This window comes from Hermetia illucens, chromosome 4, assembly GCF_905115235.1.
Source record: "Hermetia illucens chromosome 4, iHerIll2.2.curated.20191125, whole genome shotgun sequence".
Classification (NCBI taxonomy): Eukaryota; Metazoa; Arthropoda; class Insecta; order Diptera; family Stratiomyidae; genus Hermetia; species Hermetia illucens.
In genome coordinates, this window is record NC_051852.1 from 54434296 (window position 1) to 54578474 (window position 144179).

Genomic DNA, 144179 nt, shown 5'->3' on the forward strand with positions numbered 1-144179 from the left:
GGATAAGCATCGAGGTGTATAAAGCTTCATCCTGCTGACTTATTGGTAAAACTCGCGTGCCTGATGCGGTTGCTCTTTGTACTTTTCGAGTTCACTGATCTATTGGTCCTCCCAGGCTTCTTTTTTCCGTCTATGAAGTCGCTTCTCCACTCGCCGGAGTAGGTGGTAAGTCTCTGCTCGTGCCCGCGTCCTTTGAGAATGCAACATTACTCTTGCAACTTCCGTTCCGTTGCTAGCTTACATTCATCATCGAACCAGCCGTTCCGACCCTTTTGCGGCTGGGGCCAATCATATTTGTGGTCGTATTTATGATAACGTTCTTCAGGTGATTTTGAAGATCATTTCTTGATGCTTCATTTCCAGAATTTCTGTTGGCTACGATTATTGCGCCATCCATTTCCTCCTTATAGGTGTTGCGGAGAGCTGTGTTGTGGATGGCTTCTGTCTTAACTCTCACCTGATTGTCGGAAGGGATTCTAGGTAGTGTTGTTATCTGAGCTCGGAGCACTATGCCAACGAGATAGTGATCCAAGTCTATATTAGCCCCCTATATGTTCTGACATTCATCAGGGCTGTCAACATTTAGCCCAGTTTTACCAAAGTTAGTCAGTAAAGTAATGCAGAATCTCACATATTGCACAAACATTTTCCTCGTCATCATCTGTCTGTCAGCTCTACATCCCCGCAGTGATTGCTGCTCATCGATGAAGATCTTTGTCTTTTTTGAGTTTTCTTTATCTTTTTTATTCTAAGTACGTTACCATTATTTTGTGCTTGTCCTTTTTTTATTGCTTTAGATTTTCTTGCATTCACTTGTGCCTTTCTGATTTTTTTCTAAAATAACATCTTCACTGCTTGTAAAAGAAGATCTGTTTTCCTTCTGAGTTGTAATAAACTTTCTTTCCTTCTTCGTTTTTAATATTTGGTGCTTTTTCTTTATTTATTAATGTAATATTAATAGAACTTCCGGGTATCATCTTTAATTTCCCTGTGGTCTTTACTCATTTAGCTGCAACTAATTCTTCCAAATCTTTTTTATAAGGGCTTGATGTAATTTCAACTGCTTTCTGAATATTATTTTTTTTGTGTTGTTTACTTTTGGGTATAGGGCACAAAGAGTTTAACGAGTTCCTAATATTTTTAGTGTTCTATCCTGAAGTCGATGGTTGTTGGTTTATTGATGATGATGCTGGCGAATTTTCCTTTCCTTTCGTAATGTTTTCTTCTGTTCTTTTAACACTTTTTTCTGTCTGATTTATGCTGCTTTTTCCTTGATCGTTATTTGCTATCCTGCAAAATCGATGTGCTTTTATTGCTTAGGGTTTTGGAACTATCAGCGTCCATATTGTAGTAGTGTGCCTAGGCAGTAAGCCCATTATAATCCCATTATCTTTGACCAAGGTTAATGCTTCCAGAGTTTTTGAGTGTGTTGTATGACCATCGAGCAGAAGCAAAACTTTGTTTGTAGGAGATGGTTTGACTTCACTAATTAAATGCTTAATCCATTCGACAAACTGAGTAGAGAAAATAGTAACAACACTATCCTCAGGTGCGCCATTGCACAAATCTGGGTTTTGTCTCATTCTTTTGAAAATAATCACAGCAAACAGCAATTGTATTAACTCTTTTTCCTCCACTTGTGATTGCGCCAACCTGTTTTTTGCCTTTTAAGCCAACTTTTTTTTCTGGTGTCTTTTGAACTGTGCAGAATCCACTTCCATCGACAATAAATATTCTCAAAGCTGTTAGGCCATTTTCATCAATTATCTTTTCTAATGATCATAGAAACCATAAACATTGTGTCTATTTTTATTCTTTTTTTTTAAGGTTTTGTGTAAACACAAAACCTTATTAAAATCGGTTTACTGTCTGTCTGTCCATCCCACGAATTTTTCTCGGAGACGGTTATAGCGATTGACACCAAATTTGGTACAACGGTGGGAACTGTGAACGCTCACGCATACAGTTACGTCAAATTTAAGTCCCCATACATGCAAAAGGGAGGTATAAATTTTTTTTTCATCAAATTTTCATGTGTCATTGTCATGTGGGATATCAAATTAAAGGTCTCGGTCAGTACTTTTCAAATCCGGTCTTAGTTTTGACATTTGTTGAAAAGGTGGGGAGTCGAAAATGATCATTTCTTTAACGGATCCATTCTCAGAAACTACTCAACCAAAAAGTCTGAAAAATATCAGCAATGTAGGCTGTGACATAAAGCATGATCTTATCAAGTTTGGTGGAAATCCTTCTATTAATATCAAAGTTATAATAGGTCAAAGTTGTCGTTTCGTTGCTAATTGAATCCTTTGAATGCCAATATCACCCGAAAGTCGATATTCTCACATAATATGGTATATGCATGGGTATATTACGTGCTACGTGCTAATGGGACCAATGCACACTCAAATTTCTTTATAAAGGAAATACAAAAAACCTTTCATACCTGAAGCGTTTAGCTTCCGGTTTTCCGACTTGCTTTTAATTCAAATAAAAAACATGAAATCGAAGTTTATGTTGAAAATTTTATCACGATTGGTCCTATTGCGGTTTATGCGTTAGAGCATAGCAGCAGGTATCCCACAACTAATGTAAATAATGCTGAATTCTAAAGCTTGAGGTTTGAAGTTGTATTATCACTCAAGAACAGAGGCTTCATATAATTTCTAAGAAAATGTAACTGAATGATCTAGGCGGCCAATTTACCAAGTCAAAACTTGAAATCAATCGTCCACCAAAATAATTGCTCAATAAGTTCATCTTTGCTCACACTGTATGGCAAGTAGCACGATCTTGTTGAAACCAAAACTTAAAACCTGTATTCTTAGAACACAGGTTTCAATTTCAGATGGCAGGCAATTCATTATCATTGTTCAATCAATAGCGATCTCCATTGACAGCTACGTTCTATCCGGAATGCTTTTTGAAGAAATGTAGGCCGATGATCCTACTGGCCCATAAGCAATACCAAATCGTTGTCTTCTGTGGATGTAGTGGTACTCTTGAGATTCCTCGAGTTATTCATCAGCCCAAATACAGCAATTTTATTCACTAACATTGTATATGTCAGAAGTCTTGAATTAGCAGTTATATACAGTTGTAGTGAATAAAATGACGTTTTCTCGCTGTTAGCAGTATGGATTAGTACATATTATGACACTTGAAAAAAATATTTAAAAATGCGGATCTAAAACTGTCTCCTAGGACTGAGAATAACCAATTCGAAATCATGAATTTCTTGAAAATGTCGCTAGTATATTGAATTTTTCCGTCGATGAGCAAAAGATTCCTCAAAGTTCAAATTTTTAAAAAAATTATCACTTTTAAAAAATTACGCTTGAAATAGATAGATAAGTATATATATATATTTAACTTTAATTGGATTGGTAGTTTTTTAGTGCCCTACTTTGTGCAACCTTCTATAACGCGGATTCTTTATAACGCTACTTTTCTTTTATAAATTTTTGGCTTTTATTGAGTTGTGGATTTCAAATGCTAGAGCCGGCCATCGGCGATACGGTAGACCTGTCAGGCACGTTAGAACGGTCCTCAGTTCATCCGACCACCTGTTAGAATGAGAACACCATTCACGTACCGGCAAACCGGCGGGCACCATCTGTTCAAATTTGGCCATGAAAGGTGTTGATATGCAAATTTGAGTTATTTTTGTTTTTGAGCAATGTTTGCTAGCATTGAAGATGCCCATGAAATTCTTGGTCACTGTCTAACCAGCCTGTGAGGCGACTGTCGTCAGAGCGCGTCGGCGCACATAGGTTTTCGACATCTCCTTTAAATTTCGCACTGACAGGCCAGCTGGATCCCACCCAACTGCAGACTGTTCGGGCGTAACTGACTTAAGATTTAGTTTAGCTTCCATAATGACTCCTTTCAAGGTAATGAATCATGGGTCAGAAATATAACGCTCATGGAAATAAGACTGATGATGTAAAATAAATATGTACGTATAATCTTTGCTCAAGTGGTCGGTATATTCATTGAATAATAAATATTTGAAATGTATGATACGGTTGATATGGATCACCCTTTATTAAATCGTTTAGAGACGGGAGTCTCTACTCCAAAAGGTCGATCCTCCGTTCTCGAAAAAAAGGAGCGTCTACATTAATTTGGGATATAAACCAGCAATGAATGCCTTTAAGCCAGGCTGTAATTGTGGCCAAGCCTAAGTCTCTGTTTGATGTCGTTAAAAAAAATGAAAAAAGAATCCTGCACCATTGAATTCAAAGCAAGTCAGCAAGTCGATGTTGTTTTGACAGGTTAAAAAATCGTTCAAACCTTCACAGCCTACGCTTCAAGGAGAAACAGCCAATGTTAACCTGAAAGCAGCTGATGAATTTCATTCCACCTTTCAAGATATGGTGCACATTCGAAACTATTCCCAGGCCCAATGTCGAATAAACAGACCTGTTTTAGAAAAAGTAACCTCCACACACTTTTACTCCTAAAAGTGATCGGAAGGTCCCAGGCTTCAAACCGGCTAAGAATCAACTCCTTTTGAAGGGCAATGCAAGCGAAAATTTTGAATCAAAACCACTCGAGCAATGAAAGGTAAAAAAAAAAAATTTGCTTGCTGGTCATATGGGTATCAAATAAAAAGTGGGTGGAAAAGAACTTGTTCAATGATTGGTATCTGAAACATTTCATACTTTTTTTGTTGAGAATGCTGGGAGTCCTAACTCCGCACTCACTTGGTGACGGACCAGACCACTTGGGGAAAAACTTACTTCCTCTTTTGTAGTCCACGGACTCCTCTTTTGGGTTAAACACCCAAGTTTTCAAAAAAGAATGAAAAAGTTCACTGACGGTTTCGGCCAGGGCAGAGGCAACTCGTCAGACGCTGCCTCACCTCTGCCCTGCGAGCGGCGTGACCGAAAGTAACGACAGATGGTAATCGCAAACACGTAACGGGAAAATTTGGTGAGAATATGGTTTCCGACCAACACAATTGTATGTAATTCCTTAAACTAAACACAGAATTGTATCGTTCGCAGCTCGTATAAGGACATCAAATTTCATGTTTACGGGTTCAGCCGTTCTTAGTAATTTGGATATAAACGGCAACAGATCGACGACTGTTGAATCAAAACTACCCTCCAAGGCAGCGGATAGGGTACATTTTAGAAGGAAGAGAAGATTAATTTACTACTAGGAAGCGTAATCCTAGTCGATAGTTCATTTTAGAAATAATAAAACAAAAAGGGGCAATCGCCAAAATTCTTACATCAGTCTTCGAACAAACTTTAATATATTTATGGTAGTGGGTCCACAGATGCATACCTAACTATTTTCATCATCATCATCAACGGCGCAACAACCGGTATCCGGTCTAGGCCTGCCTTAATAAGGAACTCCAGACATCCCGGTTTTGCGCCGAGGTCCACCAATTCGATATCCCTAAAAGCTGTCTGGCGTCCTGGCCCACGCCATCGCTCCATCTTAGGCAGGGTCTGCCTCGTCTTCTTTTCCTACCATAGATATTGCCCTTATAGACTTTCCGGGTGGGATCATCTTCATCCATACGGATTAAGTGACCCGCCCACCGTAACCTATTGAGCCGGATTTTATCCACAACCGTACGGTCATGGTATCGCTCATAGATTTCGTCATTGTGTAGGCTACGGAATCGTCCATCCTCATGTAGGGGGCCAAAAATTCTTCGGAGGATTCTTCTCTCGAACGCGGCCAAGAGTTCGCAATTTTTCTTGCTAAGAACCCAAGTTTCCGAGGAATACATGAGGACTGGCAAGATCATAGTCTTGTACAGTAAGAGCTTTGACCCTATGGTGAGACGTTTCGAGCGGAACAGTCTTTGTAAGCTGAAGTAGGCTCTGTTGGCTGACAACAACCGTGCGCGGATTTCCTCATCGTAGTTGTTATCGGTTGTGATTTTCGACCCTAGATAGGAGAAATTGTCAACGGTCTCAAAGTTGTATTCCCCTATCCTTATTCTTGTTCGTGCTTGTGTTTGACCAGTGCGGTTTGATGTTGTTGGTTGATTCGTCTTCGGTGCTGACGTTGCCACCATGTATTTTGTCTTGCCTTCATTGATGTGCAGCCCAAGATCTCGCGCCGCCTGCTCGATCTGGATGAAGGCAGTTTGAACGTCTCGGGTGGTTCTTCCCATGATGTCGATATCGTCAGCATAGGCCAGTAGTTGGGTGGACTTGAAGAGGATCGTACCTCTTGCATTCACCTCAGCATCACGGATCACCTTCTCGAGGGCCAGGTTAAAGAGGACGCATGATAGCGCATCCCCTTGTCGTAGACCGTTGTTGATGTCGAATGGTCTTGAGAGTGATCCTGCTGCTTTTATCTGGCCTCGCACATTGGTCAGGGTCAGCCTAGTCAGTCTTATTAATTTCGTCGGGATACCGAATTCTCTCATGGCCGTGTACAGTTTTACCCTGGCTATGCTATCATAGGCGGCTTTAAAGTCGATGAACAGATGGTGCAACTGTTGTCCATATTCCAACAGTTTTTCCATCGCCTGCCGCAGAGAGAAAATCTGATCTGTTGCTGATTTGCCTGGAGTGAAGCCTCTTTGGTATGGGCCAATGATGTTCTGGGCGTATGGGGCTATCCGGCCTAGCAAGATAGTGGAGAATATCTTATAGATGGTACTCAGCAACGTGATACCTCTATAATTGCTGCACTGTGTGATATCTCCCTTTTTATGTATGAGACAGACCTAACTATTTTGCTCAATTTATAAATAGAGTTTTTTCTTAAAATCTCTCAACTTTCTCGCAGCCAAATCAATGTGTTACATTAATCAAGATATACATACATATAAAGGAGTAACATCAATCCATCTAAAGAAAATTCATTGCTCCTTTTGGTGAAGACCGCAAGTTCTCAATATGTTTCTTAAAATTTAATGAAACTAAAACGTACTGAAAACTTTTAACCTGACTATTTTACTTTAAATGTCAATTTCAAAGTAATCTTTTAGCAAAATAACCCTATTTATGAAGGAAAGATAATAGGAGTTTTCTCCAAAAGTAATTGTCTGATTATAAAAAAGGAGAAAGTATAAAACACGAATTCTCATTGTGCTTGTGGTCAACACCAAATAATCACTTAAAAGGCAATAATCCAGCAGCCTCAACACCAATACAGCATGAGAGGCTACACCTTTGAATCAATTAGGCTACTCAGGCTCATAAACAGAGACATTCCCTTGCATATATTATCCAAAGGAAGTCAATTCGACTCCATATCATAATCATTTCAAAATTAATCACCTCCGAGCTACCACTGGGAGGAAGTCCTTGCGTAGCGTCCAATTATTGTGTGGTTTCAAACACCAACCGAAAATTTCGATTTTCCTATTTATAAAAAAAACATTAACTTTTGATGGGAATTCTTATATCTATGAATTTTGCATTTCAGTCAATTATCGCAAGACTCCGGCAAGTTTTGAAATAAATCGAGAAAAGACATTGCCGTGCCACCAGGACTATAACATTTTTTAAAGTTTCCTGAAAAAATCCCCCATTTTTAAAGCTGCAATAAACAAGATTCTAGATTGAAAGAAGGACTCGGGGAGTATACAATTAGAGCGAGTCAAAATAACACAACAATCGAGCGGAGAAGAACAGGAAAGCGAACGAGGGACTGAGCGATTGGGATCAGGATCAGGGATTGCACGGGATTCGGGGTGGAGTGGAAGACACAGCAGGAACAAAGGAAAGGAAAAACAACAAACGAGTGCGAGAAGCAAGCAGCCACTCTGTCAGCCAAGTGCGATTTATGTAGGAACGCAATTGCGTGCAATCCCCTGTACAGCCAAAGCCATATAAGAGCATATAGAAGAGTACTCGGCACGACAAACGAGTTGATTGGCTACCATCTTCCATTGCATCCTCGCCACGGCCGCGATATCCCGCCCAATCAATGTGTATCCGAAAACAAAACCATGAGAATCCTCCCTCCTTCTTATGCTGGCTCTTTTGTTTTTTACCAACTCACATGCCACATAGAGGAGTCTCTGGAGAGTCCTGCTGGTGTTCTCAGAAGTTCTGCACTCTTCACTCCAATTGTATTCGAAGAGCATCTACACTAAAAATGCCTTCATTGGCCGCACACAAACAGGTCATAAAAAGGAGGGTGCATTCAGGAGTACACTTACGTTGAAAACTTCCCTGCACAGTGGCCGTCAATCTGTTTCGAAACATGCTCAGAGAAAGCATGAGATGTTTTAGGTTCCACAGAAGCATCGCTGACGCAGCTTGAGAAAGGATGTTTAACGTCCCCTAACTGATATTCTATTAAGAACGCGAGCACTTGGCTTTTAATTTCACTACTAATATCGAGCTTCGGCGGAAGATGACCACTCGCATCACTTTGCATGCAACTGGAATGCTAAGTGTGTATCTTTTCTAGTGATATTATGCTCGTTACTCTTGTGCTCGTGCATCGCATTTTATTTTTTGAACATCCACAGCCACATACAAACATGTACTCAAGTGTTTATTCACTTTGTGTACTCGTGTAGACCACGCGCCTCGGCAGGACGTGGTCGCTACGTATGAGGACACCCCTAATCCACCCAAAAGCCGTGCAAGGAAACAAATCGGAAAAAGAGTGAACGAGAAGGAACGAATGTCGTGATGTCAGGATATGGTCGGGGCGCGCACATGATCTTAATTTCGTTATATTCGCAGGAATATCATTTTAAGTTTGATCGGCCGCGAATACGTACGTGAATTAAAGGAAATCGAGTTTTTGTCCGTAATCACATCTTGAGCATCAGTAACAAAAGGCAAACTTTACATAAGGATTTCGGGTCCTTTTAGTGGTGAAAGTGTCGACGACAGAAGGGTGAAGTGCGTGCCGCGGTGGCTATGTCCTTGACGGGTTCGTGTCCTTGTTCTCGATTTAATTATCGCTTAATCAAGACCATAAAAACCCATTGAATTCCTTTAAACGAATCCTCAAGGAGTTGATTCCACTTTGTGACTTGTTGATAATTGATCATTGGAAGATTATTAATCTGTGCAATTGTGGATAACGAAAGTGATTGGAGGATATAGTGAAGTCGCGCTGTAACGGGGACTAATTATTGCGCAACAACAGCATCAAATTGGATTTCAAACACAGTTGTGCCGGCGGCACTGGCAACGGTGGCGGCGGAAACAACGGGCCCTTGGGCGGTAGTACTACGGCAGGGGCCGGCGGAAACGCTGGACATCCATCGAACCCGATTGGTGCTGGGGCAGGTGTGCAAAGCGGCCTGAGTCCTTCTGGTACCGATTCGCAGCAATTTAATATCTTCCCAGCGATATTTAGCAGGCAGCTGAATTTCACTACAGGGTCTTGCGGTCAAGGAAAACTAATGGATGAACTACGACCAAATCTGGTTGGTGGTCTGCTTGGGCTCCAACAAGGGCTCCTCGAGGACCATGCTCTATCTCATGGGAACCTACAGCATGGCGGCCAGGATACAAAGTTCATGTCATTCCAGGACAATCGATTAATGGGCATAGCATCACACGAGAATCGACTACTCGGATTAACGCAAGACGCTCGCTCATCAGTGGGCGATAAATCCTCGAATAATCAAAGAAAATGTAGCAGCACACCGGAAGACTTCAGTGCATTATATTCAGGACTGCCGACACCTGGAATCGGTGATTCGTCGTCGCATCATCACACCCCAGCCCATACGCCGCCAACAAGGCTCTCGGACCATTCCTTATCCGGTAATTAAATACTCACCCTTTTGCTTGATCTACAAAATTTGTGGCGAAAAGCAGCTGATTACAGATGTTAATCCCTTTTTCATAGAGTGTTGACCAACGGTCAATGAGTAACTGCCTTCATCACCAAAGAAGAGGATTATCTCATTCTTAAATTCAAAGAGTTTATTATGTGCCTTTTTGAATGGCACGCGCCCACTATTTACACGTCCCAAGATAATCCGGTAAACACTGTGGCACGTATTCAACCGTTCAAAACATCACAATTTTGCATTCCGTACTAAGCGAGTGCTTACCATAAATCAACGACCTTTATCTGATTAACCCCATTTACGTCCATTAATTTACATCGTCAATTGAATTTATTAATTTCTACCTTTATCCTGGTAAATATCGCCATAATGATTTTTAAGGGACTCTGGATTATGACGCTCAAAAGATACATCGTGTTATGTCGTATCTTGCGCCACTTCTCGTCAATTCGGTGACCCGAAACTCTTCAACATTCCGACAAATTTGTCGGCTATTTAGTGAGTAATTTGCATAAATTATCCTTGCGTTGCATATTCATTATGTGCCGTTTTGGTCGAAACGTTGTTTAGCTGAGAGTGCGCCCGAATTATACAATATTTGTGTAGAGGTGGAAGGAAAACCTGTGTTAATTGAGATTTTCGGGATGAAAAAGATATGAAGGCGGTGTAAGGTTTTCTTCCTCTATATTTAATGCAGTCTAATGGAAACCTTTCAAGTCCATTGTGGACTTTACATTGTTGATATTGTAGCATATTTATCGTATTTCTTTTGTGGGATCAGCGACTCATGCTATATTACCAACTGTTTTCTCAAATTATTTCCCTGAATTGGATTAGACTCTGTATATTGGAAAAATGTAGCTGATATTTGATTTCATATAAAACTTTATGTAAAGTCTTAAATTATTTTCTCTTGTGGAACTACTGTTCTGAAGTGAAAAACCAAAATTCCCTGGGATTATTCTTTTTCGAAAAAAGTTCGGGATATATTTATGTAAAGGCAGAGAATATATATGTATAAACATTATTTTCTTGTTTTTAATTCTTAGTTTTGCTGAACTATTTGTTTGTCCGGGTTTGATAATGTTTTTATATACTAAAAGATAAACCAATTTTTTTTAATATTCTGCGAGCAAGGCTGTTCGAAATGATAACGGAGAAGCTAAAAATAAATAAACAGATATTTTCGGCAGATCTCAGGACCAAATGCTTGCATGGTAAAAAACCATATTGAATGGCTCTTTTATCTCGTCTTTAAAAATGTTGTTCAGCATGGCGGTACTCGAATTTGAATATGCTCACATTCCCATATCCATACTGAGGAAATAGAAACCAAACGGACCCGAATCAGATCTCCCCTCTCCTCCTTCCTCATTCCTATGCTTCACAACCACTTACGATGAGTTTGGAATAATTTGGGTCTGCTTTATTTTCTTTAATTAAATCCTTGCAATATTGAATTCGTTTTTCATTGTCACATAATCTAAGTCGAAACAAAATTTGTACAAACCTTTCTTAGCTCTAAGTGCCCCATAGAATTGCGGTGAATCGAACCTTTGGATATTCTCGACCGCACTTCCATGTAAAGCAACGAAGAATTCGGCTGACTTTTAATGAATCCATTTACAATTGAACATTTTGTTTGTAGTTTCAAAGCTAAATAAGTTTGAAATGAAGCCATTATTTTTCAATGTAAAATAGGATTGCCGAGTTGAACGTCCTTTATTTCCAATGATCATTTTCTTTTGCTACCTACTTCCATTACACTTCATTATTTTTGTAGATATGCTCGTCTGTATGTAAATTCCTTGGACATCATGCATTGCACACCAATGAGGTACACTTTGGTGAAACGATCTGGAATGACTCTTTTACTATTTTTTCCGAACGAGTGGGAAGCAATCAGTTAGCTCTCTTTTTGAGGTAGACATTCTCGACACTTTATGGACACTTTCCAGTTCCATAATCCTTCTTGAAAAGGTAACTTAAATTTGCAACTGCATGCATTGACAATTTTTTTTCGAAAACTGTTTACAGATATCTTTAAACATTGCTTCTTCTTAACCCTTTGTCTAGTTCAAGTCGGTCTGCATCGAGTTTGTCATTTTTCCTAATCGAACTTAGTCGGGTTGGGGTCAAAGAGACTTGTTTCACATTTTTACAAAAGTGAAGGGAATATCCTCATTTCTGACGATCCATAAAGAACTGTGAGATGTTTGTTGATGCATCGGTCACAAGGGTGGCCAGTTTCATGTAACAATTCCTTTAACAAAAACGAAAAGGTGTAGCGAAAAGGCCCCCCGGTGGATACACACGAAAGTGCCCACCAATTTTCTCTCGACACTAGATGTCGCTAATATATCAAATGGTTTTCTCTTGATGAAGGAAGGCTGCGTAAGAAAGGTAATTTGTCTCCATGCGCAGCTGTGTGGCCTATATTGCGTTAATAACTGCCTCAGTTCTTGGCAAACCCCCCGGATAGTGTTCTATCTTCCTCAATAATGCAATTGAAGTAATTACGGATGGAGAGTATTGGGACCTAAGGCTCTAGCTGTAATGCAGTTGTGGATAAGCAAATTTTTCCGTTGTGAAGGTCTCTTTTTTGATTATGCCAAATTCGACTATAGACCACCCACACAGTCTCATTTTTAAGGTTTTGTGTAAAACAAAACCAATGCCTGTCTGTCACACCTACTTTTCTCAGAAACGGCTGAACCTACTGTCACGAAATTTGCTAGGAATGGATGGTCTGTGAGTCCGTTTACATACGACGAGAGGGAAGATTTTATGTTCAGTTTAAGAGATGGCTCTCCATACATATGAAAGAGGAGTGTAACATAGTTACAATAAGTCAAAGGTTCTAACTTCGTGTGAATTTACAGCTCAGCTTTATATCTTATGTATATGTTCTATATGTAAAGCAATATACATCAATTCCATAATAAAGTGAACGGGCTGAGATTCGGAAAACTCATATACGAGTATGTACACGAAGGCCGTATTGGAACATTTTATTTTGTCTTTTTTAGCCTTTTTTTTTTGTTATTTATATATCAGTCTCAATTTTACGAGACCGAACATGCATATATAGTACACATAGAAAGAAAGAAGAAAGAAATCTTTTCATGGGCTACTGACATTGGCTTGCGAATGAAGTGAATCAGATATATTCAGATGCTTACTATCAATCTGAAAGCATACATATAAATAATAGCAGTGCATCAAGTATAATTGTAATATTTTTATTACTAAGTCTTTTTATCCCCACTGTATGAAATGTATGTGCAGTTATTACACTCAAAATAACTGTAAAATGTAAACTGCTTATCCAACGGTTTCTGAGAAATGTCACTTCAAATGATAACATGGGTTTTCCAGAGCGATCAAAATAATAGCAGCTCTCACATTTTCTCGCGTTTACATTTTCATTTTGTTTACGAAATTAATTTTTATTAAAAAATAAGAATATTTAACGTAATTTGATTGATTTTGAACTAAAAAGTATTGTTATTTTTACAATAGTGAGGCATGGGAAGTCCTGCACACCAAACAAAAGGCAAATAATAAAAAAAAATATTAAAGAAAGAAAAGAAAATATGATTCAAAACAATTCAAAATCTGCGAATGCGAATGCTTTTAAGTTTCAATGCCAGCGGGAAACTTTAAATAGGAAATCAGTACCGTCACCGTTACTACCGTTGCAGCAAGAGGAACCCTTTCGTGGCGGAAAACGAACTCGACGTAATTACTACTGTTCATAATGTTCGCCGAAGATTGAGAGACAATAATTTAAAAGTCCGAAATCCGAGAACAATTACTCTTCTCATTCAAAGATATGTTACGCAAAGTCTTCAGTTTATTAGATTGATCGAAACCGGAGTCGGCTTGGGAGACCGAGAAATGGAGGGCCATTTTATGTTCCCATGAGTGCAAAATTGTTTTGCATGGTGACAGAGGGCCCCGCAGCTATGGAAACCGCCCACCCCATTCCGGTTATGACTCTAAGTACGCTTTAAAAACAATTATGCACGGTGCTTCAAGCATTATGGTGTTGGGTTGCTTATTATTCTATGGTACTCGTACAGGTCCAATATAATGGATGAAAACAACTACGGTTCCAAATATTTATATACTGCAAAACGTCATGCCGCCTTATGCCAGAAAGGAAATGCCAATGGGTCTTTCAAAACATACCGTTAACAAGTCAGGAAACCGGAAGCTAGACGCTTCAGGTATAAAAGGTTTTGTGTTTCCCTATGTGAGCAACAATGACTACATGACAATTCCGTTTGCACATAGTTAAAAATTCGATTGCCCTCTATTTTTTAAAGAGTCATTTACCCAAATATTTGATCAGTCAACTTCATACGCATTAGATGCTTCATAAATATAACTTTAATATTTCACTTGGTTATCAATTATACTGGTTAATTATGACGTCAGAATCTTGTTTCCATGGCTTAAGTTGCAGTAAATTTTCGCAAAATTGACAAGTTTGAATTGCTATAACTTTGATACAAATAGTCGGATTTTCAATAGCATGGCATTCTTATGCGGGATACTGTCCTCTATGCTGCGTAGTACTCCTAAGATGAACTTAAGAGGGGTTTTCAGTCAATTTCAAAAAGTTTGTAATATACTATTATTAAGTTTATTTGGCCAGATATTGCAATGAAATATATTTTAAGGCTTAGATTTCATATAAGCGCATCGCTATGATTTTTTTCAGACTTCTGGGGTTGACTATTTTCCTAAAATAAGCCCTTTCTGAATTTAAGTTTGCACTCTGGCTTTCTAGAGGTCATGTGACGTTATCCAATAGCAGCAATACTTTGGTAAATTATTTGCTTCAGGGATTCCGTCTGCTTCAATGTTCAATTTAAAATGAGATTCCAAATTTATTTTGAGATTATCAACTCGTGGTACAAAACAATGGTGGTGGGCCGTAGTCACCCCGAAATTTAGTAACGATGTGTAATCAAGAGGAATATTAAAATCTTTGTAACATCTTGAGTTTTACGATATTTCTATCACTAAAAGCCTGAAATTATGTTATGTCCCTGTGGCGTTGAAATCCAGTAACATTGCTACCTTAGAATTTTCAAGCCCAGGGTTGCAGCTTCAAACTCTTCTAGAACTGTGTCAACCCTGCAAAATAATCTCCACTTTTTTGCATTATCAATTTAGTTGGTTCTAACCCCAAACTCTATAAGCGAACCATCGCTGGCATACAAATCAACTTCAGGGATTTGGTTTGCCAAAGTTCTGACCCCTTTGTCTTTAAAAGCATTTCCATCGGCAGACGTTTGAGCCATTCAAATATAATTGTTTCTCTTGTATGGATATTCTACTTGATGCAGTGTCTTCTTCATTAATGGTATACTTTCCACATAATTCTTCTTTTTTTAATAATAAGAAACAAGTCGGAATACCGGAAGCCCGCTTGTTCAAGGTATGAATATATCTATCTGAATTAGGCACTACCCTAAAGCTTAATTTACATATATATATACCATATAAATATATACATATATCTGCCTAGAGTAATTGATATTGATATATAAATGATTAAAAAACTAAAACGAAATATTTCCCTGCGACCTCCCATTCACGTGAACTCACTTTGTTTTGGTTTTAACGAATCGATTTGTTATGATGACGTCATACATATTTAGAATGACGAAATTCACACAAAATATAAAAGTTTCACCTTCTCTAACTTTGTTAATAATAGTTGTATTTTTTTCAAACTGTCCAAAGTTATGCCTTGTGCTATCCCTTACACAAGTGCGATTTTATAGTTCTAGCATGAACTTAAGGGGGTTTCCGGTTAAATTTCTAAAATAAGCTAATATACTATTATTAACTTAATTTTGCAGATATCGGAACGGGTTGAATTTTGAGGCCGGTTAGGTACATCACTGTGATTTTTTTCAGATTTTTCGGTTGGATAAGTTCTGAAAACGAAACCTGTTACACTTTTTGGGGTCATATTTTGAGCCATCACTCTCCTATGCTTCACCCGATATCAAATATAGAACCAGTTTCGAAAAGTACTAATTATCATAAGGTTTTGCTTGACACAAAACTTTAAAAAAGATATCCCCACCTCATATTCACGTGATAGGGGGTAAAGCGTAACTTTCCGGTTTCCGGTTTTTTCGGTAGCCCGGATTTCCACATAATTTTCACCGCGGGGAAGAATTACATTTTTACAGCCCTGGTATTATGCCCTCTAGCGTTCCAAACATGACAATCTACCCTATGTAGAACCTGCTCTATCAAATCCTACGTAACCTTTATAAAATCCATCAGAACCTTAATTAACCTTTGACGTATAAAATCTGCAAACTTTTTCAGGATAATTTCTTTCCAATTTATCAAAGCAGGTCGTCTTGTAACTAGAAACACCCAGGTAATTCTTATTTTAAAAGCTTCAGTCAATCTGCCTACGTTAATCTTTCGAAAATTTCGGGCCACCCTGAGACTTTCTCTTCCTGGAAATTGATTCAATACTAAAAGAAAGCACTAAACTCTGCGTGGCACCTTATGAGTTATCGAAAATTTTCGTAACATTTTAACTACAACCATCCTGCGGTCTGTATGCAAAGTATGCTGAGAGACAGCTGCAGTGCACTACATTCATTTAGCATCACGCTAGAATAAAGGGTGGGCATTTCTTGTCTTGCCTAAGTAAGTGTTTTGCATCCGAAGAGAAGGTAATCTTCTGTTTGCTCCATTTCATCGATAACATCGACTTGGTGATGGTGGGCAAGACCAAGGTAAACGGGCCGTGCAAGCTTTTGAATAAATGTCTTTCGTCTATTTGTTTATGTTCACTTTTCCAATACATTCCACACGGGGGCGGTATACCTGATAGTCGCAGTATAGATAGGCATTTGTGATTGCCACTAAGAACTTCGATCCAAAGATTCAGTTCAGAAACAGTTTCCTCGTAATAAGATCATGGAAATGCCGGAACGCAGCGAAAGTTCAGGACATACGTAACTGTTACAAAATTTGGCATTTCAAGTTTATTCTTTGAAATATCCTGTCCAGACAAATATTTCTATACCTTAAACTTTATCTTTTACAGCCTTACAGTTACCTTCAACCCCTAAAACCAGATGAATTCACTTCGCCAAACACTTGTGTGCTCTGGGCAGTGTCAGAGAGAGAAAATTTAAGTCCGGGTTGTAAGTTTATGAGTATCACGACTCCGTTCCCCCAGTGAAACTCCGGGGTCGTCGAGAGTTACCCCCTTTCCCCTAGATAGATAGCTTCTAAACAACCTTATTGACTTTTTGTGCAATTGCTTAATTTTGTTTCGGGAAATCCGACTGAGTGTTTATCTATGTTAGCAAATGTACGACACTACTTGTTGACGACATCTACATAGATGAGCTTGTTTTATCGGCTTCTGCACATTTTTTTTTTTCAGAATACTCAGAATATTCAAAGTACTTCCTTGCAGAAAGGGGGGGGGGGAGATTAATTCCGTTCAATTGCGCTGTTTTCTCGGGAGCCTGCAATCGAAGATTTATTAAAACCCTGATTATAGTAGGTTAGGAAGAAGACAGTAAAAGGTGGCCCAAACTTCGTATTTTTCATGTAATATTGCTTTTCTACAATTCTGTCGTGTGTATTTGAACTCTGTACTGAGGTCCTCTAGCAAAAATGTACCCTTATAATACTTTTTAAGGTTTTGTGTAAACACAAAACCTTATTAAAATCGGTTTACTGTCTGTCTGTCTGTCTGTCCGTCTGTCTGTCTGTCTGTCTGTCCGTCACACGCATTTTTCTCGGAGACCGTTGCAGCGATTGACACCAAATTTGGTGGAAAGCTGGGAACTGTGAACGCTCACGCATACAGTGAACTACATCCTTTTACAACGAATTTAAGGGGGGGTCCCCATACATGCAAAAGGGGGGTGTAAATTTTTTTTTCATCAAATATAGTCATGTGGGGTATCAAATTAAAGGTCTCGATCAGTACTTTTCGAAGCTGGTCTTAGTTTTTACATTTGTTGGAAAGATGGGGAGTGCGGGTGGTTGAAAGTGACCATTCCTTTACGGGGGCCATTCTCAGAAACTACGCAACCGAAAAATCTGAAAAAAATCAGGAGGCTGCCACTATATGGTGCCTGGGCTCCGAAATACCTTCCACACTGATATCTGCATAAATAAAGTTAATAATAGTATATTACTATAATTTTTAGTAATTCGCTGCAGAACCCCCCTTAAATTCATGCTAGGACCACGAATAGAGTATAACATAGAGCATGATCTTACCAAGTTTGGTGGAAATCGCACCATTACTAACAAAGTTATAATACGTCAAAGTTGTCGCTTCTTCGCAAATTCAAGACTATAAATGTCAATATCATCCGAAAGTGGTTATTCCCACATAATATATGCATATATTACGTGCTACGTACTAAGAAATACACAAAACCTTTCGTACCTGAAGCGTCCAGCTTCCGGTTTCCCGACTTGTTATATATTTTTCGTTGACTCTGAGTTCTGTTTTATGGCTGACCTTACCCAATCAGTCTGGCGTCAGACTAAATCACAAAATTATGGCAAAAGATCGTCGATTGTATTTCTGTGGTAATTACTGCTGGACTGATGAATATTTAGATTTTTAAATAGAATCTGTCAGTCTGGTTGGAGATTGCACTTATTATTGCGTTGTTAATTGAAACATGACTTTCGAACGGTTTAGATCTTTAAATCTATGTAACAAAAATAATGGGTTTTTGTCATTTTTCTTTCATCAGTCCATTTTTAAGGTTTTGTGTAAACACAAAACCTTATTAAAATCGGTTTACTGTCTGTCTGTCTGTCTGTCTGTCTTTTTTTTTTTTTTTTTTTTTTTTTTCATCGTTGGAAGGTGGAAAGGTTCAAAACCTACTGCTGGCTCCTGCCAAACAGTTATGTGAGACTTCTACTCACTAAAACCACCTCCTTCCTCTTCCACTCTCCCCACGGGACTGCTATAAGCATTGCATCGTGGGGCTGGATCAGTTCTTAACTGCGGCGCATTATTGTTCGCTCCCTTTCTTGCTTTCTTCGCAGTTCTTCATGCCTTAGCTGTTCATGAATCATTTTCAGCTCAATTACCACTTGATTCCAAGCCTCCGTTGATTCCAACATAAACTCCACTATATTTCCAGGTGTTAAGCGCCTGTCTGCGATCGCCTCCAGCCTAGTTCGCTGTGCTGTCTGTCTGTCTGTCTGTCCGTCACACGCATTTTTCTCGGAGACGGTTATAGCGATTGACACCAAATTTGGTAGAAAGGTGGGAACTGTGAACGCTCACGCATACAGTGAGTTACATCCTTTTACGTTGAATTTAAGGGGGGGGCCCCATATATGCAAAAGGGGGGTGTAAAATTTTTTTTCATCAAATATAGTCATGTGGGGTATCAAATTAAAGGTCTCGATTAGTACTTTTCAAAGCCGATGTTAGTTTTGACATTCGCTGGAAGGGTGGGGAGCGCGGGGGGTTGAAAGTGATCACTTCTTTAAGGGGGCCATTCTCAGAAACTACCAAACCGAAAAATCTGAAAAAAATCTGGAGGCTGCCACTATATGGTGCCTCGGCTCCGAAATACCTTCCATGCCGATATCTGTTTAAATAAAGTTAATAATAGTATATTACTACAATTTTTTGTAATTGGTTAGAAACCCCCCTTAAGTTCATCCTAATACCATGAAATTTTGCAGTGATATTGGCTATAATATAGAGCAAGTTTGGTGGAAATCGCACTATTACTAACAAAGTTATAATACCTCAAATTTGTTGCTTCTTTGAAAATTGAAGACTATGAATGTCAATATCACTCGAAAGCGGATACTCTCACATAATATATGGATATATTACGTGCTACGTACTAAGAAATACACAAAACCTTTCGTACCTGAAGCGTCCAGCTTCCGGTTTCCCGACTTGTTGATTATTTATTTATGGTAGACTTATGAAATACTGATGCGGTAAGGTCTGCCTATAGGCAGTAAATATTATCATCCAAACTCATCAAATACTAATTTTCAATGATTTGTAAGTCTTTCTAATTCGCAATGACCTTTCTGAGTTTGGAATTAATATATCTAATTCTTGTTTCTTCTTGGTTTTCCAAACAAGATTTCCTTTCTCCGAATACAAGCAAGTAAGATGTCAAGCGAAGGGTCTCGATTATTATTTTGGGAAGCAAGTGTTAGTTTAGACGTCAGTTGCAAATAAAGAGAGTGGGATTAGAAAGGGATCATTTAAATTAAGGGGCCATTCTAAAAAATGCTCAACCAATTAATTGTGATTATCCTGAGGCACAGTCTCACTGAAAATAAAGAAGAAAAAAAGTAACAACAACAATGAAGAGACTGTGTGAATGCCTTATACTTCACAAAGGAGTAAACAGGAAATAAAAATACAAGAACTTGATAAAAAAAGTCAAGCGACGACGGCTTTACGGTTTCTTACCAGGGCAGAGGCAAATCGTCAGACGCTGCCTCACCTCTGCCCTGGGAGCAGCGTGACCATAGCGGCTCGCACATGTTGAATGCTCCTTTATATAATTCGTAGAACACGACATGCCTACGAATTATATTGAGCGCAAATCCGCCTTATTGACCAGAGCTTGGCCAGAGCTGAAATATTCGTTTTGAGAATGAAGGGGGTCCTAAGTCGACATCAACTTAATGCAGGACCGGACCAACTGGGGAGCAACTTACTCCCTCTTTTCTGGTCCGCGGACCCCTCGCTTAGGGCTTGCACCCAAACTTTTTAAAAAAAGTCAAGCGACGACGGCTTTACGGTTTCTTACCAGGGCATAAGAAAAGTTTTTTAAAAAGTTTGGGTGCAAGCCCTAAGCGAGGGGTCCGTGGACCAGAAAAGAGGGAGTAAGTTGCTCCCCAGTTGGTCCGGTCCTGCATTAAGTTGATGCGGACTTAGGACCCCCTTCATTCTCAAAACGAATACAAGAACTTGAACTTAAACGACATTGGATTCGTGTAATTTTTTCACCCTGGACCTAGAGGTTTTTATAGATACAATCAGCATAGTTTTAGACAACAATCAAACTTGAATGCATTTTTAAGTTATAGATAGAAACTATCAGACAAACTACCTCTATAGTGAGCCAATGGAAGGTATCTAGCTAATATTATAAATATTGCGTATTTTCGCATATTATATCACCGAATTGAGAACTCTCTTAAAATGTCACACACATAAAAGTACTCAACCAGTTTAAAGAGATTTGCCCCCTCACTGAAAAGGGTTTAGCTTCCTGAGGATCTGATGCACATGGCTAAACCTTTTTTCAGAGTTTGTTATACCCTCCACCTTCAACGATTGTTATCTCTATCAGTGTCCTCATTTTCATTTCTGCTATTCATCCTATAGCATGAATTTCCTATTTCCAAGTTCAGATTATCTCAGTGAAATTCTCTACCTCTTAAAACTATTATTTAGCCTAAAAATGTTCCGTCCGACTTAGGAGGGACGCTGGCGTATTAAAACTGAAAACCGACAAAGGAAGAGATCCAGTAGGTAAATAATGGGAAATTGCAGATTCGTTCATCAAACTCAAATCTCACAGAAAAGAACATACTTTTAAATCATAGCCCATCATTAGTTACAGTCCTCCAAAAATTTAGAATATCTGTTTTCAGGGAATTATATTTTCTCAAAATGAAATACCATGAAACAAATCGAAGAAGTACTTCATTATCAGTAGTACATTTGAAGAACATTTCATTAAAGTATCTTATGGGCACAGGAAACGAAAGCTCCTGAAGTACAAAAATGAATATTTGCCAATACTTAAAAAAATACCTTTTAACGGGCCCTACAGTCTATAAAACTACCTTATTAAATTAACACTGGTGTTAATGGTTTATAGGGATTTAAATTAATACCCTTATTGAAGAGCTAATTAATTTCAACAGATAAAATAGTTGATTTTCGCATCGCTACTGTACTGTGCCACGATTTAGAGTATTCAAAACTAGATAATATAGCCGACCGTAAATTAATCGTAACATTAATTCATTTTTACGTTAAGCTTGTCTTTAAAATGTTCGCTCTTTTCACACGCTACCGTTTTTATTTATTTCCACTGCTTTTTACAACTATTTTTAATTAAACTGTGTTATTCTCAATCACTATCAAATAATTTTAACATTCGCAAATTCTCACTCAAATTTCCAATAGCTGTGGAATCTGTGCTTTAGACAAAAATGAGTGATTTCCCTAATTAACTCATTTTAAGAATTATCTATACACAAAAAAGTGGAATCTTGGAAAAATATTACATATTTGGAGGCAGCCAAAATTGCTTTCTCCATGGCAGAAACAAAACAAAGAATGATGATGAGGTGAATCTTAAATAATTTCTAATTTTTTGGTCAAGACTGTAGATGCATCTGTTTTCACTTATGTAAAAAGGTGATATTTGGCTGACACCTTCCCCAGATCGCAAGAATTTAAATTGTAAAAATAAAAATTTCCGAACAGTGAATATAGAGTATCGAAAGGAAGGCTCGCCTTACTGAGTTGTATGTATTGTAGGTATATTTTTCACCGTTCATGCACTGGCTTTTTCACTTTCTTCGGTGAAAGTGTGTCGTACGGGTCATACCCACTCGAAATACGGACAACACTGTAACTATAATTGAATAAACAAGTTATGAACTCTCCGTTTTCTCATAGATAAATATTGCAATATCTTAGCATATATAGTATAACGTCAGATCTATAACTTCTTGAGTTTCTGACTTTTCAATAAAATTTTGCGCTTCAAATTTCGTGTTATTTTTAGTTTGCCAAAGTTGTTAAATTATAATATGTTAGGTAGATAATTTTCGCACAACTCCGCACTTACCATATTTTTAGTAGTCTTTATCATTGCCGTCTTTTGATACGATTGCGAAATGCTCTGAAATTTTCCTAGTTTCTCTTTGTTATTTTATATGTACTAATGTATCGAAAATAAAGTCAACTGTTAGTACTTGATAGAAGGTTATTTCAGCTTGGCCAATTTTACTACAAAACATTTTGACGGTTTGTAGTGATTTTTATTCGTTCGCAAATGACGTCATTCATCCACTTTTATTCATATTACTTTCTTTTTGGGATGTAAACTGCCAAAAATAAGGGAATTTTCAGGCTTTTTTTTTATAGAAATATTAGGTTTATATATTTTAAATAATGCAGTTTTAATTAGGTATATTTCAATGAAATATTTTATTTTTATTTTACTGTTAAAGAAACAAAATCGCGGTGATATTGCATATTCAAGGACGCCGCAATCGGAATCGGTGTGCAATCTAACGTCCTTAATTTTTATCCAAAAAAATTAAAAATTTCAAAATTTATTATAAGCATATATATGTGTAGTTTCTAGTAAAACCTATAAAATGCTAACAACTTTTCTAAATTTTATTAAAAATTTTAAGCTTTAAACAGAAAAGTGTATTTTCAGTAAAATGTTTACATTTTTTACCTTTAAAAGGTACTAGTGTATAAAAAGCGTGTGCAACATTTTAACAAGATCAAAAGTGCTTACAGGTGTCTCCCCCTTATTTATTTGGTGATTATATCTAGCCGACCCTATTTGGGGATGATGATGGAAAAATTACTTTCATGGAGCAAATTGTAGAGAGCACTTTATTTATAGGGAGTTTTCGGAATAAGTTGAAAATTGTCGGAAGTGTACCAACAAACCAGTTATACTTTGGACTTGGCTTCTCCCAGCATTAGTAGGACTGCAGTATAATTCTCGCTTGCTTGCAATGGTTTGCACAGTGATCTGTGCGACATATCGCATTGATATATATGAAGGATTGCAATTTTGTATTTTACTAATCATTTTTCCAATAACTTGATCATGTTTTGAGGTTTTGTTAGCGTCAATATCGCTGAGTTTTATTTTATCCCTCGAGGATATCATGAATCATGTACTGGCTTGGTGATAATACCAATATTTTCCCTCGAAAAATCAAGAAGCCTATTTCCAGAAAATAGAATAATTTAATAATATTTTCATTCTCTTGTTTATTTACATGCAAACCGTAATATATGTTATTTTATTTATTTGAAGAATATGTGTAGTTCTTACCATATACCAGTAGCTAGAGTAAAATTAATCTTTTCGCTTTTTTTTAATTGTCATTTTTTTTACGGTTTTCCATGGATTTCCTCTTACCTTTTACCAGCCAAGCTTCTCCAAATTTTGACGAGTCACCAAAGCCTCGTATTGTTGTGTTGGATTATAACATCCTAAGGTTTCCTCAATTTGGACACTTCTTAACTGCCTGACCCAGTCTCTATCAATTGTTGACAGTAGAGTTATTCGTTTGGCAAGAGTAAGACAACTTATAATGAAAGATTCACTTCCACTATCCCCAGCAACAGAGCATTACTCTTCTTGTTCGTCACTCAGAACTTTACGACCATTTCTGAAGCTTCACATAGTTCTTTCCGCGTTTGTTTTTTTTTCAAATTATAAAACATAATCCATTTTTCACCCTCGGGACCATTCGTCTCCGCAACACCTTGTTAAGGTTTTGTGAAAACACAAAACCTTATTAAAATCGGTTTACCGTCTGTCTGTCTGTCCGTTACACGCATTTTTCTCGGGGACGGTTATAGCGATTGACACCAAATTTGGTAGAAGGGTGGGAACTGTGAACGCTCACGCATATAGTGAGTTACATCCTTTTACGACGAATTTAAGGGGAGTCCCCATACATGCAAAAGGGGGGTGTAAATTTTTTTTTCATCAAATATAGTCATGTGGGATATCAAATTAAAGGTCTCGGTTAGTAATTTTCGAAGCCAGTCTTAGTTTTGACTTTTGTTGAAAAGGTGGGGAGTGCGGGGGGTTGAAAGTGGTCATTTTTTTAACGAACCCATTCTCAGAAACTACACAACCGAAAAAATTGAAAAAAATCAGGGGGCTGCCACTATATGGTCCCTAGGCTCCGAAATACCCTCCATACCGATAGCTGTTTAAATAAAATTAATAATAGCACATTACTATAATTTTCAGTAATTGACAGGAAAACCCCCCTTAAGTTTACTCTAGAATCACAGAATTTTGCAGCAATATAGGCTACAGTATAGAGCATGATCCTGCCAAATTTGGTGAAAATATCACTATTACTAACAAAGTTATACTAGGTCAAAACTGTCGCTCCTCTGCAAATTCAAGGCTATGAATATCAATATCACTTGAAAGTGGCTATTTTCACATAATATATGCATATTTTACCTGCTATATGCTAATGGGGCAAATGCACACTCAAATCTCTTTATAAAAGAAATACACAAAACCTTTCATACCTGAAGCAACTAGGTTCCGGTTTCCCGACTTGTTTTTAAAGTGCTGTCGAACGCGAAAACAAACGATCCAAAGAAACTATGTAATTCAAGTGCTCCTCAAAAATCATTCGGCTATCTGCAACCAGGTCAACAAATGCGAGACACTTCTTCCATATGGAAATTCTCCAAGCGTAATTGCTGGAATCAATGTTATTCTACGGAGACTTGTAAATTACCTTATCTGTGAACCACATAATTATTTAGTAAGCCTTTCGCCTCCCTGCAAATTTTAAAATGACTTGAATTTTTTCATTTGAAAAATCAACCTTGCACCTCTTTCCAATAAGCAATAATCAATTTGAATAAAACCAATATTCCCAGAGATAATCGACTTTAAAAATATATCATCAAAATGCACAAATATTGCTCCTCACGATATCACGACATCATTACTAATCTAAATCTAAAAACTTTTTTAAAATTAATATTCATATCTTAAGACCCTACTTTTTTCCAATTTACCTAGAAATAAAAATAAAACTTTGCTGCCACTAATCTAACAAATAAATAAAGATAAAGACTTGTTGTAGTAAAATTTGCAATTTGATATTTCTTAAGTTATGTAACGACTAATGAAGAATTATTACATTTTGGAACAAAATAAGTATAGTACTTTTTGGAATTAAGACATTAATGGGATAATAATATGTTTTGTAACGAAATATATTTTTGAACCCCAGTGTTAAGGTTTTGTGTGAAACAAAACAAGTTCAATCTCTGTCGGTCTGTCCATCTGAAAGTCCGGCTCCCCGCATATGCCAAACGGGGGAGCACAATTTTTTCACACAATATAATAATAATCCATATATCAAATGCAAGGCTTTAATTAGTACTTTTTGAAAATGATCTTATTTCTGATATTGGGTGAAATGCAGAGGAGCGAAAACTCGAAATATGTGTCCCAAAAAAGTTAAAAAGTCTCATTCTCAAAACCTGTCCCGTTACAATATCTGCCCAAGTAAAGTTAAAAAAATTAGCCAAGACCCCAAATTCATTCTGGGGGTACAAAATTTATTAATAAAAACAGAATTCTTAGAAGTTTGAAGGCAATCCACAGCAAAGTTATGGAAGGTCAAATTTTGTATTTCATGTGAAATTATTGCACTCTCAGACGTGTATCACGTCATCATCGTATAAAGTGAACTCATATGAACGACGAATTTGAAGTTTGGAGACATCAAGAAATGTTTTGACTTTTTAGTTGTATACGAGTGGAAAAATGTGCATAGAAAGTTTCTCACACACAATGAAGACAAAACCTCTATAGCGTCCAGTTCCGGTATTCCGACAAAAGATTGAAACAATACTATAAATTGTAGAACGTCCGCAACACCCACCATAGTCTCAATCCCAACTCACCTCATAATCCTTGTATATAAATATCAAGATTTCCATTACTATATGCTTTGAAATAATCGTATAATATGAGCGAACTATGGCAGTGATTAGTTCCTTTGTGACGCATAAACATTACCACTTATTTTGTTTTTATGTCATTATTTTCTCTATTCCATTTCTATTATTACACCTACAGATGTAAGTCTATAGCAACGAAAAGCACAAAAGCAAACTCATATTAAAATCCGAAATTTAACCATATATAGTATATAACAACTCGAAACCCAGAAGCTCGGCATGAAAAGTTTTGTGTATTTATTATATAAGAAATTTTGTTTGGACTTTTATCCCGTTTGTATCTTCTTCTTCCACCAAACTTGCTCGAAATTATGTACACCCTATATTTTTGCAAAATTTATGGTTCTAGGATGAACATAAGAGATGTTTCTTGCCAATTTCTAAAAAAAATATATTAATATACTATACTCAACCTTATTTGGGCAGATATCTAGCCTAGACACCGTATAGTGGCCGCTTTGTGTTTTTAAGGTTTTGTGTGAAACAAAACCTTATTAGAATCCAGACGGTGTTTGTCTGTCCGTCTGTCCGTCTGTCCGTCTGTCTGTCTGTCTGTCACACCCGATTTATTCGGAAACGGCTAGACCGATTGTCACGAAAATTGGTGAGAGTATGTAATCTGCTGATATCTTTACATGCAGTAAGTGGCGCCATCTTGCGTTAAGTTTAAGGGGGGGCTCCCCGTACATGTGAATGGAGGGTGCAAATTTTTTTTTCACAGAATGTAACCAAGTAGGGTATCAAATGAAAGGTCTCAATTAGTACTTTTCGAATCTGGTTCAATATTTGATATTAGATAAAATATAGGGGAGTAAGGGTTAAAAATATGACCCACAAAAAGTGTAACAGGTCTTGTTCTCAGAACCTATCCAACCGAAAAATCTGAAAAAAATCACAGTGGTGCATCTCTACGAAATCTAGGCCTCAAAATATATCCGGTTCCGATATCTGCACAAATAAAGTTAATAATAGTATATTTCCACATTTTAGAAATTTACCCGGCACCCCCCCCCCCCCCTTATGTTCATCTCAGAAGTACAAAATTTGGCATGAGTGTAATGAAGAATATAATGCACAGTTTGGTCAAGTTTGAAGAAAATCCAACTATTATTAACAAAGTTATAGGGGGTGAAACTTTACAATTTTTTGTGAATTTCGTGCACTCTACAACCCGCATGACGTCATCATCACATATCAATTCGTCAATACCACAACGAAATGAATTCTTATGAATTGGGTCGCAGACAATTATTTTGTTTTAGTTTTTTAGTTATTTGTCAACCAGACATGTGTGTATGTAGGTATATAATATATGCGTGCTAAACTTTGCGGGTAGTGCCTAATTCAGATAGATATAAGACGTAAATCGGAATTATGGGTACGATAAATTTAGATACGTGCATATATGTGTACAGCAGGTAATAGGCAGTTTGTTTGTTTAGGGTGAGCGTGATATATATGGCTCTAATATGTACGTATGTCTCGTAGTTTGGAAAAATATGAAGGATTATGTTGGATTTGTAGCTATATACGGACAGAAAAATGTGCGTCTCTTACATAAGATGAACACAAAACCTTTATACCCCAAGCGCGAGCTTCCGGTATTCCGACTTGTTTTTGCTTTTTTTTGGATTGGGTACCTTCTGAAAATGGGCCCCTGAAAGAATTGAAGTGAAGCTGGTTGAGTAATATACAGAAGTGAAGGTCAGAACATGGGGATACTCCCCCCTTAAAATGTATGGGGATCCTCCTCCTTTAAAACGATGGTCCTCACTGCATGCATGGGGGTTCACGATTCTCCCCTTCCTACTAAATTTCGTATCAATATGAGCAAATTTGGTGGATATACAGTGCGTAGTATCAGAAAAAAATGTGATTTGCTTCCAAAAAAAACGAAAAACGCATTTTTTTTAAATATCTAAAATTAAACAAATAGTGAAGTAAAATAATGTGGCCCTTCTCTTGCTTAAATAATAAATCAGCAGTTTTTCGTCGTCAACTTTATTTTTTGAGATATTTTTGAAAAATATAAAAATTTGGGGTTCATCACATTTTTTCAAAACTCCGCACCATCCACCAAAATTTTCAGAATTTATTGCAATAGGTTAAATACAGTACATTCTCAAAGGATTCGACTTACTTTCAATTTATATGGGAAGATTTTGTTTTTATTGATTTTTATATAAAAAATTCACGTAATTACATTATTTTGATCATAGTTCCGTTATTGTTTATCCCACTGACTTCTATCATACCTCATCTTAAAGGCCTTTTCAAGCACTTTAGAAAAGCTTTGGATCGATTTCCACCCAAATTTACTGATTTTGCATTATTTGACATTGAGAGTATTAATTCTTTTAGACATTATGATTTTACGTTTGGCGAGCCATATCTCTGTCCATATTCATCATCATCATCAACGGCGCAACAACCGGTATCTGGTCTAGGCCTACCTTAATAAGAAACTCCAGACACCTCGGTTTTGCGCCGAGGTCCAATTCAATATCCCTAAGAGCTGTCTGGCGTCCTGACCTACATCTTCCCTCCTTCTCAAGCAGGCTCTGCCTCGTGTTCTTTTTCTATCATAAATATTACCCTTATAGACTTTGCGGGCTGGATCATCCTCTTCCATACGGATTAAGTGACCCATCCACCGCAACCTATTGAGCCGGAGTTTATCCACGAGATCTCGCGCCGCCTGCTCGATCCGGATGAAGGTAGACTGTACATCTCGGATGGTTCTTCCCAATAATGTCAATATCGTCAGCGTAGGCCAGTAGTTGTTCATATTGTACCTATAAAAAATAAAAACATCCTTTCTTTTTATTATTTAATATATTCTGTTTCTATCATCTATCATATGTAATGCATGGTTTCCGAGTTATTTGGGAAAAAAATTTGAAAATATGCATTTTTTCGATGAAAAAACGACATGTTTGAACATGAATAATCTGAAAACTACTTGTACGAAAAATTTTCCTTGAATATTTTTTGCTTAGAATCGACCATTTAATCGATTTTTGGGCTCCAGACGGGGGTGCCACCTCCCTCCGGGAGGAGACGCACATCGTTATACTTTTGTTTCTTATGAGGGGTAGTGGGTGCCCCTACCCCAAATTTCATGTCAATCGGTCTTGACTGAAAGAATTCGGAGGTCGATTTTCGGCTTTAGTGCCTGGAGTAATTATCTAGCACTAAGAGATCCTAGTCATATTTAGGCCATCTTCCTTCTAAACTACAACTTATCTGACATAAATTAAGATGGCTATCTGTTTAATTTTCCGTATTGTACTTTTTTTTTCAATATAGTTGATTCGATATTCTTTTTCACCGAAACTACCCTAGCTTGTCAATGTGTGCCATCCCAAAGGTGAGCATGGCATTGAAAAAAATCATTTATGGGCAATATCTCTTGCTTAGATGACCGGTCGACTCTCTTTCCACTTTCAAGCAGTAATAATTTTCAAAGGTGAAAAAAAGAAAAGTGAAACCAATTTAAAATGGTTCTTACACAAGCTTTTATTGTTACCATATTTCTTTTTTTGCTACTTGCTTCTCCACCAACTAGTATTTGTAATCATCAACGGTTCCTTGATATCGGACAGAGACTACGGAACTAGACAATCGAATATAAACAATTTTTGCACTTATCAGAAAGCAATATTCACTTTTTTATAAAGCAAAATAGAATTTATCCATGATGACATTGTATCCCTTTTACTTTGTTCTAGCTTTTGACATCTTTTCGAAAGAGTTCTTATCAGCCGCGTTCGATAGGCGATGCAAATCTTTTTATGTATACATAGGTTAACGAATTGAAAAGATAGATTTTATTGCATATTTTCGAACATACAGACACAGCCAATATTTTAAGTCATAGTGCTATAGACAATTGGGTCTAATTTTTCTATTCGGGATATGAGTTATTTTAGCTCAAAGCCGACCGAGTATTTTTTTCATCGTCACATGAGATATTTTAATTTCATTTAATTTGATCGAGGTACAAGTAATCTTTTTTTTCAGTATTTCCCGCGTCCCCTACCTAAGGAATAGGTCTGCATGTGTTTGGCCTCTGCGTGGATGTAGGTTTTGATTCGGTGTTGTCCAGAGGACTCTGATGACATCTTGCACTAATTATAGTGTTTGGAGATTCCCCTACTTTTAATCATTATTTACGTATTTACGTAGGTTTTTTTTTCAGATCTATTTTTATTTTTTGACAAAGGTTCCTTGCAATCCTAATCTCTTGTATCCGTTCAAATAGTACTTGGCATCTTTTTCCGAAGAATAGTTATAAACAAGGATGACGGTGATCTATGTTTGAGCGCATTTTTCGAATTGGAGGTATACAAAATCTTTGCCTGAAGCTAGGTCTGATAAGAAAGGACAGTGATAACAAAATTCTAAAGATGCTTTCAAAAGAGGCCTCCTCTCTATCCGATGATTGAAGTTCAGTGTTCATAGGGCTGTGACTTCCAATTTTTGGAATTCCCAAATTTTCGAGAAATATTTTCAAGTATATCGATTGAGGAAATTAACTTCTGAAAAGCTCTAATTGTATATCTCTCCTTAATCCAGCGCCAATTTGCAGTGGGCTTTCTTATGCTTACACTTTTATTCACTATGTGACACATGTATGTATGTTGTTCTGATATGTAGTCTCTACTATATCTCTTGCTTAGTTCGACAGTTGCCTAATACCTTTTGCTGAACTTATGCGATGTATCATCAGTGGTTCCAATTTTTGGTCGCCCCGAAGTTAGTACGGCTATTTCATCATGTTACCTGATAGTGTAGCGTTCCCGTGCACAGCGTCCAACTTCTCAATTTGAGTAGGCGTATTGGCTTTCAAAAACATATATTTAATAACGCGATACCTGATTTTCTTTATTTATTGACATCGAGTCACTGAAGCAATTGTCGAACAACAAACATGCGCAAAGACATTCGTCGTATTTTGTTGGGGAATGCTACGATATTAAAGCGGGAAAGTTTTCAGAGAGCGATAAAAATATCAAAAATAAGGCTAAATTTTTAATTAAAAAATTATTGATGTTGCTCCAAAGCTCAAAGATCAGTATCTGGCTCGGAATGCTATTTTATTGTAAGCACGCCGATCACGCACGTTGAATTTAACGTGCATGCTTCAACAAGCGGCAACCGATAAACTATCTTATATTCTTGTGAGGTAATTCAAGCAACGAAAACGCTATAACCCTATTTTAACTGGAAATTCTTTGTTGCTCTTGAAGCTGAAGAAAAAAGTTATTTTATTTCTCGTTTTTATGGGTTTGTGGAAAACAAAACCTTATTAAAATCGGTTCACTATCTATCTGTCACACACGCTGTTCCCAGAAACGGTAATGCCATTTGAAATGAAATTTCGTGAGAAGGTTGTAACTGTGAACCTCCATGCATTCAAGGAATTACAGCGTTCTAAGTGCGATTTTCTTTCACCGATTATAGCCATGTGGAGTTTCATTTGAAGAGTTGGTTGGATCTTAGTTTTGACATTAGTTAGTTTCAAAGGGGCGCTAGAAAAAGGTACCTTAAATCAAAAGCTTATTCTGAGAAACTACAGAAAAAATTGATACATGCCTCAAAGTATCCCCCATATCTGCCCAAATAAAATTGACAATTGAACTTTTTTTATATTTTGGAATTTTAGTGGGAATGTCAATATCGCATCAAATAGCTTGACTTGCTTAATACAAATACACTACGAGTTTAGATTTTTTTAGGCAAATTGCCAATAATAATAATAATCGTTGGCACAACAATCCATATTGGATCAGGGCCTTGAAGTGTGTTAGAGCACTTCATTCAAGACCGTAACGGTACACTACAGAACACTGTAGGAGGCAATGTGGTCAGCATTACGCTCGCCCGAGATTATTACCCTGATTTGACTCAGGTACTCATTCACAGCTGAGTCGACTGGTATCCGACGTCAAATCACGATACAAATCCCACTGCCGCCAGCGAGATTTGAACTGCGACCTTCCGTACGACAGCCTTGTGCTCTAACCACTCAGCTATCCGGACACAAATTGCCAAGCTGCAGCAAAAAGTAGTAGAGCATGGGTTTACAAATTTCCAATTATAGTATAACATTACCTTCACTTCATGTTTTGCCTCGAAGTGGGGAGCGGTAATCAGTTTGATATTGCTGGTTCAGTTGGTACATCCTTTTCGAAACTTTCCTACAATTTTTAAAATTGTAACCTGCGATGCAGTATATCTCAACCGGGGCTTGCACAAATGGCAGCACCTTGGTTTTTAGATCCCAAGGGCTTTTACAATTAAATCTTCCAGTAGAGTATTAACTCTCTGAATTTTCTATAAATAGTGTTTATAACTGGAACCTTTACGTGCTGGAACCAACCAATGATCTTAGATAGAATGCTCAATCTTGATGATAGATCTTTGGGAAAATGTTTGTTTCCAACCCAATATTTAACCTATTAGCTTTTAGATGGGTAGAATTTCATGTTTTCTGACATAATAATAATGATTTCCAATCCAAAAGTCGGTCTGTCTATCTGTTTTTCACTGATGCTTAATCTAATATTTCGTTATTCATCCAGTTTTGTTTTGAGTTCTGTATATACTAACCAAAAGTTTCTCAGTTTGTTAACGGCTTTCGTAAGATAATATTGCGCTAGTGTCATATGTATCGGTGTGGCACCATCATTGAAACATTTTTATTGTGAAGATTTCTTATTATTTTAATTAGAGAGAACATCTGGCCCTTTTATTATCCCTTCAACTCTGGATATTTTGTTGTATGTTTTTATTCCAAACTCCTATAAAATTCCGGATCTATAAAAAACCACTGGTGCTACAATCACACCATATGCGTCCTGCGTTCGATATCATCCTCCTCTGGGCCATGCATTCTAGCAAGTATAAGCAGGAACAGATAAAAAATTGATTTTGGACTTATCACCACTGCAATTTATCAGCCAGCTTAAGAGTGACCATGTGACTCGCAATGCTAATAGAAACATAATTGCTTTTAAAGCGTTTTGTGATGTGGAGTATTTTTCCTGCTTCCTGTTCCACAAGTTCGCTTTCACATGAATATAACCCGACATCTTCAAGATGTTGTGTAACTATAACCAGTGCTACTTTCGACGTCCACAATAGTGTCTTTGTTGAGGGTGGGCTACATCGTTGTACACGATTTAAGACAGTAGGGGACGCAGTACAGAGCTCTATTGAATAACCAATAAAGAAGATATACTTTATCGTCAATAACCCATCAAATTCGTTGTTTCTTCTCATTGCTGTCAACAAGGTAATTGCGAATATCCTGCACTGTGTTTAACAGATTTGTGGCACAGTAAAAGGATGGTTCGCCATAGGGTTTACTAGTTTTAGGTACCAACAAAAATTTTGCAATTTTCATAATACTGGAGAGACTTACTCTGCAATGCACAATCTATTTACTCGTAAATTGGCAAACATGTAAGGCCTTGTCTTTATCGCAAGCTTGAAGAGTTGATTAGGTTTGCCTTTTAGGCCCGAAGCTTTGTTTTGCCATATCTTACTGTAAATCTCCAGTGGCTCTTCTCTGTTTACTATGGTTACTGCTATTATCTTCCAAATATTTTATGGAAGTTCTACTCCTCTTTTATTGAGGAAATAATGCCTGAATGATGGCTGAAAACACGGGATGCTTCGTATCGTTTTAGAGTAAATCGATTGCAACCTTCCAGGGACACCGTGGTTTCAAGAGCTTAGAATCGTGTTTAAGGAGAGTGTTTTCTTTAAAGGCTTCAATTCCCATGTTGAGTTCAATGTTGATCCAAACGAGGGTTACACGTTTCACTATTCTAGGCTTTCTACTGAAGAAAGTGCAGAATCTCAATATCGAGGGACGGGTTTTTTTTGCAATCTCAGCCGTCATAGGTGTCAGTGTTTGCCTCGCTGCTGTGAGATTATCACTTGCAAAGCGTTAAGTGTGATGATAGTTAAACTGAGACTTTGGAGGAGGACCGAATGCTATCATCATCATCAACGGTGCAACAACCGCCGGTTTTGTACTGCTAAAACGCAAGTATCTGCTCTATTATCTAAGGGTTTTGTATTTTTGAAAAAGGTATAGTAAGCTGATTAGTAACTGCTTCAACAATTTTCCATTAAATTAACTAATTCTCTATTAATTCAATTCATATATTTTATACCGACCATCGCAAGAATTTCACTCGTCTCCTATCGTTGTTGCTCTGTTTACGAATTCCTTCAGAAGTAAGCAAAGGCTCCTCTATATCTTGCAGATACAATAGTTCACGAGTTTTTAATAGACCTGTAAATATAAGTGAAGTATAAAATTAGTCACCAGTCTGCTAGGAATATGTGTCACTTAACACAAATACAATTAAGTAAATATACCAGTGAAGAACAAAATTACGGGTGAGATTCTATTCAGTAAATCCTGTTTCATAGTACTTCTATCAGTTTGAAAGTCAAATTCTTATTTAATTCACCCATCGTGGCTTGCAATTTGTCGACAAGGTGTCGATCCAACTCTATTAACACTTTTGGAAGCTATCAACAAGATTCTGCATTCCACATATAGTATGTCTATAAATATCTATTTCTATCAATTGCAGCAGAAGGTGCTTTTAAGAAACTTAAACCTGAACCAAATAGTGGACTTTCATCCGTTTCCGGCGTTACATCACCAGGAAGTGGGGTTTCATCATTAGGTCAACATACAGGACATACGCCATCAACGGCGCAATGTCCAACGCCTGCAAGGCGAAGGCATCGGACAACGTTTACACAGGTATGTACTTGATTCAATTAATTTTCTGTTTTCGAAGTACACGTATGAAAAACTGGTTGTTATTATTAATTGTTAATTGTATTATTCGTTAACACGAAAAATAGGAGCAGCTGGCCGAACTGGAAGCAGCGTTTGCAAAGTCACATTATCCCGATATCTACTGTAGAGAAGAATTAGCACGTACAACGAAATTGAATGAGGCACGGATACAAGTAAGTGCAGACAAAATCTTCTTTCATATAACTGTATGTAGATTCGGAATTGTCAGCACCTTACTCCTAGATTTGAATATTTTTCTACAGAAGGAAGAAATGTGGGATATTTATAATACCAAAAAATGTTACTAGAAAAATTATCGTGGCGTTTGTGAAATGGGCCTTTGGGAAAAACTACTACCATTGCAACGCAAATTAGTTCAAGATATAATATACAATACATACATACCAAGAAAATAAGATTCCCTGGAATCCTCCCATGAAAAAAGTGCCTATGTTTGTTAATATTCTCGACTTTATGCGCGACCATAACCATTTTGCAACTGGTCAAAAGCGTTTACTTGATTTTCCGGTCGTCATGGATGTTTGTGTTTGACTTAGCATTTGTTTCACTACCACGCGTCGATCAGTTATGTAGCGTTACGTGTGATGATAGTAAAACTAAAGCACAGTCGTATTGAAAATAAAATAAGAGCAGGCAAATTATTAGAGGGTATGTGTGTGTGTTGATTTTGGTTGTCCCAGGTTTGAAAAAACCTCAAGTAGACTGAGAGCTAAGGCTGAGCCTAGATTGCCAGTGTATTCGATATATAGAAGACGACTCCTGACGTTGAATAATGTAGGTCTGAGAAGACCCTAACTGAACGATATCTTGGCAGCTTCACAGTCGAGTGACTGACACAATTAGTGGGTCGTCGTTTTGAACGATAAACGGCGCAGTTCTCTGAAGTAATCGTACAGTTCTGTCAGGCACTTACTGACATTTAATTGTATGATTTTCGTAACATAAAATATTCACACAGGCTAAAATTCAATTTTTATGAATGGAAGCGACGGAACTAATGCAAGTGAAATTAATAATTAGTACTTGCAACGCTCAAAACGAATTCATTCAAATTAATTACATTCAAAAGTAGCAGCCGAAAACAAAAAGCGCCGCCATATTGAAAATGTCGCAACAAACCATTATCTGTCACGCATCGCAAAAGTCCAATTTTCCGAATTCTTTTGTGTGCCGCATTGCGCGTTGGACTTGTTGTATATTGCTTCATACAAGTCCGTGTAATGAACTTTATTTGACAGCTCTCTGACTCCGCACCCACGCGATCATTCCGCTGTTGTGTTTCGGCCTTAAGGCAGACACAATCCAATGACACAAGCAACTTTCCTCCCTACCATTTCCGCACTTAGTACTACACAGGCCAACCGAACCAAAAAGGCAACTGAAGTAACCTACTCACTTTCAATTCAGAGAACTGCAGAATTTTTTACTCAGCGCAGTTAAACTGAAGGTGTATAGGCCGCTTTACAACGAGCTATTTGACGGACGTGTTGAACAGTGTTGTCAACCAAGGGTGTTGAAAATATGCGCGCCGTTGAGAAAAGTATTACGAGATAGAGCAGACAAAATATGCAGTTCCATTGTTGTGATGAGAAAATAATTGAACAGGGTGAAGCCGAAAACGATACAAATGTTAGATTCTTATCTTGGCCTCAGCTAGAACATTGATCAAATCCCTGATTGTTGGTTACCGTTTCTTTAGAACATTCGAAGGGACGAAAAGTTTTCGCTCTAGCCGTAACATACCTGGCCCATTTACGGTTAACCGCCGCGATGGACGGCCAGACATGTTTGGGTGCCGCGGGATACGTTTCATATGACTGGCGTTTGTCCAACCGCGTATTAGGGCGGTTAGATTGACAAACAATCCACATTCGATTCACAAATGTAGTCGACGTCTTCATAATATATAATTGCCATATCAAAAATGTTTAATGTTAAAGAACAGGATGTTTTACCAGTATACATGGCACTTAAACCATATCTTCCGCAAAGTATGAAATGGAGTGAAACCAATTTGAATTGAAAATTTTATTAGTGTTCCTTAAAGGCTAATTAACAAGTCCAACTTTCTAGCTTCCCAATCTAAATGAATTAGTCTCACACAATCCTGGATGGTGCTGAGTTGCAAGAACTTAATATCAAGAAAAGTACAGCAATTGAGAATGAATTACCTAATTCAAATTCTACTATAAAGGGTGTCCCTTTTACGATGGTAAAAATCTTGTTTAAGGAAAATTTGTCTATGGAATGGGCACTCTATCTTTTACCGTTATAGAGTTATAGCGTTTTTCGTGAAAAATATCAAAAACCTTGTCCTTCCCATATTGGCATATTGGAGAACTTCGAAAGCTAAAGTTTTATACCACCCGCCATATTCTCCAGTAGTTACTACCTCTGCCTTTCATTTATTTCGATCAATGGTACACAATCTGAACGTTGCAACATTATTCTGCTCTATGACAATGCGCAGCAACATTGGAAATACTGCGCGGGGACGTTTTATGCTTTTCTTATGGATAAACTTAATATTAAGAGGTTATTCTAGTGTTTTTAGTTTCGGTGTAAATCCACTGGACACACCGAAATTTGGTTATACATTTTTAATTTTAACAATTTCGCAAGCCTTTAAATATAGCGTATTCGATTTTTGTCGTGTATCCTTTTGAAAAAAATCCTCTCCAAAATATAAAATTATGGAATGATAATCAGATGAGGCAGGGTGCCCAAATGCGGAAAATACCAACCAAGTCCTGTGACTTATGAGTTTTCGAAGCAAACCTCCAGCTTCTTGGTCGCTTTTCTTAAATTGTGTCATTCCATTCATTTAGCTGATCGATTTACAGAAAAAAATCCGACCGAATGATGCTGAATTATAGTGAATACTTGATTTTCCAGCAACTTCGCATTTTTCAATACATTTTTCTGGCAATAGACTCTCTCGAAGCTGCCTCTGAAAAAAATTCAATATCCATATTATCAGCAACAATATGGTACAAGGGTCGAGCTGGTTGCGCATCAGCCTCTCGATCTCGTCCCAGGTGCGAATCTCGAATTTGTATTTGTCTTCGTGCTGTTGCGCTGCTGTAGACTTACATGGAATTGGGTGTAATTATAATGAAACGAAAACATCGCCTCAAACAATATCAGGGGAAAAGTAAATATAATAACAGCGCGAAAAAAAACTGTAGGAATACCATAGACTCCACAAAGAAGTAAACCGGAGGCATACAGCAGTACGGAGATTATACTAAAAAGGGTCGTAATATTGTCTGAACTTCGAGAAGATAGTCCCGATTAAGACAGTACCTAGAAATTTTGATGAAAATCTAATGATTGAAGTAGAAAATATGAAACTATAAGAATGAAAGCAACTAAGTTTAATCTAGAATGTTTTAGCAAAAACTTCTAATTTAAACCCGAGAACCAGTAAACAAATATATTTTCACTGCCTAGAAAAAACTTTTGACGAAATTACGGGATGGAGAGTTCACAGCTATTTCTTCTTTGCTATTTCACAAAGTATCTGAAAATTGACAGCACATATCTGAGTTCAAAAATGCATGTCCTTAATTCTTGTGTAGCATCGGTGTTAGGAAATCGAACGCCTCAAGGCAAACTTAAGTTTCAAATTTAGGTCAACCTCTTTCTCATAAATTTAGTCAGTAAAACAATTTACACCTCTGAAATGTATCTGAAGATAGAGCGTTTACGACGAGGCGGGAAAGACATAAAATGAACATAAAAGAAAGACACCAGACTGAAGAGAATAAAGACTTCTTAAGTTTCTATAATAAAAGGAATATCACCATCACCCATTAATATTCATTGGTTCATATTCATATAAGAAGATATGCAAAACTAATAATCAATTTCTATTGTATCATAGTTACGGAAGACTCGTCTGTTTATGTATGTTGAAGCCACATTAGCAAGTATAATATCCGATTGCAAAGAAGCCTCGACTTGAAAAAATTGTGTGCCAAGTATATCCTTTAATTATTTTAAAAATGTCCTCTGAAACTCATAAAGTTACATTTGCTCCTGGCATTCCATCATTTTATGATGAAACGCGCGAGGACTCATTCTCTTTGTCCCCTTTTGCCTGATCTATTAAAGTAGACAGGAAAAATAAATGGAATTTTCATAGCAATACGATAGGAAAGTGAAGCTGGAAAATCTCAAGGAGTTGCGATGGAAGATAGACGAAAGAATGGGAGCGGGATGGATATCTGTAGGGCACACGAGACATGAATTCTGAATCTCACATCATCGTCGCTAACGCTATCATCAAATACAAGACGCGATGAAGTTTGCCTTCTCTTATTTTTGGATTTCTTTTAAGAATACAATGTAAGTGTATATGTCCCATCAAGGGAAACCTTAATTGAATTACCCCGCCCACGTCATCAACGGCCGCCTTTCGTCACATCCTCCTGTGTCTGTTTCCCGCTTGAAATGTTTGACATAAATTCAAGTGAGGTTCAGACATTTTCCTTCGTCAGTATCTCGTTGAGAGATAGTCAACCCTAAGCAACTCCCTTCCATTTCAAGTTTCTTTAATCTCCCTTTTTGTAATGTACGTATATCTATACACACATAAATACACATGCCTTTTCATTTAGCAGTTGTTTTTCCTTCGACTGTAGCGGATGCGAGTGTGCGTCCTTCGAACCCTCTCTGCTTCGAGCCTGACTGTACACGCGTGGGGAGAATAGCTGAAAAATGGGAAAATCACAATACAGAGCATTTTAGATATACTTAAATGTATATCACACATATGCCAAGATGGAGTATTGCTCCCCCAAGGAGAATTCATTTTGTCTTGCTAAATGCGTGCTTCCTTATCCCATGGAATTTATATGGAGTACAAAAGTGATGGGATTGAAATAAAGTGTTGTGTTCTCCTTATGGAAAGTTAGGAATTCAGGATTGGCAAGGATGTCAAACTCCGTTTTTTCCGACGTCATATTGTTAAACCGATTCGATAAATCCATTCGTTTGGTTTCCCATTAATCCCAGCGTCTCGTTTTAAATGTGCTGTCTTGAACGAAACAGAAAATTGGATTAAAATTTTGTACAATTTTAATATGGATTTTCCGAATTTTCCCTGCATTACTCAAATTGTGAAGAATTTTTCAAGCGTTGACTACAAAGTTGTGTATCCGATGTACATAGTTCTTTTATCATACTTATTTCTGAGGCAAGCAAGGAATGCCACTATTATACTATATTTAGCAATATTTTTAGTTCTGTCTTAACAATGATAATTATTAAGATATGATTGCTCAGAAATTAAGTCGTAATCCATTTTTCCCGATGTGCTTGTCCGTCCTGGACTTTTTTGTGTGTTTGTTTGTATTTTTGTCTTACTAAATTCTTCGATGAATTTAGGCTAATCTTCTGGAAAACACTAATATACTAAACAGTCTATTTACATAAGGATTTGCCTATGATTTTCATGTAGAATAAATTAAAAACACTTACTTCAAATGACTTGCGATTTTGTCCAGGACAAAGGCAACTCATCAGACGCTGTCTCACCTACCTCTGCTCATGAGTGGCTACAGGCTGGTATTTGCTCCCATATATAAATTCAAAGGCAGACAAAACAAAACCGCCTAATAAAATTCAGGCCTAAACCGACCGAAACTAATTTAGGTTTTGTTTGGGAAATTTTGGGAGTCAAGCATTTTGGAAACGAAATTTGCAGAAAACTATTATAAGAAAAAACATTCAGTCAAACGTTTGCGTTTTCAGCTTTTGCACTTATGGAAATGCTCGTTTTTTGCTCCAATGCAGGCTACTATCATACTATTCCCACAACCCTGATAACGCTCTTCAATCGTTTCCCTATCTTGATGAAAAGTACAGAACCGTTTTAACTAAATTAGAGGCCCCTGGGCCCACCCTCTCTGAAATTTAACTACAAAGTCGTCAATAACATTCTAATTTGAACAGAATCTAATTCTTGAGGAACATCGCTTTCTTTAAGCTCTCCATTGCAGGCAGTTGGTCCCTAATAGGGACACAAACATTCGTGCGGTAATTTCCAAATTTTGAAATGTTTTTTTTCTAATATAACTCTGAAAATCCGTTACATTTGATGAACTGTTCTGCGTCTGTTAATTTCAACTGAGAAAGGAAGCTAATTGTTGATTTGCCTATAAGTTTGCGGTCGTAATTGCATGTCGATAATTGAAAGAAGACTTTGCCATTCATTTGAATACTCTGATGATCCCTCATAAAATGTAATACGTTTTTTTCAAGGTTATGTGTTGGTTGGTTTACCTCATTAAAATCGGTTTGTTGTCTGTCTATGCACTTTTCTCGGAAATGGCTGCACCTATTGCGATGAAATTTGGTGAACATATGCAAACTATAAAATCCCACACATCGAGTTGGAGGCATTATTTTGTGGGGGTTTAAAGGACTCCCCATACAGCGAAGGCGGTACGGAATGGTAGTGTTTTAGCAAATAGGTCTCAGATTTGATGTCCGTTGCAATGTAGGGAGCGGGAGCTCAAAAAGTAACCTAAAGTGAGGCAGGACACATTTTTCGAAACTACCCAAACGAAAAAATCTGAAAAAAATCATATTGTTTTATATGAGATTTAGGTTTCAAAATATGCACGAAGGCAGCAATGCTCGTCAGTATTCGAGTATTGGTTTTAGCGCGCCGACTCTATGGCGGATGCGATAAGCATGGTGAGGAACCAGGCAAGGGACAGACAGAAATTAATTTAACTGCGCCGACTGGAACCAAATTGAAGTGGACGTTGGCTGACATAGGTTGTGAAAGTGGAAATATCTGGAAGTGATGATTGATGCCAAACGGAGCTTCTGGGGACAACTAGAGTACGCATGTCAAAATATTGCCGAATGTTGGCGGGTCCAAAAAAGTCTGTGTGTGTTCTAGCCGGAGTGGTGGGATTTATTCAAAGTAGGAAAAAGTTTCATTCGCAGCGCTTGCAGAACCGCATCAAGTAATGCAATACTGGTAGTGGCAAGGACAGAACTAAGTCTGCTATACCATGCAAGACGTGTGGAGGATCACACAGAACGCAAGCATGCGGAAAAGTTAGAGTTATATGATCTCTGGCAACATAGATGGGACGAGTCTGTCCATTAGGGTATGGCAATAACGGCACACGGTGGGTGCGTGTAGTCTTTGCACTGCTTTAAGTTTGATGATTCACCAAATTGTCCTGGATGCGGTGGAACCTGGAGCATGCGATGTTACATTGTCCAAGGTTCACGATGAAGAGGAGGAATCTGAACCAAGCCCTGGTTCCCCTGCAATCGTAAAAATACTGGAAAGAAACAGAAACACGAGTGCCCACAAGGAAGCTTATCCCGCTGGGACTGGAGAGATCGTCTTTGTAATGGACGGAATATTGTTCATGTACAGAGTTTGCCACATGGTCAATTGGCGATGGTAATCAGCAGTAGATTAACAAGTTATTTGGAATATCCGCAACCGAAGGAGGCTGACATTGGCCACGAAATTGTTCATCATTTGAATCCAGTAGCTTGTCGAAACCTCGTACACCCCAAAATATTTATGAGCACTAAGCCGCCATTAAAAGTGTCTTCATTTCTGGCGCAGGTGAAGTTATCTACCAGGTCCTAAAAAGGCGTCATTAAACCCCGCTGATTACAGACACATGGTGGTGAATCCATGAGCGCAAGGAACAGAGAGATGTGTTGAACGCTATAAACCAGGGAGGGAACGCGGCGTTCTGGATCTCTGTTGCTGCGACATAGTATGACAACTACAGGATAATGTATCTGAACCATTGCATCCATACAAAGTTGCTACTTCCACTCATACGCTGTCGCTGGGAATCTGAGATAGTTACTATTGAATGGAAGAAGGGAATGATCATTAAGATTCTCAAAAAGGGCACCCGTCTTGAGTACGCAAAATAATCCTGAAACACAACAAGATCCGTCGGAAACTTAATCGACAGAGTATAAGCGGGTTTCCATTCTTGATTCAGCTAAACAGGAAGTGTATCCGGAATGCTTCACACCAGAAAGGGCATTCCGAAAAAGCTAATAGCTATTATTAAAGGGATATATGATGACAGCAAATATTACGTGTCATCATCACGCCCAAAGCGGAGGGGATACGCGTAAGCCTCTTAATCACGTTGCTTTAGGTTCGAATTGCAGCCGCCACTGATGTCTGCATTTATTTTGCCGCTGCGAGTTTATCACTTCGCCAGCATTAAATGTAGTGATAATGAAACTAAAGCATAGTCTCTGATAAGACTGTGTGAATGCCCTATACTTCACTGCAAAGGAGGGAATAGGGAACACTAAAGCGAAATTTCCCGCCGTAGAACTGACATAGATGCTATGTCCACATAGAGAATAAGGCAACAAAAATTAATTTTCGGTAAAGCTGACATTCATTTATTGTTTTCTCCACTATTTTTATAGAATTCGCTTAGATAATAGATCTTTGTGTAGTTCATGGGATGTCCCGTTATTAAGTTTTTTCATAACCGATTAGTTGTAATTCTTTGGTTGAAAATCACGATTGCATTTGCTTTGTCAGATTACACTTAGAATTATTGGTTTTTCATTGACACCTTGATGATTTGTAACTCTTTTTTACGTAGTGATCGTGTTCTTTCCCTGGTTGTAGAATATTTGCTAATGTTATTCTCACTCCTTTTCCTCGGTAATGTTAGCTAATTGTGACTGCAGGGTTTTGTACCCCTTTTGTTCTTTCTATTCCCTCAGCTCTAAATAATTCTTCTCGTATTTTTCTTCGACGAATTTTTAAGGTTACCCTATTTTTAAGACAGAATTATAGAAATCTAATTGCTTTTGCTATAATTTGCTTTGCATTAGGCTTTGCTGCTTTTTCAAATTGTTCCACATGATTTTACTAGAAAACAAGACTCAGAAACATTAAAAAATACCAATACCAATACTTTGTGAAGTACATTATCTGAGGGCTCGTTTTGAAGGTTTCCTATTTTTCGCATGCCCATATAGTAGTATTTGAGCAGGAGCAGAAAGAGGAAATCAGGGCCCGGGATGAAAATTTCATGGGTCCATTTCATATGCCCTTCTCAAGAAAACATTTTGAACCTGAATATTGTGATATTAACTTCACTTGCATTCGTGAGATACGAAACCTACCTTCGAGAGAATAAGATTTTCTAAAGAATGTAGCATTTAAAAAAACAAGAGTCCTAGAAAAGATAAGTGGCCGCTCAGTTCCAGGAAAAAAATTGAGTAATTCCTCGAAAAATGAAAACAAAATACCGAAAAAAAAATTCTAAAAGCAGACTCATCAATGGGAGCAGGAAGTACGAGGGATTCTAGTTTTCTTGGGGAGTAAAAAGACGAACAAAATTTTATTTTTTCAATTTTAAGGGGAAGGGTGGTTCCATAATTTTTGCCCCGTTGCTAAACACCTATGGCTTCAAACACTTCTGCCCAATGATGATTTCGTGACGTTATTAATAGTAACAAAGACTTCAATAAAATTAGGTTGATTTTGTAATTTTTTTTTAATTTTCACCCCCTTTAGACCCTGGTTACCGGTCTACGCAAGAGTTATCATAGGTTACAACGAATCTTATAAAGTATGAAATCCTAAAAAGAACCCTACCTAGAGGAATATGGAAATAGATCCATACCTTCTAATCATTCAACACAAGGAACTTTATTGACTTAAGACCCCTTAGAAAATCAAAAATAAACTGTTCGTTCAGACGCTTGCTGCGCTCTGACCATTCCCTTGAATGGATATAGCAACAACAGAGAAGATAACACGAATATGTTATCAATTAAGAGGAGAAAATAGAATGTTGCCCTCTCTTAATCGAAATCAGGCGGAGAGATAAGAAACCCACCTCATTCTCCAATGGATTTGATCCATCGAATCTTCTGCGTAACATACCCAGCGCACACATGGCAATGGATATCTTCTTCTCTAGCTGAAGGTTCTACGATTATCACAATCCATACTTGGTAAGGGCCAAATTGAAGTTTGGACCTTAATCCACAATAATTGCTTGAAGTCATATTGTTTATTTTAATTCGATCCAGATTGCAATGTTGATATTGAGTAAAGGAGGCTATTGACAATCAGTACTTTGTACTAAGTTCTTCTCATATCGTTAAATTCCCACACGATTTCTCATTTATTTTCCTAATTTCATTGCAGGTGTGGTTTCAAAATCGTCGTGCAAAATATAGGAAACAAGAAAAACAATTACAAAAAGCTTTAGCGCCATCAGTCATACCGTCGTGCAATGGGATGATGCGAAACATTCAGGGTTATAGTGTATCGCGGGGTTATCAACCATATCCACATCCAAATTCCATAAATAGATATCCACAAGTAAGTACATAGCATTTACGTGTGGCTAAGACATTTTGAAATAGACTTCCTTGCAGGATTTATTTCAAATGGGAGCAACATCGTATCCGGGCATGACACAACCATTTTCCATGACTCACGGTACAAACATGAGCACAGTCGGTGTTCGTCAAGATGCAATGGGTAAGGATTTTGTATTTTGCAATTTTATTTTTAAAGGAGGCATTTCGTGCGAATTTAACTTTATCCAGAGAACATCATAACATTAACTTAAGTTAAATTTAATCCAAAATCATATCTTCTTCGCAACATCCAGTAAGCCTTCCGAGATGATGAGTAATGTAAGGAAATTACCAATTTTCAGAGCAACGTCTTGAAGATGTTATTTCCTTTTCTTGAAAGATTTGAGTTTCTTAAAACGTGGTTGTTGCATCTGTAGAGTCCTCCTCTTTTCGTGTAGAAAGTTATCCACACTATCAACGAAAAATCAATATATACATCGCAAGAAATTAGTTAGCAAATGTGATTTTCTATTCACATAAGCATAAAATAATTGACGATTTCTTGGATTGGTATTATTCATTTAAATTCTCGGAAAGGCTGGAATAAAGACCGTCCGCAATGGTTACACAATTCTCTCTTTCATTCTTTTAATATGTAAAAACTACATAGACGTGCTTTGAAGTTAATTTGTATTTTTGGAGTAGTTTCAAGGTGGTATCCTGTACAGCGGAATGAGAGAATATCTCGTCATATGTATAAAGATTTTATAATAAAACCATTCCATAAAGAAGGACTTTTCCCATAGAGCAGAAAGTAGAAGTATTTAAAATGAGTTATTCAACTCACAAGAAGTCAATCTTACAGAGCGCCCTCCAATTTCCTTTAATATCTTCAATTGAAATAAAAATATCTTCCCAGATAACAGCATGCTTAAACGTGATAGCCCATGCAACGTAATTTACCGCTCAACCGCTCACCAAATTTTACCTTGCCAACCACACTGTAAGCTCGTCTAGTTATCTCCATTATTGCAACCAAAGTGCGATCTTGAAAATAAATTTCCGAGTAAAATTAAAGTTGCTGAAGTGAGAAATTCAATTTACCACGGAAATTGGAAACACTGATCCTCCTTATCTAGGGAGTGCACACATACATGTTCTCTCTGCTAGTTCGTTCTACATTGTAACTATACAGCAAGGATGCATATAAAAAACGATTCTCATTTTAGGGATGTCACCGGAAGACGAATGGTATAATAAAAGCTTGTCGGCGCTACGTATGAACAGTTCACATCATCCCAATTTATCGGCTCCTATGTTACAATACCAAACATAATCGAGGCCCAAAGATTCGTCGTTGTATTCGTGTTCGACACAACAATTTGGTAAATACAAATGGAATGCGGGCAGGGAGTGACTCATTACACAACGGTGGGCTTCATAATCAACAATTAATATAATTTATTTAATCGTGAATCGGCTTTTCCCGCGACACTTTCCATATTTATTGATACACACTTCTTCCTGCCCTTCAAACCACGTTGGCGGGAGAGAACTCATGAAACTCATTGAAAACAGATTTAAGAGCAATGTAAAATGGTAAAAATTAAAAATAAAAATAACCAATTAGTGCAAATAAACAAAGAACAGTCACTTATATTTATTTATTAATTTATTTATAGCATAAGACAATTTAAGGTTTTGTTTATTATCCTAATAACGATTTTTATTAACATAATTGTAGTATAGGTAACCAAATAATAAAAAAACTAAAATGACTTATGTTCATTACGCATAGTCTTAAGTAACAATATTTGTTTTACTTGTTTTTATGAGTGGCTATGCCACCCAATCCATAACAATTTAGCAAGCGAACGATATTCATTGTGTAGTTAGTCAACCCACAAATGACGCTACTTTTGTTGTGTTTGTCAAATAACTCCATTGTTTAAAATACATTTCTTTGCCTCCAATCTCTAACCCCATCAGTCATGATGCCCTCTATAGAGAACAGAATCTTTATAGACGTACTTGATTTGCCAAACAATACGAAAATGTTTCAAAAAGGCGTCGCTTCTAAACATCCCGTATCTATATCGGCTCATTGGAGATCTCTCAATCTGTGTAGACTTTCAACATGAGACGATTTTAGTGAATAGTTGAAAGCTAAAATCAGCCTAGCTTTGCTAGTATATATATTTTGTAATCACAAATCTTTACAAAGTTCGGTCCGTTCCGGTTATAACAAGTTTCAACAAATATGCGTACATTCATTTCATTCATACATACTGTTCTAGCAAAACTAAAACAAAGATAATTCATGTTAGTTTTAACCAAAACGTGATTGTGTAATGATGACTAATGATAGGGTTCATTTACTTGAAATAATTAAGACTTGCCTTTTCTATTCGCTAGTAATATTTATTAAGCTTACAAATACCGATATTTCAGGAACCGCTTGTTCCCTTCATCAGTGGAAACAAGTCTGACTTGACAAACAAATATTACTGGCGAACAAAAAAGACAAGTCTTAATTATTTGAAATAATTTAACCGCTAGAAACATCGCGAGATTACACTCAGATAAGCTTCATTTACGCCACTGTTTATTTTGTACGAACTTCAACAATGAAGAAAAGCTGCAGAAAGGGTGGTTTCTGCCTTTCTGATAAATCACACTCCGAGTGACCTTTTTGACATCAAAAAGACTTCATTCAGCTCAATAAAACTTTTGGAAACAGATTAAAAAGCTCAAAAACACATCAATGAAATATTCGAGATAGATGTTACATGGGAGTAGTGAAAAGCATTCGAATAATCGCACCATCATATACGCATCTATGCTTACACGAAACAATATCGATCCCTTCTTGGATCAGATGATAACTGTAGGTGAAAATGGATTTAATAAGAAAAAGGACCCATTGTCAATCTGGAAAACCTGACCCCATCACCAAAGCTGAGCCAGAGTAGGAAAGTGCTGTTTATATGGTGGGACATTCAAAGCTTGATACGTTTCGAGTTGTTGAAACGGAACGAAAAACTGAATTCGGAGATATACTGTCGACAATTAAATAATCTAAATGCCGCACCCAAGGAAGAGGTCGATAATATTCGTGCTAATGCCCGACCAGATACTGTTTTGTGAACCCGTCAGAGCTAGGCTGGAGGACGTGGCGCCCTCCAAATATCACCTATTTCTGTCCTTGCAATGGTTGTTCAGGGCCAAAAAGAAGAAGGTGACAGAAGCAATGGTTTAGTTTTTCGCATCTAGGGATAAGGAATTTCTTAAAAATAGCATATACAAATTGCCATGACCCTGGCAAGAAATCAGAAATATTGAAGGCATCGTCATCAACGGCACAACAACCGGTGTCTAGTCTAGGCCTGCTTTAGTGAAGAACTGCTGACCCTTTACATCATCCGATATCCCTAAATATTGTCTGATGACCATCACTCTGAGGTAAGGTCTGCCAAGTGTTCGTTTTCTATCATAGATATTGCCCTTGTAGACTCTCTGAGCTGGATGATTTTCACGCATACAGATTAGGTGACTCGCTGATCTATTCAGTCCGATTTTATCCATGACCAAACCGTCATAGTATCGTTCATAAATTTTGATCGTTGTATAGGTCCTCTCAAACGCGGGTAAGTGCAGTTTTTTTACTAAGAACCCACGTTTCTGAACAATACATGAGGACTGGCAAGATCCTCCATCCATTTGACGTCCGCCTCGCCGCCAAAACAGCTGTTCGTGTCAAGCCTAGCGTACTCCACCACGTCCCACGATCAGAAGCAATATCAGCAATACCAATGTCAGAAGCAAAACCAACTCAATTTTGTCACCTCTTTCATGTGTGAAACTGATGAAGGATGACTCTCCTGACCGAGTGATAACTTCCTTCAAAGTGACATATCCTCACGACTTCGATGCTATCATCCAATCTTCCTTTTGGCCACAGGGGGCCTTCGTCAAGCCTTATCAGAGGACTAAGCTTCGTGAAAATTTCCGGCCCGCCAGCCTGCCTCGCCGAACTTGAATGATTCCGACAACTATACACTCTTTTACCAAAATTTAAGGGGTCTAAGGACCAAGCTGTCGGATTTCAAACTTTCATGTCATCTGCATTTCTGAAACCTGGCAGGATTTTAGATTCTGAGCTCCTCGAAGGTTACTCTGTCTTTCATTGTAACAGAGACTGCGCTGCGCTTGTCAAGACAACTGGCGGAGGAACCCTATAGCTGCTAAGTCCCCTCTCCGTGCCGAAATCACCTTTTCCTCCCCCTCCTACGATTCTGTCACCATACGTGTCTTTCCGCCAAACGTATGTCCCTTTATCATATCGTGTGTATATTTTCCCTGCCTAAGCCCGCTTTCTCTGTACGATGATTTCTTCGACAGATTATCTGAGGTTCTAAACGTTTTGTTTCCCTCACTTTCTTTCATCCTCTGTGGCGACTTTAATCTTCCTATGCTCTCCTGGGCTTCCCTCCCTCCCTAATAACTCGACCCACCCTTCCCTTTCTCTATCCACTTCCATGTACACCTGTGGCGCCCTCCAGTTTAACCTTTCTAGAAACCACTTATATTGCACTCTTAATCTTGCCCTCTGTAACCTTTCTACGCATTGTCTTTCCCAATCCCTTCATGCTCCGTCTTACGTTGCCCCTGACGCCCATCATCCTGCTCTCGAGTTCGATGTTCAGATATCCCGACTCCACTCTCCGGTCGCTCGCAAGCCTACCAAGCTCAACTTTCATAAGACGAGCTTCGAAGGTCTGAACCCTGGCGTCAATCAACTAGGTCCCCCTCCTCTCTCCACTTACGTGTGACCGAGCACTCAACACTTTCTATACCATTTTATTTGATTTTCTTCCTTGTTACGTTCCCTCCTCTCCTAAGTGCTTACGCTCTTACCCCGTCTGGTTCACCATTGAAGTTCACAAAAAACTACGTCAAAAAGAGACTGCGAGGGGGAAGTTCCTGTCTTCTAGAAACGATGCTGACTTAGTTTTTTCAAATCTTAACGTTCATCTGTCAAATCCTTAATACGTAAGTCTACAAACGAATATTTGACCAGTGTGGAAGACTCACTGAAGCGCGGAAACCTGAAACCTTTCTGGTCCCACATTCGCAGCTCCCGCTGCCCTGCCCAGTTATCCCTTCCGTCCATTAAATTCTCTGGCTTCTCAGCTAACTCCCCCCACCTATCTTGTGTTTTACTCTGCCGCTACTTTTCGTCAGTCTGTTCCCCCTCCTGCCTCCGAATCCCTCCCGATAGTGAATGTAGTCTGCCCCGCATCGGCTACCATTCCCTTCTTACCCCTATCCTTGCCGAGTACCTCATTGGCAAACTTGATGCCAATGTCGGGCCTGGCTACGATGGTCTTCCAAACCTTTTTTCGCTCAAAACTGGTAAGTCCATTTCCCTTCCTTTATCTCTTATCTTCAACTTCGAAGAGAATCATTTCCCCGGCTTGTAGAAAGAGGCTCTCATCATCCCCATACACCCCCCCCCCCATCCCCATACGTACGCTTGCCGAGAATTACCGCCCCATTTCCCTCCTCTCCTCCTGTTCCAAAATCCTGGAAAGATATGTCAGCGGCTGGTTGTCCGCCTACTTTGGCCAGCACATAGTGAAAGGGTAACATGGCTTCGTTAAACATAGGTCCACTACCTCACCCTGCTTGACTTTACCAACTTTATCGCCAAATATCTAAATTCACAGCAAGAAGGGCATATCATTTACACTGACTTCGCTAAAGCCTTCGACACTGTAAATCACAAGATACTTCTATCCAAACTCTCATCTCTAAACCTTCCCATACCACTTGTTTTATGGCTTGCCTCTTACCTTTCCGATCCTGCCGCGTCGCTTTTGATGGCTGTACTTCCCGCTCCTCCTCCCCCTCCTCTGGCGTCCCACAGGGATCTATTCTGAGTCCTTTGTTATTTTTATTTTTTTATTGACGACCTTCCTCCCCTCCTTACTTGTCCCTGTTTGCTCTATGCTGTTTTCCGCTATATCATCGCCTATGGACCGTGTTTCCCTTCAATCTACCCTGAGCACTCTGGTTCGTTGGTGCTCGACTAATGGTTTAGTGCTAAACGTCAGAAAGTGTCACTCTATGTGCTACTCCCTAAAATCCTTACCGACTTCTTGCTCCTACTCTCTTAACGGGCATTCCTTATCCTGCTTAAATTCCACTCAAGGCCTCGGAGTCACTTTTGACAATAAGCTCCGCTTTGACACCCATTGCCTCCATGTCATCAATCGAGCTGCAAAATTGTCAGGCTTTATACTTCGCTCCTCCTCTGATTTTGACTCCATGCAACCCTCCTTAGCTCTCTTCAATTCCCTCGTAAGGAATACCCTCGAGTATTGCTCCGTGATCTGGTCTCCCTCCCGTAACTGTGATTGTCTTGCCCTTGAAAATGTGCAACGTAAATTCACCCGTTCCCTCTTATTTAAGAAAAGCTTCCCTCGTGTGGACTACCCCTCTCCCCTCCGCTTTCTGAACCTATCCTAGATCTTATCTGTATATATGTGCATTTTTTAAACTTTCCTCGGGTCTGATGGACTGCTCCGCCGCTGACGACATCACCTGCCGTCCTGCGCCTTATAACACACGTAGTGCAGACATTTTCAACGTGCCCTTCGCAGAGCTCGAAGTCTACTTTCATTCCTTTATTCCTAGGCTTTGCCGGAATTACAACGCAGAACAGCTTGGTCCTTTGAACTTCTCTACTTTAAGTAGTTTTAAACGTAGGATAAGTTTTTTGCTTTCTCCTCCTCCTGAGGACAATAATTAATAGGAGTTTTCTCTGTTTGTTATCCGTTAAATCAAATAAATAAATAAATCATTATCTTGTACAGTAAGACCTTTAACCCTATGGTGAAACGTTTCGAGTGGAGCAATTTTCTTAAGCTGAAATAGGCTCCGTTGGCTGCCAACAACAGTGCGGATTTCGTCGTCGTAGTTGTTATCTGTTGGGATTTTCGACCACGTTTTTTATTGTTTTCAGTTGATCAGTGCTATTGGATACTATTCTTGTCTTTGTGTTTGGTGCTGACGTTGCCACAATGCTTTTTTTATTTGTTTTCTATAAACTTCTACTAAAATATGCATTCCTTGCTATTTAGAAGAGTAAACAAACGAGAAATTGCGGACTCTAATGAAGAGACCGACTTTCAGAGAACGGCAAGAAGAATTTTACGAGTTATCGATGAAGCTGACAGGAGTTGTTTCTCAAAGTACAACTATCTACGCAATTTAGAAGAATCTGCAGAAGGAATCACAAATAGCAATTATTTGAAGTAAAACACAGAACCAAAAAGGGAAGATTGATAAATCATAAGCAATGCGGATGAAAATGGACGAGACAAAGGTGCAATCAATTCTGGTAGGTTCAATGCTATTCCAAATAAAGGAAAGTTATTGTAATTTTCTACAATTATTAGAAATATATGAGAAATGGATTGCTAACAAAAAACAGCTGAAGAAGCGAAGAGATAACATTGCAGTGCCAAGTTTTTAAGGAAAATTTAGTGTACGGTGTCCGGATAGCTGGAGTTCAACTTCAAAACAAGTTCAACTTGTTAGCACTGATGAAGGGAACAAGTGGTTCCCGAAATATCGGTATTTGCAAGAATAAATATCCACACCAACGAAAAAGAAACAACAAGTTTTTATTACTTCAATTCCCTGCTTGTCGAACGTAAATCCAGTATCGGATTAATGTTTGCTGCATTCGCTAGGCGCGCGCGGTCTTATCCTTGGAACTAATATTAGACAGAATACCAACTGGCAGATTTCGGTCCGAGGATGAAGAATGTCTCAATAGTGCCGTGCTACGCAGCAACGAAGAATTACGGTGCAGAGTGAGGAACTTTCTATAAACAACTGAATGCAGTCCAGGACAGGCTCCCTAAAGCTGAGGTTGCAATCGTGGTCGGAGATCTGAATGCCAAAGCGGACTTTGATGGAGAAAACGATATGGTGAGAGGTTTGCGGGTTTCCGCAGCTTCCGTTGCCTCGTTATTGGTAGCACATTGTTCGAGCAGAGTCTACCATAAAGTCAATTGAGTTTCAACTGACTGGCAACGTACATCTTAACCAGATCGCCAATATTGCGATCATCAGTAGATTTAGGACTATTTTTGGATGCGCGCAATTTCTCGCCGCATGCAATAGAACCCATTTTCCCGACAAGTGGGTCGCGCTAGAATCATATAGTGCTGAACAGTAGTGTCGGCTTCTCAGTAAGATCGGGAGAAAACTAAAATGCATTTCGACGAACCGGAAACGATGTCGCGTTGATATTTTGAACGCACCAAGTTTTACTTAGGAGATGAGACCACCATGTAATTTTCAGTAAAGGTTCGGATAGTGTTTGCAATTATATACATTGGACGAAGGAAATTATAATGGTGATATTGGTTTAGAAAAATATTCACATGTCTCAATAAATATTCAACTTCCAACTATCAATTCTTCATATTCGCAAAGAAATGAAGCTTAACAAAACTTGGGAATATGGCCCAAAACACCTGAAGCTCTCGAGGTCCTACATAGTTAATCCATATTAAATTTGAAAGAAAATTATAGTCAAGATCATTAGGGAAACTTCTCAAAATTCAAAAGGCTACATAGGCTAGTTGGTAGCTGAAGATTCGAGGTCCGTACACAAGGAGATATTAGGACCGGTCTATGAAGAAAAACGAACTGGGACTGACCTGAAGGAACTTTTCACGAGGTAGATTACCCACTATGCTTGGTTATGTATGCTGACCATAGGAAACTTAGTGCAAGGCGAAAGTACTGAAAGTCCCGGCAACACATTGGGAAAAAAATTACTGTATATTAAAAGCATATGAGTAACTTTTTAACTATGATTTTTGACTAAGTTAATGTCACATTGGTTGTTGAAAAGCAGTTCTGCGTAATTCTTAATAGGAATATTCCACATTAAAACTATTAAATTTAGCATTCATTTTATTTTGAACTCACACAATTGGCGCAACAATCCGTATTGGATCAGGGCCTTGAAATGTGTTAGAGCACTTCATTCAAGACCGTAACGGTACACTACACTACACTGTATGAGAAAATGTGATGAGCATTGCGCTCACCCAAGATTATTACCCTGATTTGACTGAGGTACTTATTCACAGCTGAGTCGACTGGTATCCGACGTCAAATCACGATACAAATCCCACTGCCACCAGCGAGATCTGAACCGTGACCTTCCGTACGACAGCCTTATGCTCTAACCACTCGGCTATCCGGACACACCTGGCCTTTAATTAAGAAAAAAGTTAGGGTGTTATCCAGGGTATAAGACGACACCTCATCTTTGTTCTAGGTAAAACTGTCAGTCGCTTTTTAAAAAAATTTTGTACTTTGCCAACATCGGGGTTCGTGGTCCAAAAAAACGAGTGGATGCGGACTCAGGACCATTTAAATTATAATAAATTTTTTTACATTTAGTTAATTTAATTCTTCTGATTTAGTTTTTACCAATTTTGTTGATGCAGGATCTATAATATAAGCCAAAGAACTTTTATATGAAATTTATTCCGGTGTTATCTCCTATAATTTAATTGAACGAACTCCTATGTTCTAAAGTATACATACGGTGTGAGGATGTATACTATATATATCCTAGCATAATTTTCCACCGTAAACCGTACTTGCAATCTTTTTTATATGGAACGATTTTGTCAAAAGCACTAGAAGAACTTCATCGTGAATCAAAATGACATCGAAGTTTCAATGTTAATAAATCAAAAATCTTCGTCTAATCTAGAGAACCAAATTATTATATTTCCATTTGGCACAAGTGCCCCCAAGGATCACTCGGAACAATTGAGGGCAACAGGACGAATAACGCTGCGTAGATATTGGATTTGCATGAAGCAACTTTATGGCGCAATTCACTGTTTACTGAAAGCATATATCCAAGATAATTAAATCGATCAGTACTGTATTTGTAGAGCGGTGAATATTGATGTCCCACGAGACAGTGTCCACGAAAAGAACGAGCTGATGTGATGAGGAAACCTGTTCCTCGATGAACACGGACAAAGACACGGGAGATACTGAAATATCAGCCGCATTGGAGTATTGAGTCCGCACCCAAACCTGAAAAATAAACAAACAAGGAGATTCGCATGCACCTATCGAAATATCATCACGCAAATTAGACTGAAAATTCAAAAATAAAAAAACGGCTCGACCGCGCATCAGCATCATCATCAACGGCGCAACAACCGATAACCGGTCTAGGCCTGCCTAAATAAGGAACTCCAGACATCCCGGTTTTGCGCCGAGGTCCACCAATTAGATATCCCTAAAAGCTGTCTGGCGTCCTGACCTACGCCATCGCTCCATCGAAGGCAGGGTCTGCCTCGTCTTCTTTTTCTACCATAGATATTGTCCTTTCCGGGTTGGATCATCCTCATCCATACGGATTAAGTGACCCGCCCACCGTAACCTATTGAGCCGGATTTTATCCACAACCGGACGGTCATGGTATCGCTCATAGATTTCGTCATTGTGTAGGCTACGGAATCGTCCATCCTCATGTAGGAGGCCAAAAACTCTTCGGAGGATTCTTCTCTCGAACGCGGCCAAGAGTTCGCAATTTTTCTGGCTAAGAACCTAAATTTCCGAGGAATAAATGAGGACTGGCAAGATCATTGTCTTGTACAGTAAGAGCTTTGACCCTATGGTGAGCTGAAAGAGGCTCTGTTGGCTGCCAACAATCGTACGCAGATTTCATCATCGTATCTGTTATCGGTTGTGATTTTCGATCATAGATAGGAGAAATTATCAACGGTTTCAAAGTTGTAGTCTCCTATCTTTATTCTTCCTGTTTGACCAGTGCGGTTTGATGTTGTTGGTTGGTTGGTTTTTGGTGCTGACCACCATATACTTTGTCTTGCCTTCATTGATGTGCAGCCCAAGATCTCGTGCCGCATGCTTGATCTGGATGAAGGCAGTTTGTACGTCTCGGGTGGTTCTTCCCATGATGTCGATATCGTCAGCATAGGCCAGTAGTTTGGTGGACTTAAAGAGGATCGTACCTCTTGCATTTACCTCATCATCACGGATCACTTTTACTGGGCCAGTTTAAAGAAGACGCATAATAGAGCATCCCCTTGTACTAGACCGTTGTTGATGTCGAATGGTCTCGAAAGTCATCTTGCTGCTTTTATCTGGCCTCGCACATCGGTCAGGGTCAGCCTAGTCAGTCTTATCAATTTCGTCGGGATACCGAATTCTCTCATGGCCGTGTACAGTTTTCCCCTATGCTATCCTTAGCGGCTTTAAAGTCGATGAAAAGATGTCCATATTCCAAGTTTTTCCATCGCTTGCCGCAGAGAACATTTGATCTGTTGCTGATTTGCCTGGAGTGAAGTCTCTTTGGTATGAGCCAAAGAGTTCTGAGCGTATGGGGCTATCCGGCCTAGCAAGATAGCGGAGAATATCTTATAGATGGTACTCAGCAACGTGATACCTCTATAATTGCTGCACTGTGTGATATCTCCCTTTTTATGTATGAGACAGATAATGCCTCTTTGCCAGTCGTCAGGTATTGATTCGCTGTCCCACACCTTGACCACAAGTTGTTGAAACACTTGGTGTGATTGGTCGCTTCCATATTCAACCGATTTGGCTGTAATTCCATCGGTTCCTGGCGACTTATGATTTTTAAGCCGATGAATCGCACGGACTGTTACTTCTGTACTTGATGGTGGCAGTATTTGTCCGTTGTCTTCAGTTGGCGGGACCTCCAACTCGCCGATGTTCTGGTTGTTCAGTAGTTCATCAAAGTACTCAGCCCATTACTCCAATATGGCCATTCTGTCGGAAATCAGATTTCCCTCTTTGTCTCACAGACCTGTTGGTTTTCTCAGGCTTCCTTTTTCCGTCTGTGAAGTCGCTTCTCCGCTCACCGTAGTTCGTGATAAGTTTCTGCGCGTGCCCGCGTTCTTTGAGCATGCAACATTACGCGGTATGAAGTATTCTTCCGTTCCATAGCTAGCTTACATTCATCGTCAAACCAGCCGCTCCGACCCTTTTTGCGGCTGGGGCCAAGTATGTTTGTGGCCGTATTTATGATAACGTTCTTCAGGTGATTGTGAAGATCATTTGTTGATGCTTCATCTCCAGGATTTCTGTTGACTGCGGTTATTACGGCATCCATTTCCCTCTTATAGGTGTTGCGGAGGGCTGTGTTGTGGATGGCTTCAGCGTTAACTCTTACCTGATTATCAGAGGGAATTCTGGGTGGTGTTGTTATTCGAGCTCGGAACAGCATGCCAACGAGATAGTGATCCGATTCTATATTGACCCCCCTATATGTTCTGACATTCATCGAGGCTGAGAGGTGGCGGCGTTCGATCAGCACGTAGTCAATTTGGTTGGAAGTGGTCCCGTCTGGAGAGGCCCACGTATGTTTGTGGACCGCTTTCCGCGTACTTCCAACAACCATTTCGTGTGACACTGCTAATTGAATGATTGGCAGTTCGTTATCATTTGTACTTTGGTGTAAGCTATGGAAACCAACGTATCGCCTGAATACGGGCTCCTTCCCTACTTGACTGTTAAAATCCCCAAGTATGATTTTAATATCATCGACCGCGCATGAAGCAGTAAAATTCCAGACCCGAGTGTCGCGATCGAAAAGGAGGGTCCACAACGAATCACATCCTTGAATAATGTTCCTTCTGCCTCAGAATTGTGATGAGGCGCGGCCTCGAGAGGCCCCCACGCTGCCTTAGTATCCCCAGGCCATTCTATTGGAGGATGCCATTCTTAATAAAATGAATTTTGCGGAGCGAAACAGGAATAGGAGAAAAGGAAGTCTTCATATGTGAGGTATTTAGTTAGAATTCATTATAATATATATTTTTGCATAAATGCAGGGTGCTGCATAAAATGTATCGTAAAGAATAAATGATAAAATAATAAAAATAAACAGATGTATACAAATATAAAATAATCGAAAAAAAGAATAAACTCAAAATTCATGCATAAAAATCTTCACTAAAAGGATAATAACAAAAGTTGATAAATGATAATAAAACCAAAAATAATTTGTTTCATGCAAAAATACAGAACTCCACGGGTTTAGTTCGCGAGATATAACAATCAGTTCCCTTTCTTTAAGTTTTAAAATTATATGCTTCAGAGACGCCTATCATCGAAATAATCCATTTACTTTACACTTGGAGCTACGTTAAGGTCATTCATCATTCAGATCACTGTTTTTATGTAAATCAAATTGTTTTAGAAATATAAATTTTCTGTATTAGACAAAGGCCAATTATGGCTCGGAAACCAGAGTGTGCACTCTGAAGTATTGCTCGTAAAAAAAACAGACTCCTTGCTACTTAATAATTCGGAAAACCTGGAGGCAAAACGTTTACTCTCCCAAGAACCAAACTGAACTCCTCGGGGAATGCCTTTCAATTCCTCCTCACCATATATAATCGCATCAACTCATTTCACACTCGAAAAGAAAAAGTCGAATCCTCCTCATACGGTTATCTCGAAGCAAAACTTTTCTTGTCAATGAACTGAACTGATCTCCACGAGGAATGCCTTACAATTTCTCCCCACTTTACTCTGTCAAGAACCAAACTCCACCCTCCTATTGCGCCCAGCTCATCAAGCGGTCCCGGACCCAATAATTTCTGATCCCCCCGACGCCCGAAATTGAACGTCGGCTCAGCGGAAGTTAGAATCAAATCAAATTTTTGTATGGCTATATGCTAGCACATTCGCACCAACCTGGGCAAATTTAAGTATAAGCAAAAGGCTCAACGTACATCATTTAATTGCAATAGCGAATTATTAACAAATTCAAATTGAAATTTGTTCAAATGAAATTAATAATAATAGTCGTTGGCGCAACAATCCATATTGGATCAGGGCCTTGAAGTGTGTTAAAGCACTTCATTCAAGATCGTAACGGTACACTACAGTACACTGTAGGAGGAAATGTGGTCAGCATTGCGTTCGCTCGAGATTATTATCCTGATTTTGACTCAGGGACTCATTCACAGCTGAGTCGACTAGTATCCGACGTCAAATCACGATACAAATTCCACTGCCACCAGTGAGATTTGAACCGCCACCTTCCATACGACAGTCTTGTGCTCTAACCAGTTAGCTATTCGAAAATTGGATTGGTTTAAGGGAAACCGACCAATTGTAAGGTTTGTTTAAATGAGTAAAATTAGTTATATGTTAATATATTACAGTCCGGATAGCTGAGTGGTTAGAGCACAAGGCTGTCGTACGGAAGGTCGCGGTTCAAATCTCGCTGGCGGCAGTGGGATTTGTATCGCGATTTGACGTCGGATACCAGTCGACTCAGCTGTGAATGAGTACCTGAGTCAAACCAGGGTAATAATCTCTGGCGAGCGCAATGCTGACCACATTGCCTCCTACAGTCTACTGTAGTGTACCGTTACGGTCTTGAATGAAGTGCTCTAATACACTTCAAGGCCCTGATTCAATATGGATTGTTGTGCCAACGATTATTATTATTATATTATTGAATGGACTCTCTTGTTGGATTGACCTTGGGAAAGGCGAATGACATTCCACCCATGTCGCAAAGCCGCGGCACCAGGGGAAGGCTACCACGGACCAACACCGCGACCGAAAAAACTCTTTACATAATAGATGTTTAACGTTTGCCCGAAAAATATACCCCTCTTCGTCTAGTTTGGTGACAAATTAATAAAACCGCCACAGTATCAAGCGAAATTGGAAAATATTGTTACTGTTGGACGAAGTTCCCAACACACGGACATCCGCAAGAACTTCCACGTGCAGCGCAGATATGGTTTTGTCCTCTTTTTGTTTGTGCACTAAGGTAACTGATAAAAGTTCTGCTTTAAAATGCTTGAGGTAAATTTCTACATTTTTCCGGTGGGAAAAAAGCAACAACCTGGTATGTTAATCATGTATTTGGTGAAGGAACCACTAATGAACATACTCGGCCACGATATTCCAAGAAGTTTGGTATGACGACGAGACCCTTCAAGACGTTCAAAGCAGCAGTCGACCACCAAAGGTTAGAACGCTCTCAACGACTATCGCTTCCAATCCTTCAAAATTTTATGTAATTGAAATAAATAAACTTGTTTCCCATTGGAAAAAATGTATTGATGGTATTGGTTTTTACTTCTACAAATAAACTTTTTTTTTCAGTGCTGAGATGTGTATATTTGAATTTAAAGCCTGCAAACCGCAAAAACTTTCTTAGCAACCTAAAAGTAGTCCAAATCTGATACCCGCACACTGGTAAAGCTTCAATATAATGATCGCAGGAAATATAACAGTAGATTGACGAACATGTCAAGGTCAGTTTACCAACATGTGCCAAAACTTCTGAACGTATCTCTTCTAGTAAGTAAATCCCCGATGATGCCACGGACGAGTTGGTTGAACCTTTACTAATGCGAGTAGCACCGTCTCTCCCACCTTGTCTTTCTTTACTTAGATGCGCGTGATGCACGAGATTATCTATTAAACAATCATTGAAGACTTAAAAGTGCGACTAACTGCAATGATGAACTTGATTGTTCTACCGAAGTCTCATCAGAATCGACCTGTCATGATTTTTATATTTTAAGTGATCGCCGCAGGCACTGGTTTCAAAAAGACGTAGTAGAGAAACTCAAACAGATGCGACATGTCCACCACCAATAGCACTAACTCATTGTACGCAAATAAACTGAAACATTTTGGAATGTGCTATCATTCAGTCAATGCTTTCTGAATTAAATAGAGTAGCGAAGTAGCGTCCTTTATAACATGCGAATACAAAATCGATTAAAATCGGATTTTTGATGCGTTATCCGTTTGGCTACTCTTTATCGAGTCGAATATTGGCCAATGATCCAAAAAACTAAGCCACAACTAGCTATGATGGGGTCAAAAGATGAAATAGAACACCTTGGATACAATTTTAGCTTCGGCAACACCTAAATGACGGTATTCGCTATGGCATCCTGCCAATTTACTTTCTTCTTCTAATCCAAATACACAAAAGTAAATACAAAACTTTACATACAATTTAACCATACTATATTATCGAGAATGTAAGAAGGTAAATATACATTATTTCAAAAGAAGTAAGAAAACTTAATTAAACATGTAACTACAACTAATTGGCGACAAATGTTGTGAAAACATTGGATCAAAATAAATACTAACATAATTCATATAAATTACACATAAATATTAGAATTCAAAGCGCGATTCAAAGAACTTATTGTTACATTCAGTGTTGGTTGCTTTTCTCTTTTAACGCCATGCAATTCAACCGTTTTTCTTTACAATGCATAAAAAACTAGAAACACTTTTTACGATTTCCATATTGAATTTGTAGCAAATATGTATAAACGTGAAATATACGATTAGTTACAAGAACACTTCAAAGTTTGATTAATGTTCAATTCCGCATGCCAACGTACTTTCTCAACGAATTTAGTTGTACACGATTGTCAAGTTTAACGCATTCCGTCTGGCTGAGACAACAATGGTACAAAAGATTACTTCAATATCAGCTGGTGAAACAGTTGCATTAAGCCTTTTTCTATTTTTACCGTTTCCCATCAGCGGGGATTACTATAAAACTAGCACTCAGTATAGACTTAACTGTTGCGCATGGTTTCTTAAAGTCAAGCCAATCATAAAAGCAGTACCACTGGGGAAACCAGTAATTCCGCATAAACGAGCCGGACGGAATAAGTTAAAGTAGAACTATCGGAAGGGGGTACGTGTAAAACACCGATTGGATTTCACATAAAATCACGAATCTTTCGCCAAATATATTACAAGGCCGGTAAAATAAAACGGGGAGCTTCTGTTCTCTTTGGTAAGTCTAGACCTTGTCCTGCACAATCTGTTCTCGTGAATTCACAATCTCGGTCAAGCAGGGAAGTGAAGGCAATCGTGTTTGAATTGCTCCAGCTTTCTGCAATCGTTCTAATCTCTCAATTACTTACATTTTCTAAGCAATACAAATTCAACTACAAAAGATACTACTTTTCGGCACAATATCCTCATGCGTAATAAATTGGGGATTCACTAAAGGCAACACAAGCATGGCATTCAACAGCGCTTAGTCTACAATAAACGCAAATTATTTTAATTCTATTTGTAATAGTTTTATGCACGGCCAACTCCATACTTCAAACGTTTATCAAAATAAAACTTAATTATCAAAGAATGATTACAAACAAAGTTGATTTTTTCTCGCTTCTTCGTGTGTTTAATTTGATTCGCAGTTGATTTCAAATCTGCTACATTTACATAAAATTGTTGGGTGCGACAAACACTAGCTTGCCAATAAACAAATTCTAAGTGCGTTCGTGTTGTAACTAAATTTTGAGACATCTTTCAGTCATGGAGATCAGTTTATATGAACCGCTATTCCTTTATAAATTGCCGAATTGTGGAATTGATGTTGAAAGCGGTCCAAAGTATTCACTTCAGAGTTTCGAATTTATAATATTAAGCAAATGAAAATACCGCGCTTGATATACGCTCTGCAATTGCATTCTTTGTAACAATCAAAATATGAGAAAAGGTAATGTTTTTAAGTTTCCTTTCATACAATGAACAACATTAATAAAATGCAAGAATTGGTTTTATATAACTATTTTGAAGGAAATGAACGTTGTAAATAAAGTAAATATATGCGATAAAAGTATGTATCGTCTATGATTAAATGTAAAATTAGTTCATTCCTAAGTCTTCGCAAAAAGTTCTTATAACACTCGATGCTATTTGTTAATGGTTTTATTTATCCACTGCTTTTGCTGTGTCCAGTGTGTCCACTTCCAAAATTTTTTTGTTGGAAATTTCAGTAGCGTCGCTGTCCAGATCGATCTGTGAAATAGACAGTAACGAATTTCAATGAAATCCAAAACGAAGTTTAAGCGTTTTAATCGACTAGAACCGATAAATGGAGAACTTTTGATAATTTAACAAGGGTGCGGAGATACAATTGATAAAGGTGACGTTTCTCCTTCCTCTTCTTTAGGCTTTTCGGGGGCTGCTCTAATCTCGGCCATCCGAATTAAGAACCTCAAGCTACCTTTTAACGTATCAAACCATTACTATGTCGGTCGGTCTTTGGATTCCTTAGCTAGTGAGTTCTCATCAACCAGGATTACATAATAACACTATCGAAGACATTTCTCTTGAAATTTCTCCACAATGTATTTAACGCCATATAGATCGCGGATATCCTCATATTATAACCATTGATCTAACACAACATATTCGCCTCCATTCCCCCGACGTGCTTAGAGTTTGGCGTCAGCCAGCGCTCACATCCATAGAGGACGACAATACGTACGGCGATGGGGTAGATGTTTTTTCAACCGATCGCTTATGGGATAAACCACAAAGGACGCCAGTTTTACAGCGCCACTTCATTCAGGTTGCACAGACACATGAAACAATGTCATGGCCTAGTTCACCATTGGCTGAGAGGTTTAATCTTAGTTATTTAAGTCGTTCAGTTCTCGGGAGACTGCTGTCACTGATAGTGAAAATGGTATCTCTCAAAATAACCAAACAAATTTAAAGATGGAAAAATGAAAATTGTTGGAATCGTATGAACAAGAGCGTTGTACTGTACATAGAATAATCTTGAAGAAGACTAGGCTTTTTCCTGTTAATTTTGTGAGTGGTAGCTCTCGGATGTCATGCAATAAGATCACCGAAAAAGTTGATCTTATGTATTCGGTAAATTTTCTCCAAAAATTTAAAGCTGCAGGATTTGTCAATTCTACCAAAAAATCTAACAAATGTAAGACAAATTACATGCCCCAACGCGTCCTGTTATCAAACCCAAAATACGCAAATCTACATGCGAAAGCAAGAAAATTGGTATCCTAAAGATTCATATTCAAAACATTCCACTTGTAGGCCTGGCACCCCGTTGTATATCGGTCAACATATGGTAAACTCCCCAATGCAAGGACAGATACGTGTGTGTTTTCTCATTACGAATCACCAACAACATATTTCGGCACAACTACTCTTAATACTTCTCATTCGCGCTGGCATTAAGTTCCCTCCAGGCCCTTGGATCTTTTATATATGCAAGAACACTTTGTATTCAGTCGCCAGACGAATTCCTGTCTTGCCACCAATAAACGGAGAAATAATGGGCAACACACAATCATCACAAGGATCGTTTACAACCCTAGGCTATCAGCTATCAAACAAGCATATTCATAGCTGTCCACAATAACTGCGACAATCAACAATGCCAACCAATACAAAGTTCCAACGCAACGCAGCACAAAATCTCACTCTGTAATTCAACTGCAATGACATTCCAATGCAACATCTCCGAAATTTCAGTCTTCTTGGTCGAACATCGTATGATTGTAGTCATACATTAGACGAAACTGTGCAGATCTTAATTCCAACTAATCCATAAAATCTCATGACAACTACTAAAACGTACTTCGAAAAGATTAAATTTCTAATGTTTGTAGAGGGATATCACCAATAATCCACTGAACGGTGCAGTACCTGATGACTCACGGATTATGGAATTGAACTATGATATTCGTAAACAGGTAGCCAAGCATCGGAATCGAAAACGCACCTAAACAGCTCCAATCCCATATCTGGTATCAGTAAGCTCTCTTACATTAATAGAGCCATCACCAACTCTACTCAAAATAAAGTGAATATAAGCGTGCGATGACCCCAAAAAACAGCAGTCGCAAGTGAAAAAAGCGCTTAATACGCTGGAAGATTCACAACCTAAAGGCGAATATTGATGATCTGGCAAGTCTGCCAATTACGTCTGAACAGTTCGCAGTCTGACCTGTTACCACTGAAAACATCATGCAGGTACCCGTTAGCCGGGCGGTACTATCATTTCAAATTTGGCCGTGAAAAGGATTGAGACGCATTGAGCATTCATAAAAATGAACAAACTCATGAAATTCTCGGTCACTACCTAATCGGCTTGTGCGGCGACGGACTCATTAACGCACACACGCTTAATCCCCTTTACGTCCAGCCGGATTATCGAAACCTTTTTCAATGGATCACCGGCCGCCTGGACAGTCCAAACTAACAGGCAAAACAAATCCCATCCACATTTCAGCCGCCGATAACTGCCAACTATTCGGACGTAAATGATAGGCCTGCCGGATCATAACTGACGTTGATCAGACGCTCGAATTCACTCCGTTTAAAATTGCCCAACCCAATAAAAGTCCAAAGCTCAAAAGCGTTAACATCGGATGAAGCAAACGTGGTAATGCTCAGAAAACTTGGCATACAAGCCATTAAGTACATTACGAGCATTGTAAACCTCGCGATGCCGTCTTCATGCTATGCAGAAACGCAACATCAGGCAAATCTTATCGCCTAATCCCCTTATTATCGCTTGTTACCGAGATGCTCAAAGAGCGCGACTCAACCGCCAATATCAACCCGACTTCCAAAAGTTGCACAGCACCACAATGGATTTCGATGCCACCATATTTCAAGTTCATAACGTCCTTATCTAAGACGAGACTTCTGAAAGCCACTTTTTGGAGAGAATAAACTGAGAGACATTTACACCTGGCAGGTTATAATAATAATTGTTGGCGCAACAATCCATATTGGATCAGGGCCTTGAAGTGTGTTAGAGCACTTCATTCATGGCCGTAACGGTACACTACAGTACACTGTAGGAGGAAATGTGGTCAGCATTGCGCTCGCCAGAGATTATTACTCTGATTTGACTCAGGTATTCATTCACGGCTGAGTCGACTGGTATCCGACGTCAAATTACAATACAAATTCCACTGCCACTAGCGAGATTTGAACCGCGACCTTCCATACGACAGTTGGGAGGTTGGTAGTTATACCAACCTCGTGCTTCGCGAAGATAAAGTTTTTCATTCATTCATATTGACTGATTATCTGGAGATTTAAGAAAAAACCTTCTAATTGATAATAGTTTCACTCCTTCAGTCGAGAAAAGGACACAGGGAAGAAAGGAACGGAATGAGGCCCGATGAGAACTATCCCTGTAAATCTGAAAACAACTTCTGACCAACAATGATACAGATCTTCCAAGCTGGAGAAGAAAATACAGCTGCGCAATCTCTCCTCTTGACAGATGTCTGTATTGTACTATAAACTCGACCTGATGCTCATACAACTTTCCGAAGATTTATTTCATCTTATGGTTTATGCCAGCACGAAAACCACGTTGAGGTTGCTCCAAGCCAACGTTTTCTTTATGCTGCTCTGAACAAGATCAATCTTAATTAAGAATTTCTTCGGGATACTGTCCAGATATCCGTCGATCTGATTCGAAGGGCGACAATTGCGGTGAATAGGTCACTTTTGGAAAAGGGCGACAATTCCATGCAATGGAGAAGGGCAGACTTCTTGGAAAAACCTGGAGGGGATCATATCCCCCAGTTTATATGGAAGCCAGGGAACTACGTGGCAAATCTCTTCAGTCGAAATTGATATTTATGAATGATTTTGAAACTGTTGCCTTGAACAACGCACCCAGATACGGCGACCTTAAACATTGAACGCGCAGGCATAAACATACTAGTAAGAAACGAAAAGCAGTACTTTTCAGAATAAGTCACTAAACTCCATCGAGACCATAGAAAAAACAACTATGGAAAGATGCTTTGAAATGGAATTATATCGTACTTCTCACATGTGGGAAATATTTTAATATTGAATTTACAAAATAAAAGAATATGTATTCCTCTTTCTCTAATGAAGATTGCAACTTGGTCTGACCATGGCATACATGAAATCATTCGACTGACAACCTATTCCTACCAAACAATATCGCTCCGACACCACCTTAAATTATTAAATACTAAAAATGTCATTTTCAAAATCAAAATTCCTGAATTATAACTTGAAAAAGTTCTCCATGTATCCTCTTTCAACTAAATATATCAATAAATTTACAAAATTCCTACACTTACCTCCATTATAACGCCTTCAGCTTGCAATCGATTCGAAGATAAATTCGCTGCATCATTATTAGAGTTTGAATTTTGCGCTGCCTTCTGTTGTAGATCCTTTTCAGCTTCATATTCTTTAAGTACGCTATCTAAATTGTACCGTCTACGGTAATTGACAAAGAACGTCCTAACTTGTGCTTCAGTTTTGGTACCAATGATTTCGGCAATCGCCTAATATTTATAACGAAAATATTGTATCAATGCATAGAAAACAAGGTGGAATTTGAAATTTGTCTGCCTACCTGAAAATCTTTTCCAAATTTCTTTACACCTTGAACAGCTAAAAGTAACTCATCGTTGCTCCAGCGCGGGTTTATTTTGCTAGCATTTTCTTGTGGGCGTAGCTCTTCTATACTGTCCGAGTTTTTCCGTTTCAAAGAGCTTACAACCTGTTTATTTTGCTGAACCTGTTGATAGATTACGAGAAACATCTTAGCTCATGTAAATCAATTATATATTTCTTTATTTTGATACGAATTATTGATGAGTTTTAGCTATGATAAATCAAAGGAAACGATGTGTCATTGCTATTTGAGGTTATATTTCAATAAACGCACCCCTCTTTACATTTACGAATTGGAATCATTTAAAAGAAATCCTATTGAAGCGCTAGATCTGCTAGCTTTAACCATAAGGGCAGTGATGTATCAAGAGTACACACAAATTGAAAAGATTTTAATGTACGCTAACCGCATTATCCAAGTATAAAAATATCTTGAGTGATCAAAGAAATTAGCTTTGTCCCCTCTCACCTTTTCTCTCTTATATTGAAATCGTGAACTCAAGAATAAAATCAACATAAACTCTCAAACATTTTCAATGTAGAGATTGAAAGATAAAGCAAAACAACAATAAATTCAATTGAGCTTGCTTACTTGACTTAGTAACGCAACAATTTCCCTATCCATATTAGACAGAAGTTCATCTTGATTGTTACTTGAACCCGCTAGAGCAACGATATCGTCATGATTTATATGCATGCCACGTGGCGGTTTCCGTTTATAGCGCTCAGCATTTCGATCGCGAAACCGTTTACCAAAATACGGTCCCGTTGTTGGCCGTTTAGTTCCTGTTCGCCTATTTACACACAAGAAATTATTATTTAGGCAAAATCAATCAAGCCAACATGAAGTTGTGTTTCCCCAATCTCTAAATCAAAAATTCACATCTTCATCATGTGGAAATCACAGACATGTTGGTCAAAACAAAGCTTGTTTTTCCTGATTGATGAAGAAACACAATGCCATGTCTTAAGTCTCTAAGAAAGATATGTACCTCCAGTGGTGAAAGCAACTATTACATAGTCTCCCGTGTGGCGTATTATTTACCATATTGCAAGGAACACCGCACCCACTACAACAACCTGCCGTTGAGGAAGTTGCCTGTGTGTTCGAGTTGGTTGCAGTACTAGCGACACCCGATTGTTGCAGCGTTGGTTGCCTTCTACTCGTTGCCGATACATTAAGCGTTTTACTTTTGTTATTTGCTCCGCCAATTTCACTGTTCAATTTCAAGTCTTGAGAAGCAACCAGCGAGGGATCCTATTCAATGAAAGGATACATCAAGCGTTAATATGCACCATCCGAATATGAAAGAGAAAAAGAGAGAAAAGGGACAACGTTTAGTTTTAAAATGTGTAGATTGTTCCTGTTTCTAAATATTGTGCAACATGTCGCAGAAACGCAATTATACGAAAATAAACAAAACAAAACATATGCTGGACAGCATATCGGAAACTATTGAAAGGGGGTAATGGTGCATACTTCAAATAACAATGTGTTAAAAGGAAGTATCCGAGTGTTAATCCTGTTAAAGGGGGTGCTGCGAATGTTTATACATTAACTTGAGAAGGTTTAGAAATTTGTCCCAACCTTACAATGCTTTCTACAGATTCCTAATTGCTTTCCTTTCGGCATATCAACTTATATATTTGGTAAATGGAAGAACCTTTCGGCTAGGATCTAATCTCCCGAAAAATAAAGGATCCTCTACCGATATTGAATAAACTCTCTGTGAAAAATATGTAACTTCAATGACCTATGCCCCTCCCACAGCAATCGTATACATAAAACTACACATTATTAAAGTAAATACCCTTCCGAGCTAAGGTACACAGGACCGACAATAGGTTACAATAACAAACTTCAAAGAAAAGGATTTGATCGAAAATATTTAAATTGTTTCCAAGTAAGTGTAGTTTTTACAAATAATTTACATAATATCACTCACTTCATTGCGAGTTCACGTTGAGGTTCGGATATTAAACCTCAACTTGCTGGTATTGACTTCTAGAAAATTACATCATAATATCAAGTCTGCCTCACTCATCATCAAAATCATCACTAATTCACTCCTAAAATCACACAATGTCCACAATCATTTAGACAAACATTTAAAAAAAAAATAAACCGACAAATATATGTATGCATCTATATATATATACAGTGCCCGCCAAAAAAAAATGTTCCCACCCAACACTTTTATGATTCTACCTTATTAATTACGTCTAGACAACATTTAGTCTCGCCTAATGATGTCTGTTTTGAGATTCAAAGTTAAATGTTGGTGTTTGAAAAAGTTCGTCATATTCAGATTTAGTTCAGTATCAGTTTTCTTGAAGATTTGGAAGGAGAGAGAGTGAAATCCCTAATATTTAATGAAAACATGTCGGGAAGAAATATGCTAAGTGTTGAGGAAAAGGCCCGTATTCTTGTTTTTGCGAGAACGGAGTGATAGGCAAATAGGGAGCAAAATCAATTGTTGAATGAATTAGGACTCAGAGCTCGAAGACCAGCAAAAAATGCCGATTTTAACGAAGGCTATTCGAAAAAAAGGCTGAATTGGGCATTGGAACGACATAAGTGGACTGCGGACGATTGAAGGTGAGTTGTGTTCTCTGGTGAGTCTAAATTCAGTTTGCTAGAGTTTGACAGTCCTCCCGCAGTGCGAAGAAGAAAAGGAGAGAGGTTTGACCCCCAGTGTATTGCACGAACTGTAGTAAGTAATGATTTGGGGATGCGTGCTGTCAACGCAGAAAAGTACAAAAAAGTTATCGATGATTGCGTTGTTCAGTCAGTAGAAACACTGCATGAGCACTTTGATGAAGTACTGTTTCAGGACGATTGGGTTCCGTGTCAGAGCTCGTACTGTACCGTGTCAAGTTTTTTATCTGTTTTACCCTCAATGCGGGTCTTATTCACAGGTAACATCTTGAAAAGAGGAGCTTGGCTTACAGTCGCTGCCATGGCCAGGAAATAATCCAGATTTGAACCCCATAGAGAACTTATGGGCGTTCATGAAGCGGCGACTGTAGCAAAGATTGATATTGAACAAAGCAAATCTAGAAAAACTTTAGGAAAGATATTTCTTAATGAAATTCCGGACGATTTTATTGAAAATTTATACTAATCAATGCCCGCACGAGCTGCAGAAGTGATTAGTGATTTATAGATAACCTCACTTACCTACTTTCAACAACAAAGTGTTTGTGTATGTGTTTATTTTCGTCGTCTTTTGTACTCTAATATTAACACACAAATCTTTGACGAACGTACCTTTTCCCTCAAAACTTCAGCTTTCCTTTCCACCATATTTTTTAAATAGAACTTCTGTTGATGTAAATAATAAGAACTTCACATGCAATCACATGAAGCACAACTTTATTCTAAAGCTTCAGGATAAACCCCTTTTGAACTTGAATTTTCTTTCCCACTCGCAGTGGTTAAATTTTTTTGTCGGGTATCATATCTTCGCCTCACGCCCTTTTGGCATAATTTGCATTTCCTTTCAGATAATTAGCGTCCTGAAATAATAAAAACCTTATTGTTTCTTTTTCGTTGGTGTAGATATTTATTCTTGCAAATACCGATACTTCGGGAACCACTTGTTCCCTTCATCAGTGCTAACAAGTCTTGACTTGTTTGTTTGCAAGCACCAACGTAAAATAAACAACAAATTTTTTATTATTTCAGATAATTAATAGTTGGAAAAACCGCATAATTACACTCACATTAGCGTCCGTCGATTTTTTTTACAATCTAGGAATGTATAGAAAAGTCTCCAATTTATTTACCAAAAGGGTCATTACGAATTACCCATTTGTATACAGACCATCAGAGCTGAATACTAATGATTTTATGGCTTACAAAATGCTCGTATATGATTAAGAATTATTTTTACCCAGCCGTGCACATTTGACCGTACGCAGCCTCAATTAAAGCCCAAATGATTCATTTAAACCGAATGAAATACTGTATATAGAAACCCATTATATATAATGAAAAATAACTACTTAGCTGTTTAAGCAGTTAAATGATAACTACCCTCAGCTTTTCTTTACAAGGACAGTATTTTCATTTTAATGAAAAGTACCCCTAGTCAAAACCATTAGCAGATCCCTAATGAGAAATTTGAAATTAAAGCAATACAAGGCGCAAGAAGCGCCTGATAAGTTTCCGGGTACTTAGCGATGACTCATCACTTTGGTACTGATAACGCTAAATGTGCGACATACGGAACTTTTGAAAAAATCGTATCGATTCTTGAGGATTCTGTACCGTCTTATACAATGTAAAGCTGGATGATTCAAGTACTGAATGCTTTCTTGATTTTTTTTTAAGAATATTTGGTTACACGATGCTTCCAGCTCGCAGGGTATATACGTTAATATATAGATATCGTGATCGGGAATATTTTGACCCCTAGATAATGTGCACGATCCACGACGATTTTTTTCAAATTTTAGATGCGAGTTGTTGCTGAGAACGGCTCTTTGAAATAATCGACGCACTTATTCCCTTCGCAAAACTAATATATGCTTTGAAAAGTTTTAATCTAGACCTTCCATCGACGCATTCTCCGTTCGCAAGTATGGGGGATAAGGGTCGCGAAGGATGCCTTAAAAACTACAAGATGTCCACCGACAATCGAGAGAACTTCCCAAGTACTTTTTCAAAGAACCAACTCCATCCTTATCCAGTGGTAAAAATTGGTATAAAATATTGAATTCAACATTCAGTTTATAAAAATTTTGAAGTTCATTTGGAAAAGTTTGAAGTTAGTTTGAAAAGTTTTGAATTTTTTTGAAAAACCCTGAATTTGATTTCCAAGACCTATATATTCAAATTGCAGTGAGAAAACTTCTTGAATGAACTGAGGGAGCTAAGAGCAGGACACTATCAAATACCTCATTTCATTTGGTTCTTGTACTGAAATGAGTGTTACTAACGATGATTGAAATGAAAACGTATTAGGTCTGAGAATGAAGCCTGGTTTGGTAGTATTATTACTTTTCTAGCATGATTGTATTAGTAATGAGGCAGCATAGCGAACATTCATCGAATCACACTGTGACTAGGAACAATAGGTTTCAAATCCCAATATCAAAAACATTCGTTACTCTAGCGAGCATCAAAATTATTCGTATTAATTGCTATTCAAATTTTGAATAAACTCGCTAGAAAAAGTAAAGAAGTTCAGCTAAATGCGATAACAGATGATAAAAGAAACTTTGTAGATTAAAATACGTATATTGAGATTTGGGAATTAATTTGAATTTTTGATATAAACTCCTACTGAGTGGACCGCGGAATTTGGCTTTTGCGGAGGAAGGCGCAACAATATTAAAAACGTCTAAATCTAGCAAGTTATACATTTCTCGAGCAATACAGTAATGAAAGTTTGAAATTACGTGGTTTTAAATAGTGCATCTAGCTAAAATTGTCCTTCACTATCCACACAATACTGAAGTTTAAGTTTAAGCTTTCATAGACTCAATGAAGCAGCCAATCCGAATATTGTCCTGCAGTTCTTCCAGTGTATTGGGACAATTTTAGGTTACCCCAAAGCAAACATGACGCTGCGATAAATGAGGCGTTCAAGCAGCCAGTTGAGCTCCCCTTTCAAAGAGATAAGCCGTTCGCGAAACGTTTGCCTCATATCATCCACCCGCTGTGTGCTTTGTGGTATCTCTTGTTTAAACCAAATATTCTGTAATTGCGTTGCATCAAAAACATTCTTACATTCACAAGATACTCATTAATTTTGACTCTACTAGTTTAGTTGTCACTTGATTTAGAAAATTCATCCGGCCTGCCTAAAGTTTTACTTTCAATCCAGCGCTCAACCTGTAAGTGGAACATAACGAAAAGCACTGATCTGGTATTCCACCAAGCGCTAATCGAATATGGATTCATGGATCTGTGTACACCCTTAAATTAGAATATTAACGGGACACAGAATTATACTATACAAACAAATAAAGTTTCAACGAAATTTTTATGAAGTTCCACATTGTAATCTCAAAAAAAATCAGCAACGTCACAGATAACAAAGGGGTATATAGTTGAATAATCAACTTCTTAACTGCATGCAATCCATAGTTTCGTCATAAGATACACATGTAAACGTCTCCGCTACTGTAGAGATGCCAACTCGCATTGCAACGTTTCGGACTCATGGTCATGTCCATCACAATATAAAATGAGGCAATTACAAAAGCTTTAATAAAAACCCTTCAATAAGAAAATGAACCCCGTCCCTAAAGGGAGAATTGTGAGAAACAACTCCCATCTGAGTTGGAAGTTAAGTACAGTAAAATCCGGATAATTCGTATGGTCAAGTGAGCGAGTTTAATATGATTTATCCAATCGATTTCATTCATTTTCCGAAAAGTATGAAAACAGAATCAAAAGTGCAAAAACAGTGCGATACTCTTATGTCATGCGCGAAACTAGTCGTGATTATCGACTACAGTTAACTCTCATCAGGATAGCAAAGAAATCTCATTGTTGGCACAAAAACAATATGAATGTATTGCCAGTCATTTTCTGATTTTTAAAATATACCTTTACACGCTGGTTCTTTGTTCTTCATTCTCAGCAATCCCTTCAATCGGGAAATTTACCATCGACGGCAGTGCTTGTTCTTAGCAAACCAACCATCTTCAACAAGGAATTTTATCCAGTGATGATAGCAATATAACGCCTAATTTTTTGCCGGTAAACCTCAATTCCTGCTAGAGGTAACGTTTACCATTGGTCGACTTGAGGCCAAAACTCCTGTTACAATCTTCTCTGGTGTTCATTTGATTCGTATCTTCAAGCCGAGCGTTAACATAAGGTTTTCCGTTGGTTTTTGATTTTATGTGGCTAATTACCACGAGACAGTCTGGTTTTTTTCTCAGTCAATATTACTTTCGTTTTATTTCTTACACGTCGCATCTGATTTACGCCTGGTACGCCAACAAATAAGCAACATGGTCGGCGTTCCAAAGATCCGGCGCTAGAATGGATTCGTGTGCCACCCTCGACGGATCGTTACAACCTTCAATTGCTTTCATCCACCCCGCATTGTCTTGGCGAGTCTAATGAGCTTTTTGAGCGTTTGTCTGATGGTGTCAAGCATCAGATTGGTCGGACGACAACTCAAAGTCTTATTTACCTTTTCTTATCAGCGATAGCCTCACCACATTCCAGACAAAGAAAACTATCTCTCTTCAGGCAATCGCTCAACACGCCATGCGCTAAGTCCAGCCAATGGTGGAACACTAGCTTATATACCGTTACCGAGATACCTTATTTTTCATAGAGAGGGGTGCTTCTACCAGTGCTTTTATGTTGAAAATTGGGCAATGACCATCAACCTGGAGGGGATGCGTAGATCATAATTCTGGTAGAATGTAGTTCCAAATGTTCGTTATCAAAATCATGTCTGAATTTACGGCAGTTTCAACTTTTGTCCGTCCACCAAACAGTGTCTCCAGCACAGCTCTCCCTATTCCAACAACCACGGCGAATCTCTCGACATTCGCCTTCGCGGCTTCCACCCACAAAGCGAACATCGAGCTAGTGCACTCCACTTTGGTACAGAATGCTTTGATCATTGCTTGCCGAAAGTTCTTCTGAATTACCACCCATCCACCGAAAACGAGGTTCCGACGGTTGTCAGGAATACGTACTTGGCGGATCATATGTTTAAGACTACGAGCCCCCTTCTTATCATGTGTCTAAGACTATGAGTCCCGTTCTCGCAGCCATTTCGCAGATTCGTTTTCCTATGGAGTTTGGATGAAATACATATCACATCATCATCATCAACGGCGCAACAACCGGTATCCGGTCTAGGCCTGCCTTAAAAAGCAACTCCAGACACCCCGGTTTTGCGCCGAGGTCGACCAATTCGATATCCCTAAAAGCTGTCTGGCGTGCTGACCTACGCCATCGTTCCATCTCAGGCAGGGTCTCCCTCGTCTTCTTTTTCTACCATAGATATTGCCCTTATAGACTTTCCGGGTGGATCATCCTCATCCATACCGGAGCCGGATTTATGAGAAGGCTACGGAATCGTCCATCCTCATATAGGGAGCCAAAGATTCTTCGGAGGATTCTTCTCTCGAAGGCGGCCAAGAATTCGCAGTTTCTTTGCTAAGAACCCAAATCTCCGAGGAATACATAAGGACTGGCAAGATCATAGTCGCGCGAAACAGCTTTTGTAACCTGAAATAGGGTCTGTTGGCTACCAACAACCGTGAGCGGATTTCATCGTCATATCTGTTATTGGTTGTGATTTTCTACCCTAGATAGGAAAAATGTTCAAGGGTTTCAAAGTTATAGTCTCCTATCTTCATTCTTTCATTTGACCAGTGCGATTCGATGTTGTTCGTTCTTTTGGTTTTGGCGCTGACGTTGCCACCATATACTTCCGTCTTGCCTTCATTAATATGCAGCCCAAGATCTCGCGCCGCCTGCTTGATCTGGATGAAAGTAAACTGTATATCTCGGGTTGTTCTTCTCATGATATCGATATCGTCAGCGTAGGCCAATAGTTGAGTAGACTTTAAGAGGATGGTGCCTCTCGCATTAACATCGGCATCGCGAATCACTTCCACACACTCCAGGACCAGGTTGAAGAGGACGCATGATAGGGCATCCCCTTATCTTAGACCGATGTTGATATTGAATGGTCTCGAGGGTGATCCTGCTGCTTTTATTTGGCCTCGCACATTCGTCAGGGTCAGCCTATTTCGTTGGGATACCGCATTCTGTCATGGCCGTGTAGAGTTTTACCCTGGCTATGCTGCCATAAGCGGCTTTAAAGTCGATGAAGAGATGGTGCAACTGATGTCCACATTCCAACAGTTTTTCCATCGCTTGCCGCAGAGAGAAAATTTGATCTGTTGCTGATTTGCCTGAAGTGAAGCGTCTTTCGTATGGACCAATGATGTTCTGGGCATATGATGCTATCCGGCCTAGCAAGATAGCGTAGAATATCTTATAGATGGTACTCAGCAACGTGATACCTCTATAATTGCTGCACTGTGTGACATCCCCCTTTTTATGAATGGGATAGATAATGCCTCATTGCCAGTCATCAGGCATTGATTCGCTGTCCCATACTTTGAGCATCAGTTGATGAACCACTTGGTGTAATTGGTCGCCTCCATATTTAATCAATTCGGCTGTAATTTCATCGGCTCCTCGCGGCTTATGGTTTTTAGGTCGATGAATTAGACGGACTGTTTCTTCTGTTTGGTGTTGGCAGCATTTGTCCACCGTCTTCAGTTGGCGGGACCTCCAACTCACCGATATTTTGGTTGTTGAGCAGGTCATCAAAATACTCTACCCATCGCTCCAACATGCCCATTCTGTCGGAAATCAGATATCCTTCTTTGTATCGGGATAATGAGCATCAAGGTGTATACGTTTCATCCTGCTGACTTGTTAGTAAAATTTCAGCGCCTGATGCGGTTGCTCCCTGTAATTCTCTAGTTCACAGACTTGTTGGTTCTCCCAGGCTTCCTTTTTCCGACTGTGAAGTCGCTTCTCCGCTCGACGGAGTTCGTGATAAGTCTCTGCTCTCGGTATGCAGCATTCTTCCGTTCCGTTGCTATCTTGCATTCATCGTCAAACCAGCCGTTCCTACTTTTTTTCGGGGCTGGAGCCAAGTATCTTTGTGGCCGTATCAATGATAAAGTTCATCAACTCGTGAACGGTAGCACTCCGGTGCATAATAATTCATAGAATGCGAATCTTTTCCAGTGCCGCCGTAAAGATCGGGCAACGCCCCGAGTCTACAGTGTGTTCAAGGTTCTCACCAAATGATCACCCTCTCTTCGTAGCAATGCGTCGCTTTGTGACCTATCTGCCTGCATCTGCAGCATGCTGCTCTCCTGTCAAACTACCCGCAGGACGAGGGCCGGTACACTAAACACCTACATCTTCGAATCCACACCCAACATTCTATTCAACCATTTCTGATTTTCCCGTTCTTGAAATTTCCTCGCTCGGCTCTGGGCGTTCACTTTTGATTACGTCTTCCACTTCGATTTTTTCTGTAAGAGTCAACTGGGATTTCCAAATCGCGCAAAAGCTAGAAAACAGCGTTCTCCCCCAGTATCATCTTGACCGTCTGTTGGTTTTCGGTTGTCCTTGGACTTAATTCACGGAGAATTCCGAATTCCAGTCGTTTACCGTATGGAAGAGACTTCTTCATTGTATTCGGACTTGACCTTACAGCGAAATTCCACAAACATTTTTCTTTCCATCCGTGCATTGAGCAGGGCTGACGATTTAGTCCTCTTTTGTTTCCTTGCCTGTTCCTGTATTGCTCCGCCATTTGTATTCACCTCCACTTCAAGCAGACGACTTTCCATTGGCGCTGCGGGTTGTTTAGTCTTGTTCTTCTTTGCCACATGAATATGCTGAAGTCATCAACATATCAGTGGATATGATACCCGTACTGTTCAGTAAGACTAGCCATTTTTCCACCACAAGTCTCGAGAATAGAGGTGACAACAATACCCAAAATTTCACCACAGGAAATCGCTTGAGACAACCTGACTTCATTAAGGTTCGTGGAAATCCATTTTCCATACACTGCACCGACGCCACTACCAACATTCTCTTCCCTTTTTTACTGATCAAGTCTCAGCTTAAAGCTTTCCGTTAGCCACCGAAAGCTTCTCCAATAAACACATTTTTTTATATAAGTAAGCAACACTCTTCGCACTACACAAATCCGTCAACAAAAGTGCAAAATTCTGCAAACTGCACTTTGCTTTCGGACAATGAGGACTGGTTTCTGTAGCCGACCATAAATCCTAAAACAGGAAGAAATATGTGGAACCCCATATTGAGTAATTGCTCAATTGTTCTTCGTCAAATAATTTCGTTTTCTACGCAAACCGCTCTGTTAGGAATTATCTATACAGAACTCTTCTGTGCTTTAAACATCAATCAGATTCACAAAATACTCATAACCCCCAAAAAAAATTCCGGAAGAAAAATGTAGCACGCCATATTCGTGATTCTAACTCGCAGAGAATCTAAATTACAACCTAACCAATAATGGTCCGACACACACGAATCTATGCAAACACAACATTATCTCGGAAAATTACCTTTTCTTCACCATCTGATTCTTCGTTACTTCCATTTTCACTGCCATTCTCCGACCCGTCCTTTGCCTTAGCCTTCTCCTGTCTGTCCATTACGCTCTGTCGGTGGCGGGTCTTCTTCCAGGAGTAGTAATATTTCACCAAACTGGCGATTGATTTGTCGGGCAGCTGGAAAACACGCAAATTCAGGACAGATCCATTCAGAGTTCTACAACAATTACCATTTGTCGGATGCGGTGGAAACTTTTGCCGTGGAACTGGAATGCCTGCTCGAATAGCACTTTGTCCTCCACCGTCCACTCGTCCGGGAAGGGCGTGAAGTTGGCCAGATCCATGACGGCGCGCTCCAGGTCGTGCTTGTGCCAGAACAGCATCCCCAAGGCTTGCTCGCCATTGTAGCCGTACTTCTCCTTCGCCACTGAAATGTACTCCTCCACTGCAGGAACAATTGGTTAAGACATGGAATTCACGCGACAAATCACAAATTACGTTTGTTATCCGGAATGTCCTTGGTTGGTGACCAGACCAAAAGAGCTCTGTCGTTCAAATTTTCGATCTTCCTCTCGGGAGGCGGGATCAACTCTGGGCAAACGGCTTGGTAGTCTCTTCCGACGCGAATTTTCTCTGCGAACAAACCCACAGTTCAGTTTGGGACTCCCGTCAAATTCCACGTTTGCCGTGGAAGCCATTTCGACGTGATACTCACCTTCGTACTCGCTTTGCTTCTTCGATTTTGACCCGTTTTTCTTGATTGCTGCAAATCGAACTCATTACCACAGAATCTGGACTGGAATACACTTCAACTACTTACAACTATCGTCCTCGGAGCTGGAATCAGGGGTGCCTCCGTGACCGTTGGGACTTGGTCCCCGTGACCTACGACCGTTCCGCATTATTTCCGGATTCCTTTCGGCCAAAACCATACTAATCTGTTTCAATCTTTACCAGATTCTATTTTAACGGCAATGTCTCTGATTTATTCCACTATCTCAGTAAACTAGCAACACAGTTTCTAACGAAACAAAAGAATTAAAATGCGAACTCGCAAAACCCAACTGCAGCACACCACCGCCAACTTTCAATTCATAGCTTCAGTCAACTGTGCCTCGCCTACACTTCACGACGACCATACTTTGGCGCTGCTTACACGTCAAGCAAGCGATGATACTCGGCTGGATCAAACACACCAACTTCTCCAAAATCCCGCCGTGCCCTATCAGATTGCCCCGCGCCACGCTCCGAAAATAACTCGACAAATTATTTAGCCTGATAGGACTCAACACTCTCAGCAAAGCCAGTAAAACACCAATCTCACTGTTACACTTCTGCGACGACCGTACTTCACTCACTCCCACTTATGCGACCACGCCATGTAGCTCAGACGCCGCCAGATTCCGCCTCGCAAGCCACCAGTCAGGGAAACGCCAAATACTAGATGCGGGCAAGATGCTCTCGTCTCGTGATTCACGAAATCCCGTCTTTGAAAAATCCTTTGATGCACCACGGAAACTAGGCGAACGCCACAAGCGAAATTTGACAGCGGAGCGGACACCGATTCGTAATTATGGCAGAGTTGCACTCGTGCCATAAAAATTGAATATTCCCCTTCCACGAACTATAACGACAGTGAAATGGCGATGCATTTCCATAGATTTGACGTTGGCTAGCTTAATACCATGGATGAATTCCAGCTGTGGGGAAAATTCAATAATACATGTTATGCACATATGGCTATCCTAGTTGATATGGAACTAAATACAAATCCTAAAATATGGTGAAATATAATTTTAAATTATCTCTTAATATGAAATAAATAGAATCTCCAGTTTTACAGGAAATAGAGCTTTTCTGAACACGTTCTGGTATATCCTCGTGTCGTAATATAATAAGTCCGTAATGACGAAATTTATGAACGACACAATTAAAGTCTGATTATGGATAAAATCCGGCTCAGTAGGTGTGCTGGGCGCGTCATTTAATCCGTATAGGTGAGGATGAGCCAGTCCGGAAAGACTATAAAGGCAACATCTATGGAAGAAAAAGATGAAGTGGTAGATCCTGTTCAGATGAAGTGATGGCATAGGCCAGTACGTCAAACAGCTGGACCTCGTTGTAAAACTGGGATGTCTGGAGTTCCGTATTTAGGTACGTCTATGCCGGATACCGATTGTTGCACCGTTGGTAATGATAATAAGTCAGCTAAGAAAGGGTATCTAACTGGAACAGATTCGTCGCTTTCTCTGTATATGTTGCCGATCCACTACACTTTAGCCCTTTTATCACTTCTTTCACAGCCATTTTTGGGTCAAAGAAGTACGAGGTGGGCTCTATGGGTTCTCTGTCCTCTTCTTTAGCCTTTGCTCCATCCAGTAGCGGAGTCCGCTGCCCTTCACAGGTTATGTCACTTTGTTCAGTCACAAGCCTGATTTAGGCTGAGACGAGAAGCTATTGAATCATCATCTAGTAGATCAGGCCATCGTTGTGTCGGTCGATATTCTAGTCGTTTCTCATCGACTTCGCCACCTAGACCCATCTTAACTAGTGCGTTCTAGTCAGCGCGAATTGAATGACCATAGCATGGAAGACGCCACAATCACAATTTTTCCACGATCGATGAACCACATATCAATCATGGATGTCCCTATTTGAAATTGTTCAACACAACATTTTCGTTACTGAGAAGTACGGTTCATTGTCTTTTATATAGTTGACCAGCGCTAAGAATTATAGAGGGCGATGGGACAGATGACACTGCCATAAAGTTTGGGTTCAAGACGTTTTTTTGATAAGGTAGGTGAATGTGTTTACATACAGGGTGCTGCACTCCCGCAACTGTGCGCCTTCGGACTATCAACCGGACCGTTTGATATATTACTTCGGGCTAGCTTTCCCGTTCTCCCAATTTAGGTGGCCTTCAAGTTAGGTAATTGCCTTCACCAACGAGAGGGGTGGTCCAGAATGCTGAGTGGTTAGAGCATAAGGCTGTCGTATGGAATAACACGGTTCAAATCTCACTGGTGGCAGTGGGGAATATATCGTGGTTTGAGGTCGGATACAAGTCGACTAAGCTGTAAATGAGTACCTGAGTCAAAATCAGGGTAATAATCTCGGGCGAGCGCAATGTTGACCACATTGCCTCCTACAGTAGTTGGATGGACTTGGTGATGCCTCTCGCATTTACATCTGCATCGCGAATCACTGTCTTCAGGGCAAGGTTAAAGAGGACGCATAATAGGGCATCCTCTTGTCTTAGATCGTTGTTGATGTTAAATGGTCTCGCACATTGGACAGGGTTCAGGGTCAGCCTGATTAGTCTTATTAATTTCGTCGGGATACCGAATTCTCTCATAGCCGTATACAGTTTTACCCTAGCTATGCTGTCATAGGCGGCTTTAAAGTCAGTGAAAAGATGGTCCAACTAATGGCCATATTCCAGCGGTTTTTCCATCGCTTGCCGCACAGAGAAAATCTGATCTGTTGCTAATTTGTATGGAGTGAAACCTCTACAGCCAGTGATGTTCTGGGCGTATGGGGATATGCGGCCTAGCCAAATAGAGGAGAATATCTTATAGATGGTACTCAGCAACGTGATACCTCTCTAATTCCTGTTCCCTGCTCCTCCTCCTCCTAAAGGTGTTACGGAGGACTCTGTTCTGAATGGGTTTTGTATTCACTCTCATTGTCAAAGGGGATTGTAGGTCGTGTTGTAATTCGAGCTCGGAGCACAGCGATTGAAATCGGTCGTTAAAAATTCTGTTTAGTTCAAATTCAGTCTGAGACCGTGTTCCATGAAACAACCATTCCGCTTTTCGACAAGTTCCTCGAGGTCAACTTTATTTTGAGATACTTGAAATACATCATCAATATAGAACAGTGTCAAGCGCGCAGGATATTTCATGCGACAGTGCCCATGATGGAAACAAAAGGGAATGGCGAGAGGACGCTGGCCAAATTATTAGAGCCACCCTTGAAAAAAAAGATAATTTCGGTTTATGTGCAAGGAAAGGTAATATTTAGTTAAGTCACCTTTTGTTGGGATCATACCTCTTATTCTTCATGGCATATTCTTGATACATTTAATGCAATTTATTTTTATTTCATCGCTTTTATGCTTAACCAGGACCTTTGCCAACTATATCTTATTCATAAAATTTCCCTTGAAAATTTTGTGTTTTTCACTGACTTTCAACTCTTTTAGTGGGGTTAAGTTCCTGTGAATTGCCAGGCCGAACAAAATTTTTTTTTTGGGTTTTTTATTAAAAATTCTATTCTTTTTTGGCCTTTTGGCATAGAGCAAAGTTACCATTTGATGATGATTAGTGTTCTTTGATAATCATTCTGGTGTCCAACACCTTTATATATTGGTCCTGCCTCATTGTTTTTTGCCAATCAATGACCAGGTTATAATACTGAATGGATGCTTGGTCCTTTTTACGATGCAATCTTCTTCAAATTTTTCACCACGTCGCCTTTTCACAAAACCTGATCTGCCAGTTTGCTTTCTGACGAATCATCGGCATATACATCAGCCGATGATTCGTCAGAAAGCAAACTCGGAAAAGATTGTTGAGTTTGAACTTTCTAAAACAGAGACTACATGGAAGCTAAATGGTTAATTATTTTTATAAAAACTAATTCTAGATACCTTTTTTCAAACATCAACAATCAAATTCAAATACTATTTGCATTTATTGAGCCACTTTATCATCATCGCAGAAGTGAGAAGCGGTTTCCTTAACGGATATCCGCATGAAAAATCCTATCCTTTTCCTCGACAACGAACTAACCGTACTGATATTAAACCGTTGGTATCCTGGATCTGCCCATTATGGCCATTGAATAAGCTTTTCCTTTTGGACACAAATATCTCTCGTTTTTCGCTTATCTCCAGGCGAAGTTAACCTATTACGACAACACTTGCTATCCCATTTGGTATTAATTGAATTTCTGCGTCAACGTTCTGTTTGATTCTGTGTATAGCACGATGGCGAAACGTTTGATATCAATGCAGTTGAGTTGCTAGTGACTGTAAATTGTTTTATTTAAAAAGTCTATGTTTTTATCTCAGAAATTTTAATTTTTCTTCATAATAAAACCCTATAAAATAAAAAATATGTACATAAACATAACTAGCTAGTGAATAAATAGATCCTTATCACAGGTAAAAGGAGTAGAATACGTGTCCGTCCAAACAAATATTATATCACAAAATAGCAGTGGTCACTATAAACTATGTTCAAAAATACATTGTCACCAGAACATTGGAAAAATAAATAAAAGAAAATATAGTAGTAACACATATTTTTCAAAAGCAATAATAATAGCGTAAGGCCCTCATTCAATATGGATTGTTGAGCAACTAAATAATATATACTTAATATGAAAAAAATATGATGTTTTTAAAATTGGATGACAAATGTAGATCCCATTCTTCGAAGGATATTATAATTCCATGACGAAATTGTTAAACGCCCATATTCTTCTGGAAGCTAAAACGTAACTTTTACTTTATGTTGGATAATTCCGGCTCAACAGGTTGCGGTGGGCGGGTCACTTAATCCGTATGGATGAGAACGATCCCACCCGGAAAGTCTATAAGGGCAATATCTATGGTAGAAAAAGAAAACGAGGCAGACCCTGCCTAAGATGGAGCGATGGCGTAGGTCAGGACGCCAGACAGCTTTTAGGGATATCAAATTGGTGGACCTCGACGCAAAACCGGGATGTTTGGAGTTCCTTATTAAGGCAGTCCTAGACCGGATACCGGTTGTTGCGCCGTTGATGATGATGATGGATAATTCCACCTCTTTCCGATACTTGAAATCTTCCATGCATATTCCATCGCTTTCAAAAAAGCAACCACTCCGAGTTTAGCTGCTTTTCTCCAGGAACAATGTTATATTGAATCTGGCACTGCTGTCATTGTGTGACAAAAGTCATACTTGACACCTCCTAATTTCTGTTGACATATGCAAAGAAGTTTCTTTGCTGCGAAAAATTTAGATTTGTAATTTGTTGTAAAATTGCCTTCTACTTGGGGAAACGCAAGGTGACGATACTATATCATTAGATCAAAGTGTATATGATGTGGAGGCACTAGCATCCTGAAGAATTGCGGTTCGGCACTTGCTACAAAGCGTTATGCAAAATAACTTGTGAAACTTTGCTTTTGTTTTGACCACTTCAGATAATTCGAGTAATTGGAAAGGACAGTATGGACTACACGTTGACTTCAAGGTAAATCGATATTTTACAAATTTTGCAAGGAGGCCAAGTGACAGGTTTCGGCAAAAATTAATGCAAAAGGGCAGTGGTTATGCTGATCAACTATTCAATGGCTTCTTACCTAGAAGCGGGGACTTTCCAATCTCATAGATTTTGCAATCTTTACAACGAATGACAGTGGTAATATGAATGGGGTAACATTTTGGCATATTAGGAAGTAATCAAGCAAACCAAAACATTGCGTGAAATATTGAGTAATGTGCTGATTTCGTGAAATGCGAATAAGCAGCCTTCATTTCGTTAACTATCGTGCTTAGTTAGTTTAGCTTTTATTACTAAATCTTCTTCTGAGGATCTCTCGGATTTGATTGCTCGTAAACAGCGGAGAAATAATAATTCTTAAAAAGTATACATGTATGGTTCTACACAATAATAACTATTCTTCGGTTTGCTTACAAATAAGATGTACAGAAACAAGTCGGAATACCGGAAGCTCGACGCTTTGAGTATGAAGGTTTGGTGTTCATCTTATGCGAGAAACTTTCTATGCACGCTTTCCCGTCCGCACATAGCTAGAAAACTTGAAATATTCCTTGATTATTTCCAAACTCAAAGATATGCATATGAACATATGAAAGACGTAAATATTATGATCATCCAAAACAAACATTGTCTATTATCTCATACTGATACAGACATTATCAGTATGAAGTGATACACGCCTTAGAGTGCAATCAGTTCACTTGAAGTACATAATTTTCACCTTCTATAACTTTGTTATTAATAGTTGAATTTCCTTCCAACTTTGCATAATTATGCTCTATATTGATGTCGTTTTGTACATGTAGGATGACCTTAACTGGGAATATACCATTTTTAATATCATTTGAGTTAATGTCGGAATGGGATTTGAGGCTTAGATTTTGTCTAAATGCACCATTGTGTTTTTTCAGATTTTTCGGTTGAATAGGTTCTGGGAAAGAGGCCTGCGCCACTTTTTGGGTCACACATTTTAAGCCCTCATTCCCTATGTTTCACTCAGTATCAAAACAGGATCAGTTTCGAAAAGTACTTTTCATTTGATATGCTACATAACCATATTCTGTGAAAAAAATGATTGCACCCTCTCCTATTAAACTCAAATGGCGCAGCATCCCAGATGTAAAGCGATTCACTGACTTCACGTTCTCACCAAATTTCATGAGAACGGGTTTAGCCGTTTCCGGCTGTGTCTGCCACAGAAAGACATTGAATCGATTTTATTAAGGTCTTGTTTCACATAAAACCTTAAAAATCAAAAATATTGGCAATCTTAAGCAAAAAACATTAAGTAAATTTTTTCGACTTCTTAACCCTAAGCAGCCATAGGCGTTTTAATTTATAAACAAGTCGGAATACCGGAACTCGTACTTCGGGTATAAAGGTTTTGTCTTCATCTTATGTAAGGAACTTCAACGCACATTTTTCTATCCGTATATAGCTACAAATCCAACATATTCCTTCATATTTTTCCAAACTACAAGACATACGTACATATTACAACTATAGATATTATATTCACCCTAAACAAACAAACTGTCTATTTCCGAATACTGTACATATATATACACGTATATAAACTCGTATCCATATTTCCGATTTACTTCGTGCAAAAAAGCATACGTACATACCCATATAGTACGTATATTAAATACGGCTGATTTAATGTACAAATATATCTATCTGAATTAGACACTACCCGCAAACTTCATTAGCACGCACATACTATATACTTACATACACACATGTCTGTTTAGAGTAATTGATATTCATATCCAAATGACTAAAAAACTAAAACAAAATAATTCTTTGAGACCCCATTGATAAGAACTCATTTCGTTGTGGTATTGATGAATTGATATGTGATGATGACGTCACGGTTATAAAATGCATGAAATTCACAAAAAATGGCAAAGTTTCACTCCCTATAACTTTGTTAATAATAGTTGAAATTTTCTTCAAACTTGATCAAATTGGTCATTATGTTCTTCATTACACCCGTACTTCTGGGATGAACATAAGGGGGGTTGCCGGGTAAATTCCTAAAATGTGGAAATATACTATTATTAACTTTATTTGTGCAGATATCGGAACCGGATGTATTTTGAGGCCCAGATTTCGTAGAAATGCATCACTGTGATTTTTTTTTCAAACTTTCCGGTTGGGTAGGTTCTGAGAACGAAACCTGCGACACTTTTTGGGGGTCATATTTTGAGACCTCACTCCCCTATGTTGCAACCAATGTCAAATATAGAGCCAGTTTCAAAAAGTACTAATTGAGACTTTCATTTGATACCCCACATGGCCACATTTTATTAAAAAAAAAATTTGCACCCTCCATTCACATGTATGAATTGAACTTCGAATTGCTTCCATATCCGCCGATCTGGTCTCTAAATTTAATCCCCAGGGACTTGATCCTGTTCTAAAGAGAAAGCTGGCTGGAAAGAAATTTAGCGCGAATGAAGAGGTAATCGCCGAAACTGAGGCCTATTTTGAGGCTAAAGACAAATCGTACCATAAAAATCATTATCATCATGAACGGCGCAACAACCGGTATCCGGTCTAGGCCTGTCTTAATAAGGAACTCCAGACATCCCGGTTTTGCGCTGAGGTCCACCAATTCGATATCCCTAAAAGCTCTCTGGCGTCCTGACCTACGCCATCGCTCCATCTTAGCCAGGGTCTGTCTAGTTTTCTTTTTCTACCATAGATATTGCCCTTATAGACTTTCCGGTGGGGATCATCATCATCCATACGGATTAAGTGACCCGCCCACCGTAACCTATTGAGCCGGATTTTATCCACAACCTGACGGTCATGGTATCGGTCATAGATTTCGTTGTTATGTCGGCTATGGAATCGTCCATCCTCATGTAGGGGACCGAAAATCCTTCGGAGGATTCTTCTCTCGACGGCGGGCAAGAGTTCGCAACTTTTTGCTAAGAACCCAAGTCTCCGAAGAATATATAAGGACTGGCAAAATCAAGCTCTGACCCTATAGTGAGATGTTTCGAGCGGAACAGTTTTTGTAAGCTGAAATAGGCTCTATTGGCTGCCATCAACCGTGCGCGGATTTTATCATCGTAACTGTTATCGGTTGTGATTTTCGACCCTAGATAGGAAAAATTATCAACGCCCTCAAAGTTGTAGTATCCTATCTTTATTCTTCCGGTTTGACCAGTGCGGTTTGATGTTGTTGGTTGGTTGGTTTTCGGTGCTGACGTTGCCACCATATATTTTGTCTTGCCTCCATTGATGTGCAGCCCAAGATCTCGCGCCGCCTGCTCGATCTGGATGAAGGCAGTTTGTACGTCTCGCGTCGTTCTTCCCATGATGTCAACATCGTCAGCATAGGCCAGTAGTTGGACTTAAAGAGGATCGTACCTCTTGCATTTACCTCAAAATCACGGATCACTTTTTCAAGGGCCAGGTTAAAGAGGACGCATGATAGGGCATCCCCTTGTCGTAGACCGTTGTTGATGTCGAATGGTCTTGAGAGTGATCCTGCTGCTTTTATCTGGCCTGGCACATTGGTCAGGGTAGTCAGTCTTATCAATTTCGTGGGGATACCGAATTCTCTCATGGCCGTGTACAGTTTTACCATGGCTATGTTAACATAGGTGGCTTTAAAGTCTATGAAAAGACGGTGCAACTGGTGTCCATATTTTTCCATCCCTTGCCGCAGAGAGAAAATCTGATCTGTTGCTGAAGTCTCTTTGGTATGGGCCAATGATGTTCGCTGTCCCATACCTTGAGTTGATGAACCACTTGGTGTAACTGGTCGCCTCCATTTTTAACCAATTCGGCTGTAATTTCATCGGCTTGGGGGGCCTTATGATTTTTAAGCCGATGAATTGCACGGACTGTTTCTCCTATACTTGCTAGTGACAGTATTTATCCATCGTCTTCAGTTGGCGGGATCTCGCCGATGTTCTGGTTGTTCAGTAGCACATCAAGGTACTTAACCCATCGCCCATTCTGTCGAGGCTTCATCCTGCTGATTTGCTGGTAAAACTTCCGCGCCTGGTGCGGTTGCTCCCTGTATTTTTCTAGTTCACAGACTTGTTGGTTTTTCCTTTTTCCGTCGTCACGGAATTCGTGATAAATCTCTGCGCGTGCCCGCGTTCTTTGAGAATGCAACATTACTCGGTATGCAGCATTCTTCCGTTCCGTAGCTAGCTTACATTCATCATCAAACCAGCCGTTCCGACTTTTCTTACGGTTGGGGTGAAGTATCTTTGTGGCCGTATCAATGATAACGTTCTTCAGGTGGTTGTGAAGATCATTTGTTGATGGGGAAGGGATTGTAGGTGGTGTCGTAATTCGAGTTCGGAGCACCTTGCCAACGAGACAGTGGTCCGAGTCGATAACAGCAGGTTTCATTTTTTGGCTGACTAAGAAACCTACTCCGAGCACATGGTTTACTGGATGGCCGCTATAATATATGGTGTAGCGGTTCATCTCCAGGAAACCGGTCCCTGTCCGTCGCATCTCTTGCAAGGCTGTTACATCAGCCTTATATTGGGACAGGGTATCGGCTAGCTGCTCAGCAGCATTCGGTCTGTATAGGGAGCGCACGTTCCATGAGAAAATGCGCAAATCGTCAATCCGTTGTCTTTGCCGGGTTCGTGGTTGTAAAATCCATCTTGTCCGAGGCTACTTTTGTAGCTTCGTAACATCGTTTTTCCGTGTAGGGTTGTCAGCCGTACTCAACCCCCAACCTGGAGGACCAGTTGGTATCGAAAAATTGTATGACAGCTATAATCGTTGTATTTCCCACCAAGGAAACTATATTGAATAATAAAATCAAATTCGATAAAAAAAAATTGTTTTCTGTGTTAGTCTATGTTAGATTTCATGGAGATGCAATTTTTTGTATATCATTTTATGCTAAATTCTCAATTTGTGGTAATTATAACACGTTAAATGAAAATCCACTCATTGCAAAAAACATCAAATTCCTGAACCCAATGATATAAAATAGGTAGAAACCTTTCATAATTGCCAGTTAATGGGTATAATTAGTTTTTTGTTAACTTTTGTTCATTGTCTTCCAACAACATTTCACCATAACTGGTTTTTAATTACTAGGGGTTCGTAAGAGCAGTTGGAGAAGTTAAATTAGCAGAAAAAATACCAATATGTTACCATTTTAGTTGTAACTTATTAAAAGCATCATAACCTGACGCAACTATACCGCTGAAGCATTTCAATTCAAAGTGGAGTACATTTTGCGATTGGGTGCAAGAGCAAATTAGGGAAAATTGTAACTTCACCAAAACTACATTATTTACCGAAGAATGCCTTTTTATCCAAAAAGAGGCTTTTAATTATTGCAATAGTCACCGATGGATTCAATCGTGAGGCAAATTGATGAACTTGGACAAGAATTATTGGAGACCAGCTTACAGGACCTTATATTTTCCGGAATCGATTGACAAGCGAAGAGCATACATTTTTGTTTTGTGGGTCGGTCGATTTATTAGAAAATGTGTCACTTAACAGAAGAAGCAGGATGTGGTTTCATCAAGATGGGGTACTTCCACATAATTTCAGGGGTATTATATCCTTTCTTAATAAAAAACGTCGTGAACGGTGGAGACACCATTATAGGCCCGTAGGATGGTCTGCAAGATCATCCGATCCTAATCAACCGGACCACTATCTATGAGGATATTTAAAGCAAATAGTTTATAAAAACACCATAAGGCCATTCGAAGGAGTTCTTTCTGAAACAAGTTATCCTTATATCTGCAAAGATATCAAGCAGAATGTTACTAAAAGCAATGCGTAATTTCAGTAAAAAGTTCTCTTATTGCTTCATAATGAAGGGTGGTTACTTTTTATCAAAAAATAAGTGAGTACCCTTGAAATAGATTCGCCTTTTAATTTTGATTCATCAAACTGCCTTTTTGTCCGTTAAAAATAATACAATAATACAACTAATTGAGTAATTAGGATAAAATGATGTTGGCAAGATTTTATCATATTTATTTTTTTCAAGAAAATAAGTGCATTATGTATGTCAAAATTCGAGGAAAATTGGGTTAAAAATTTTTGGGGAAGAACAACGCACTTTTTTCATTTACACAGCTTGCTCTATTTTTAAGTTTTGTCCTCTAAAGTGAAGTCTTGGCTATAGCTCAGTTTATTCCAATGATCCAGCCATCTTAGCTTTTGAGATATGATTTTAGTGGTGTAAAGGCGGCATTTTTCTAAGAAATTATGTGTGGCAGCCAACTGGTTAAGAAATCCAAAAAAATGTATTTAATATTTTTCGTTGAGAATTGCATGAGGAATCGCCTGGCATACATTTTCTCTGGTTGATTTGAAATACTCTGTACGGTTGCCACCATAAACTTCTGTGGTGCGTAGGGCCTTAACCACCTACTCTTCAGGGCTTCACCTCACCTCCCAATTTCTAGTTCTGCGGCACATATTTCCTGATCAACGTTCTACTTTTATATTCAATTTGAAAATGTTCTTTATGACGTTTTAAAACGTTGTACACGGACAGTTTTACCGTCTCCATGTAGCTTTATTATTAGGTGATTTATTTCTAGAGAGGCTTATTTTGATGTCGGTGGTGCTTCCATATTTTTTCCTTTCAAAGGATACTTGATTACTACTTTTAAATTTCAACTCATGCAAACTTGTACTTATCAATAACAAATAATTTCATTAAGAAAGTAATGTTATATAGCAGAGACTCTTCGAGATCGGTTTCACTGCCTGATCTGGGTGCAATCGCAAGGCTTTTAAATCCCCATCCAGCGTATCAAGCCACCGTTGGTTCGGCCGGCCTTTTTGTTCGCTTACCATCGACTTCGATTTTCAGACCAATCTTGGCAAATGAATTTTCGTTCGCGCGAATTACGTGACCATACCATCGAAGACGCCTCTCTCGCTCTTTTTCCACGATCGGTGCAACCCCATATCGATTGCGGATATCCTCATTTTGGATGTGATAAAAACGTATCACGCCACTAGTCCAACGCAACATATTGGTCTCCATAACAAGAACAAAGAGGAATGGTGAGAGGGCGCTTCCTTGATGAACACCAACAGAGGCACGCAGCCGTTTTGATACACCCGCCACACTTGGAACTTTACTTTTTGGATCGTGGTAGAGCAATTGAACCCAGCGCACGAGTTCTTCTGGTACTAAGTGTTGTCGTGGAGCATACCAAATGAGTTCGTGTGGCACACGGTCAAACACTTTCGCCAGATCTAAAAATGCAATGTAAAGAGAGCGGTTTCGGTTTCACGGTCATTTTAACGATTTCCCGAATACGGTTGCCAAGAATGCGTTTAAAAATCTTCATGGTATGAGTAACCGGATCAAACATTAATTTGAACATTCTGTTGGACTACCTTTCTTTTTCTATATTGGAACTGTGGTACTTTTTTGCCAGTCAGATATTTCTTCCTAAATAACTCAATTAAAGAGTTCATCGAGCCAGTGTTGGGTCCCAGCTCTTCGCTTTCCACAGATCAGATACGATATCGTCAATCCCTGTGGCTTTCCACGATCTTATTCGTTTTATTGCCTTCTCGAATTCAGTTGCGCTGACGGGCGGCTATATCGCAGCACTTCAATGAACGTCCAATTTTGAGGTTCGATGGTCTCATAGGGAACGGCTTTGTAATCAGTGACGGTAGTAAAATGTAAATAGTCGATTTGTGTTTTACTGTTCCCAATATAAAATGTAGGAAGTAAGACAATCGTTTGATGAACCATGTCCTCATAAGTACAAGGTCATCGGTGTCCACAAAGTCAATTATACGCTCGGCACCCTCATTGCGCGCTCCAACCCCCAGCACCTGTTACTGTCTGGATACCAAAGCACTCCAAAGTCACAACATCTCGATTATATATGGAAAAGGGAGTGTCAAATCTTTTTTCAACGAGTATAGTCATGTGGGGTATCAAATGAAAAGTCTCGATTAGTACTTTCGAAACCGATATTGGGGAAGAAGGGGAAGAATGCGGGGGTCCAAAATGGGCCAGTTACTTTAAGGACCTGTCCTCAGAAACTACCCAACCCAATTCTATATCTGCAAAGAAATATGGTTACCCGTGCCCATGATATCTGGGCCTCAAAGTACTCTCCATACCGATATCGGTTTAAATAAAGTTAATAATAGTGTAATATGTTATCATATTTACTATAAGTAGATTTTCTAGAAATTTACTGGTCTAGAATCATCAACTTTTAATTATAGGATTATAGGCTATACTATAGAGTACACCAGGTTTCTGGAAATCGCACTATTACAAATAGAGTTATAATAGTTCAAAGTTGTCACTTTTGGGCAAGTTTCTTGCATTTTAAGACTTTGAATGTCAGTGTCATACCATTAAAACATTCCAAGCTAGGTACAAATTGGACAAATGCCCACTTAAATATACTTATATAAGCAAAATCAAATTCAATCGTGCCGCATTAGTCAATAGACTAATACAATAAATACTTAATCTGAGTTACATCTAGTTTTTTTCCTCAAATCTTATATCTAATATATGTCTAGAGAGAATCGAGAATAATCCCATGGGGAGGGGCTTGAAATATTAGCAATCAGTGAAAGTCAATTTCTAAATAATTATTAGCGACCAGCACACTGTTGTGTCTTTGGAGCTAAACTTCAAATATTTATGATCTTTTGTGGATAGACCTAGACCCGGATTTTTAATATTTTCTCCGACAGGTGCAGACTTGCGTTTTAGTTGCATTGATTTTTGTCCCGCACCTATGGAAATATGTGGTAAGATCTACCAAGTAGTCTTGGATCCGGTAGGACAGCTACCGGGGGAATGCCAGTCTAGAAGATACCGGGTCAGGTCTACCCCTTCTCAAGCCTCGGAACGTCAGCCATGAAGACATTACAAAAGGGTGAGTCTGAAATGAATCTCTGCGGTACTTCCGAGAATATCGGTCGGAAATTAGAGTATTTATTTTCCATGTTAACCTAAAAGAGCTTATCTTAAAAGAACGTTTTACAAGTGTAATCACCGAAATTGAAATCCATGGTCGATAATTTTATTAATGAGTTGGTTTACCGACATGGACCCGATGACTTTTTCTCTTTTCTTGTATTGTGAAAATAGCCCAGTGTGTGTTGGTCGAGAGCGTAAACTGCTGATTAAAAATAATACTTTTGGGATCACTATTTTGGACCAACCCTACAGTTCATGGTGCCAAGTTAGATAATAGGGGGATGCATTTAAGATAATGGGGGATGCTGTTAAGCGATTACAAAATTGGCCGAATTTGTATTCATAAAATAGTAAAAAATTGAGTTAAGACAATAATTTGCTTTATTTTTATTAATTTGACATTCTAACGTTTCGTTTGATTTCTTCTGCATCTTTATGACTACAGTAGAATCTCAATAATTCGTATGGTCAAGAGACTGACGATTTGGTACGAAATATCGGGATTATCGATTATGTAAAATAAAAAAATAACTCTGGGGACGTAGGAGTTAGCCGGAAATACGAATAATTGGTGCACGAATTATCGGAATCCCATTGTATTAAAATGAATCGTGTCCAGGATCGTATACCTATATTCAACTTGCATCAGTCAATTGAGCCGGTGATTAGGTGATCCGGTCTTCTTCCTTTCTTCGTGAAACACTATCTAGTAAACTAAGTATTATTGCCTTTCACATTTGTTTATTTTTTCTTCTTCAGCTTTTTTCCCGTTCAGAAGCAGGGTCTGCTCATTTTGATCGCCATTTTGGTCGGTCAAAGACCTGATCTAGATGCAGTCGCGAAGCTATCAAAATGCCATCCAGCGTACCAAGCCATCGTTGTTTCGGTCTCGTTTTTGGTAGTTACCCATCGACTTCGAAAGTACACAGTTCAAAAACAACGCGGCGACATTCGCAATTCCGTTCAAAAGCGCTATAGCATTTGAGGAAGATGTCGCGCATCCACAGGCGGACAGGTTCACTTTAAATCAGAGTATTGTGGATAGCAAAGTTTCACAGTCTCCCGGCCAGAACAAAACCCTTCATCACCGAAAATAACCAGGAGAACAGTTTGCCTTTGTGAAAGAGTGTGCCATAAAAATCGTAAGACTTCTTTTATTCAATTCGGTAATTTGACAAAAGTACATACATACATACATATTTGGATTTAATAGAAGGCACAATGTCGGGGTGATGGGGGATTCAATTAATTTGGGACTTCAAAACCATCAGAGTGAATAGAATGGTATTTATTGACTAGAACAAAACTTTACAAAACACCACGTTAGACATACTCGTAGAACAATCGTTTGTCTTCCCGTAGGACAACAAACTCGAGTATACTTCGTTCTCGGAATGAGAATGGTCATTGTATAATGTTCCACGCCGACCCTATATGCCTCCTCAATCGGTAACTGTAGCATCTGCTCGAACTCCTGTCCTATAAAAAGCATATCTCCTCAAAAAATTGATTTCGGGAAAGCATTGCAGGAGCTTGGGAACAAAATTTCCTCCGACGTGATTCATTTCCTTTCCAATCCGATGCATCGTTATTTTAGAGCCTTAATTGCATACAAAACATTTAAATTGAAATGGAAGTTGGAGTTTTCCAATACATTAATTGAGAAATGATCCATGGATACATATTTTATAATTTTCAAAGCACTGAACTAATTCTATTTTTACATTATGATTTTATATGTTTGCCCATCAGTGGTAGGTTACGTAAAAAATTATCTTTTTTTAATAATTTTATAGCGCTGTGCATTAATTCATTGAAAATGAGCAATTGGTGTAACTGCATTTCAAAATCTAGTGGCGAAAATTTAACTTTATGTTCACTATTTCAGTGAACAAAAGGACACCAAGCTACTTCTAACGGTCGATCAAGCAGGTGCGGAAGATTTGGTCATTTCAGAAAAGGAAAAATCATTTTATGATGTGAAAAATGCTGAAGGGGTAGTACAGTATCGTATAGTTAACATTGCGCGTGGGCCTTTGCAGAATGTGAATAACTCTTCCTCATCGACAAACTCAAATCCAATCCAAGGATGTCAATTTTATGTAATCAACGAGTTGAATGAAGAACATTCCAATCTCAAGCCTGGCAAACCTATTCCTCGTAGACAGCCGGTCTATACTAGCAGGAAGGTAACTTGAATTTTGTGGATGTCCTTGCGTTTAGTTGTTTGTTATTTCTATTTGATGAATATAGCTGAAATAATTGCTTCTTTTAGCAACGTGATGAGGAGAAGAAAGCAACCCACAAGGAAGTAGAGAGACGAAGGCGTGATAGAATGAACAAATTGTTATCTCGGCTGAAAGACCAATTGCCTGACACTGCGGGGGCAGGATCCTGTAATGCCGACTCGAAAGTTTCAATTTTAGTTAAAGCATGTGAATACATTGAAAAGATGCAAGAAAAAGATAATAGGTATGTCTGATCGATGGGATACCATCTTAACGCTGCTAATGTTGGTTTTCCTATTCCAGTTTTATTGTGTGCCTTGAAGAAAATGAGAAGTTAGAAAGAGAGAACCGAAAGCTGAAAGTGGAAAATGAAAAGTTACGGAAAGACATTCAACGGCTGACAGAGATGGTAGAAAGTAAAAAAAATGTGAAGCAGGAGAAAGTGTAACTATTATTGTTTCAAATATAAGATAGTGTTTTATAATATGTTCAATAAAAATGATAAAGTTTATAAGTTATGTTCGTGTTATCATATAAGAGATAAGAATATAAGCTAACTGAAACATATCGAGGAAATACATATATTGTATTTACACTGCACAGTTGTGACAATTTCAATATCAGTTAAATTTATCTTTGATCATTTTAATTAGATTAGTTTGGACTACAATTGCATCATCCTTTTTCTGATATTGTTAATAAATATAGCGCATATGGTTAAACATACCCACCTAATCCAAAGCGGCTAATTCCAAACTTGCTCGATTTTATTCTTTTCTGTGCGCCCTGAAATCTGTTGCACAGCAAGATATGTGTCCCGATATTAACCACGTTAATATCGATAAGATTCAAATGTTTGGTCGATGCAGCAGGTAGGGTGGCATGTCCCAATAATACTAGATTGGCGTGGCTAATGTATACATGTTTTTAATAAAAGGAATTTACTACACAACAGCCCAATTTGACATTAGGCGATGAAGGGTATACAACCATTCCTACCAATTCGAAGCATTGAAGGTGGTATCATAAGTTTAAAGCTGAACAGAGAATCAAGAAAAACAAGAGACGTTATATATATACATGCGCTGCGAAAAAGACGCCCCTTTAGAGAATAATCTGCTGAGTAGTAAAATAGTAAATGGTAAATTCAACCGTGACTCCGATATCGAAAAATTGCTCAGCATTTGTATGAATAAGGGCAAGATGTACCGTGAGTGCTATCTAACCTGATGTGGCCTGGAATCCATAGCAGCCAGACCTTATTGTATGAACTAAGGGAATTCAATTGATCATACGGGTCCTGGTTGAAGTAGGTACATCAATCTATGGTGTTTATTTATGTTTCTGCCTGAAATATGTATGTTGCTTATCTATTGGTTTGATGAACCTTTTCCTTGGGCAACTGGATCTATATTGTCCGCAACTTGGGGACATCAGTGGTATTTCATTCGAACTTTTTTTTAAAAGTAATTCGCGCAGACATTTTCGATCCCAATTTTTTCGGGAACAATCCATCTGCGGTAGAAGCTATAGCGATGCCGGACCCGAACAGAAGAATCCGCCGTCGAAGGAAGCGAAGCCATCAAGTGAGCCAAAGGGGGGAGTTGGTTCTTGGCTTTCGGAGGAAGAAGTTGGGGCGATTTGAAAAGAAAAGGAGAGGAACTTTATTTTTTGAAACGTGTTTCTTGATTAGCTGAGAGATAACAGTGATAACAATGAATTTAGGTAATTTGAAAAAGGCTTTAAGAGACATTTAATAGACATAGTGTGTTGCGTGTCCTGTGTTCCATGCGAGACGACGTCCCATTGGACTCCACAAAACTCTCTTTACTGAAGGGTATCCTCCAATATAATGGCAAGGCAGAGGGGGGGGGGACCTCGAAGGCCACGCCCCACCATACTTCTAGGGCAGGGGAAATATCGACCCAGGATGTGATCCATCGTGGATCTTCCTTTTGGATTGCAGCACTCGGGTCCGTCGTTTTACCGCTTCACGCGCGCAGTCGAGTCGTTATTTTTTTTATTTTTGAACTTTCAGTTTTAACTCACGTGTTGATCATTTGATAGACTCGCGCAACTTCCCTTTTTGTTTATTTTTCAGGATCCGATGCGAACCCACGCATCGGAAAAGGCAAGTGAATTTTTGTAAAATGACACGTGATGCATCGAATTGCTCAAAGAACCAACCCCCAACTTCCCAAGCCTGGCCAGTACAGTGGCGTGTAAACACGTGTCGATGGTTCACTTCGATGGAGGCATTATTTCCAGTGAAACACACTCTTATGCAATTGTCGCCTCCTTAATATATGGCCCATCCATTGCTATTTCCTTCATACGATTCACTCGTCCACGGGTAACTGGTCTTTGCGCCAATCAAGTTCTTTGTTCGAAATAATGTCAGGCGAAGGCTTGGGGCTTTTGAGTGACAGTGGAGGTCACTTTCGATGTGTTACTCCCATAGAGCAACATAGAAAGAGCATTAGTAGTTTCAACTTGATCTGATGTTTATAGATCTGCATTTCAAGATTTTAGACAAGATAGCGAAAGTGGATCTAGGGTTGTTAATGCGACGATCGACATCCAGTTCAGTGCCTCTGCCGGCAGAATCCACGCTCCCTAGATGTGCAAATTGATCGACGTTTTCGATGCTCTGCTCACTAATGCAGATAGAGAGAGTGCGGTGGCCCATCACACTGAAAACCTGGGTTTTGTTCGTCTTCAGTTCAACTTTACTTGCTTCTATTTCCAAATCTAAAGTCATTTGGCCAAGGTCCATGACTCGGTGAGAGAACAAACAGATATCATCAGCGTAATCGAGGTGTTTGAGGAAAGATGTCATAGCCTATTGAAGACCGCCGGGCACGCTAGCAAGAAAAATGACACCGATAGTAAGAAGGAATAATATCGATGATGAGATGTAACCCATGCGAACTCGGATGCAATACATCGGTCATCATATATTGGTCTGATAATAGCTATTAGTATCTTCAGAAGTCCCTTCTACACTCGTGTTTCCGCTATTGGAAATTTTCTTGAAATCGATGAAGGACAGATGAAGCGAAAGTCTGAACTCTGCGCACTATTTCAAAATGATCCGTACATTTTATATTGGGAAAAATAAGACGTAAATGCCAGGCAGAGCCTAAATGCTGCTCGACACATTAAACTTTTCATGCCAGAACCGAACATACGTACCGCAAAGTTTATCCTGTCGAAAAGCAGGATGACTTGCAGGTGTATTGTGGGCATTCTGACAGGCCATAATTCACTAGCTGGGCATATGTTCAGAATAGGAATTACCGAAGATGATACGTGTCCCTCCTGTAATGAGGAAGCGGAATCCACGGAGCATTTCCTATGTGAATGCCCCGCCTATGAACGCATTAGGCATCAGATCTTTGGTGCCGATGTTCTCCAATTGTGACGGGTAGCATCACATCCACTAACGGAAATCCTGCGATACGTTAACGAATCTGGAATATTCCGTTAGACGGGGGAGGCGAGTACAATGAGTGCTCAGAAGCTGTAGCTTCTCCTCCACCATACACACACACACACACACAAGACGTAAATGTTTCATCCATGAAACGCTGATAAATTGGCAAATCGATACGAGTACTAATCAGGAAACAAAGGAAGCATTCACTGTTAACCAAGCAACCCACAAAAGTATTTACGATAAACTGGACCCCCGGGATGGCAAAAGAGATCTGTATCGACATGTCAAAAATCAACACTAGCTTTTATATGATATCGAAGACTTCTGTTGTTGTGATAATGATAAGAACAATGTTCTGCTTACCATCCAACGAGCCACGACGTGCAGATGACACTACTTCCTCAAGCGCTGCTCATGTTTGAACCAATTCTATGTGTTAGCGCCACAGATCTGGAGGAGGTAATCAAACCAAAGAAATTGTGGAAAACAAGACTGGATGACTTTGCAGCTGAGCTTTGGAAAACAAAAAAAAAAAAGAGCAAAAATTCTGGCTTAGTAAGTCTTCAATTACGTTCAAATACGGAAGAAAAAAAGCAGTCCGGTAGAATGTTTAAATTGCAGACTCGCATGTTATACCATACCAAGGAGATTTTTCAACAGATTTTTGACACCCGCGTTCATAGGTTCGATCAAATTACAGTAAACAAAGCTAGATTGATCAAGCACTGCAGAACTGCTGACAATACATTTCTGGATCTAGAGGAAACGTTTGACCGTGTCCACATAAACTCATCTGGTATGCTTTGCAACTGCCAGAGAAACTCGTACACTGGTTGAAATTCCTCTACCGCAACACGAAGAGTAAATTTCTAAGCCTAGGATGCATATCAAAACCATTTCGTATCTTTTTCTACGTTCATCAAGGAAGCACCCTCTCGCCACTCCACTGTGGTTTTGTCGTGTACACTGCTAGGAGGGTCATCGAACCTTCAGAGCCCTATATACTGCTCTATGCGGGTGATATTTTCCTAGTTCTCACAACAAAGTTGATTTTGAGGAACTTGCCCAAATCAGAGTTTTTGATGACTGGCGCTTTAACTCTTTGTCAGTAATAACAACATACCGAGAACTGAGTGATTTAAGTATCTCAGATCAATTCTATCAGCCAATGGTGAAAGGATCAGCGGCGTCTTTTGCAGTGGATACGTAGTGGAGACGACATATTTGAATATAAATAACTCGAAAACTACTACTTGTATGGAAAATTTCATAAAACAGTTTTGCTAGAATTGACCATTTAATCGATTTCTGGTTATTTCAAAAAAAAGTTTGCATCACATCGGCGCAATATAACTTCTTATGCCATCCTCTACGTCAAAATTTCATGACAATCGTTCTCGACCGAAAGAATTTGGAGGTTGAAAGCTTCAATTACTGGAGCATAGATACATCGTATAGACAATTCCTATATGATGTATCTACACTCCTGAAAACCGGAGATTTTCTGTTTAGCTTCAAGATTGAAGATGGTTATATCAGAGATGAAATGCGATATGTCACTGTTTCTTGGACATCTTTAGTCTGAAGATCGTAATGAACATCCCCGGGTGCTTCAAACAAGAGGCTGCAGCTGACCAGTCTAGCAAGTGAAAAGTATAATTGCCATTTTGTGCGAAAGTACATTTTGTTTCTTGCATTTGAATTGTTTTGGATTTTCCCTTAAGTACTATAATTACAGTTTTTAGGTGTAATGTTGAGCAATAGAAAAAAAATGGTATCGCTTTGCGCTTTGTTTGTTTCGCAAATGATAGACTCAGGCCCAATGCGAGTAAAACTGCACACTCAGGCATAAAGTTTAAAAGAGCACTAATGGATTTTACGAAATCAACTAAGAGACAATCTTGATAACCGAGAGTACTACATTCCCAATGAAATCTAGCGCGTACGCCATACATACAAACGTAGTGCTTATAAAAAACACGTTCTTAATCTGCGAGATTGATACACGGACGATGACGACTTGCGAAGATTATCTTGTTTATATCCAGAAATAACATTTCGTGGGTGAGAAGAATAGCGGCCGCAAGTGCCACTGATGTCACCTGCAATATCTCCAAGACAATGGTTGAAATATTGAGATCACGTGGTAAACAACGTCTCCAAATGGTTACTGAAGCGACGTTGCCTGGACATTGAATTTACTATTTGGACGTCCTCATTGACTTCCGTCTACTAAACTATGAAACTTTATCCACTTGTACGCAAACATATGTGTGCTCATACGTAGTTGTACTCATTGGGAACCTCTAGACTAGTCGAGAGTACTGAATGGGAAACCACAAGCGTATAATAAGCTCCATGGCGCTATGCATCTAAAATTACACATGCATGCCCGCCTGTAGTGTTTACTAAACAAATGAGATTGGCCGACTTTCTGTGTCTTTTCTAGAAAACTGTCGGCTTTTTTATTTACTAATCAATAATATACGTTACTTCGCACTCTCTTATGTATTGCAAAAGGCAAATAGTGCGATAACACCAGAGTATCTGAAGCACACCCACATTAGCAGGTCTAGCTGCGTGTGTTGATATTTTTCAAGATTGCTCGAGTCAGTTGGAGCTTGGCCTTCCAAAAAAGAATACGAACCGTGTTGAATTCCTAGTGGCATTATAAATAGTTAAGTATTTATTTTTAGTCGATTTGTTCTTACCGTTGCCATTGAGTGCAAGCCTCATTAGCCTGAAATGCATTTGGCGGTCAGACGAGTGCGTTCCTAATAGTTTTGCAATAGTAAAAGTACTCGAGTGTGTGTTGAGAAGTGCGAGCCCCACATGGTTGCGAGGCTCTTATGCGAATGTTTATTATTCTTCGGCTGGACTATTTTGGGATAACGAAGGATACCAGTATCTTCCGGGAGTGCAGTACGGGGTACGATCCGGACAACTCTGCATCTTTTCCTTCGGAAGTATATCGAACGATGGAAGTTCAATGGACTTGGATCATCTACGATAGCTGCTTAGCCCGAGTAGTGTCTCGCTTTGCCGGCTGATGGTTGTAGCCTAGTGTTCGGCCAGAAGATAATGTGTGGGATAAAGCTCGGTGGCTCGTGTCAATTTTATGAGCAAAACATATTTTGTTTTGACCATTGGTCCTCAGCGGTGATAATTATAAAATATTTGAGTGTGGAGTATGACCTCTGGTGAAGGAGACAGACAAAAACCATCAGCTAAACAAGCTTCCGAGCAATCTTTTCATATTTGATTAAACATCATTATCTTGGCAAGTCACGCTGATAACATTGAAAGCGTGCGAAATACTATGATAAAATAGACTCTGGCCGGTTTTATATAAAAAGAATTCGGAAACCTTTACCTAGTTTATATGAGTTTTTTATTAAACGGTTTAATAGCAGTTAATCTCAGCTGAGTGAAAAGTGCACTCTACATTTCCATAACGTACTGAAAGCACTGACCCCGCTAATATTGTATGAATGTTTCTGCAAACGTTTTAATTGTAACAGTGCAACATTGCTATTAGAGCACCATATTAGTCAGAGACCCTTTTTCTCCTTTGACAAAACCGAACAAATGTTTTGATTTGCAGCTTGCCAATCACTTAGTAATTAATTTTAACTCTAGCTTATAGAGGCTGCAAGTCGAGGAGCGAATACAAGGGTCAAAACATACCTATGTTTGTTTGCTCTATATTCCATGTAGTACATAATTTCAAAATAATTGTTCGTTGTGATGATTGCACTCAAGCTGATTTTTAAGGTTTTGTGTAAAACAAAACCTTATTAAAATCGATTCACTGTCTGTCTGTCACACGCACGTTTCTCCAAAACGGCTAAACCGCTTGGAACGAAATTTGGTGGACAGATAGGGACTATGAAATCCCACGCATGCAGCGAGTAGCATAAACTTAGGTAGAGCTTAAAGGGGGACTCCCCATACATGCAAAGGGGGGATCCAAAAAAATTTTTCACCGGACATAATCGTGTAGGGTATCAAATGAAAGGTCTCGATTTACTTTCCGCAACTGATATTAATTTAGTCGTGAATTGCAAAGTGCGTGAGTGAGGAATCAAAATGTACGCATTTAAAGTGAGACAAGACTCATTTTCGGAAACTACCCAAACTAAAAATCCGAAAAAAATCATGATGAAGCATTTAGATGAAATCTAGGCCTCAAAATATGTCCCATTTCCATATCTGCTCAAATAAACTTACTAATAGTATATTACCATCTTTTAGAAATTTACTGAAAAACCCCCCTTAAATTCATTCTAAGATCTCCAAATTTTGTGTCAGCATGGAGGATAATATTTCGTATATACATGCCAAATTTGATGAAAATCTGGCCAAGACAACGCCAAAGTTATAGCAGTTCAAACTTAGCGACTTCGCGCGAATTAACTCCTTCCAAAGCCATGCAAATAAGACGCTGACGTCATAATTAACATGAATAATTGACCAGATAGCTGAGTGGTTAAAGCGCAAGGCTATCGTACGGAAGGTCGCTGTTCAAATCTCACTGGTGGCGGTGGAATTTGTATCGTGATTTGACGTCGGATACCAGTCGACTCAGCTGTGAATGAGTACCTGAGTCAAATCAGGGTAATAATGAGCGCAATGCTTGCCTCCTACAGTGTACTTACTCTAATGTACCGTTAACCGTCTTGAATGAAGTGCTCTAACACACTTCAAGGCTCTGATCCAACATGGATTGTTGCGCCAACGATTATTATTATTAATTGACGTTCGCGTTAAATATTAAAATCGCATTAATGAAGAATCTATTTATCTGCAGCCCTTTTTAAGGTTTTGTGTAAAATATTTATGTGAAATCTAATCTTCGAGAGATGTCCCATTCCGGTATCTGCTCAAATAAATTTGCTAATAGTATATTATCAACTTTTAGAAGTTGACTAAAAAACTCCCCTTAAGTTCATCCTAGGTGTACTAAATACAATAATCTAGCATCGGCATAGGGGACAACCTCGTGCATACACATGTCATGTTTCATGAAAATCCAACTATTAGTGTCAAAGTTGTAGCAGTTCAAAGTTATCAAATAAGATGCTGATGTCATAATTAACGAGATTAATTGAGAATCGAGTGAAATATTAAAATTTTGGTTGATGTGATTAAATTCTTGGCATTTGCTAATATTAAACTCAGAGTGTGGAACGTATGAGGTTGATTATTATCAATACAGGGGTTTCCATCAAATGATTTATTTAAATCGCTTTCTAAAAAATAAAGGGCAATGGAATTTTTAGCTATGTGACACAAAGCTGTCGTGCTGTCGCTCCACACATCTTTTTATTTTTCTTCAGCGTTTGTCGTCAATGTAGGTGAACGCCGTATATCCTAAGCTGATTGAAGGAACATTGTAAGTTCAAAATAATTTCACATATAGAAGCAAAGGCTTTGGAGAGATATTTAGGAGATACTGAAAACCTACAGTATTTACTAGGAATGACAGAATAATGTAATATGTAAAATCAATATATTTTTATGTATATATTATCGAAAAAAAATTCAAACGAGTTTTTCTCGGAAGAACATTTTTTGAACTCGTGAGACGGATTTTTGGGGTTCTAATCTTGCAATTTGAAAAAAACCAAAAAATCTTTGATTTTCTAGATAAAATATTAGGGGATATACCTCTGAACTCATGCACATGGAAATTCACTCTACAATTTTTAGGTATGTCCCCTAGAAAAATATCTAACAAACATAACTCATTTTGAAATTTTACTCGATATTTTTAGGAAGTTCAGAAAATATCTCACTGTCTAAAACATGACTTTGAAAGATTGAAAGTTTTAGGAATTTTTGTTTATGTTCTTCAACACATATTTTATGATATCCCAAAGAACACTTTTCAACAAATATTATAGATTCTTAAACAAAAATTAATTAAGGGGGTCATCCCGTGTGTCGGATCCGCGGAATTGAATTTTTTTTTCGGCATCAATTTAATCTAGATATAGTGTAGAATATATGGGCAAAGTGATTTTTTGATATTTGGATTTTTTCGGAAATTATAGTATTAAATACGTGATAAGTCACATGCCAGATTTATGTCGATCGCCGTAATAAAGTTCGTATTTATCGGTTCGAATGATGTTGGAATGACTTCGCTAAAAAGACAGGAATTGAAGCCAAGGCTGTACATGTGTTTATTCAAAAAACCTAAGGTTTATGCATTAGGTATAGCAGATTAATGGCCAGTTAAGGTTTTATGGCTAAAAATCGCATTCTACTTTTTAAATGCGTTTTTATCGAAACTGAATGTTGAAAATCGGGTGCCACCATAGCTTAAAATCTATCCAACGAAATTATTTGAAATTTTCACGACTTATTCGGAACATATTTCTACGGTCCGCAAACTAGGATAATTGCGATCCATTCAGTAGTTTTTTTTTAATCATAATTTATGGTGAAAAATTCGTATCTTTATCCAGTTCTTCACAAAAAAATATATTTTTTGTTAAAATAAACTCTTTTTTGCCTGATTTATCAGGATTCATCACAAACAAAGCGTAAAAACTCGAACTATGTATTAACCCTCGAGTTCATTGTTTTTTCTCTCAACTAACTTTCAAAAGGTACCTTTGATCGCCTGGTACCATTAATTCCGTCAGGGATTAAAGAAAATCATCAATGTTGTTTGGCTATAACTCAGCTTCTCTGGAGTTTTAAAGGTCCTTAGTTTGCTTACCTGAAGTGTGATATATTTCTTGAATAAAATTTAATAGATCCGAAATTTCTGATACAGAATTGATTATCATGACTGCTATATTCTGGGAATCAATTGTTTCTCTTTCTAATGTGCGATTTTTCTATTTTTTGGGCTTTCCCATGGTATTTGATGTCCTTGTTTTATTATGCTTTATCACCGTTTATTCTATGTGCAGGTTGCTAGATCTTTTTATTCATTCTCTTTCGTAGCTATGGGGACCCTTAGGTGTACCAGCTTTTTTGCCCCACGTTTGTCATATCGCACTCCGGGAAATTAAATTTACAGATCCTGCTTTCTTCAGTTTTCTTTGTAAAATTACGACTGACATTCCTCGTTGCTTCAGTAAACTTTTGAAATTCGGTACAAAAAAGGAAAATTTCAGGTTACAACTCTCATGGAAAAATCACGCCAGCTAAATTATCTCAATGAAATCCAAAAACGTTAAAATCTCCATCTTTCACATTCACCTGAGGAAAGGATAAACGGAAGGAGAGGTTGCCTTCACGATATTGGAACAACAGTCTTTTCATGATGGCTTAGACATTATTTCTTAGTCCTGACGTCAATCGCCTGCACTCGCAATATCAAACATTATCTTATTTAACATTGAGACATGACTGTTCAGTAAAAACTATCAAATTTAACATACACCTTTTAGAATATGCGTCCTCCCTGGGGTGGAAAGGAGAAGATTCTCCCCTCACCCGTAATAGAAATATCAATGAAAAAATGGATTATAAGGAAGCCGCATAATTTCATCCCAGACTCCGTTTTCCAATTATAATTTTCGCCCCGGGCATGGATTTCCTCACTACCCCCGGGCGTATGTACTGTATTTCTTTTCCTCCTCCTAACTTTTACAGGCTGATATATCATTTATTCTGTCGAACAACTAACTTATCTTTATAAGGCAGAATTTGGAACCCACACGCAGAATCTTACTCAGGCATTATGGTCATGTATTGACATCCAAAGGAAAAATGTCCATCCTAGTTGTCTCGTTCTATGATGTAGTGCATATCCCATCGTCTGAAACGTGAGTACAAAAGGTATTGTCCTTCGGTTCAAAGCAACATCATTATTGTGCATTCTATTTTTATTTTGAGTGAAATAAGTAGAGCAACTCATGGCATGTGCACTTACCCCTCTGATGATGTTGCTCTGCGATTCCATGGGATATATACGGGGCAACGACTGTGTTGTATTAATCATAGAAGGAATTTCTACTGTGAACCATGCCTTAACCTATAAATGCGTACATATGGGTTTTATATTTTAAGAAAGCACCGGACAAAATTTCAAAGAGATGGAAGAACTGCATCTTCAATCGCCGGAAATAGCTTTTTTCAGTGACTGCATCTGTGACGCTCTACAATTTTCACTCGTCGTACACATTCTCTTCTTGCTTCTTGCAGTAGTCATGCTCGATGAGTCAGGGGCCAATCTGAATGGATGATTTAGACTATTGACTCGAATTGTGTACATGCAAAAAAGAAATATTCGTACAATTCGGTAATCTGTCGATGTACAAGAATTGCAATTCCTTGCCGAAAAGTTGATTCACTCTAATTTGCCGGAATTTCGGATAATGTGCACTGTTATTGGATTTACATTCAGTTTCATATTTTTAGTATTACCTGGATAATAAAGGTTTGCGTATGGTTTTGTTCCGGAAATCTCATAAAAATTCCACAACCTCATACTGCAAAATTAGAACATTTCTATGGATTCGTTTCACTGAATTGGGTAGTCTGATTGGATTTATATTTATTACTTTTGACAGTCGCGTGCACAAGCTTTCCCATAAATCAGCATAATATAATATTGCAATAAATGATTTTATCTCCACAAAGTTATGATGGATATTTCGAAACGATTATCTACACACAACATTTTTTGATTTTGGTATATGTCTATATCGTTGCCATTCACCCTTTGGTGGGGCATAGCCCATCAACTATACCTACGCGCCATTGTTCCCGGTTACATAAAATGCCATCCCCGCGACTTCCCGAGACGCTCTTACTTCTCCTCTATTGTTATGCGCCGGCGCCCATGGGGTGATCCACTCGTCGGCCATCTTGGAAGAGTGGATTCCACTGAATGGCAAAGCAATTGTTGTCCCTCCTTAATATGTGACCTATTTACTACCACTTCCATCTTTCGATCAGTGCGTACAAGTGGTAGGACAAGTTCTTCGTTAGTGTTAAGCCAGCGCACTCGGATAATATGACGCAGACAGGTATTGAAGAAAACTTGGACCTTGTGAGTAACAGTGGAGCTCGCTTTCCATGTGTTACTCCCATATAGCAACACTGAAAGCACACTAGCGCCGTCTCAACTTAATCTTGGTGTTAAGATGAATTCATTTCCAGATTTTAAACAGGGCAACGAAATCGAATCCAGTTCGGTGCCACCGTCGGCAGAAACCACGCTTTCTAGATATACAAATTGAACGACGTTTTCGACGCTCTGCCCATTAATGCAGATAGGGCGAGTGCGTTGACCCGTCAGATTGAGAACCTTGATGTTGTTGGTGTTGAACTTAGGAGGTCGCCGCTCTCCAATCTTGCCATAAGTGGCGGACGCAACGCACCAACGAACGTAAGCGATCATCAGATGGGGATCCCTTCCGAGGCCGATATCAGCGTCTCTCTTGTTACGCGCATCCAGGAGACGACTCCTAAATCTACTGCTGGTAGTGAAGTGGTCGATCTGGTTATTGTACGGCGTCGGTCAGTTGGAACCCAACCGACCCTATGGCAATGTCCCACCAATGACGAGGGGGTGGAAGTTGCAGAAATTGGCAAACCTCCTATTGCCGTTGCGGTTGCCAAGACCGTGTTTCCCCATCACATGTCCGAGCAAGGTGTTGTCAGATCCCACCTTGGCATTCAGATCACCCATCACGATTCCAATGTTACTTTTAAGAAGCCTCCCTTGAACTGCGTTTAATTATTCGTATGAAGCATTCTTCTGCACTACATCGGAAGACTCCGTTGGTACGTAGCATTGTAAAATTGTGATGCTTCTTCACATAGACCAAACTCATGTAGTTAGAAGTCTTTCAGAAACCGGCTCCCAGGCCAAGAGAGTGCGCCTTCCGGTAGCCGTCAGAAGCAAGACGACACCGGATTCGCGTCTGCTACCACTTAGTTTTTAACAGTATGAAAGCACGTTGCCGCAAGAGGGAAAGAAGTCCTCTCCAGAGTCCCACCATCTTACTTGACTTAGGCCCAGAATGTCCAGCTTATATTGCTGGCATTCCCTCTCAATTTGAAGAAAGCGAGCATTCTGAGGACACACACTATCGTTATCGAGGAGCATGTGCACATTCCAGAAACCAATCATAGTCTGTTTCCGATAGTCAAAGGTCGTTGTCGTGAAGTGATTTCCTTTCCGAGGTGTTATGGACGTTTCGGTAGCAGTAAAGTTTCAAAATTTGGAGGTTGCTGGCCCATAAATTTCTGTCCCTTTTAGTCACCTCCTACGACAAGTAGGGAAGACTGTGAGCGTATTCTTAAGCCCCAACTGGCAGGGCATATGATATACAAATGTTATAAGACAATCCGTAAATTGTTAAATCTTTTCATTTACCAAAAGCTCCCGAAATTCCTGGATAATATTTACATGCGTTGATGCAGCAACTGTACATATAGAGCCATCTATACCCACCGATGAACGACTGTTAGACACAAATCATGTTCTTACCGTGCATTGCGTTCGATTTCAACCATCCACCCGCCCTTTATTTGATTCAAAGATCGATCCTCAAAATTAAGTGGAATCAGCCCGCAACTCGTCTTTCAAATAACCATATGCAAAGCACTCGCTTGATCCTTACAATGAAAATAAGCAGCGAGTCGACCTAACGGTGTTTTTATATCAAAATCAAACATGCAAATAAGCCATAGTAAGTGCAAAGACATATCCTCTCCTTCATTTAGAGGTCATGAAAGCTTCAGGGATACACAGAACCAAGCCTCGTCATGATTAATTGCGCCAGTTGTTCGATAGCGTCGCGAGGCTCTCAAATTTCCGTTCGACGTATCAAGCCATCGTCGTTTTGGTTGGCCATTTGGTCGTTTGCCATCGACTTCGGTGTTCAGACTGACCTTGGCAAGTAAAGTAAATTTTGGATTTGAGATGTTCGTTGATACGTCGACTACAAGCTACTACCCTTGTCCATTTTTCCACATCCCGTCACATCGACTGAAATGAAAGGCCTATCTTTTCTCAGGATGCAATGTCACCATTGAATTAAAATGGAACTCTCGCAGCTTTTAAGATGCATAGAGCCTAGTCTATGAAACAATAGACACATCTCTAAAAAATCTATACACCCTCGCTGGGATTCGTTTTGAACCTCAGCGGTCAAGTGATAAATAGGTGCTTCAACTCGTCACGTGCGCGGATTGCTGGAAATGGTCGATTGACTTTTGGTGTAACATCCAACCCAAAAAAGCTTAGAAATTTAAGGAAGTTTGAAAATTTGATATCGGATACAGATTACTATGTTAGGAGCTCATATATGCTTTTCGTCAGTGAAATACTGCTTCTAATGAGTTGTTAATTTTTGCAGATAAAATGGCAGAGCCAGAGAAAAAACAAATTTCCTTTCTAAAAAGGGCTGCAATGCAAGTCGCAGCTGGAGGAAGTGCTGGTTTCGTTGAAGTGTGCATCATGCAGCCACTGGATGTCGTGAAAACTCGTCTGCAATTGCAAAGCAAACCCCCAGCAGCAACCGCTGCATCAGGTTCAGCAGCGTCTAAGGTAATTTATCAAAAGTTTGAAAACACAATATATTCACCTACTCCACCTATTATGATATCATCCAGGTTTATTACAAAGGGGTATTTGACTGTTTCGTAAAAATGTACAAACACGAAGGCATTTTATCATATTGGAAAGGAATTTTACCTCCTGTCATGGTGGAAACTCCTAAACGAGCTTTAAAATTCGTATGCTTTGAACAGTATAAACCCCTATTCATGTTTGGATCGCCAACACCAACTCCCCTTGTAAGTACAGATGATACCAGAACACTTTCGAAAAATTCATTTAGACTTTCTCGCTTGCAGGTCTGGGTGCCGGCCTGACTGAAGCTATAGTTGTAAATCCATTTGAGGTAGTGAAAGTTGCACAGCAAGCTGACCGATCTCGCATGAAAGAAGCACCAACTACCTGGGCCGTCACAAGGCGAATAATCAGAGAAGAAGGATTTGGACTCCGTGGACTTAACAAAGGAGTAACTGCAACAATGGGTCGAAACGGCGTATTCAACATGATCTATTTCGGTTTCTATCACAGTGTCAAAAACATTATGCCCGCTTACGAAGATAGTACAATGGAATTTTTACGAAAAGTCATCCTAGGCTTCACATCTGGCACTCTAGCATCAATTATTAACATTCCTTTCGATGTTGCAAAGTCTAGGATACAAGGACCTCAACCTATCCCAGGACAAAGGAAATATCATACAACTTTCCGTTCCATTGTGCTCGTTGCGAAAGAGGAAGGTGTCGGAGCGCTTTATAAGGGACTTGTGCCAAAAATTATGCGACTTGGTCCGGGTGGCGCAATCATGCTTCTAGTTTTCGAATATGCTTATGAATATTTGGAACATAGATTCGCGTAATAAGCCTGTGATAAGGAAATAATAAAGAAATGTTTTTTATTTGCACAACTGAAAGATGATGACTTTTCATAAAATTTAAGGAACGATGGAGTCAGCTAAGTAATTAGCATGCTTGCTGTGAACTACTAACTGAGGCACACTATAGCAATGGCGTCGCTGCGTTCGGTCAATTTGTTTACTTTTGCTTTTAAATCAATTCATTCACAGATATTCATCTAAAATTCCGTGGGGTAATTGCATCTTTAATTTTTGAGTCGGATATATGTTTAGAGTAGTTTAGGGGTCGAACCTCGAACAACATCGGGGTTAGTGCTATAGTCTAGTTAGTAGAAATAAAGTTACTCAGACATTAATAGTGTCCAATGATGTGAGACTGGCTCATTTTTTAAGGCTTTGTGTGAGACTAAACCTTATTAAAATTCAATGTTTCAATGATTCAATGTCTATCTGTCTGTTACACCCGATCTACTCAGAAGCGGCTGAATCAACTGTCACGAAATTTGGTGACAACGTGTTGTCTGTGCATCCTTCTACATACAGCAAATTGCGCAATTATGTGTTGAATTTTAGGGGGACTCCCCATAAATGCGAAAGGGGGAAGCAATTTTTTTTCACAAAATATGACCGTGTGGGTTATTAAATGAAAGGGCTCAATTAGTATGATCCTATTTTTGGTGTTGGGTGAAGCATAGAGGAGTGGGGGCTCAAAATTAGAGCTCAAAAAGTGAAACAGGTCTCGTTTTCAGAACCTATCGAACCGAAAAATCTGAAAAAATCACAATGGTGAATCTATCAAAAATCTAGACCTCAAAATACATTTTGTTCCAATATCTGCATACATAGTTAAGAAGTACAATATAGCCCATAATTTTGGTTGAATGAAATTTTGAATGAAATGAACAAAGTTGTAAAATATGGAAGTTTTTCATTTCATATGAATTTATTGCACTCTAAGGGTTGTTTGCTTATACTTTGACATATACTTATGTATGTCTCCAGCCACAGAAAGTCTCTCACATAAGATGAACACAAAACCTTTATACCCGAACCGCTCAGCTTCCGGTACTCGGACTTGTTGATGATAGTAACCTTAATAAATAATAATAATCGTTGGCGCAACAATTCAATTGGATCAGGGCCTTGAAGTGTGTTAGAGCACTTCATTTAAGACTGTAACGGTACACTGCAGCACTATGTTGCACTATAGGAGGCAATGTGGTCAGCATTGCGTTCGCCCGAAATTATTACCTTGATATGACTCAAGTACTCATTCACAGCTGAGTCGACTGGTATCCGATACAAATCCCACTGCTACCAGTGAGATTTGAACCGAGACCTTCCGTACATATTCACCTTAAGTTTAACTTTTTTGCTTCTTCTTCCATCACTTCGTGAGAGCAGACTGGCCAAACGAAACGTTTCATTATTCACTTCAATCTCTTCCGTTGAAGCCGTGGAAATTCGAACACTAAAATAACCTACTGTCAAAAAACAGGAGGGCAAAGCGGGGCAGCACTTTAAATTTTCCTTCTGCACTCCTATGTTCCCCGTTAAAATCCACATCAAACTTAAAACTTGAAGACTTCCGTGTTAGAAGTGCCTGCTACTCATACCCTTGCCTCTTCTACCTAAACGTCTCCAAAAGCAGGAGTGTTTAAGTGAGATATAGTCAAAGAAGATAATTCTGGATTTTTTTTTATATTCGAGTACTCTGAAACAGAGAATTAAATTATAGTCGCCAACTGCCAATCGTATTGATCAAGTTTCCTAAACACTCGGCGTTGAATAAACAACAGGCCAAGCCGACTCGGTTCCAGAACAATATTCGAATGGAGTAAACTTAGTAAAATAGTTTAAGTTAGTTGGAGATCGACGCAATTATAAAGATGTTTCAATGTTCAAATGTTAGTGAAGAAGGATAAATCCACAAATCTGTGAGGATTCTATCTTGCTGTTTGAGTTGCTAGTGACGCAAGCGAAACTGCGTTGACACCAGTTTGTGGAATCAGATCTTTGCTGACTAGCCACTGAGAACCAGAGAAGAATCGAAATAAGGGGAATACTTTGCGTGAAGAGACGAAACCCTTTGTGGTGGAGCACATGGGCGCTGCTGCACCACTAAATGAAATCGATTCTGAGGAGGCCATTGCTTTGACGGTAGAACGTGAGATAAACCTGGTGGCATTGAAATCGGGGCAGTTCGAAACGAGACTTGTTTAGAACTGATTGTGAGGAACTGGAAAGTGAAAAAATACTTTATGGTTGTCCGAGTCCTTAAAAGATATAAGTGGGCCTAGTTGGAGGCTTTTGGAGCCCTAGACCAAGTTGGACTTTCTTAGAAAGCTGGGATAGTACTTTCATAAACTCTGGGGTAAGTGTCCACTTCTTACCAGAAGGTTAAGGTAGTCTTCATACCAAGGTCTGGGAAAGATGACTATTCAAACTTAAAGAGCTTCCGACAAATTAGCTTAATATGGTCGTTCGCAAGAAGATCGTAAGTCGTACCCGCTAAATGAAAACCAACATGCTTACCAACATGGAAAGTCTTGTTAAGGTACGACCGCATTTTCGCTGGGCGGGGCGACACGGCCACATTAAATGTTAAAATCGTTATGATTTTTTGGCGACGATACGCCGTGCGACATTCAGCTAAGCGACGCGCGGTTGTTGTCAGCCAACAGAGCCTATTTCAGCTTACAAAAACTGTTCCGCTCGAAACGTCTCACCATAGGGTCAAAGCTCTTACTGTACAAGACTATGATCTTGCCAGTCCTCATGTATTCCTCGGAAACTTGGGTTCTTAGCAAGAAAAATTGCGAACTCTTGGCTGCGTTCGAGAGAAGAATCCTCCGTAGGCCAGGACGCCAGACAGCTTTTAGCGATATCGAATTGGTGGACCTAGGTGCAAAACCGGGATGTCTGGAGTTCCTTACTAAGGCAGGCCTAGACCGGATACCGGTTGTTGCGCCGTTGATGAGGATGATGACGCAGTCAAGTTGCCTGGCATAGAATATTTTGCAGTATCGCGTGTCATTTCCATATTGTGGACTGCTCAGGAAGACTGTACACAGGAGTTGAAACTAATCAAAAAAGCAGGACAAAACTGAATCATCCGGTTTGAGACCGAGCTAAGATCACAGTGCGTTCTGAGTATCCGGTAATGAATTTTGTGTCGTGATTCTATAGCACTTCTGTGTGTGCGAATTCATGAAACTAAACAACCAGCTACATACAATAGATAAAAACAATAGGAAAATTATAAAGTGACATTGTAATATTATTCGGATCGCCACTCTTTACGATTGATTTTGGCACCAAGCTGTTATTATTTTGTTAATTTTGATTTTTAACCACCTGTTAAATGGCTATTGGGCTAATGAAATCTGGGCATGCTGCGGTAGTTGTGCTGAATGTAGTGTCGCATCGCGTAGCGTAAATGCGGTCGTACCTTACGTCTGTTCTTCAATATTTCGTTTCCAAGATTAGGGTGTTCGTGGACACTAAAGAGGTTGCCGACGATGCACTTTTCCCAAAAACTTTGTGGTACCGCCAGAGAACATGATGTCGATAATACTTTATTAAGTAGATCTGTGTTATGCTAACGTGAGGATTGCTGTGTGTTGAAGCAGGTGTTAATCGCTACCTGACTATAAAAGCAACGATAGCCCACTCCTAAGAGTTAAACTATCCCCACTTCTTTGGAGTATGTTGACCCACTCTTTGCTATGCGAACTGCAAAATATGTTAATACACACCTAAGCTTATGCGGAACGCGTAGCTGTGCTAGCTCTTGATCGGAACCCCGAAACTGTGTGTAGAAATATATAACGTGCCGTTGATCTGATTAGTTGGTATCTTATGTAAATTCAAATAACGATGGTAGTATAACCCTTATTTTAGATAAAAAGCTTCTTTGGAACAAATATGAAGAGGCAAGACATCATATGGGTTATGTAGGCGAACCTTTTCCTCGACATGGAAATTTAGGCATCATGTATTAATATGGGCATTCGTTGCTATCATTAGGCCGATATTCACCTGTGCATCCGCAGTGTGTGCTGCAATGAGAATAGCTCATAGATTAATTCGTTTATATCTATGGGAAAACAACGGATAAGATTCTAGCTCCATCGATTGTTCAAAAACAGAACAGGAGGAGGGTAATACATGAAAGTATTTTATTATTTTAAATTGAAGTGTGTGTGTGAAGTGCGACCCTAACAGCAGCAATCTTGATGATTGACGAGTGATTGCCAAGCTGCCGGCGTTGAGCAATCTTTAGATCACCTCAAGAATCATTCACATTGTGGCGTAGAGGACAATGAAATCTCAGATGCCTAAGAAAAATAGGGTTTATTTTTTTGCATGTCGGGGCCACCATCAACTACTGAAGTGTCAGTAGTATTGATTAAAGTTGCTTTCCGAAACTGGAAACCGACCTTTCTCTAGGAACCAGTGCCACAACCTAAATACCGCTAGAAACACCAAACCTTTTCCTTTGTCTAGCCATTGAATAAAAAAAAATGCTTTATGTTCGAAACTAGAATCGAAATTTCGCAGACAATAAAAAACACATGACATATGGAATTGAAATATTGTTATGGTTAAACCATCAGCGCTCGTGAGAAGTAATTGGACAAGAAAAACCTGTACAGATTATTAAATAATATATGGTTGGGGGCGGCCTGATTATGCTTCAGGTTAAAGTTGCATAATTCGGTTAAGTCCTTACACGAGCTCCGCCAGAAGAACTACAACATCTGACGAACACCATAGCAACAAAGAAGGCCAACCTGTTGATAGATTACAACGCCAATGCAAGGCATACGCTTTGGGGCAGCTCGGAAATCAACCAGAGAGGTGAGCCATTCTTTTATTATTACTTAAAACCTATCGGTTTGTGACAGGGGCAGTACAGCAACCTTCCATTTCCCCAGCTCGGAGAACTGTGACGGGTGGGAAGAGGTCATCACCGTAATAACCGACAATGGGATTCTTAGGGTGGAGGACTGGAGAGTGTCTGACCAGAGATCCTTCTCAGATCATAGATGGATACTTCTCAGTCTACATCTCGCCGCAGAGGTCTCCAAACCCTTCAGAGACCCCAGGAGGATCGACTGGAGAAAGTTTGGTCAAGTAATTAAGAACAAACTCTCCGGTGCGCAAATTGGTAAGATTAGCACGACAGACGGACTGGAGTCAAAGGTCGGCGCTCTGGAAAAGGCATTCGATACCACCTTTAAAGTTTCGTGCCCTACTAAGTACAACAAAAAGACACTGCCACCGTGGTGTAATGAAGATATCTCCAGCCTCAGGAAGCTGACCAGAGAAATCTTCAACATCTGTTACAGGCATAAATCTTCCACATTGGATTATATCCATGTTAAGTACCAGGATAATCTGGTCGAATCTGGGAGGCAACCACTTGACCAGGCTGTGAACAGGGCACGTCGCAGGGTGTCGCCATCTCTCCGGTGCTCTGATTAATAGTAATGAACGAAATTTAACGAAAATTGGACAGCAGCGGGATGAAGGTGGCGGCGTATGTCGACGACTTGGTGATATTAGTGTTAGGGATGTTTCCGTCCATTATGAGCGACATCATGGAAGGAGCCCGGCAGATGCTCTCAATGTATTCCTGCATATCCTCCCCCCAGAGTTCCACATTAAATACGTTGCAGTGTGCAGTCCCGTCAGACTACGTGAGTCCGGATATTGGGTCCTACGGTCACAGTAACATCCTAGACAAAGTATCTCGGGAAATCTGGGCATTCCCCACGGACTAAGCCACACGCAAGCTGAACTTCACGAGAAACTTTTGCTGTGGACTTTCCAAACAGGGCAAAGTGGATAACCGGCGGCGTGTTGGAAGGTTATGACTCAGAATTCTTTACCGATGGATCCAAGATGGTCTGTGGAGTCAGTGGGAAGAATTTCTCGAATATACACAGTGTATCCCAGTCGTATGGTCTCCCAGGTTTCGCCAGTGTAATCCAAGCGGAAGTGCTGGCGATAGTGGAAGTCTTTCGATGGTTGGAGCGCGATTCGAGCCCCAAGCGTAACATAGCCATTCTGACCGACAGCCAAGCGGCCATCAAGGCTTTGTACACAGCGACGACATCCTCTAGGCTAGTGGGACAATGTAGAGACGCGCTGAACCGTCTGGGTGGCACGCTCAAGGTCACCCTTCTCTGGGTTCCCGCGCATAGGAACATAGAGGGCAATGCGCAGGCTGACGAATTGGCCAGGCGAGGCTCTGCTCTTGGCAGTCCTTCGGTGAATACAGCCGGTGTTTCATTGGCGGCTATCAGGGGCGGAGTCTACTCGCATTACCTAGCAGCCGCGGGCCTTAGATGGCGAAGGCTTACAAGCTGTGCCAAGTCAAGGAGAATTTGGCCCACTTGTAAAATAGCCCGATCACGAGAGCTCCTTTGCGAGACGCGTGCAAATGCATTCAAGATTACGGCGGTCTCCGCGGGGCACTGGCCCTTGGGGGACCATGCCGCCAGGCTCGGCATATCCTATAATTCGCATTGTCGAAGCTGCGGAGAAGGAAGGGAAACTCTCCGCGGGGCACTGGCCCATGGGGGACCACGCCGCCAGGCTCGGAATACCCTATAATTCGCATTGTCGAAGTTGCGGAGAAGGAAGGGAAACTCTCATGCACTTTCTCTGCGAGTACCCAGCTCTAGTTAGAGTCAGCTTCAAGGTGGGAGAGCTGCTTTCCTTCGTGAATGCTACGGGATGGCTCTGAAGATCCGAGCCGACAAGACTCTGCCTCCCTGCTCTAATAACAGTAGCCATGGTCTTAAGGGTTTGTGCGTTAATTGGGCTCCTCAGAGCGGCCACTGATACATACCTACCCTATGGTTGGAATTAGTTACAAGGTTAATTTTTTTGAAAGACTACTTTTAATGTTAATCTATTTCATTTTCATGCGTTTTCCGAAGTTTGCTTTTATTCACTACGCCTCTTATTCATAGCGGGTAGGCAGTGATTCGTTAGCATAATTCTTTTGGAAAAGAAATACAGCAGAATTCCGATAATTCGTATTGTCAAGGGACTGGCTGCTTGGAACCAATTACTAATTACCGGGAAAGCAGAAAGGTTACATACAAAAAGTATGTTTACTTGCTGTCCGATATCTAGGAGGTGATTTTGTCCTTGCTCTTCTGGATATGAGTGAGCGTTTAAGTTTCGTTATTCTAATTTGCTGGATATGACTAAATATTGCAAAGTGCAAATCATTTCTTTGATTATTATCGATATTGCAGGTTTTACTTAAATTTAAATTAGGAATTGCATTCCCAAAAAAATAAATTAGTTAATTTTCTTACATTTTTTTATTGTGTAAAATTAAGACTTCGCCTTGCTTTTATCAGAATCGTGTGAGTTGACGGGACCATTATTATGATCGATATTATTACATTCACTTTTAGGTCGTAACGTTTTTTCCAATACATAAGCATCAGCTGGTTTGATACGTTTATAATAGTTTTCCTTTGTTTCAACAATCTCAAAACCAAATTTTTTATAGAAAGCTATGGCTCCGTTGTTGTTTACTTGTACATGTCTGGAATAAAAAATGGGGACAATTAAACATAAGATTCCATATTAAAATACAAATATTTGATAATGAAATTCAGCATTCATTGGGGGTTTAATAGTATCGGGCATGATCAGTCGCGCATCATACACAGTTTAAACTTTAATACGCGAAAGTAATAAAAGTGCCCATAAAAACAATTAATCATCGACAGGGCTGTCATATGTTTGCTATGTACTGCGGCCCGTTAAAGGGACCAGGGGAAGGATATCACTCCTCTGGCCCTAGAATAGAAGCTTTAATAAAGTTAAAATGATTTGTGGAGAGGGGAGGGGGTCTCGATTTTCTTTCTACGACCCTGAATATACATGAATGTAAATAATATAACATATGGTCAACCATCTGCTTTTATGAATTATCGAACCAATAATAGCTTTATTGATCCAAAACCAAGTATTTTTTACTGAAACGCAAAAAAGTCTGTGCACACATAGCACCCATCGACCTATCCAATAAAAATAAATTGCGAAGATAAACGCAGTTATTGTAATGATAAAAACAAATGAAATTCATTTAAAGTAGGTAGGGATAGACTTGAACGATTCCGAGGATAAACACTTATTGAGTTCTTCCAGCGATGCAGACTTTATCTTGTCAATAGTCGTCCTTTCACAGATCTTTTCAGTTTTGGAAAAATTCGCAGGGGACCAAATCCGTAGTTATGATTCTTTTGACCAAATCGGAATCTCATTGACGTCATTCCATTCAGAAGCTCCAATTTGAATTTGCGACAGCTTGTTGAGGTTTGGCAAGCGTGTGGATTTGGCATATGATTTTTAATTGTCGAAAACGGATTTTGGTTGTTTTCTGGAATATGCGCAGGAGCCTCGACAACATTACCAAGGTGGACTCTTACAACACCTTGTTCGAGAATGTGATGTGGCTTGGTGACCGTAATAACAACGGTAAAAGGATTGTCGATTTTTACAACTTCCACTCCAAAAATTTCTTGTTGCGCAAACGACATAAATTGTGAATACCCAACCCAAGAATATTGATGAACACTCGACCAACATAAAAAGTGCCTTTATTTCGGAAGCGGGACAAGCCTTTGGGAGTTTGTATATTTGGGAAGTGTTGTTTCTGCTAACGGTGGCACCGAACTTGATGTCGCTTGAGGCATTAATTGTTGTTCTATATCGGACTACCACATAATCGAGGATCAAATTGGGCTATAAACAGCTTCTCTGCATATAAATTTCCAGACCCAGCTGGAGTAATGTCAGTCATGCTACAGAAGCAGTAAGAAGGGGTTGTGCCGTGGCTTGGAGATCTGCCGAAGTTGCGTCTTTTTGGGTACGTACCACACTCTTGGAGACCCGTACGTGTGGTTTTTATACCGAAAGCGGGCAGGCGCGCCACGAGTGTTCGGAAAAACCTATAACGCATCCTAGACATCCATTTAAGAATGTGTGGGCAAATCCACAGAAATCACGAAGAATCACGGAAGTTTTCCCAACTAGTTAGCAAGATAAAGCCTTAAACACTTCGAAGCACATCCTGTCGAGATAAAGAAATCTGATTTCGGACATAAAGGATGTATTGGAGCGATGGGTTGAATATTTTGATGAACTCTTCAATAACCAAAATATCGGCCACCATCACCAAGCATGGAAGAAACAATCCGTGCAATCCATCGACTTAAAAAATATAAATTACCAGGAGCCGATGGAATTATAGTCGAATTGGTTAAATATGGAGGTGACCAACTACACCAAGCGGTTCATCAATTGATGCTCAAAGTGCGGGACAGCGAATCAATGCCTATACGCCCAGAGCATCATTGTCCCATATCAAAGAAGTATCACTCCAGGCAAATCAGCAGCAGATCATATTTTCTCTCCGCGCAAGCGATGGAAAAACTCCTGAAACATGACCATCAGTCGCACCATCTTTTCATTGCCTATGACGGCATAACCAGGGTAAAACTGTAGACGGCCATGAGAAAATTTGGTATCCCGACGAAATTGATAAAGCCAGATAAAAGCAGCAGGATTACTCTCGAGACCATTCAACATTAATAACGGTCTAAGACAAGGGGATGCCCTATCATGCGTCTTCTTTAACCTGGACCTGGAGAAAGTGATTTGCGATGCAGATTTCAATGCAAGAGGCACCATCCTCTTCAAGTCCACCCTATGCTGCCGATATTGACATTGTGGGGAGAACAACTCAAGATGTACAGTCTACCTTTATCCAGATCGAGCAGGCAGTTTGAGATCTGACGTTGCCAGCCCCAAAGAACGAACAACATCGAATTGCACTGGTCAAACAAAAACAATAAAGATAGGAAACTACAACTTTGAGACTGTTGAAAATTCCTCCTATCTAGAGTTGAAAATCACAACCGATAACAGCTATGACGAGTAAATTCGCATACGGTTGTTGCCTGCCAACAGAGCCTATTTCAGTTTATAAAAACTTTCGCTTGAAACGTTTCATCATAGGATCAAAGCTCTTACTGTACAACACTATGCTCTTTGCAGTCCTTATGTATTCCTTGGATACTTGGGTTCTTAGCATGAAAAATTGCGAACCCTTGGCCGCGTTTGAGAGAAGAATCCTCCGAAGAATTTTTGGCCCCCTACATAAAGACCATTCTGTAGAGTACATAACGACGAAATCTATGAGCCATAACAAGACCACCTGGATGTTCAGAGACAATTCAACATCAACAACGGTCTAACACAAGGGGATGCCCTATTCTGCGTGCTCTTTAACCTGGTCCTGGAAAAAATGATGCTGAGGTAAATGCGAGAGGCACTATCCTCTTTAAGTCTACCCAACTACTGGTCTATGCTGACGATATCGACATCATGGGAGTAACGACCCAAACCGTACAAACTACCTCCATCCAGATCGAGCAGGCGGTGCAAGATTTTGGGCTGCACAAGAAATTTATAGTGACAACATCAGCATTCCAGCCAACTAACCAACATCAAATCGCAAACGAGAAGAATGAGGATACGAGACTACAACGTTGAGACTAGTGATAATTCCTACTATCTGGGGTCGAAAATCACAATCGATAACTGCTACGAAGACGAAATTCACCCACGATTGTTGTCAGCCAACTATTTCAGCTTACATAAAAACTGTTCCGCTCGAAACGTCTCACCATAGGGTCAAAGCTCTTACTGTACAAGACAATGATCTTGCCAGTCCACATACATTCTTCGGAGACTTGGGTTCTTAGCAAAAAAATTGTGAACTCTTGGCGGCGTTCGAGAGAAAAATCCTCCGAAGAATTCTTGGCCCTTTTCATGAGGAGGGACGATTCCTTAGAATACATAACAATGAAATCTATGAGCGCTACCATGGTTGTGAATAAAATCCGGCTTAATAGGTTGCGGTGGTCGGGTCACTTAATCCGTATGGATGAGAATAATCACAGCCCGGAAAGTTTATTAGGACAATATCTGTGGTAGAAAAAGAAGACGAAGCAGACGCTGCCTGAGGTGGAGCGATGGCGTAGGTGAGGACGCCAGACAACTTTTAGGGATATCGAAGTGGTGGACCTCGGTGCAAAACCGTGGTGTCTGGAGTTTCTTACTAAGGCAAGCCTCGACCGGATATCGGTTGTTGTGCCGTTGATGATGATGAGTAGTGTTCTATGGCTAATCATATAGCAATACTAATATTCCGGTCGCCCCGAATTAGAATCCTATTTTGACTCATTTCCACGTTCTTCTGGCGTTAGTGTAATTTCAACCGCGACCTTTCGTTACCACCAATGAGCTACCTAGAATGTATTGTTTAACAGTTTTCTTCAATGTGATGGAAGTCGCTGACAAGGTACATATAGCGCGGAAGCCTAAATTATGAAGTCGAGAAACTCTTTTTAAAATGGACTATCATATGCCTGCGTCTTTTTTTTAAAGCGTAAATATATACGGATATGTAAATGATTCGTGAGTTGTGATCATATTTTTCGGGGAGGAATTTCCCGTGTGTTGAGCACATTGGCCAGAAAATCGTTCCCCCGTCAGATTTACTTTACATTCATTCAAAAAAACCTCCCTCCAATATGCATGGTTTCTAGTCCGCTGTCGTCTGGCAGATTGCAATTTTTGCATTAAAAGCTATTTTTTGCGGGTTGTTATTTCAAACCTACGCCGTTCGAAGTGCCCAAGAGGTCTCTAAGTTTTGATGCAGAAATGGATCAATCCGCTAAACATAAACGCTTTAAATGAGTCTCGTTTTTGGAGGTAAGAACCCGAGAATCACGGATATATCCGTTCAGTGAACTCTCCAATTTGGTTGTATTCTTTCGAAAATCATTCCATTGATGAAGGATGTACGTTTACACGTTTTGCAATGGCACAATTTTTCATCTTTAACCCTTTTACGATGATAATTCCTTTCTTGATCGCTTTATTTAATCTCTTGTAGATTGGCATTTTTGACACGTACATGCAATGATTAATAACTAGCTGTATACTTAATTTGAAGTCATATTCATACAAATTATTAGTAAAAAGTATGTTTTGAATAAATCCATCAAACTAATCGTTTGGGATTAGAATTTTATTGATTGATGTTAATTTTAAACGAACATTTCATTATAGTGTTAGGCCAGCGAACCCAGGCGGCACCTCGCGGAAAAGTATCGATGGAGGCTTGGAGCTTTTGAGTATATGCTACTCCCATATAGCACCATAGAGAGAACGTTAGCTCAGAACAGTCTCAGCTTGACCTTGGTGTTGAGATAAACGCATTTCCAAATTTTAAACAAGACAGCCAAACCGGATCTAACTCCGTTTATGCATCGGACACGATCGGCACTTGCCATTTTGCGCTATCATATGTCGTTCTGATAATAGCTATTAGTTCCCTCGGAATGTCGCTCCTGTGTAGACAAAATAGTGCTTCATTAGAGATCCGACTATAATATTTAAAGGTTGCTTGCCTAGAAATGAATATCATTTCTTCGACGTCTTTTTAAATTTCCATTCACCACAAGCAGGAAACACTGTAAGAGAATTCTTAATTCTCACATATGGAGAGCCACCATTTCAGTAGGATCTTCCAAGTATTGGAATTTATTATAAATAAAGTCAATTCCATCTGTTGGTGAAACCCCCTATTATCTCAATTGAACGCCCAATTCATCTCTCCCTCGCCTACGACAATAAACAGATTGTCCAAATGACGAAAAGATGTCTTTTGGCAATTACCTGACGCAGAGATCTGTAACATACCTGCGAGTGACCCCAGTGGTTATGTTGGCGAAAATGTAACGGATATTATAGGGGAAAAGGCTTCATTGCGCGCAACGGGGATGGTGAACTTATTGCCGATATTCCAGCATTCATCATTTTGGACTTGTGAATACATGGTTTATTTCACAGTTGTCTCTTCTACTTTCTTTAAATCAACTATATTCAAATACGATATGCCATAAATTTCTCATCGTCACTGACAAGAGTCGCTCTCTACGAGATCATTACATCTCAACATTGAGTTCTGTCCTGGGCATCATAACCGTTAACACGCAGTACTGACACTCCACTGTTACTTCCTATGAGCGTCGAATAGACGTGGTTCGAACCAAGAACACAAATAGGCCTACGCAAACCTTGGGCCATCAAGTTCGGTAAGCATGCAATACTTGGTTTTGCAATGAGGATGTTAGAAGTGAAGTTCGTAAGAAGAAACGACTCTAGTCAATTAATTAATTTCTAGACCCTAGTGAACAGCTAGGAACAAAATCACCCGACATTATCCAGGCACAGTTGTAAAACATTGTTCCTAGGCATTCAGGGTATAATGTCCCGTACCAATACCCAAGAGCGCGTTTCACTACAGAAATGCGCGGTGTCCCATCAAATTACTTTATGTAGGCAGATTCAATAACGCATTGATTCTATCAATAAAAATTCGATCTGGCAACATTTTAAGGCTGAATTCTACCGATTTCCTTTGCAGATGGTGAGGTTAAAGATTTTGAAGGTATAATATCATTTAGAGATACCATTCCAGCCATCAGGCTAGCTGTTACACTCCTTCTTGCCAATAGTAAATGCTGCGAGAGATCCGAACGAAACAAATTTGTGTCTTTGCAATATTTTCGGGAGTTCCAGGGATTTGGTGGTATGCCTTGGCAAGATTCAAGGTCGAGAAAACCTGACAGTTTGCTAAGTAATGCACGGAGGCTTGGATCAGAGGAATGGGCTATTCGTTTTAGGAATGAAGGGGGTCCTAAGTCCGCATCAACTTAATGCAGGACAGGGCAGAGGTGAGGCAGCGTCTGACGATTTGCCTCTGCCCTGGTAAGAAACCGTAAAGCCGTCGTCGCTTGACTTTTTTTAAAAAAGTTTGGGTGCAAGCCCTGCGAGGGGTCCGTGGACCAGAAAAGAAGGAGTAAGTTGCTCTTCAATTGGTCCGGTCCTGCATTAAGTTGATGCGGACTTAGGACCCCCTTCATTCCTAAAACGAATATTTCAGCCCTGGCCAGCTTTGGTCAATAAGGCGGATTTGCGCTCAATATAATTCGTAGGCATGTCGTGTTTTACAAATTATATAAAGGAGCATTCAACATCTGCGAGCCGCTACGGTCACGCTGCTCCCAGGGCAGAGGTGAGGCAGCGTCTGACGATTTGCCTCTGCCCTGGTAAGAAACCGTAAAGCCGTCGTCGCTTGACTTTTTTTTAAAAAATGGGGTACTCGTCCAGAATCGTCTAAGCATTCAGCCATTTGTAGTCTCCACAAGGTCACTATTCGCCATCACGCTTGGGGATCAGATGGAGTGGAGATGACCAACAGCTGTTGGAAGGTATATATACCCTGCTTAAGGAGAGTTGTTCAAACTCTTTTTGCGCAACAGCGAGCCGCTGGGATGGCAAAGGACGCATCTTCGGCGAGTAGATATAACTTATAAATGGCGGGAATATTTCAGGGAGAAGAGAATTTAGAGCAATTTCTATCAGCGCTACGGGCGCTCAAAGGTAGCAATTAGCTGAATTAATACTGAGTAGGTCTTGATTTGTTGGTCGAGGATGTTTCTCGCCCTTGGACAACACCTTGTCGTGGTGGTAGTTTACTACTACACTAAGGCTGTCAACAAGTATCATATATAAAGATGAAAACAAAGGATTGTAACTCTCCAAGTTGTAAGAAATCACAGATTTCGAATCCATTCGCGGATTTTGAGAAATCAGGTCGTGGCCGAGGCACGAGTTTTGGAAGCCGCACCAGATTCATGTTCCCATACGGAGAAATATGTGGAAGACAGGCTCTCCACTTCAATGCAAAACCTATACCCGATGTGTACGGCGCGGTCAGCCAAAAAGGATAGTACAGCAACTTCAAGAGGGACAAAAAACCTGACTACGACCGGCCTGTCGGTGACACTGTTGCCTAATTTTACCAAAAAAAACCGGAGAAGAAGGCTCGGCAGAACGGAACTTCAGCCGCAAAAGAGAAAGGACTATAGGTTTACCTCTACCAGGAAAAGCGGAAGAAATGGAAGCTGGTGAAGTGGACGCAACCGGTTTAATTCTGGTATGTGGAAACAGACACCGTGAACCTGGGAGGGCTCCCAGCCGACGACAACGAAAGGCACTGCGAAAGAAGGGTGAAGTTTCCTGAAAATGAGGGCATGGGCGTCGCTGCATCACCAAGTGTGGCGATATACAGAGAAATCGGATGCAAGAAAGCGGAACTTTCGGCAGAAAGTGAGGGCGGTGGTTTCATATCAGAGGGCGGTGGTTTTCATATCAGACTGCACTTATGTATATAAACATAAGAGTTAGTCAAATTAACCTGCAGCATGCCAAAACGTGTTCCAATCTACTGGCAGCAAAGCTGGTCAAGTTGCAGGACTGTCCTTATATATTATGGGTGGCAAAGTCTGCGGTATTGGATCAGTAAAGGGGATTAGGATATTCTTCGATAAGAGATCCTCGACCGATAGCCTGCGTTCTGATGTCAAAATTGTTAGAGGCAACCATGCTGAAACATTTTTGTTCCCAGGACTTTGTTGTGGTCAACTCACAATACCAGCTTAATGGTAAGAGCAAAAACTTAAAAAAATAATTTTTTCTATCTAGGGTCGAAAAACACAATCGATAACAGCTACGACGATGAAATCCGTGCACGGTTGTTGGCAGCCAACAGAGCCTATTTCAGCTTACAAAAACTGTTCCACTCGAAGCGCCACACCATAGGGTCAAAGCTCTTACTGTGCAAGACAATGATCTTGTCAGTCCTCATGTATTCCTCCGAGACTTGGGTTCTTAGGAAGAAAAATTACGAACTCTTAGCCGCGTTTGAGAGAAGAATCCTCCGAAGAATTTTGGCCCCCTACCTGAGGACGGACGATTCCCTAGCCTACATAACGACGAAATCTATGAGCGATACCATGACCGTCACGTTCTGGATAAAACCCGGCTCAATAGGTTACGGTTGGCGAGTCACTTAATCTGTATGGATGAGGATGATCCAGCCCGGAATTCCTTTAAGGGCAATATTAAAAAGAAGACGAGGCAGACCCTGCCTGAGATGGAGCGATGGCGTAGGTCAGGACGCCAGACAGCTTTTAGGGATGTCGAATTGGTGGACTTCGGCGCAAAACCGGGATGTCTGGAGTTCCTTATTAAGGCAGGCATAGACCGCATACGGGTTGTTGCGCCGTTGATGATGGTGATGATGCCTCTGCTTACTTACCCTATGATTCTTTGTCTGTAATGCAAAGGCGGAATCCTAGGAATATGGATTGGACAAAGTTCAATGAATTTCTTGGCAATAAAGTACAGTTCCCTAAGCGACTAAGGACTCCTTTGGCGCTAGAAGATCAATTGAAAACTCTGAATCGCAAACTTTTAGAGTGCTTTGAAGAGGCTTGTCCTATTTCCCGAGGATAACACGGTAAAATAATTCCATGGTGGAACCGAGAACTGCAACGACTCAGGAAATCAATCAGGCGACTTCTGAACCAGGCTTGCAAAGGTAACAAGAACGAAAACTGGTTAAATTTCAGGAACTCACAACGTGAATATAAGAGGCTCGTTAGGTGTTCGAAACGGGACTCCTTTAGAGCGTACTGTGAGGAACTGGAAGGCGAAAGAGAGACTTCAAGGCTGTGCAGAGTCCTAAAAGGGATGAGTCGGCCAATTTGGACACTCTTAGAAAACCCGACGGTACTTTCACGAGCTCTAGACTGGGTTCAGTACAGATCCTCCTGGAAGTACACCACCCGGGAGAACGGGTAAGAGAAGTGGCAGGGGGAGAGTTGACGGTTCTTGCAACCCCTTCAACACGGAAGTGCTGCAAAAGGAATTGAAACACTGCGAAAGCGGTTGTTACCCATGAAAGGGTGAGAGTTGCCATACTGTCCTTTAAACCTTTCAAAGCACCTGGCATGGATGGCATCTACCCAGTCATACTAAAGAAGGGTATGGAGCACTTGGAGAACCTTTAAGAAATATTTTTCGAGGATGTCTTGCTCTGGGCTACGTGCCTTCCACTTAGCAAAAGGTTAAGGTAGTCTTCATACCGAAACCTGGGAAAGATGACTATTCCAATCCCAAGAACTTCAAACAGATCAGCTTGACTTCATTCTTGCTTTGGGGAGACTAGTGAAGCGTCACATTCGTGGAAACGCACTTAGGTCGCACCCACTTAATGAAAACCAACATGCTTACCAGCGTGGAAAGTCATGTGAATGGTAAGTACGGGATAGGGGTGTTCGTGGACATTGAAGGGGCTTTTGATTGTGCGCCCTTTTGTGATGATACCAGGGCGCATTGTTTTGATGATGCTTTAATTAAGTGGATCCATGCTATGTTAACACAGAGATTGCTGTGGACTGAAGTGGGTGTCGATCGCTATCTGACAGTAGAAGCTACTAAAGGCTGCCCCCAAGGAGGTGTTCTTTCGCCACTTCTGTGGAGTATGCTGATCGACTCACTACTATGCAAACATCAAAATTTGCTGATGAGTGGCTGTGCTTGCTGTTGATGGGGATCTTGGAACGGTGTGTAGCGATATACAACGTGCCGTTGATTTGATAGACAGTTGGCGCCTCAGACATGGCTTTTCAGTTAATCCAAATAAAATCACAATGGTATTATTCACAAAAAGGAGAAAACTGGATGAACTTTGCCTCCCTAAGATGAGGGTGAAATACCTGGGAGTCACTCTCTAGATAAAAAATTTCTTTGGAACAAACATGTAGAGGTAAAGATGAAACGAGCTCTCACAGCTTATCAGTTATGCAGACGGACTTTTGCCTCGACATGGGGACTCAGGCCTCATGTGGTAATGTGGATATACGTTGCTATCATTAGCCCGAAGTTCGTTTATGCATTCATAGTGTGATGGGTTAAGGTGAGGCAAAAAGGTTTTCACCGTAAACTAGCCGCACTGCAAAGAACTATCTGTCTGGGTATCACTGATGTCATAAGCACAACCTCCGGTGCAGCTCCAAATGTATTACTCAATTTGCAGCCTCTGGATATATTTATTCAAAGCACTGCAATGAAAGCAGCTCATAGACTAATCCGATCAGATCTATGGGGAAACAACGGATGTGGGGGGCTCAAAAACAGAAGAGGGTTCGGGGGAGGGTACCTCTCAAATAAAAACGAGAAGTGGGTTTGTCCTTGGGACAATATGCAACGGTTTTTCAAGCCGAAGTTTGCGTGATCCTGAGGGCGGCAAACTGGGTGATTTGCAGTGATAGCCAAGCTGCATTGAGGGCGTTGAGTAGTCCTTTGATCACCTCGAAAATCGTCCAGGAATGCAGAAACCATTTGAACTCTATCTCTAGACTCAATATGATGGCACTACTCTGGCTGCCTAGTCACTATGGCGTAGAGAGAAATGAAATCTCGGGTGCCTTAGCGAAAGAGGGGTCAATCTCCCCTATGCCAAGACCGGAACCAGCGACTGGAGTATCAGTAGCATTGGCTAAGTCTGTCTTCAAAAACTAATGACAGGTGGCAGAGCCTAAATGCTGCTCGACACACCAAACTTTTCCTGCCAGAACCGAATATGCGTACCGCAAAGTTCATTCTGTCGAACAGCAGGAGGACTTGCAGGCGTATTGTGGGCATTCGGACAGGCCATAATTCACTAGCTCGGCATATGTTCAGAGTAGGAATTATTCAAGATAATACGTATCCCTCCTGTAATGAAAAAGCGGAGTCCACGGAGCATTTCCTATGTGAATGCCCCGCCTATGGACGCATCAGGCATCAGATCTTTGGTGCCGATGTTCTCCAGTTGCGACGGGTAGCATTACATTCACTAAAGGAAACCTTGCGATATGTTAACGACTCTGAAATATTCCGTTAAATGGGGATGGCGAGTACAATGGGCCAACACGGCCTGAGTGCTCAAAAGCTGTAGCTTCTCCCCCACCACACACACACACGCCTTGGAAAGGGATCCACATTACACATAACATTTTTGGCTATCGAAAACGGACTATGATTGATTTTTATAAAGTGCGCATGTTCCTTGACAATGGTATCGAGGTCCCCAGATTGCTCATGTTTTTTAATTAGAGCGAGAATTCTACTGATATGAGGTAAGCTGGACATTCTGGGTCTAAACGAAGTAAGATGGTGGAACTCTGAAGAGTAATCCTCTCCCCTCTTTTGGCAATGTCTTTTTGTACTTTAGAAAGTCAAGTAGAAGACGCGAATCCGGTGTCGGATTGTTTCTCACAGCTGCATCATGGCGCGCCTTTGATCTGGAAGTCCGTTTTTGACCGATTTCTAACCGCAAGTTTCCGGTCCAGTTCGCCAATGGAAATGTCCGATATAGTGAAGTAGGATGCTTTCTACGAGCAATTATATCACTTCAAATGCGGCGGCATAAAGGTGACATTTGATGTGGAAACACGATCTTAGCGATCATAACGATAATGGTGGAATGATTGTGGTAATTGGTAGCACATTGTTCGGGTATAGCGCTTGCCATAAGGTCAGTTGGATTTCACTTGACCGACGCGATATGAACGATTAGATTGACTACTTTGCGATAAGCAGTAGACCTAAAATGTGTCTTTTGGATGTGCCTTACAAGAAAGGCTCTGACGTCAGCTTCGAAAGAGATCATCTTCTGATGTTCGCTTACCTTCGTTCTGTGTTGTGTTCGCCGCATTTCGTAGGGAAATACGGACGACAAATACCTTGACAGGCATTGGACATCAAAGGTAAACTTGAGGGGCAGACCACCGTTCAAGTGACCGTCTGATTCAGTTGTTATCCTATACTATAAAGAATTTTGACCGCATTGATTAGATTATCGCCAATCAAACCGGTTTTTTTCTAGAACCGTGTAACCGATTAGTATGTCCTTTTCTGCATTTTCCTTGGCCAACCGAAGGCATTTGATCTTGTGTCACATAAATTGATGCACTAGGGAGGCAAGTACAATATATCTAAACCATTCTTGCCTCTCGCTCGATGTTCATTAAGGAAATCCCATATCGACATGCCTTTTCATTTTTCGTTCTTTCGACATCCAACGTTCAACGCCGTTTACATTTTTCTGTGCAGATCATATTTACCTAACGTCTCATGAACAATTTCTCCAAAAACGAAACGACCATTTCATGCAGCAGGAACTGTGACTGAACCAGTATAAAATAGAGTCATTGACGACCGACACAAACGAAACGGGTACTATCAACTCTCATCAAAAACTAGATGTTAATTTACTCGCCAATCTGTGCTGTAAGACCACGAAATGTGGAAGCTTCTCCAGTGAAACATGACAGCATTTTAAAGTTGCTTCGACTTTGTCACTTACTACGTGATGTACTGCGTGGGAGTAACGTACAATCCCAACGAGCCCGATACTCACCTACATCGACCAATCAACAATATTGCTGAGCAGGTAAATATACCGGATATACCAGGTAAAAGTCAACAAATTCCGTTGACCCCAATAACTGCAAATAATACGAAATCAACAGTTTTCGCTAACCTAGCAGAAATAGCAAATAAATATAGTATGGAATGACATGGAAGCATTCTGTTCTGGTCTGTTCTGTACAAAAGTTCAATAAATTGCGACGTTTAGAAAATTAACCGACACCGTGTTCTTTTCTTTTTAATTTCGTATGTTAAATACATTATTTGGGTTTTCTCCAATATTCATTGGGGGGTTTTCTAGAATACACACAGTGTATCCAAGTTGTCTGATCTCCCAGCTTTCGCCTGTGTATTCCAGGGGGAAGTACTGGCGATATTAGAAGTCTGTTGATGGCTGGAGCGAGATTCGAGCCCCAAGCGTAACATAGTCATTCTAACCGACAGCCAAGCGGCCATCAAGGCCTTGTACTCAGTGACGTCATCTTCCAGGTTGGTGGGGCAGTGCAAAGACGCGGTGAACCGTCTGGGCGGCATGCTCAAGGTCACTCTCCTCTGGGTTCCTGGGCATATGAACATAAAGGAGAATGAGCGCGCTGACGGATTGGCCAGGCGAGGCTCTGCTCCTGGCAGTCCTTCGGCGAATACAGTCGGTGTTCCGCTGGCGGTTGTCGGGGCCGAGTCTACTCGCACTACCGAAGGCCGAGGTTTACGAGCTGCGCAAAGTCAAGGAGAATTTGGTCGGCTTATAACATAGGCCGATCACGAGAGCTCTTGTGCCAGACGCGTGCAAATGCATTCAAGATTACGGCGGTCTTCGTGGGGCACTGGCCCATAGGGGACCATGCGCTAGGCTCGGCATAAACTACAATTCGCATTGCCGAAGCTGCGGAGAGGAAAGGGAAACCCTCATGCACTTTCTCTGCGATTGCCCAGCTCTAGTTAGAGTCAGGCTGCGGACACTGGGTAAACCATTCTTTGGGGATATCGGAGAGATTTCTAGCTGCAGGGTGGGAGAGCTGCTTTCCATCGTAAATGCTGCCTCCCTGCTCTAATAACAGCACTCATGATCTTAGGAGTTCGTGGCATCAAAACCGCGCATCACAGCGCTAATTGGGCTCCTCACGCGGCCACTGATACCTACCTACCCATTGAAATCGAGTCTGCTTGTTTTATAAGGAGCAGGATTGATCAGTTAATGCCGTTCCTCACTTCTGTATCGTGTTCTAGGCTTCCTCTGCTGTTTAAATTAAATGTTTAACCAGGCAATGCGCAAAAGCATCAAACCAAGGCAATTCCAAATGTAAACTACCAATACGAATTATTCAAAGAGCGGGAGTGAAAATGAATAACTTACTTCCAAGAAAGAAGGACGCACTTCGCTGATCGAAGATCATTCCAGGATACCTTCTTCATTCATCTTGAATATGTGAATAATGGAAACCACAACTGTCCCTGTGGCAGCACAACTTGTAACACTGCCAGGTTCAGTATTGCGCCGGGTCGTGGGGAGTTAAGAGGTTGATGGATGAGTGAAGGGTCAGAAGTTGATGATTACGGCCTCAATCGGGAATTTAATGAAATTATAAAATTAAAGTCGCTTTTATGTGAATTTTCTGTGACTTAAAGAGTCCGGTTTATAATAAATCTGCAATGCGCAATGTGTCCTAACAAGTCTCAAGTTTTCGAAGGCGGCACAGTTAAGTGAAACTTCCGTGACAAGCGCGAAGGCGGGAAAGCCCCTGCCGAGACATTTCCGATAACCTAACCTAAAAGTGAGTTGACGTGACTCCGAAGTGCCACTTCTTGACTGGATTCCCGGCAAGATCACAGCGAGGACCACCGGTCCGATAAGTGGAATCAAACGAGGTAAGATCCGTTCAATTGGAAAGAAATGTTAAAAATCAGTACGAGATTTACACTTACAAGAAAATGCTGTCGAAGTTTCCGTCCTTCTCCACATAGTTGAGAATGTGATTGAACATGACTGTGCCGATGCCGAGCCGCCTGTAGGGGTACAGGCACCCCAGCGTCATGATGTACAGGCGGCGCTGGTTATCCGAATTGGCGATGCGGCAACAGACGGCTCCCACAACGATATCATTGTAATAAGCTAATTTCGCTAGCTCGCCCGCCTCCAGGACGTCGATGTAGAATTTGTCATTGTAAGTCACGGGGAATACGACCGTGTTCAGCTTTTTCAACTGCTTGATATTGTGGGGGGTTACATCGCCTAATTCTATGCTAGCCCTGCTGGAATACAGAAGTACCGGGAAATCACCACGTCAACGATTGGCCGCGAGCGACTATTTACCTTGTCATCTTTGCTATTTCCGGTATTTTGATTTAGTCCAGGACTGGGTCGAATTTTCAATATAATATTTTCGATATCCGAAATAACCTAAAATCACAGGAGACAAATTGACAGCACGTTCAAATGTCAGAAATTGAACGAAAAAAGAGAAATACGAAAACGAAGGCAAAGTTGCTGGCGAGCTGTGGACCTTTGATGGGGAAATTGGATATATTAAAGAGTGGGTCACACCGGTTGAATTATTTGCAAAATTTTTGTTGTTTACTCAGAGCCAGTGATTCATTTGGCCAATATTAATATTTTTATTAACAGTTTTGCGTAATTCGTAGTTCACGTGAATGACTAAGTACGCATATTATCATTTTTTGCTTACGACGGGTAGAAATGTATGATCTGAGACTTTTACTCATCCTTTCCCAGTTGAGATGAGATTATAGTTTTAGTGGGTGAATGTTCAGATTGCAACCAACCATGGCTGCAATTTGATTAGTATCGTTTGCATTCAGTTTTGGGATTGCCTCAGTTAAAGGATTGTTTTTACTTTCTTCGTGAATACCCCCTGACACATATTTGTCGTACAAGGACATGTACACCATACTTGGGGTTGTTCACCTGAGAGATTGTCAATTTACTTTTGCGAGTAGATTGCTTTTCCTGCGATTCTCTCGTTCACGCTCTAAGTCTCTTTTGAGGAATTTTTATTATATATGTAGATATGTTTATTTCGTCAACATACATACATCAGAAGAAGTAATAGGATCGTCTTTCGTCCTTGGCGACCTTCCTTGCATGCGACGGTGTTCGGAGTTTCACTGAAAATCGTGGAGGTCCGCACATAGTGCCTTCTGTTCCGCGCTTTTTTGGCGGCTAGTTCTATTTATTCAAAAGAAGATAAACAATATTATCGAAGGTTACAGCTATGCCCATTGTGACTGCGACGCCCGTCTTTTATCCGCTTGTTGTTGTCTGAGTTTTAGATAATAACTGATCAAGTATCGTTAACTATCAGAGAACGATAAATGTTCAACCTTATTCCCAAAGGTGGGAATAATCCAATAATCCTTTTGGGGCGCTACAACTTTTCTCTCGTTTCTAAGTGTCCTGTTTATCACCTCTCCCACCGACGGGGGATTATATCAAAATACCCGTCCTCCCTCTTTGAAGCGGCATAACTTTCTAAGTGAAGGTGATTGGCGCATTGTTTCTCCATACCCGCCCGGTTGGTTCAGAATCAAACCCTACAATTTTTTCTTAAAATAGCTCCATGTTGAGTGTCATAACTCTTCAAGGAGAAGAGTTCGCTACATTTCTTCAACGAGGCTAGGAAGGGGGAATTTTTTTCTGGGGTGGAGTTTAAAATGTAAACTTCACCGTGATAATATAAAAAAATGTAATTTTGAGTTATCATAACATTTTAAGAGAAGGGCCTACTCCCTTTCTCTCTACGATCTTTTCACTAGCTTAGAAGATAGTGTGGGAAAATCAACTTCACAAGTTTCTCCTGATTGGTAATTATGTTGCTTCTAATACAGAAGAAAAATGTAAGCCTCTGACCCGCTTATTTCTCAACCAGTATTTCCAGGATCATGAAAAAGAAGGTTAGATGTATCGGTTTGTACGCTTTAGCCTGGATTTTTCTCCATGTGGCTTTATTGAAAAGCTACCTTCCTCTATGTTGTTCATATGTAACTCAGTCCAACAATGACTCTATAGATTCTAGCTACTTGAAGCCCTATAAGTGGAGTCCTCTGTTGTAGGATCACGATCGAATTTGCAAGTTTCCAATTGACTTCATTCAAGCAGATCACACATCTGATTTTTATTTCAAAACCTGGAAATGAAGTCTTGCGGACAATTTTTAAGGTTTCTTGTGCAAGGAAATTCGTTGGATTTTTAAGTAGAGTCTTCTCGCACCTCGTTTGGGAGCGCTTTGCATTTTTTTACAGAACTTCCACCATGGCTCCCTCTTGCTTTTTTGGATCTTATTGTTATGCTGGGTAAACATTTGGTTATATTCCTCTGCTACTCTACTCTATTGGATAGTCGATGGATTTTCCGTCGTGTGTTGAGTGACTTGATTATGGTTCGATCAACTAAAATTAGTGTGCTGCCGTTTTTTTGTTAGTCTACAGTTGTTTTCATAAAAAGTGATAATTTCATTGTTATTTGTCTAAGCCTAAATTGCATTTGGCTTTAGTAAACCTCTTTGTAAACAACCCGCGCGTGACTCTTATAGACATGCAAGGTTAATGAATTTGGGGGTGTCGAGTCGCTGCTTATTTCGGAGGCTTCGTTCGTGACATAATTTATGTAGTATGGATAGTTGTCGGCAGAAGAGGTAGGAAGAATGCGGAGGTGATAGAAGAGAAAGAAAACAAAAATTATCTTGTTTGCAAATCGACTCAGACCCTTGATACACATATATCATTTTTATAAATATTTTCTTCTTATGTCACAGTATTCTCTGATTAGCAGCGATTTAATTGACATGTTTGGAAATTTGGGAGTTGTCAATATAAACAACTAGAAATTATGTATCTAGTGCAGAAAAATAATCCCTATAAAGTTTGGCGTATTCTGCCTCAAATATATCACATTATAGCTAAGACCTTTTTTTTGCATTCCGTTTGTTCTGTTTCGTCAATGAACGTACATTGAGGGGCACTTGCTTCCCTGTTTTTTTGGCACCTAAAGTACTGAAGAAAGAAGTAAATAGCTCCTGAAATACGTATATACATGGGATTAACATTTTTGTAGGAGGAGAAGCTACGGTTTTCATTATTCCCATAAAAGTTTATAGCCGTTAAAGTAACATCGCCTTGGAGGATAGTTAGTCGCCAGAAGAGGTGCATTCATAGCTGAAAAATAATCCCGACCAGCACTTCTAACATTTGAAATAGTATGATTTCGACTCTTATTAAAGTTACACTTTTCTGCGTAATATCGGGGCTCTACAGCCCATTTCGGACTTTCTTCTAGATGTCTTTCTTCAATCATCTCGATTCATCGATTGCGTCTTCCAATTGCGGAATGTGTGATGTGCTGTTCTCGTCAACAGGATCTGCCTAGCGCTTTCGGGGTTTTCTCACCAGCGTTCACTCTACTGTTTTCCCTGTGAATACAATTTTGTGTACAAGAGTGTCGTCCATAGGTTGAACGCCCATTCCAGCTTTCAAAGTTTGATTATTTTGGAGACATGAAGGCCGTCAAATATTTGATGCAACTCATGGTTTGATTTGTTTATTCGGAGCTTTACTTTCCCATGTATTAAGCTGGCTTTTTAAATTTCGTACAGAAAGCTGTGGTTTAAATCTCATTCGTGGCAGTGAGATTTGTATCATGACTTGACGGCGGAAGCCAGTTGACTCCGCTGTGAATGAGTACATGAGTCAAATCAGGGTAATAATTACAAGTGAGCAATGCTGACCCCGTACAGGGTAGTCCCAGCTCACAGGGCTGAAAACATGGTCTATTTGGCTAAAGGTATTGTCATTTGGGTAGACTCATGTCTTTTTGTGAATGCGCTTATGTGGAAAAGCATTTTATAATTAAATTTCTGTTACTTGCAAAGTCAATGTCTTTCCTGAAGGGAATGGGTCCCGTAGTCTTCCTAGGTTATCGTAAAATTGCTCTTTGACTTCGTCATCTTTTTTTTCGCATATGTTGGCAAACTATATATTAAAAAACGTTGGTTTAATGCGAATTATAGGATTCAAGAGGATATTCATTCATTTGATTGGGCGATATCGATCCTGCCCGAGGCTGTTTATCCAATATCTCTACATGTTGTGTTTTTTGGTGGATGTCGAATTGCAAGCTTATTGCTCCGAACTTTTAACCTGGAAGACTATGTCAATTACTTTAGACGTCCTTGATGCAGTATGATCGAGTTATTCCAACGAAGCAGGGTCCACCTTTCCCTTTTTTTTCTCACTTTCCCCGATCATGGGTATTACTGAGAATAGTATTAGATATGTTACCTCAAGTGCCCCTCCCTTATCTGGGCTTGAGAGCAGCACATAACACGGTGGTGTGCTTGTATCTAGTATTTCTTTTTATGAAAATTATTTCAAAAATGACTGATCTAGAGAGAGAATAATTGACGTTCTTGAGAATTTGATTCTTTTTCGAATCATTTTTATCGCTTCGGGTCTCTTTTTATCATCAAGAGAGTAATATTCTCCGTATGCCAAAATATTCTGAGCAATTTATCGCTACGTTTGGAATTTACTAGCAATAGCTTCGCAAGGGATCTTTTCCTTGTTAGCTAGGTAGTAATATTTCCCCTTCTGGATAATGGAATTTTAAAATGGTTCGGCTTGGGCAAATGGCAATGTATTGTTCTATTTGTTATCAATTTCATTTGGATATGCCATTCGTTTTGCGCTTCACCTGTATTTATCTGAACAACTCACCGTCCTTACACACTGGAATGAATAACTTTTTACACACAATGTACTTGGCCAACCTTACACGCGGTGTAACCACATCGTGACGTTTCGCTCAACAGGTGTTCTGGCGACAGTGCAAAATGTAAACAAACACAGGACATTTGGTCAATTTGCATTTTAGGTTCGCATTAGGCGCTGGGGCCAGTTCGAGTTGTTTTGAATTCAAGTCATTCAGTGTCGCTGGCTTTATTCGATCAGATAAAGTGTTGTGGATCATGTAAGTGGAATCTGGGACACGACGCAGATAAGATCGTTATCAATGTTGTGCTAAACTATTTGAGGCTGATAATCATTGGACCTGCTTTCGTACTTAGTGAACAATGGCATCGCCTCCGGAATGCTTAGAGCGTTACTCCACGTTAGAGCAGTTGTGCCAAGAACACATACAGCACTTCAGCAAGGATGAAACTAGTGCTGGACGACGATTGCTCGAGTCTCTTCATAAACTCGCGGAAAATGTAAAAGTGGCCAAGGAGCTTGTCAGCAACATTCAGAGTTTCGCGCACGAATATGACTTTGATTCAAGTGTCCCTGGGAATGGATACAGGAGCTTCGCCAACGTCACCAACGCCTGCGTCGACCTCACTTTGGAAGTCTTGCAAAAACTAGCTAAGTCGAGAAGGTTACTAGTCTTCCGCAAAAGCTGGTACGCGCGGGAGATCGACGCCCACGAGACGCTTCTAGCCAGCATTTGTTCATGTCTCAAGTACCTGATAATCTTGCGAAAATGGAGCGAGCCTGGGGATCTGTTTCCGACCGGGATTCATACCGCGAATGAACTGTTTGAACGCGGCGAGCCAGTGAATCAACTAAGCTTCTACGGGAGGTGCCTGGGTTTCCAGTTCTGCAAGTCTATGCGGCGGGTACTGGTCTTCATTTCCACTTGCATGGCCGGTTTCTCCGAGTCGTATTTCTCGCAGTCGAACTTCGTGCTGAAAACCGTCGCGTCAATTTTGCATGGAGGAAAGTATTTTGTGTGCCCAGAGGCGCGGGCCAAGAGGATAGTGAATATCGTCCAAAACGCCGACGTGGGATTCTGTAAAGCTTTCTGGTTCCTGGCGGAGGGAGAAATCATGCAGCGATATCCGGCGGTGGTTGGAGCTTCGCTGGAAGTGAATCGAGTTATACAAATCCCGCCAGAGCCTTTAACAGTGGATCACCTAGTTACCGGCCAGCCAGTTGATATCACAATTCCCAAGAGTCATTTTGGTCCGATGGCAGTTACTGCTCGGCTGCTAAGCAAAAAAAGGAGGAAAGGAATGATCGGCGAGTTTGGCTCTAGCGGTAAAATACTACTGCCAAGCGAGGCACTTATTATCCACAGTCACGGCGGAGGATTCGTGGCACAGAGTTCAAAGTCACATGAAATCTATGTTCGCGACTGGGCGGTTGAACTGGACGTACCAATTCTTTCCATCGATTACAGCCTTGCACCGCAGGCCCCCTACCCACGAGCACTGGAGGAGGTGTTCTACACATATTGCTGGGTTTTGAAGAACTGCCACTTGTTGGGATCGACAGGAAAACGAATTATTTTAGTGGGCGATTCCGCAGGTTCAAACTTGAATTTGGGAGCTACGTTGAAGTGCATTCAGCTTGGCATTCGGAAGCCCGACGGACTTTTCATTGCCTATTGCCCCTTTTTGGTGAGCTTTGTACCCAGCCCGGCCAGAATTCTATGCTTGATGGATCCCCTCTTGCCATTTGGGTTTATGATGCGCTGCTTGAAGTCCTACGTATCGCCGAGTGTCTCAATAAATGCGGAAAACTCAAAACGATCGCATATGCTGGAAAAGATTGCAAATGCTGGACGTGATACTAAAGTGTACTCACTAGAACCTCTCAAGGCTAAACTGAAAGATAGAAATCGAACCGAAATGGAAAAGAATGGTCTCCAGAACACATCATGCTTGGATCAGGTTTCTCTGAAAGAGAATAACATCCATTCAACCCGGGAAACCAGTCCTACAACGTCCAATTCCAAGGAATTCTTAAACAAATTCGTTGATAAGTACGTGGACAGTCAATCACCGGACAACAAGTTGGTCCTCCAACCCACTTTGCATAAAACTTCATCTGAAGATAATCTTCTGCTTGACGTCGGGAAGCACATGTTAGTTTCTCGGAAAACGGAAAAAACTTGCGCTGTTGAAGACGAAGGAAGCACGGAGAGTGCCAGCACAGAAATCAAAAACATCTGCGCTGACAGTGAATCCGATACTGTGCTCCTGAAAAATCCGACAGACGAATTTGACTTTGATGTTCCCAAAGACCCATTGATGTCTCCATATTTAGCAAGCGATGAAGACCTGAAGCGTTTGCCAAGCGTTAAAGTTTTGGTAAGCGCATGTTATTTTTAAAAGGAAGGAAAGAGATTTATTTTTGATACTTTCAGTCCGTAGAAATGGACCCGTGTCTTGACGATTGCGTAATGTTTGCGAAGAAGCTGAAAAGACTTGAGGTTCCTGTGAGTCTAGACGTTATCAAGGGTCTTCCGCACGGTTTTCTTAATTTAGTCAAGGTAACTCGGAACAGTTGGTGTTCGAACTGGTTTTTATATTTTTTCGGTTCCAGGTATCTAAGGAGGCGGACGATGGTTCTAAACTGTGTATAAAGCGAATAAAAGAGCTTATGGAGTTGTAGGTTTTTAGGGTTCCTTTCATTTAACGGGTTTGATACATTCTTATGTTTTCTTTGTGCAATAGACTGAATATATTTAAGATGGGCAGCATTAATATATTTGATATACAAGATTTTCCGAAGAAAAGCGTTTTTTTTCTCATAATTTCTCATCGGGACTCATCAGGAAGATAATTTTCCGTTTTGCTATTCGGCATTAACATCATGTTTTCCTGTTAATTTTGACGATTTTATTGAATTCTTTCTTTAATTTTCCTCCAGAATGTATTGTGGTTATTTGCGTTCGAATATTCGAACGACTGGTTTCAAGTCAGCGACTGTCTAAAGAGCCGTGAAAGGTTTCATATAGTCTGAAGGGATTGTGGACCATCCTTGGAACCGTGGGCCAACCATATCTACTAAGACGGAAAGTATCCAGAAGATCCAGAGATTTGTGGAATTCTACAAAATTCGTAGCATTCGATATGCAAAACTGAAAAGCGGTTTCGGGCCAGCGAAGCTAGCTTCCGAAACATTGTCAAAAAAGCTGAAGATGCGCGGCTATAAGATCGTTTGTGTTCATTTTTTGAACGAAACGATGAAAGCGAGGCGGTTAGAGCGTGTTAGAGCAATTGAGCCCAGCGTATGAGTTTTTCTAGCACTAAGTGTTGCCGTAGAGCGTAACAGATGAGTTTGTGTGGCACACGGTCAAACACTCTCTAGATCCAGAAAGGCAATGTAAAGAGGGCGCTGCTTCTCACGGTGTTTCTCCATGAGTAACCGCGAAGCGTGTACTGCGGCAGTAGTTCTGCAGTTCTTGACAAATCCAGCTTGATTTACGATTATTTCAGCGATCAACGGTCCCAGTTGTTCGTTTTCCAGAGCTCAGATGCGATGTTGTCAGGTCTGGTTACTTTCCCCAATTTCATTCGTTTTATTGCTTGGTCCAAATGTTGGCAACGATTATGGAAGTGGAGAATGAACTAATTTTTCAGGTGGAATCTGCTCGAAATATTCTCGCCACCTATCCGTCGCGGCTCGACAGTCGTTAAGCAAAGTACTGTTATTATTATTAACGCAACAGAAGTGTTCGATATCCTGTGTGCATTCGTCTCGGCTTTTGGCAAGTAGATACAGATTTCTCGCGCCATTCCGAGTATCCAGTTTATCGTAAAGATCTTTGTAATGGAGTGCTCGGGTGACAGCGATCGCTTTCTTTGCTTCCCAGTTGGTATTCTTATAAATTCGAGAAACTATGGTAGAGGCGTTTCTTTTCACGGACCTTCATTTTAACATCGTTATTATAAGTATCTCGGTTGATGTACCGCTTACCTGGCTTGGAGATCCCGCTTTGTGGATCGTGTCTGTAATTTGGTTCCACGTTTCTTCCACATTCGTAATGGTTGGTATTCGCGTAAGTGAGATCATTTACTCTTTCTTCTCACAAAACGCCGCGCATTAAATGGTGGCGGGGCCAGTACGTTTCTTACGCTGTTTTATCGGTAGCTTGATTTGCAGAACGGCAGTCAACGGCGGATGTTGAGGTGTGATGGTCTCATGGGGAACAGCTTTGCAATAAGTGACGGTGTTAAATGTCGGCGTCTTATGAAAAGTTGAGGAAATTGTGACCATTAAGGTCGCCGGCAATGATGATATAGTCATCAGCAGGTGCGTTGCAGGTCTTTGCATCGAGAAGTTGCCAGAAGGCATCTTTCTCGCAATCAGGTCTACCTGTCTATGGTGCGTACGCGATGAAAAAGTGAATACTGCGATTAGCTAATATAATGGTGAGCTTCATCAGTCAATCATTAAATCATTCGACTTCTTTAAAGGTATCACTGAAACTATCTGAAACTCTCTGAAATGGCAATGCTAACCCCGTATTGAGTGTG

General features: G+C 39.8%; 6 protein-coding genes across 13 annotated transcripts; 4 read left to right on the plus strand and 2 right to left on the minus strand.

Moving 5' to 3' along the window:
• The first annotated feature begins 8244 nt into the window (after nucleotides 1-8244).
• LOC119653769 (retinal homeobox protein Rx1) lies at nucleotides 8245-48018 on the plus strand. 3 transcript variants are annotated; one of them, XM_038058761.1, is made up of 6 exons: nucleotides 8245-9725; nucleotides 35177-35352; nucleotides 35457-35564; nucleotides 45602-45778; nucleotides 45823-45940; nucleotides 46989-48018. In XM_038058761.1, the coding sequence occupies exons 1-6, from the start codon at nucleotides 9359-9361 to the stop codon at nucleotides 47093-47095; spliced, it is 1053 nt and encodes a 350-aa protein (XP_037914689.1). In that variant the 5' UTR covers nucleotides 8245-9358; the 3' UTR covers nucleotides 47096-48018. The 3 variants fall into 3 exon arrangements, with proteins under 3 accessions (XP_037914689.1, XP_037914690.1, XP_037914693.1); XM_038058762.1 differs by having other exon boundaries at nucleotides 35180-35352; nucleotides 46989-47125; XM_038058765.1 differs by having other exon boundaries at nucleotides 9086-9725; nucleotides 45835-45940; nucleotides 46989-47125.
• LOC119653768 (REST corepressor 2) lies at nucleotides 34649-80833 on the minus strand. 2 transcript variants are annotated; one of them, XM_038058760.1, is made up of 10 exons: nucleotides 80024-80833; nucleotides 79919-79966; nucleotides 79702-79836; nucleotides 79434-79648; nucleotides 79216-79380; nucleotides 69093-69358; nucleotides 68693-68894; nucleotides 68060-68224; nucleotides 67779-67988; nucleotides 34649-34869 (listed from the first exon to the last, which is right to left on the minus strand). In XM_038058760.1, exons 1-10 carry the CDS (start codon nucleotides 80133-80135, stop codon nucleotides 34861-34863), a joined length of 1527 nt encoding a protein of 508 aa, XP_037914688.1. In that variant the 5' UTR covers nucleotides 80136-80833; the 3' UTR covers nucleotides 34649-34860. The 2 variants fall into 2 exon arrangements, with proteins under 2 accessions (XP_037914688.1, XP_037914687.1); XM_038058759.1 differs by lacking the exon at nucleotides 34649-34869 and adding an exon at nucleotides 61850-63681 and having other exon boundaries at nucleotides 80024-80830.
• Nucleotides 80834-85173: 4340 nt separating this feature from the next.
• Nucleotides 85174-97371, plus strand: LOC119655661 (upstream stimulatory factor 2). The gene is made up of 5 exons (XM_038061645.1): nucleotides 85174-85261; nucleotides 85400-85449; nucleotides 96306-96606; nucleotides 96693-96889; nucleotides 96949-97371. Exons 2-5 carry the CDS (start codon nucleotides 85427-85429, stop codon nucleotides 97091-97093), a joined length of 666 nt encoding a protein of 221 aa, XP_037917573.1. The 5' UTR covers nucleotides 85174-85261; nucleotides 85400-85426; the 3' UTR covers nucleotides 97094-97371.
• Nucleotides 97372-102621: 5250 nt separating this feature from the next.
• On the plus strand, nucleotides 102622-112527 carry LOC119654919 (mitochondrial 2-oxodicarboxylate carrier). 3 transcript variants are annotated; one of them, XM_038060566.1, is made up of 4 exons: nucleotides 102622-102762; nucleotides 111418-111608; nucleotides 111674-111856; nucleotides 111901-112527. In XM_038060566.1, the coding sequence occupies exons 2-4, from the start codon at nucleotides 111423-111425 to the stop codon at nucleotides 112471-112473; spliced, it is 942 nt and encodes a 313-aa protein (XP_037916494.1). In that variant the 5' UTR covers nucleotides 102622-102762; nucleotides 111418-111422; the 3' UTR covers nucleotides 112474-112527. The 3 variants fall into 3 exon arrangements, with proteins under 3 accessions (XP_037916494.1, XP_037916495.1, XP_037916496.1); XM_038060567.1 differs by lacking the exon at nucleotides 102622-102762 and adding an exon at nucleotides 102832-102850; XM_038060568.1 differs by lacking the exon at nucleotides 102622-102762 and adding an exon at nucleotides 102897-103013.
• A 7270-nt stretch (nucleotides 112528-119797) lies between these two features.
• LOC119654894 (probable N-acetyltransferase san) lies at nucleotides 119798-135375 on the minus strand. 2 transcript variants are annotated; one of them, XM_038060514.1, is made up of 3 exons: nucleotides 135218-135375; nucleotides 134830-135153; nucleotides 119798-120046 (listed from the first exon to the last, which is right to left on the minus strand). In XM_038060514.1, the coding sequence occupies exons 1-3, from the start codon at nucleotides 135223-135225 to the stop codon at nucleotides 119830-119832; spliced, it is 549 nt and encodes a 182-aa protein (XP_037916442.1). In that variant the 5' UTR covers nucleotides 135226-135375; the 3' UTR covers nucleotides 119798-119829. The 2 variants fall into 2 exon arrangements, with proteins under 2 accessions (XP_037916442.1, XP_037916441.1); XM_038060513.1 differs by having other exon boundaries at nucleotides 134830-135156; nucleotides 135218-135371.
• A 4334-nt stretch (nucleotides 135376-139709) lies between these two features.
• On the plus strand, nucleotides 139710-142429 carry LOC119654893 (hormone-sensitive lipase). 2 transcript variants are annotated; one of them, XM_038060512.1, is made up of 4 exons: nucleotides 139710-139885; nucleotides 139983-142007; nucleotides 142064-142189; nucleotides 142243-142429. In XM_038060512.1, exons 2-4 carry the CDS (start codon nucleotides 139989-139991, stop codon nucleotides 142309-142311), a joined length of 2214 nt encoding a protein of 737 aa, XP_037916440.1. In that variant the 5' UTR covers nucleotides 139710-139885; nucleotides 139983-139988; the 3' UTR covers nucleotides 142312-142429. The 2 variants fall into 2 exon arrangements, with proteins under 2 accessions (XP_037916440.1, XP_037916439.1); XM_038060511.1 differs by having other exon boundaries at nucleotides 139710-142007.
• Nucleotides 142430-144179: the final 1750 nt, after the last annotated feature.

Bases quoted from the DNA above. Each gene is read 5' to 3' on its own strand.
- LOC119654893 (XM_038060511.1), top strand. From the start codon at position 139,989: ATGGCATCGCCTCCGGAATGCTTAGAGCGTTACTCCACGTTAGAGCAG. The intron at 142,008-142,063 runs GTAAGCGCATGT...TGATACTTTCAG, and splicing joins TGCCAAGCGTTAAAGTTTTG to TCCGTAGAAATGGACCCGTG. The intron at 142,190-142,242 runs GTAACTCGGAAC...TTTCGGTTCCAG, and splicing joins GTTTTCTTAATTTAGTCAAG to GTATCTAAGGAGGCGGACGA.
- LOC119653769 (XM_038058761.1), top strand. From the start codon at position 9,359: ATGGATGAACTACGACCAAATCTGGTTGGTGGTCTGCTTGGGCTCCAA. The intron at 9,726-35,176 runs GTAATTAAATAC...TATCAATTGCAG, and splicing joins CTCGGACCATTCCTTATCCG to CAGAAGGTGCTTTTAAGAAA. The intron at 45,779-45,822 runs GTAAGTACATAG...ATTTTGAAATAG, and splicing joins CCATAAATAGATATCCACAA to ACTTCCTTGCAGGATTTATT.
- LOC119654894 (XM_038060513.1), bottom strand. The intron at 120,047-134,829 runs GTAAGTGTAAAT...TTTTTATTCCAG, and splicing joins AACTTCGACAGCATTTTCTT to ACATGTACAAGTAAACAACA.
- LOC119653768 (XM_038058759.1), bottom strand. From the start codon at position 80,135: ATGGTTTTGGCCGAAAGGAATCCGGAAATAATGCGGAACGGTCGTAGG. The intron at 79,837-79,918 runs GTGAGTATCACG...GTTTGTTCGCAG, and splicing joins GAAGCAAAGCGAGTACGAAG to AGAAAATTCGCGTCGGAAGA. The intron at 63,682-67,778 runs GTAAGTGTAGGA...TCTATTTCACAG, and splicing joins CTGAAGGCGTTATAATGGAG to ATCGATCTGGACAGCGACGC.
- LOC119655661 (XM_038061645.1), top strand. From the start codon at position 85,427: ATGGACTACACGTTGACTTCAAG. The intron at 85,450-96,305 runs GTAAATCGATAT...TCACTATTTCAG, and splicing joins GACTACACGTTGACTTCAAG to TGAACAAAAGGACACCAAGC. The intron at 96,607-96,692 runs GTAACTTGAATT...TGCTTCTTTTAG, and splicing joins CGGTCTATACTAGCAGGAAG to CAACGTGATGAGGAGAAGAA.
- LOC119654919 (XM_038060566.1), top strand. From the start codon at position 111,423: ATGGCAGAGCCAGAGAAAAAACAAATTTCCTTTCTAAAAAGGGCTGCA. The intron at 111,609-111,673 runs GTAATTTATCAA...GATATCATCCAG, and splicing joins CAGGTTCAGCAGCGTCTAAG to GTTTATTACAAAGGGGTATT. The intron at 111,857-111,900 runs GTAAGTACAGAT...AAATTCATTTAG, and splicing joins CGCCAACACCAACTCCCCTT to ACTTTCTCGCTTGCAGGTCT.